Genomic DNA, 137,145 nt, shown 5'->3' with positions numbered 1-137,145 from the left:
TTGGTCATTTGAAACCATTTACATGTTATGGCTTTCCGACTGCTTGCTAAAAGTATATTTAATAAGTATTTGTCACTGTCTAGAATTGTTTTAGGAATTTTCCCTTGGTACAACATGATGAATGAAAAATCCAACTCCTCCCCTAATATTTTTCCAATTTCAGCTGCCACTTCATGTTAGTAAGGCTGTATTCTTGAACACGCCCAGAAAATATGAAAATGATTAACCAATGAGGTTCCAAGTTGCCTCCAACAAAGGCCCAGACTCTAATTTGGGAGTTATAAAGAATCTTATTCAATTCTTCCATCCAAACTCTCGAGTTGAGCCAAGATCTTGAGTTTGTTGTGTTTGCCTGCAACACATATATCTACCCAGTCTTTCCTCTGCTATTTAAGACTCTGATTCTTTCTCCCATTTTTTGTTTTACATAGTTTGACGAAAGTTTTTTACTGGTTGGTATATGTCCATATAATTTTGATATCAACTTCTTATTGTCTTCTTTTGTATATGCATTAATAAATGTTGTATTCAGATTTTTCTCACTCGATACTATACATCCCTAACTTGCAAGTATCTATAAAAATCCTGCTTTTCCAATCCAAATGTGTCTAACATGTCCTGGAAGCTCAGTAAATTTCCCTTAGAAGTGACTGAGCAATAAGATGTAATTCCTCTCCAGACCCATGGTTTAAATCTTTCATCTAACTTAGCTGGTTCAAAATCTGGGTCATGTACTATCCACTTTAATACCCCAGCCTGTTTTTCTAATTGTAATTTCCTTAAAACTCTAAACCACAACTTCACTGAGAATACAGTCCAATTATTTAATGTCCTGTGACTCCTTTCAGCTGAATTTTTATCCCCAAGTAATGATTGTAAAGGTGTAACTATCTGTGTAATTTCCAAAGTTTTCCATCTCAACTCGTAACTCGGTATACACCAGCATATTAATGACATTTTTTCATAATTTTACGACAAAAGTTCAAATTGTCGTCAATAATAATAAATTGTTAATAATAATAACAATAATAATACTGAAAAACTGAAAATTAAAATCTAATTTAATATTTAAAAAAATATATTTTATTGATTTTTGAAGTGCATAAAAAAGTAAAACATTTGTGAACATTACAGAAATATGAATTTAATTGAATTTAAAAATGTAATGATGAAAAAATCCTGACTGGTTCAACAAACAGGATTTACATTTAAAATATAATTTTCAGGATTTCTTTGCCTTTGGTGGGAAACATGCTTTTTTAAGATTCACTGAGTTTGATCATTTTAATAGCACAAACCTATAAAAAAACATAACCACACCTCTATACCCTTTGTTTAACTACTCACACACCATAGAATCAAAGTCATGTTTACTTCTAACTACTTATTTCCTAAATCTTCTGGCACCATCCAATCAGATCTGGAACTGCTCTCTAAAGAGAAAAAAATGCTGATTACAAGATCATCCCAATCTGTCATTGTAAATAACAAAAATAGATTAGGAGGAACTCCATCAGCCTACAGTCAGACTTTCTTTGCCTTTTATTCATTGCTGTTGCTAACACGCAAGACTTTTACTGACTTATGAGCTCTGTGTCCCTATGAGAGTTTCTAAAACATTTGACCACCAAACGTTCAGCAGAATTTCCCAACTCTGCACCTGGATACCCAAAGAGTTGTGGGAATGTCTCAGCAAGTGCAAGACAACTCAAAATGCTTTATGATAACAGGGACAGATAATGCAGTGGTTCAAGTATTTTTTTAATATGACAAATTATTCCGCGTGTAATGGAACAACATGGTCATGGAACTGCACTTTCCTAGCATTCTAATAAATGAGTCTGTGATCTTATCTTGGTTCTTTCTGCTTTAGCACGTGTCGATTTCACAATAGCACCGGGCATGACCCCATCATGATAATGTGGGATTGTGTTTTTTGTGTGTATTTCGGTGAGCCGTCCATCTGTGTGCCAGCTTGTCTGGTCAGTGGGTGATGTGTTCCTGCAGAGCCGGTTTCTGCTGGGAGTGTTGGACCATGTGGTTTGGTCTCAGAAGGGAAGGCTGGGTTCTTGGTGAGACCACCAAGCCGTGAACATCAGGACTGTCACACCAAGTCCATCCGATGGGCATCCATACATTTATCAGTTTAGAATAGATTAAAAAAAGGCAGACAAACACACATACTGGTCAAAAGTTTGGAATAATTATCATTGTTTAAATGTTTTTGACAGAGGTCTGCTATCTTCACAAAGTAATGTAAAAATACAGTAAAAACAGTAATGTTGTGTGAAGTATACACTATTTTACTTTAATATGTTTTTAAAAGGTTTCAGCATCATTACTCCAGTCTTCGAAATCATTCTTATATGCTGATTGGTTGCTCAATTATTGAAATCAGTCAATGCAACTGCTTAATATGTTTGCTATTTTCTTCCTTTGATGAATAAAAAGTTAAAAGGAGCAGCATTTATTTGAAATAGAAATCATTTGTAACAAAAATCTATAAGGGTGTAAGTTTGATTTTGTGTGGACATAATGGCAGACAACAGACATTTAATTGTTTGATAAAAATGTTTGCTTGGGAAATTCTTTCCCTGCCATACAATTGTCAATTTGTATATTGTCATTCCTTACCTACTTATTTGTATTTTTTGTATTTTTTATTCTTTTATTATGTGTTTTTTGTTCTGTCGCTGTCATTCTGTTGTACTGCGGAGCTTCTATCACAAAAACAAATCCTTCATATGTGTAAACATACCTGGCAATAAAGCTCATTCTGATTCTGATTATTATAGTTTGGCTATCATTGTGCCAAATTTTGGGTCAATGATATGATTTAGTGTATATAATAAAACTCATGGGACACATGTAGCACCTCACTTCCTGTTTCAAAAGCCCATGTGGTAGAACTCAATAGGAAAGTATTCACTTACTCTCATCTTTAACTCTCCTGACATTAGACACGGGGGAAAGGAAATCCGGATCTCTACGGTTGCTGTTTGAGAGTAGTTAAGCCGGGTGTAGATTAGAGGCCGAGGGGCATCTGAGGGGCATCAATGGGGCAAAGATCCAGAAGTCAGTGAAAAAACACACTAACAGCCTTCCTGATTCACAGCTTCAATGACTGGGCCTCTTAATCAGACTGAGGGATGGGGTTGAGACAATAAGAATGAAGGCTTGAAATCAATAATGCATTTATAAATATATTTAAATATAATCGTCTTAAATCAAGTCCTATGATGGGCTATATGCAAAATGGTTTTGTCTTCTTAATGCATGTACTTGGTCTTACTGTGCATGATTTCACACACATTATAAAAAAGCTTTCATCAAATGGTAATTTGCTCTGCCTCTAAATGACTTTTCTTTTCAAAAGACATCATCAGGGTCTCACTATTCTTTCAACCCCTCCTCTAAACAACAATCACTTTTATTATCCAATCAGTTCTCAATAGATAAAATGAAGTCCCGGCCACATTTTCTTTTAGTAATGTGTAGTTTTTCAGAATATAACATCTCCAGGGAGCACAAATATAGAGTTATTATCATTAACTAAAAGTAAAACCATAAAAAACATTCCCATTACTTATAAAATAAAATAAACATTAACTGACACGATAAAAATATATTAGTTAGATTACAAGACATAATTTCTCATTCTCATAAAATAAATAAAAATATATAAACTAAAAACTAAAACTTAATTATATATATAGTATATATATATATATATACACACACACAATTGTTTTTACTAATAAAAATGAAAATAACTAATACTAATAAAAATATTACTAATAGTATTACTAAAACCTCTAATTATTATTATTATTATTATTACTAATAATACTTATAAAAAACAAATTTTATTAATAAAAATGACAAAAACAAAAAAATAAAAAAAATAAATTAGAAAAAAATAATAAAATAAAATGGACAATTAACCATTTTAATCATTGCCTTAAATTACAACATACACACATGCACACGGACAATACAAACACCCACCATGCCTCCATTTAAACATGCCACATTTCCAACTAGCAGCCAACTACACACTGCTCCCTTTTATCCAAAGCTTCCACACATATTTGACCCGGAGGCCAGGGAATGTGGTGTAGAGACGGGCCAGATGAGCCAGCAGAGGTGAGGCGGGGGTCCCGTACTAACTGTGGTGTGAATGGCAGCGGCTCTCCATGTGCGCTGTCTGCCCATCTAATCTGCTAATGTATTCCTGAGGTCAGGAGGTCCTCCACCAAATCAATGGCAGGGATTTACACAGCTTTCCCCTGGAATGTGCCTGATCCGCACTCCTCTCCACGGCTGGGGGGGAAACATCCAGTTTGGCAGCACCGTCCAATTTTCCACGGAATTTAACCACTGAAAAGTGAACAGGGGAGGAGGAGGCCAGCGACAGCCCCTGCTGACATAACGCTTCTCACTGAATAATATTAATACACATAAAGGATAAAACCTTCTCACACCGCTTCAAATGAGATTCTTGGAGAGTGAAGTGCACTTTAAAGTTGTCTGAAATGAAGAACTTGGACTGAAACTCACTCAAAAGTGCTTTAATCCATAAATTTAAGCTATAATGCAAGACGAAGGGTTTCCTTGGAGGAATTTCCCTACAGAACTTCAAATAACGCTGCAAAAGACTCCAAAAAAAAACACTGCCAATACAAACAGACGCCTTAAATAGATCAATGCCATTTATAATCGCGCTAAAGCCATCTGGTGAAAGCTAAGTGTCCTAAGTGAATTTCTTATCTCTTCATTATGCAGGCTCTAATTTCCATCACATCATAAAACCAGGTGAGAGACAGAATGACGACTCATCAAACTATCAAACACTTGGCAACAGCTGAGGTGATCTTCTCCATGAGTGCCTGCTCCTCTCCCAGAAACCTCAGCCCAGAAAACAATCCTCCAGCCATGTGGATGCTGGTGTCTCCGACAGGCTTCTTGACTTCCCTGGTCAACTAGATACATCCTGATTGCAGAGATTCATCATTCAGTTTTGTCACTAATTAAGGATGCTCTTTTTGAAGTGACTTCAGACAAATGTATAGAATGTACAATGAAAGCACGACATGAGATTAGAGTTGATATCTTAAGGATGGAATACACTAGACAAAACACTAGGCATTATACACTTACCAAAGGAAAACCAGGCATCATACACTACCAGACTTTAACTGAAATGTGCATTTTTAACGTGTGACAAGTGAAAAAATATGTGTTCTAAAATATGAAACATGTTTGATATCCTCTGACTGGATGGAATCAAAGTCTGAAGCTAAAAGATCGGAGCCTGTGACCATCATCCACGGTGTGATTTTCTCTAGAATCTGTCATCTGTAATCTGCAGACTGGCTCTGACTTTCCTCAACCAGCGTCAATTTATTCAGACTGTAAAACTGAGGCAAAATTTGTGTAGTGTATTCCAGACTTTAGATGAGACACGTGTGATTATTGAGGTCTTTTTCTCAGGAGAAACATCCGAGAATCAGAAGACCAAAGTCTACAAGAAACAATTGAGATACTAAAAACATCTTATTTGTGTTTTTTCCATTCTATGAGTGAAACACAGACAAATCTGTCAGAAGGACGGAGAAGGAATCACAGATGATTAGATCCCATCACAGTAAACACCCCCTCTTCCTCCTCCTCCTCTTAGCTTTCATTGCCATGATCTCTCCATTCATCCGTCAATGTGCTTCCTGTCTGGGACGCCACAGGGTCAGCAGAGTGACAAACATATAAATCCACCCCATTTCAGCATGTGCCCCATCCCATCCTGGGACTGTCCAACCAAACGGCCCCCTGCCCTCTGGTTCCCACAGACTGTGTGTCCGTCAGTCATGCTGAGTGACAGGCCTATTATAAACCACTGCAGTCCCTTGTTTCCAAACTGCCATGAGATGATGAGCTGTCTGTCAGTCATACAGCACTAAAGCCAAGCACTTACTGGTCAGAAGGCCAACAAATAAAGAAGCCAAAATATGGCATCTGGGCTCATATGCATAAGGCGTGAAGCTTCCCTCTATATCATCAATATGATTTATTAAGAAATAAAAGGAAAGGAATACTTCATCTGAAAACTTGCAATTATTAAACTGTGGGGTATAACATGCATGTTACTCAAATAATGTGTCTTGCAACTACACTGCAAGAAACGAGAACAAAAGCAACCACCCAGCAACCTCATGACAACATAAATAACCCAGAACACTGCAGCAACCCCATAGCAACATATAAAACCCCAGAATATCTTAACAGCCATACTGCAACATATTAAAAGAACAAAAACAACAACAAAAAGAAGACCCTAATAACTTCATGGCAACATATATATATTACAGTTTTTCTCAGTCACTTTGGTACATTTCTCAGATCAGAATTGAAATTCTCAAAACTACCTGTTCAATTCTCACATCATTGTGTCACTTGTGCACATCAAAAAAGCAGTTTCTCATTTCTTTGAATAAGTTGAAAATGCTTTGGTACATCCATGCAAATGATTATGTACAATTCTCTGTTGTTTCCTACATTATCAGTTGCTAACGTCATGTTTATCAAAATGTATTATATAGTTTTCTGTGCAATAGTCTTACCCCCCAAAACATCGGGTCTTTAGTTCATCGTATAAGTCATTAAATGCAAAATGGTTAATCTAGTTGTCATAAACTGCCAAATACACTTGAATGTAACAAAGAAACACGTGAATGTAACAAAGAAAAACTGTAAAACAAGTCTGTCATAGTAACCACTTAGCAATGAATATTCTAGCAAACACAGAAAACGTACTTTAAAATAACCCAGAACAACCTAGGAACCCCTTAGCAACATACTTAATGATTAAAAAAAAAAAAACAAGCAACCTAGCAAGGCTCTGACAGCCACCCACAACTGAAACTGAAAAACAAATCTAGTCTCCACACTCAGTTGAGAAAGATGAAAGCATGTGTGTTATACAGCAGCAGATGTGAAAGTGCAGTGCAGTCACTCTCGTTTAAACTGCTCCTCTACCCACTGTAACTCATCCCAGTCAGAGCGGGCTCAACGCCTGCTCTCCTGCTCTGTAACCTCCTGTGTGCCAGAGCCTGAACAAAACCAGAGGCACATCACACTGTCTGTTTGAATAGGAGGAATGTAGCATAAGAAATGCTCTTTCTCCAGCAGACGGACAGCTGAATGGAGCTGAGCTGGTGCTGCAGTCTCTTGGCACATGGACGCAGATGCCCCTGTTGGAGCAGTCCAGTGTTAGAAAGAGATTCGTCCTGGGAGGGTAAACAACAGTTCCTGTCCTCACATTCTTATGCAGAAAAGCATTCGTTGGGGTAATGAGTGCCAACCCACAACTGAACTTTATCCTTAAACAAACCCACAATCTATGCTGCCTTGATTAATACTGTCAATCTATCTATCTATCTATCTATCTATCTATCTATCTATCTATCTATCTATCTATCTATCTATCTATCTATCTATCTATCTATCTATCTATCTATCTATCTATCTATCTATCTATCTATCTATCTATCTATCCATCCATCCGTCTGTCTGTCTGTATGTCCATCCATCCATCCATCCATTTGTCTATCTATCTATCTATCTATCTATCTATCTATCTATCTATCTATCTATCTATCTATCTATCTATCTATCTATCTATCTATCTATCTATCTATCTATCTATCAGTCTGTCTGTATGTCCATCCATCCATTCATCTATTTGTCCGTCCATCCATCCATCCAACTATCTATCCGTCTGTCCGTCCATCTATCAGTCTGTATGTCCATCCATCCATCTGTCTATCTATCTATACGTACATGTCTGTCCGTCCGTCCATCCATCCATCTTTCCTCATGAGGTGACTTCTGCATGAGGCCTGTACTCTGTAAGAAAAAAATAATTTGTGGTGGACTATGAAAGTTCTCATTTTTAGGTGAGAGCATCTTATCACGTTCTGAAGAGTAATTGTGGTCAGACAGAGGAGGGAGACGTGGGTGTTGTTCAAATGCTATTCACCGTCTCGTCTGGGGAGAGTCCAGGGCTCACGTTCTTTCCAAATGGAATTGCACTGTCACAGCGCAGATCCATTAAGACCTCGCTAAGTGATCACCTGGCTCATGAGAGGCTAAGAGAAGATGAGCTAATCTTGTTGAAATCACACAGAGAACTTCAAGAGGGGTTAGCGTGACTCCTCACTGAGTTATTATGGAACACTTATTTGGATTCAGTCTGAAGAAAAGTTCAGAGAGTGTGAGTTTTCACTGTGAGTGTCAGAGTGATGGAACAAACGTTCCATACTAAAAATAATAAAGAATAAATGATCAATTTACTACAAATAAAACAATTGGTTCTGAACTACCACAAACAAAACTTCAAGCTTTGATTTTCAAGAGAATGACATCACCATAAGAAAATGTTCAGTGATTATCATTCTGCAGAGCGTGACAATTACAGGCATTTTTTTATGTACCGGTTCTCAGTGGAACGCAAAAGTTACGTAAACTAATGTATGCAAAATTACTCAGTGGAATGCGAAATTTTTGTAAACAAATGTAAAGTTTCTTTTGGGAACACAAAAGTTCTGTAAACTAATGTAGTTTCTTTGGGGTGTTCCTCTAAGAAACTTCAAATTCATTAGCAAAATGTGTTTACCTAAGAAACTTTGCATTCACTTGCAAAACTGTTTTTATGTTCTCCTGAGAAAAAATACTTTTAGCATTTGTTTGCAAAAAAAAATTCTCCAAGAAATGTTGCATTCATTGGAAAAACTTTTGCTCTCCCATGAAACTTTGTATTTACTTGTAAAACGTTTGCATTCTCCCAAGAAACTAAAATATTTTGCCAAATTTTTGTGTTCCCCAAAGAAACTTTGAATTCATTTGCAAACTTTTTGCATTCACCCAAGAAACACCAAAGTGGTAATGAAAATAAAAACTATATTTCAATGCTATATTTTAAAACACGTGGGTTCTCAGGGGAATGCAAAACTTTTGCAAGAATGAAAAAAATCACATCTCAATTTTCTCCATCACTATGGCTACGTTCACACAGTTTGGGGGATTTACAACCACATTTACATAAATAATTGAAGTGTGTGTGAACGTAACCATATTGAGGACTCAAATACAAGACTGACATCCGTATTCTTCTGCTGTGTGAAAGTGGCTTATGTGCCCTTATGGGCTCCATATTATATTAACTACTGAATCATTTAATTTTCAGATATACACCTAACATTGTTAATACTTAAATGAGACATGACTAAGAACTCCACCTGCATTGATGTAACGGAGGCCAGCCGTGAAAACTGTGCAGCTAACATCCTAGTTATCGCGCAAGTTTGAATCCCACTCAAAGAGGTGCAAGCAGAACTGGAACGGTTACATTGACACTAACAAAGAAAGTCCAAAACTGGTTTTTCTCTTAAGCTGCTCAACTGATTTTTTCTTCTTGTTTACCAGTGAGTACCACAGAGAGGAAGTCAGCCCTTCAACTCCCAGCATTCCCATAAACCAATGGAATATATACTGTACAAACACAATCATCATAATTACACAACCACAACTAAATGCTTCCTCTCCTCATGCCTAGGGTATCAAATTATTGATACCATAAATTTTTCAGGCTTGGCTTTGGTTTCCATTATTTAACCCTAAATTCGCTCTTGGTTTCTTGGGGTCTGAACACAGCTGGTGCCACAAACCCCCTAAAAGGGTCCCCCTGGCTGCACATCACAATTCTTTGGGGTTTTGTAAGTAAATTCAAATTCTCTTTAAATTACTTCTAGCCCTGGATATGAAGGAGGGAAGAGAGAAAGAGAGGCGTCAAAGTTTTTTCGTCTCCTCAGCTCAGAATTCCTGGATAATGACTGGGCTGTAACCATACAGCGCCGCTCGCAGCCAAGTGAAACAATGACTTCTGCCAGTTTCTCTCTATTTATTTCTCTTCATTTTTCATCCTTCGCTTTTTTTCTCTTATTACACACAATCTCAAAAAAGTAATATAGACAGAATCTGCACTTAATTTGCATGGAAGCCCACCGTTCTCCTCTTTTTATTTTTTATTTTTTTTTGCACATTCAGCAAATACTTTGGCCAAGACTGGGATTTGTGGCTGCTCGTTCTCCAGTCGGAGTGGGGAATATTTTCTGAGAAAATGCACCGGCCAACAAGGATTCTGTGCTGTGGTTATAAACGCTGACCTTCGTAAATTAGTTTTAAGAGTACAGACAATAAAAACGCTTTGGAAAGTTTCATTGTTCAGGTACTTACAAACAGTCTGTGAACACTCAAGAGGCGTAACATGACTGATATAGGTCTAGTATATATATAATATTTAAGATTGTTAAGGATAAATGATGTGGGTGTAGTGTAGAGTACAAAAACGAGTGCATCTGAGAAAACTTGTCTGGTTCATATTCCGCCTAAAAATCAAAGATAAAAAGACAAGAAAATAAATTATATTTTGTTATAATTATATTTTATATTTTGAAGTTTGAAAGATAAAAAATAATTAAATAAATTTTATTTGGACATTATCTCTTGACAATTTTGCCCAAAAATCGAATTACAGAAATTATTTTAATTTGATAAAAATAATTATGCATGACATAAATGGCAAATTTAAATATGGTAATGTTATGCATTTTAGATATGCTTCCTTTAAATATGCGCTGCTGTAGGTTTGAAAAAAAGGCCTGCAGTAATGAGTTATATTTATTATAACTACAAAAAATAATCAAACTACAATGTAATGGTCGAAAGTAAAAACATGGGGATGCATTACAGTAATGAGTTTTGAGGATATTCTACTTAACTTAGTTTCAATGCAAAAAAATACAAAATAAAAAAATCTTAATGGTCCTTAAGTAGACCTTAATAAATTTATGCAAAAAATGTTACGCAAAATGAACTGGACATTGCAGTAGAAATACAAAAATGCTAAAAGATAACTGTAAAGCAGCTAAAGTTAATGTATATGATCGAGAGAAAACAGCTCTGTGAGACACAATGGAGTGAAGGCGAGCGTCCAGACGTGACCTCTGTTGTGTTTGGCAAGGCAGGTGTGAGGCTTTGCTCTGGAACACACAGTGTGTGAGCAACTGATCTGCTGCAAGACTCCTTAAGACGACTCACTCACGCACCCAGACGGGAGGGAGAGAAGCGTCTCCTTATAATCTGCTTCACAAAGCCACTGGTTTTGTCTCGTCCAAAAGACACAGCAGCTAAGAGTATGTGTGCCCTGCGGATGGATCGGCTGCATTATCTGAAGCTCATCTTGGCGAGAGGACTCCATATAAGGTTGGATTTATGGTTCAAACCACAGCTCTAGGATTCGGTTCTGCATCACAGAAGCTTGGAGAGGTCCAGCAGCGTTGAGACTCAATCACTCAGCACAATTTTTCCTTTGGACTCAGGGCCCTTTACATGGAAAAACAAAGCATTGCTTTCAACTAGTGCTAGAAAACAATAACTTGAAGTTGCATAAATCAGCATTAAAGAAATAAATCAGCCTAAACAGGAAAAATCTGTCATTTCATTAATTTACTCACCCTTGTGTAGTTCCAAACCTGCATGCATGACTTTCTTTCTCAGAGAGAGATGTTTTGATGAATATTTGAACTCCTCTTTTCCATACAATGAAAGTAGATGATTATGCACAATATCGAGCTGAGAAAAGGACAAGGAAACACCTTAAAATTAATTAAAATTAGAACTTTAGACATATAGTTGTTGTTTTTTTCATTAGCATTAAAGTAATATTTCAGCCAAAACCGGAATATTCTATCATTTGCTCACCTTGTGTTCTTACAAACTTGTATAATGGATTACTAAATTATTTATTTTTCAAAAAGAAATGTTTTGCCTTATATTTGAATTCCTCTTTTCATCAAATAAAATTTGATGATTATGCACACTGTCAAGTGGTAAATAGGACAAATAAGCAACTTAAAAAGCATTGAAATGAGCAGTTTGGACACTTATTCGTGTTTTATCAGCATTAAAGGAATATTTCAGCCAAAAAAATTCTGTAATTTACTCACCATTTTGTTCTTTCAAACTTGCATTAATTACCTTTTTCTCTCTTTTGCAGTATATCTGAACTCCTTTTTCCATAAAATGTAATTTCTTGATTATGCATGAAAGCTGCGAAAAGAATAAATAAAAAACTTAAAAATCATTGAAATAAGCAATTTGGACATTTAGCTGTGTGTTTCAGCAGCATTAAAGGAACAGTTCAACCAAAAACAGGAAAAGACTATGATTTTACTTTACCCTTGTGTTGTTCCAAACCTGTATGTAAGATTTTTTCACTCACAAAAAGATGCAGTATATTTGAATCCATCTTTTCCATACAGTAAAAGCTGATAATTATGCACACTGTCAAGCTGCAATAAGATTTATTTTTTAAAATGCAACCTTAAAATGCCTTGAAATTCACATACAAAAAAACTTCTCAAATGTCAATATTAGCATGCAATAGGTCAATGCTCTGCTAAAAGTTGATACCTTAACTTTTATATTTCAGAAATGCATAGAAATTAATAGAATATACAGTACCTGCTGTTATGACCAGTCAGAGTCCATCACTATAAACTCCATCGCACCTCAAAATAACAATGTGTTTTACAAGCGTTCAGTAATGAGAAAAATTCTTCAGAAAGCTGGATGAGAACTTTAAGAGATTGTGAAGTGCCTGGCGACCGCTCTTGGCTTATGATAAGAAACTAAAGTTTTCAGTATGCTTCAATACAAGTCTACACTTAATAGTTATTGAATGGAATTACATTTCAGGTCAAAAAAAAAAAAAAAGAAGAAAAATATGATAGAAATCTGAAACACAATGGTTTCCAGTTGTATTCTCAATGCGGTCTTGTTTATTAAACTGCACACCTGTAGAAACCATATAGTTACTGAACTGTATGTTAGATGCCATCATCTGTGAGGATGATCGAGCCATTCTCTGCTCTCACAGTAGCAGAGTAATTGAAAAAGCAGTCTATAATTTTATGACGCAGATGAAACCACATGAACGTGCTGAGGTTGTGTTGTGAAGTAGGTTTAGGATGGGTACGATCCCACAGGCCCGAGGTGGTGGGATTTAATGAAGCATGTCTCCTCTCTGTTCTCTAATGACCATTAATTAAGACCACTATAATCCAGTTCAGTTAAACCACCTCAGCCAAGATACTAAGTGAGAAACCAGCGTCTCAAAACATTAGCCCCGAGCCAGGATACAAATGTTTTTTAATCTTATAAATACAGACTTTTGACCCTGTGCCCAAAAACTGCGCACCTAGATATGAAGAGTTTGTGTAAATTGACCAACCACAGCTTTCTGAGTGTGATTTACATGCAAAAACTGATATCACAATAAAAACCCGGCATGGAAAAATGCATGACTCCGAGCAAGAGCCAACTAATATGATGAAAAATAAAGTGAATAATATTATTTTAAAAAATTTAATAATAATAAAAAAAAACGTTCTGGACAATGTCAAGACAAATATAACTAATTAATATTATTTTAATTTCTATATATGCAGATTTTTTTTTTGTAATAAACAAAAAATTGTAAAAAAAAAAAATAATAATAATTATGTGTTCCCATATTTAACATTTTCAATGACAAGTACCCAAAATATGATGAAAATAATGTGGCAAAATAGTAAGCATGATATTTGAAAGAAAATGTTTCAGAAACCAAAATAACTGGCTCTCATTTGACACTTAAATATGTACTTAAAAGATTATTAAAATGACTAATTTAATTATCACAACAAACATTATCTGGACAGTAGAAAGAAAAATATAGCATTATTTTTAATACAATGACTTAAAGATCTACTTAAAGATTATTAGATTTACAACAAACTACAATTTAAATATCACAACATATTTTATCTGGAAAGTAGAAAAAAAATAACACTTTTTTTTAATAGAATAATGTATGCAGATTTTTTTGCCAGTGCTATAAATCACTGTACCATGGTACAGTAATAGTACTTTTTGTACAGTCAAATTTGTGATGCTGTCTAATAAATGAAAGCGTGTGTGTATGCAATAAGCACTTTTACTTCACTGCACTTATCGGATCAGACTAGTCAAATTAATACTTGCAAGAAGTGGTCATGGACGTATATGAATCCCATTTTAAAAGTGTCTACAATGGATTGCATCCTATTTGAATGTTTCAAAGGAAAAAGCAGTTATACTTGTGCATGTTTCTCCAAATCAGCAGTTCATGCATCCAAGGGCACTGATGAGTCTGTGGTCAAGCAGTCCAGTTACAGCCAGAGACAAAGTTTTGGACAAGAAAATGGAAAAGGCAGAAAGTTACTCCACCCATCCTCTGGAAGACACAAACGAGCAGAGTTAAGACGGTCTAGACTAGATCCACTTCAAAACTGTACTGAAATATATATATATATATTCTGGCATGAGCCACATCACAAGCGATCACAGTTTCACCACGACAGCTATATACGTACAGTAGTAAGTGTTTAGTAAATCAACACATCTGATTGCTTTATATGTAAAATAAATGCTGGATTTAGGAGGATGTAATGTTTGAAACATTTCTGACATTGCTGAAATGTGTGTTAAATCAGGAAGAGCAGTAAACGTCTCGGTCTTTGGGATTTATGCACGATAAGGACACAGCAAACACGCTGTCGGCAGACCACAAGCGTTCATGAACTGAAACACTGGAGATATATAGTGCAGCAAGACGTTATGTCACCGCTTCACGTCCAGCCATCTTGTTCATATTAAAGAGCAAACATGTTTCGCTGTTTTTAATGATTGATAGATGGCTCTCTGAAAATGCTGTCATCATTAATTTCACTCTCATGTCCAAAAAACCTGTTTCAAACATGTATGGCTTCTTTCTTCTGTGGAACTTGATATTTTGAAGATTGTTTTAACTGTTTTTTTCCATATAACGAAAGTCACCTGGGCCCAAAAACAACATTGTATCCCACTGGCTGTCATGGTATTTTTATTTATTTGTTTTTTATTTGTGTGTGTGTGTGTGTGTGTGTGTGTGTGTGTGTGTGTGTGTGTGTGTGTGTGTGTGTGTGTGTGTGTGTGTGTGTGTGTGTGTGTGTGTGTGTGTTCCTTTCTGCCATTGATTTTATTCTTGAGATTTAAACTCATAATTTGACAAATCAAGTCAGCATTGCAACATATAAACTCGCTATTGTAATAAATTTTTCTTTTCCCCTCAGAATTGGGCTTTGTAAAGTGCATATACAGTCTGTATCAGGCAATTCTGAGAAAAAAAAGTCTGCACAAAAAACAAACCTTGATCTCAAAAAATCTCAAATCAAATGCAATTCCTTAACATGTATCATTATAGGTTCTCAGAAAATGCAACTGGGCCCAAATAAACAAATATATAAGTCTTGTAACAAGATCTACTGGGAATATGACCTGTGCAAAAATAAATAAAAGACATTTGGAAAATGAACCTACAGAATAATAGCAGTTCTTGGAATAATGGGCAAGTACAGACTATTAATGAGCAGAAGTTGCATTTACTGGACGAAGAGCCAAGCCAAGAGCATTTACAGCATCAAATGAGGTGTGAAGAGTCAAGAAAAAGACAAGGAGGGTGAAGGAGTCACATCTTTATGAGAGTGAACAGTAGTACGCTTGTTGCTTTTACAGGCAGAATAATTGCATGGACGCATTTATCCATGACAGAAACCAGGTGAGAACACTTCATGAAGAGTCATTGGAACAAGTCACTAATACGACACTACCACAGCAAGACGAGCACATATTAACTCAATCTTCAATCAGGTTTTGTGAGCTAAAAAAAAACCTAAAAGGCCCAAAGGGCCCGTGTGGCCGCACTGGACCATAAACATCTGAGATTTTATAATCTGAAATCTACAGAGGTTTCTGTGCTCTGGAGCGCAGGCCAGCTCTCCCTGAGTCTCAGCAGGGCTTCAATGCAGATGCCAAGCATTAGAGAACAACAACAGCATTCATAAAGGTGCAAGATTTAGAGCGTTTCAAATATAAACCCCATTCCACTTCACCTGAGGTTCTGAGGACAGTGAAAGAAAATATTATTTTCCAAAACTTAGCGGACTGCCTACCCAGACATCATAGACACAGTCAAAAAACTTTCATGCACAGGTCACTATAATCTCAAACCAATTCCCGTTCACACAGATACACGAAAACAACTAAAACAGTATGATGTGAGACTATGTCACTTTGTAGTGAAACATTATGCATATGCACACATACTCATAGACTGAACATGCACCTGACATCACTGTTTTCACAAATTCAAGTTTTCATAGTTTACCAAAAAAAGAGCACTTTGAAATCAGTATTCAAAAATTTAATTTTTCAGGCGCACAAAAAGCACAGCTGTTGTGTAAATTAATGGCCAAAAAGCATACAAAGTTTTTAGTTCAACTGTTGTGTAAACACACCCCTTTAAGACAGCAACAAATGAATCCTTTGCAGATAATGCACTTCCAGAGTTGAGAGAAATTCTGTTTTAAAACAAATTTTATAAAAAAAAAAAAAAGCAATAGCAAAAGTAATAGTAAAATTTAAGTTAACCTTAAAGGCACAGTTTATCTAAAACTTGTTATCATTTTATCATCTTCACTTTGTACGAAACCTGCATTATTGTGTTTTGTATTTTGAAGAATGCATGGACAAAAATATGGTCTTTCAGTTCCACAGAAGGTCCTACAGGTTTGGACCAATATGAGGAGGAGTAAATGTTTGTAATGCTTTTATTTCTCTCTCTCTCAAAAACTGAGGTGCAGAAGCTCAGATAATGTGAGAAAAATATGTTTTGGAACTTAAAATCATGAAAAAGTATTCGAGCAGAATCCCAAAATAAACCAATGAACTTGTAAATGAGCATAATGTGGGCACTTTAATGCTTCGAGGAGATTGTGAGGTGTCCCGTACACAAGCATCACGGTTGAAAGCAGACAAATGTTTTTGACAGAGCCAAAGGGAAGGAAGGTGGGGGTCCAAAAAAAACCCTGGGTCTAATCCCTCAGAGAAAAGCCCCGCATTTAGCTCTTGGTACGCTTAATCCAGGGCCCCTGTTCACAATACCCTTCAGATCTTCTCCTGGCCGCTGCACTTCCGCTTGGGGTCCATCCGGTGCCATGAAAAACACAAAGAGAGAAAGAGGGGTTAGGAAACTACAACACATGGATGGTTTCAACAAATCAAACTTGAGCGGTGATTTACGTAAAGCTTCCACACGATCATCACCGTGATGATTGAGCGATATAAACAGCCAGCGTTTACCATATCTGATAGCGCTACACAGCTCGTCCGGCTGCCAAACTAAACACCATGCATCCAAAGGAACACTGTGTTTTATTTACAAGTCAAAAGGCACAAAAACAACAGTGAGACAATAATAAAAGCACTAAATTAGAAAGCTAACCCCTTATGTCAGGACACAAGAATCACTCACCCTCCTTCTGTCTTCATCCTCCTTGCGTCCGTGCCAGCACAAACATGGAGAAAGCGCACGTACATATCACAATCACACACTAGTGGGCATTGTGAGTGTTTAGACGGAGCCCCCGTGTCGAGACGGAAAAACAAACTTCTCTGAATGGACAGATAAAGGAGGCCAGAGGAGAGATAATGTTTACAGGAGACGTGCCTGTTTGCCACATGTTTATTCTGATGCACCAACAGCTGAAATATTTCAAATCCACGATTCAACACACAAGTCCAGATCTGAGATTTGATTAGATCTGACCTGAACAAAAATATACCGTGATGGTACCATACTGACTGACTGATGGTCCTTTAAAGTTTACACTACTGTTCAAAAGTTCGAGGTCAAAAAGTTTTGTAGGAAGTTTCTTATGCTTACCAAAGGTGCATTTATTTGGTCCAAAATACTGTAATATTGTGAAATGTTATTACAATTTAAAACCACTGTTTCCTATTTGAATATTTTTTTTTCAAATGTAATTTATTCCTGTGATTCAAAGCTGGATTTTCAGCATCATTACTCCAGTCTTCACCATCACATGATCCTTCAGAAATCATTCTGATATTTTTTCCTGCTGATTTGATCCTAACTAAAAATGTCTTATCAATGTTGAAAACAGCTATGCTGCTTAGAAAGTCCAAAAGAACAACATTCATCTGAATCCGTAATCTTTTGCAACATTATAAAATAGTTTATTGTAAGGTTTAATTGATTTAATAATGTGTCTTTGCTGAATAAAAGTATACATTTCTTTCCAAACAAAAATCTAAAATACTTTAAACAGCAATGTATAGTATTGTTAAAGTACCACACTCATATTTTTATAAAAATGCAAAGAATATCATGATATTAGCATCATTGTAAATCAACAGTGCATTCCTAAAGATTCATTCATTCCAAAACATACATTGCTGCTTACTAAAATAATAATAATAATAAAAAAACAAGACTCTTCTGTTCAATAACAGGAAGCTAACCTCACCACATTCAAGTCCTCTAAATAATCTGAATCACTGTACTCAATGCCAGTATTTGAGTGGGATGACGGCAGAATCATTACTAGAGGTTACGCTTCATCCTCACATCTCATTCCATGTTTACTTCGCTTCCCATCGGTTCATGTGGCCTATCCATACGGAAACTCAGCGGTTAATTTCGTGAAACATGAAGAGCGTCTCAGAGCAGAGAAAAATCTTCACCAGCGCCACAGAGCAGCCACTTAATGATGCTAAATCCAAGTAGATTTCTTCAAATCAAACTGTGCTCTATGAGGGCAATACAGGGAATTTACCAACACTGTGTGTGTTTCAATAGGTCACAGTAGCTCCAAAACCTGAAAAATGATACCTTTGTGAGCAGTATACACAGGAATGAGGGCATTAAGATACATCTGAATCCAACTGCATGAGATCCTTTTACTCGTATGGCTTTATATGGTTTTTAAAGCATTGTAGATGCATCCATTACTGTCTACAGTATTCCACAATCCTACGGGGAAAAAATGGCATTTTAAGGAACAATTGAAATAAATGCATTTAAGAAAAAACCCGTTGCTTCTTCATTGGAGCAAATTTGGTGAAATGTAGCATTACATCAGTTGCTTACCATTTGAGTGAATGGGTGATGTCAGATAGAGAGTCCAAACAGCTGATAAAAACGCCACAATAATCCACACAACTCCAATCATTCAGGTTAATTTCTTTTGTAAAGTCAAGAGCTGTGTTTGTAGGAAAAACATCCATCAAACCATTTTAACTAGAGTGCAAAATCCATAATAATGCTTCCTCCAGTGAAAAAGTCTCACATCAAAATATTATAATAAAGATATTTTTTAGAACCATTTTTAACAGTTTTTGCTAGTAAACAGTACTTGATCTGTGCATATTTCTCTCCTGATTCAGACAAGATGACTTTTTCTCTGGATAAAGCAATATGGATAGAGGACTTTAAAGGGTTAGTTCGCCCAATTTGCAAAATTATGTCATTAATAACTTACCCTCATGTTGTTCCAAACCCGTAAGACCTCCGTTTATTTTTGGAACACAGTTAGATATTTTAGATTTAGTCCGAGAGCTCTCAGTCCCTCCATTGAAAGTGTATGTACGGTCTACTGTCCATGTCCAGAAAGGTAAGAAAAACATCATCAAAGTAATCCATGTGACATCAGAGGGTCAGTTAGAATTTTTTGAAACATCGAAAATACATTTTGTCCAAAAACAGCAAAAACTACGACTTTATTCAGCATTGTCTTCTCTTCCATGTCTGTTGTAAGACAGTTCAAAACAAAGCAGTTTGTCATATTCGGTTCGCGAACGAATCATTCGATGTAACCGAATTTTTTGAACCAGTTCACCAAATCGAACTGAATCGTTTTAAACGGTTCGCGTCTCCAATACGCATTAATCCACAAATGACTTAAGCTGTTAACTTTTTTAATGTGGCTGACACTCCCTCTGAGTTCAAACAAACCAATATCCCGGAGTAATTCATTTACTCAAACAGTACACTGACTGAACTGCTGTGAAGAGAGAACTGAAGATGAACACCGAGCCGAGCCAGATAATGACTCGTTCACGAGTCAAGAACCGTTTCTGTCAGACGCGTCCGATTCGTGAACCGAGGAGCTGATTATACTGCGCATGTGTGATTCAGCATGAAGCAAACCGACACACAGAGCGTCTGAACCGACCTGATTCTTTTTGATTGATTCTGAACTGATTCTGTGCTAATGTTATGAGCCTAGGTAAACCGAAGGCTTGCAATGACGCCATTACGTAGAGCGCAAAAGAACCAGTGAACCGTTTTCTTCAACCGGTTTATTGAATCGAACTGTCAGAAAGAACTACTGGTGATCGGAAAAACGATGCAACCGGTTCTTGACTCGTGAACGAGTCATTATTACTCAGAGGGAGTGTCAGCCACATTAAAAAAGTTGACAGTTTAAGTCATTTGTGGATTAATGCTTATTGGAGACGCAAACCGTTTAAAACGATTCAGTTCGATTTGGTCTACTGGTTAAAAAAGATTCGGTTACATCGAATGATTCGTTCGCGAACCGGATATGACAAACTGCTTTGTTTTGAACTCTCTCACAACAGACACGGAAGAGAAGACAATGCTGAATAAAGTCGTAGTTTTTGCAATTTTTGTACCAAAATGTGTTTTCGATGCTTCAAAATATTCTGACCCGCTGATGTCACATGGACTACTTTGATGATGTTTTTCTTACCTTTCTGGACATGGACAGTATACCGTACACACAGTTTTAATGGAGGGACTGAGAGCTCTCGGACTAAATCTAAAATATCTTAAACTGTGTTCCGAAGATAAATGGAGGTTTTACTGGTTTGGAACGACATGAGGGTGAGTTATTAATGACATAATTTAGATTTTTGGGTGAACTATCCCTTTATAGATAAAAACGTCTATAACATGATTTATTATGAGAATGAATTCGGGTGAACTAGTCCTTTAAGCATTTTAAGATATATAGGGATGTAAAGATTAACCGCGAGCCGGTTGAAAATCGATTCAAATATGTGACAATTCAAATCAGTTGAGATGCTAAACAAATCGTGCTTTGTTCAAGGGTAAGAGTTTATTTGAGTGCATGTCTGAGGGGAACTTACTGTCTTTAGAAACGTTTAGATGGTATTTTTTCTTTTCATCTTGCCTCTGTATTATGCATATTAAAGTTCATAAGCGCAACACTGCTTTGTTTACAGCGGTAACCAAGGAAACGCTTTAAACGCCACCTGCTGGCAGAGAGTGAATCTGCATCTCATTCTGCTTATCCGCCGTTTCATGCTGATTTTTTGTATGTATAGTTCCACAAAACTGAAGTCAAACCATTCCTTTTAGATTAAAAACTTCTCATCTTGCATGTATGCAGCATCTTTGTTTAGATCATAATTAAAATCCATTGGTTGCATCTAATTTTAAATGGAAAGAGCACAGACAAAGCCTTATTTTGTTTATGTGAAGACATTTATTTAATTTTTGTTATTTATTTGATTTGGGGCTTTGTTTTAACATTTCAATTTAGGTTTGTTATTTACATTTACATTGTATTAAAATTATGTCATTCAGCAGAAGCTTTTATCCAAAGCGATTTACAAATGAGGACAGTAGAAGCAGTCAAAACCAACAAAAGAGCAATAATATGCAAGTGTTATATTAGTATATTTTTACAGTGATATAATTTAATTTCACAAAGAAAGGTGCAGCATTTTGTCCAAGCAATAATCAAAGGGCACATTTAATTAATAATTTGTCTTAAATCCCATTTTGTAAAAAAAAAATTGTGAAACAAATTGTGAAATCAAAATCATGAATTAAATCGAATGATGAGTAAACCATTACATTCCTAGATATAAACTTAAAAAGTGCATACTTTAGCTACATCAGCTGAATTTAACGCCATTAAATGGTGATCAGTTAATGAGATGATCATGCTAATGTGACTATGAAGAGCATATCATTGTGCTGATGGGGACAATAAATCAGGACTGAATGATTTAGGACAAACTAAATCATTTGGTCTGTCGACACAAATAATGAACACACCATGGCCAAATGTTCTAAAATGGTAAAGTGATGCCTGGTGTTTTTACAGTCCTGGCTCCAGAGCTCCGCTGGATCAGTTCAGAAAACACAGTGTGGCAGTGCCAACAGAGGCCTGAGAGAGAGACTAAAAGAGAAAGATAAAACAGTTACAAAGGAGGATACAACATAAGAGACATGCAGTCTCAGAAGTATGGAGCTATTATTATGACAAAATGATTTGAATTTGAATTGTATAAATTTGAATTATTTACAAGTGTAATCTAACAAAATTTAATTTTAGGTGGTAGTTTAAATAGTTCTAAATTAGATTTTTTTAAAACGAATATTGAACATTTGAAATTTAACAAACTGAAATGTTTTATGGCTGAATTTCATAGACATGTATTTTCAAACAGCTAGTTTTTTGTTCTGAATTCTTATACTGCAAATAATCAGTTTAAAAAAATTCAGATTCAAGTTTTCAAGATGAAGAAATTCGGAATTTCAAATTCAGTTTTTCTAAAATTCAATGTCAAAAATTCAAACTCAAAAATTCAGATCTTACAGAAAGTAGGTCACAGGTCATCCACAGGGAAGAGTAGATGATCTCAGAAAAGTCGAACAAAATTTTTGGCCAATTGGGGACTGTGGAAGTTTTCCAGCGCGAATGTGGTGGTGGTTCAAGAGGTTGCCACTCTCTGACTCTGATCATGAATCGCCCGGTGTTGTGTTATATTCGGTTCCCGTGAAAAACTGTTCCCGTTGGTGGAGTTAACATGAATATTCATTAGTTCCCTTATTGTGGGCGTATCCTTTAAACAACGTGCAAACGAATGGAACTGAAAATATCAGCGCACGCTCGTCAAATCTCTATTTGTTTAAATGGATTATTTTGAAGAGGTAACGAAGTGTCAATGTTAAGCGTTAGTTAGCATTAACTGCAACAGTGCCAAAACAATGGATAGTTTGTGTAATATGATAAATTGTCTTTCATGTTTTGCTTGATTGATTACAGGCACACAGAAAAACAATCAATAAGGTAATTTAACCTATCTTACCTAATATAGTTTTTACTGTTTGGTGTATTTCGCTTTTTATATATTTCATGCGTGGGGCTTTATTTTTAATAGTTTGCTTTGATTAGACTACCTAGTTGTGATTGGAGAGAGACTAGTACAATTTGTATACAAAACCTGAAACAAACCACTACAAATGTATCTGTGTCTTAATAAAAGCGGTGTGAGCATCCTGTGTCATGCTTTCTTTAATCTTTTTTTCTTATTATTAACCAGTTTTTACCAGCCTTCACAGCCCCATCAGTGTATTTATTATTATAAATGCACATTTACTTCTGTCACATATTTTATCCTGTTAGATTTTAAAGTCATGCAACATTGAAACAACATAAGGGACTACGGATGTAAATTAGCCCTGTGGCTATAATCTGGCATGTTTACGTCTGTTTTTGTTGTTTCAATGCAGATGTTCATTAATGTGCATTGTCCCTATCAAATAAATAATAATAATAAAAAAAAAATGTGAGTTAATTTTTATATTTAAATGAACAGTCTTTTTAAAATGGACACAGTCCACAGTCAAATACAGATCTTAACGGTTTAGACAATCTGAGAAAGGACTACTAATAATAAATATAATAATAATGAATATCATAAGCATACATTGCATATGTATGTCTAAGCATACATCGTGTCTGTTCTTTGACCATAGGCACTGAAAAACAACCTCATCATGTCATGTTTAAGAATAGTGAATAGTGATCCATTGTGTAAATAATGTTTAACATTTGAAAATCTTATTCAAAATTGTTTTTCACATTTTACAACTATTACATACAATGAAACCCAAACGTTTCTTTGTCAGCCAAACTCTGTTCTCCTGTCGCTTACCGAAATTAATATCCTCTGAGATACATTAAAGTTAATATTTCAATAGTTTAACAACACTCTTTAATGTTGAACGTTCTCTGATGTGTATTAATAGTAACATGGCATGCAGGTTAACAAATAACATGTTATCTTTAAGTATGTTTACTGTTTAAAACTATCTTCAAAATGATATTGTAGATCACATAAATATTACATTCATTAAATGTTACTATGACAAGTACATAAGTAATTGCTTTATGAATTTAACTCAAATTGAAAAGACAAGGAAAGTTTTGTGAAAGTATGCATGGAATGAAGCAATGCAAAATTAGGTGAGTGTCTGAGATATTTATTGTCTCTGGATGAGAACATCCTCCATGTATGTCCAGTTCATACAATGATCAGCTACTGTACCAGTGACTTCAGCTCTCTCATCCAGTCTGAAACAGACAGTGACTTTACATGATGATCAACATATGTGGAAACATCACAAAAGCAAATCAAAGCCATATTATAACATTGGTGATGATGAGACACATGATTTCTTATCCAAATGTAAAAATAATATTTTTGGAGTAGCTGCTGACCTATGTCCAAGAAGACTGCATCAGAACAATACTTTAAGGTTTATGCACCGTTTTATATAACCAATTACAAATTAGATTGATTACAATAACATTTTCACTGCAAGAAAATTGTTTTCAGTAGCCTGTGTGTGTGACTTATTTAGGTAACAGAAACACTGGCTACATACAAACTAAACTTTTTATAAATGACACAGGATAGCTAGCCTATAGCTATATTTATTAGGCGGCATATATATTTGTTTCAAGCATTGTCATGAACACACTGCAGTATTAGACACCAGTAGCCTAACTTAGCTAATCATACTATTCAAACAGCAATTAATGCCCCACAAATGAAATGTATAAAAAGCTAAACACATAAAAAATATTATTAAGAAACTATATATCCCAAGGTTAGCATAGGTTATTCGCTTATTGTTTTTCTGTGTGCCTGCAATCAATCAAGCAAATCAGCTTACAGACGATTAATATTAGACAAACTGCATTGTTTTGACACTGTTACAATGCTTCAGTGCTTATAGACACTTCGTTACCTTTTCAAAATAATCCAAGTAGCGATTTGAGGAGCTTGCACTGATTAGGGAACTAATGAATATTCATGTAAACTCCACCCACGGGAACAGTTTTTCACGGGAACCAAATATTACACAACACCGGACGCGAACGGTGCGACGCAACCCGTGAAATCCCCAACAGCACACGGATTCCCCATCCTATTTCTGACCTAGTCCCAGCTCTTTGCAACAGTCGCTTCAAGCGCTGTGTTGCGTCGCGCCGCTCGCGTCCTGTCTGTGCAACTTAGGCCTAGTAGACACGGTGGCGTTCTAATCAATTTTACACAAAACATACTTTAAAACAAACACCAGATACCGCTTAGACAAATGTCTCACGTGCGGAGAACGCGAACCTAACATATAAACACAAAATCATTTATGTTTAAGAATCATTTACCTCCAGGCGATTCATTAACAGACTTGAACCACCACCACGTTCTCGCCGGGAAACTTTACACAAATCATGGCTAGACATATTAAAAATGCCCAGTTCCAAGGTATATTGACATTAGGTACAGAATTTAAAATTTCACAGTTAGCGGATGACACAGCATTATTTCTCCGTAATAAGCACGAGGTTATCAAAGCAATTGATTCTATCACAAAATTCTCCGAAGTCTCGGGTTTAAGAATGAATCTAAATAAATCTGCCTTGTTGTCACTAAAGGAATGTGACTTATCAGTCATAAGTGGTATTCCTGTTAAAAATACAATAACATACTTGGGAGTTATCATTGATAAAAATGAAAAAAGGCGTTGTAATCTCAATTTTGACCCCATAGTAGAGAAAATAAGGAAAAGATTTAATATATGGTTGATGAGGGACTTGTCACTGAATGGTAGAGTTCTATTGTCTAAGGCAGAAGGGATATCACGTGCCGTCTATCTATCTTTATCCATGGGAATGCCAGCTAGTGTATATAAAAAACTTGATAAGATCTTATTTAATTTCATTTGGAGGAATAGATCCCATTATTTACGTAAAGATATTTTATGTAATTTAAGGAAAGATGGTGGTCTTGAAGTGTTGACTTTTGAAACCTTAAGTAATTCCTTTTTGGTGAGATGGTTAAGTAATTTAATTAAGGAAGCAAAGAGCATTTGGAACACCTTTCCCAAACAGATTTTTGATTCACTGGGAGGATTAAACTTCTTGTTGAAATGTGACTTTAAAATTGAGAAGTTACCTGTGAAGTTGGCCAACTTTCACAAGCATGCCCTGTTAGCCTGGAAAATGGTCTACAAACACAATTTTTCTCCCACGAACTGTTATATTTGGAACAACAGGAATATTCAATATAAAAATAAATCTATATATTACCAAAGATGGGTAGATAACAACATTCTTTTAGTTGAACAACTCATGAACACAGAAGGACAATTACTAACATATGACGAGTTTCTTTCAAAAGCAAAATTTCCTGTCTCCCCTAAGGAGTATGCTATCGTTTTTGATGCTGTGCCAAGAAATATCATTCAGATCTTAAAATATAACTCAACTGTTGTAAGTGGCAGTTATTTGACTACACAAGAAATTTTCCTTGGCGACATTGACATCACTACCAAAAAATGCCCAAACAAATACATTAGGAATCTAATGCACACTAAAACACTTCCTGCAGCAAGATCCTTTTGGGCTTCTCAGTTTGAAGAAATCAAATGGGAAAGAATGTGGTTAATTGGGGACAAATTCCTCTTAAATAATAAAATAAAGGAGGTGTCTTATAAAATTGTACATAGAATATACCCAGCAAAGAAAACTTTAGAGAGATTTAAAATTGACATTGAATATTCCTGTACCTTTTGTGGTAATTTTGATGAAACAATTTGTCATCTGTTTTATGACTGTATATATAGTAAGATATTTTGGAGAGATGTTGAAAACTATATAAGACGTAAAACTGGACAAACTTTAACATTGAGGGGGAAAGATGTGTTTATTTACTTTGAAGATGGTGGAACAGATAAGGATTTTTCTTTTTTTGTCCAATTGTTTTTAGTCTTAGGAAAATTCCATATTCATAAGAAGAAATGGGCAGAGTCCAAACCAAATTTTGAACACCTTTTAGCAGAGCTAAAACAATATCACACCACTGTAAGAGGTCTTAAAAATAGAAAGGCTATTAAGACCGATCTTGTACTTTCTAAATATGTTTAATTTGATCCTTTTATGTAATTTGGTCTCGTTTTTTGTTTATTTTATTTTGTGTTTATTGTTTGTTTTGTATGCCTGTTTTAGTAGTGTATTTTTGTATCAACCTTGGCATAAACAGATGTTGTTGTATTGTATTGTTAATACTGAATAAAAAAAATAAATAAATAAAAAATTCTCGCTGGGAAACTTCCGCAGTCCCCAATTGGCCAAAATGCTCTGTTCGACTTTTCTGAGATCATCTACTCTTCCCTGTGGATGACTTGTGACCTACTTTCTGTAAGATCAGAATTTTTGAGTTTGGATTTTTGACATTGAATTTTCGAATTTCTTCATCTTGAAAACTTGAATCTGATTTTTTTTTAAACAGAATATTTGCAGTATAAGAATTCAGAACAAAAATACTAGTTGTTTGAGAATACATGTCTATAAAATTCAGCCATAAAACATTATAGTTTGTTAAATTTCAAATGTTCAATATTCAAATTCAAATCATTTTGTCATAATAATAGCTCCATACAGAAGAAACACCCACAGACAGCACAATCCCAAAACATCCGATCACATACTGCACAGAAATGGCATTTGCTTCCTCTGGCAAGCTTTAATGCGATTTTTCAACTTGTGTGATCAGTTATCCTGAAAACAAAGTCATGGTTAGACAAGCAAATCCGAAGAACTAATCACTAGTTTCATTAAAGTTCACCAGATTAATGGTAATCAAATCTTTGAAAGACACTTTGCATCAGACACAAGAGAGAATTCATAAAAACAATGTAGAACTATATTACCTGCTTTTATTCCGTAAGGATGCATGAAATCGATCATAAGAGATGGTAAAGACATTTATAATGTTACAAAATATTTCTGTTGATCAAAAAAATATATCTCCGTTTCCACAAAATGCATTTCCACATTGATAAACGTTTCTGGAGCAGCAGATCAGTATATTAGAATGATTTCTGAAGATCATGTGACACTGAAGACTGAAAATTCAGCTTTGATCACAGGAATAAATTAAAATTTTCAATAATTTAATTATAATTACCAATATATTCAAATTGAAAAGTGTTATTTTAAATTGTAAAAATATTTCACACTATTACGGTTCTTACTGTATTTATGATCAAATAAATGCATCCTTGAGCACAAAAGGCGTCTTTCAAAAATTCTGAAATTATCAGCACTTTTGCATCGATGTATCTGGATCTACAGCTGGCTCTTGCTCTTGGTTCAACACCAAGGCCACCCACCCCTTCTCACCAGAGCCTGTCCTGCCGACAAAACACACAGACACGAGTGAGTCAGCTGTCTGCATCAGCATTCACACATTACTCTGTAGATCTGACCGAAGCGCAGGAACAAGGACTGGAGCTCGGCCCAGAGAATGTCACCTACAGCTGGACAAGAGGAGATGCTTTAGTGCTCGAACACGAAAAACCTGCTGCTTCGAACCCCACACACAGCAACAAATTGAGACCACAAGAGCAGATTATATATATATTTTTATTTAGTTTGAAACAAAACAATAACATTAAAATAAAAGCATTCGTGCTATCACTTCAACCGCAAGACAAGGCAAAAAAAGAGAAATCTGTTCCACAGGAAAATGGGTCGATTCAACCCTCCAGCAAAGCCACTAACATCGTATGACGTATAAAGTGTCATAGCACCTGCTTTGGATAGTATTAGTCACTTTAGAAGAACAGAAATATCAGGACTTTGGGAAAGCAGTGATCTATGTGACCAAAGGCTAAACGGTTCACGACAGTCTAGAGATACCCAGCCAAACAGATTCAGAATGAGGGTTTGCACTATCGCACATCATTTCTTGCTATACGGCTAGTTAAGATGTGATTGTTGAGTTGTAAATGGGTAATATCTTGAGATACACTATGAGATAACACATGCATAGCTGCTTGTTGCATGTGTGCGAGTGTGACCATTACAAAGCGCTGCTGGCCAAAAAAATATAAAAGTAGAGTTCAAAGTGATTACGAAAGAATGGGTGAGTAAAGCAATGCACAGCAGTACAAAAAAAAGAACAAAACTGTACACACAGATGTGGAAAAGACTTCTGGCAGACAAATAAACAATCAGGAAGACAATAATCAGACAAGTGTACCAGAGGACAAACAGAGAGAAAGAGAGACAGATGGATGGTTGTAAGATATGAAGGGGCTCTAGGCTCTGTAGAGCAGGATTCTCTCTGCACACATCTGGCCCACCAGACTAGCGTACTGCTCCACTTCCTTCTCGTCGTTCGAACCCTTCCTCTTACGGGCGTAGGCTGCATAGGGCATCACTGTCCTCCTGTGGAGCACTAACACCCTGCCCAGTTTCTTCAGTGCATGAGCGTCACCTACAGAAGGACACAGAGAGGAGAAAAGTTAGACAAACTGAAAAGAACAAAAATTCTAAAACAAATTTGGAATTTTGAAATTCAAAAAAAAAAAAAAAAAAGATGTGTACAAGTCATTTTCAACTGGAAAAGCTAATTTTTGAATGATGCAAATATTAGAATTCTACTTTCTTAGGATCAAATTCAAATCCTGGAACTGAACTGGACATTAGCCTCTTTCACACAGTCATACCAGTAAATTGCCGTAAAATTACCGGAACGACTTTACCAGTAAATTCAAAAATGCGCTGTTCACACAGTCAACAACATTCCGTCTTTTTTCCGGAAAAGCACCATTCACACATCCATTCCAAAATACCGGTAAATTATGTGACGTCATTAACCTCTAAACAGCTGCGCTCGTATTTTTAATCATGGAGGGTAATACATGGTCAGTATTTCTGTTGATGGTTTCATTTTTTGTTTCAAACTTTAGTATTCATGCAACTGCTTTTGTTACAGAGACATCGTAATATACGACTGGTTTGAATAATTATACTCACCATTAATAAAACACCTGATGCTGTCGGGAGCTGACCAATTTAGTGAAATTCGTCTTGAAAGGATTAATAGCCCAATGAAGTTGAGATTGTAAATTGCAGTCTGTAAGACGCGCGACATCGCAGAAAAGGTGCGTTCACAAATGTAAACTAGCCTATATGCTGATCCAAATTAATATCAAATAGTCTATCAGCGCAGATAAACAGTTCTGCGTTCAAATTGAGTTAAAAATATGTTGCAAAGTACTGGAAAAAAGTAATTACCATGAATGTGACAGAGGGAAATAGGAAAAAAATATATATATATTTGAATTATTTACTAATAAACTAGTGTTTTCTGAGTCTGTGTCCCAAGGATGAAGTTGCCTGACTTGTCATCTCCTTATTAGATGCGCCTTCTATACGGATTATGATTGTAATAAAATAGTTTTTTTGTTTGTTTGTTTGTTTGTTTTTATTATTTCGTTAAGTAGTAATTTAAAGCTTTCTACTGATATATGTATCATGTATGTGAGGCATGTATTCGCTGAGTTTCGGCTTATTTTTGTAAGCTCTCCTGTTCAAGACAAGACGGCAGAAAGCATGTTTATTTTCTTTATTTTATATTTCTTTATTTTATATTATTATCTCGCTGGCACCTATATGTCCCAAAAAAGCGTGCTTTATCTTGCACTTTCCGCACAAAATATTCGATATAGTGTACATTTATATGGGTTTAACGTTAAAACATCGTTACATGCTTGAACTGTTTTATATCTTTAGATTTTATTTTAGACAATTCGTGATGATTTGAGAAGGCTAAATTTAACTGATCAAACATAGGATATGATCAACTCTCCCTCTCTGTGCTGGCCGCTTGTTACTTTAAAAACAAAACTTATAGGCCTGTTTAACGAACAAAAACTGATCCAAACATACAAAACTGAACTATTTTAATAGCTGAAACACTATAAGCTGTTTTGGGAGAATAGGGGAAAAAGACGGGCTGAACATCCTCAAGTGAGTTGCGGGGCAAACCGAAAGTTGATGCCGAATGTCCAGCACTCTTCTTCACTGCTCCGACTTCTCGTTTGTACCCTACGTGTTTTTCCCTAGGTACAAACTAAAATAAGTTGTAAAACTTAAAAGTTTTTTTTTTATTATTATTGTGTTCGGCATGATGGGTCGCGTGTGATTTCATGACGTGCCGCGGGTTGAGATCCACTGGTTTAGAGCTACAGGATTTGTGGAGTAGCAGGATCCCCAAATAGATTGACAAAATTCATAATAGGAACAAGAAATACTTCCACTACTACTTCGTTTGTGATGGTCGTTTACTTTTTAGATATTAAGACGCAATGTTTTCAGTTTATTGATGACCTGACTTTGTGCTGTGAATGCATTCCTCTCGGAGACCGTTAACAGTTATTTTATCATCCGTCACTGCATCACTAACAGTTCCTCTCAATTGACGACAAATTTCTTCATCCGCCCGTATAAGGAGAAGCGCTTTAATTTCACTGTCGCTTCAGTTGGATGACATTTATTTAATTTTCTTAAACGGTGCGTGAATGCGTCACATTGTTATGATTGGCCCGGAGTAGACGTCTTACGTCACTGCGTTCTGAACTCGTACGTACTCATACCGGTAATTTTCCTTCTGTGTTCACACAGAGCAGAATTCCGGCAATTTACTGGTAATGTTACAACTTCTCATACCGGTAAATTGCCTGAACGAATTTACCGGTATTTTTGAAAAGATCCTGTTCACACATGATCTCTTTACGGCAATTTACTGGTAATTTTCCGGAAAAGTCTGTATGTGTGAAAGGGCTTATTGAAATGCATTCTCAATTTGATTCCAAAAAGTTAGATCAACACTGAAAAACTAAAGTGCGGCAGGATCACGGAAATTAAAGACCTTTTGTTCCCTATGAAGTCATCACTTAACTACAGACTAAGCCTAAGGTTTGTTCTGAACTTCCTAGTGTGCTGCCTTGTTGTGTACTAGCTGCTGTGAGAGGCAGCTACCTTCTAAGTTAGTCACCTAAAATGCTCAACATACGCTTTATTTGACTTTTTGTTTTCCCTTTTATTGCGCAGTAGTTGTGCTGTTTTAAAATAGGTTTTAATCTCTTATGTATATCAAGCTTGAATTTATTTGAAAAATACATAAATTGATTACAATTATATTAAAATACAGCAAAAAACTACAATATTGTTGATTATGTATACTGTTTGTGTTTGTTTTGTTTAATTGTTTTCTATTTTAATATATTTTTAAATGCAATTTACTGCTGATGCAAAGCTGAATTTTCAGCATCTGTTATTCTTTAGTGTCACATGATCCTTCAGAAATCATTCTAATATGTTGATTTCAAGACACATACTTTATTATCAATATTGAAAACAGTTTTGATGTTTGTGGTGAAAACTGATACTTTTTTAGGACACTTTGATGAATGGAAAGTTGAAAAGAACAGTATTTATTTGAAATAGGAAATGTAATGCATACTGACAAAAATAAATACATAAAAAAAACTGTTGAACTAGTTAGTGTACATGAAATACATTTTAGAGTCTAGACAAATAAAAACCTTACAAGGTCAGAATAGTCAAGTCAAGTCAAGTCACATTTATTTATATAGCGCTTTAAACAAAATACATTGCCTCAAAGCAACTGAACAACATTCATTAGGAAAACAGTGTGTCAATAATGCAAAATGATAGTTAAAGGCAGTTCATCATTGAATTCAGTGATGTCATCTCTGTTCAGTTTAAATAGTGTCTGTGCATTCATTTGCAATCAAGTCAACGATATCGCTGTAGATGAAGTGACCCCAACTAAGCAAGCCAGAGGTGACAGCGGCAAGGAACCGAAACTCCATCGGTGACAGAATGGAGAAAAAAACCTTGGGAGAAACCAGGCTCAGTTATAAAGAATAAACTTTCAGGTAAGCTACTACAACTGTGCTTTGACATTTGCACAGGGAAGCACAAAGCACATTTTCTCTTTTGCCTAAAATTAAAGCCAAATGGAGGCAGCACTCCAACTAACAACGATACCTTAATTTTACATCCTTCACTGACACTACATGAAGTCACTGGGTGGAGGATAAACATCAGTGCACGTGGTCTGAACTCAAAGGTTCAAATGAGGGTCAGGAGCAGATTCTAACTCACAACTGGCCAGGTTTGATGATGAAAAAGTATCTGTCCACCCTTAGGCAAAGACACCGGGTCAGTCAGGGTTACTACAGCTTGACCTCAATCGTCACAAACATAGAAGCAGAACCGTTCCAAAACCAGAAGAACAGCCAGAGACGTGTAACAATGACTCCTTCAGTGAAAGAACAGCTTGGTTGGTTCCCATTTGTTTATAGGACTTCACTCCAGCAAGCCAAAATTCAGGCACACATTGCGTATTCAGTCAAGAAGCCAACACCTTCCCCCATGAGCTATTAAAACAGGAATTGCTGAAGAAGAAGAAGCAGTCATTTGTGGAAGCCTGAAAATGGCCCTCCAAGACAGCAGGAGGTTAAAATAGAGAAAAAACCACTAGGTCTGGCTGACTAACCTAAATGAAGAATTACAATGTCAACTCAAATAGTAGCACTGAGCAACGGCACTATAAAACAAGGCTTTGTCAAGTTAACATTAAAAATTCTGAAGGCTTTGACATTTAAATAAATTTAGAATTTGAACATTGGCAATTTAAGGAAGCATGATATAACATTCGAAATTGAGCTTTTTCATTTAAAATTAAACTCCGAAAGGAGCATTTAGAATGTTGCAGTTAATTGGAATTCTGCTTCCTTAAATGCAAATTCAAATTGCAATTCTGCAACTTGTTTGCCACCTCAATTCATATACAGAAACTGAATTGGAATTTAAAGGCATTACCAATTCAGTCCTCAGTGGTGCACAATCCTGTGCAGGAAACGTTGTTAATAAAGCTAAAGAACATATTAAAATACTTTTCAATACTAAAAACAACAGACAATTTAGGGTAGATAATTTAGCATTAAAAGAAATCCTTTAAACAAATGCACAAACTGACAGAAATGCACAAACTATAGGCCAGCAGCCTTAAATATAGCTGGAGGGACATGCGGGAAAATAAACACCGGGACATGCAAAACTCCAGGCCAAGAGTGAAAGATGAGGAAAATATATATTGCTGGGGAATTTAATTTTTTTTGTGAAAGTTATGATTGTTATTAACAGATCTGACACCAGCTCAGGGCTCGGGCTCTGTGAAGTGCCTCATCTGGAAGCCAGCTGACAGAGATTTCATGGGGTTGCTGGGTAATGTGAATTAGCCCTCATCATTTCACTCACATAGGGGGTTTGGTTTAATTTTCACTGTTTCCCTGTAATATAACCAGTAAAGCTCATCAGCCACACAGACACTGTTCAGACTTGGCTTTGGGTTTTGTGGGAGACTGGGGGGTGGAAAAGAGAAATTAAATATAAAACTTGCAAATGCAAAACTACAGTACCGAAACTGTGCTTTCATTTTAATACAAAAATAAATGAGCAAACACTGATGAGAAGGGAAAGCATATGTTGTGTTTTTAAAGTTCTTCCAGATCATGTCTTTTGACTAGAACCACAGTATTTAACCAGCAGAAACCAGCCTGAACTAGTAGAGAAATCCACCCAGATTCACCCAAGGAGAAGTTGGGGGGAAAATAAAATAAAAGGGAAACAAGATGGATTAGATGCACGCTGTACTTTTGGCACACAGAAAGTATCTGAACACTTATGCAATGCTAAAAAGTGTCTAAACTTAATCACATATGTGGTATATAAAATCAAATGACACCTGCAAACTAAAGACAACAACCACTACAATACATTTTGAACAGTACATATATTTTTTGATTTCTAACTTTACAATCTGTGAAACATTTGTATTGAAAGTGTATTTTGTTATCTGATGCTGAAGAGGTCTTATAAAAGAGCAAATCTGTATGTTCTGGATCTGATTTGAGCTGATCCTGGTCTGTAATGGAGAAAGATGCTAGCCACTCCAGACTGTAATATGATAGCAGCGTGCAGACAGATAAAGCAGGATAAATAGAGTGTGAGGAAGACAGACAGCAAAAGAGTGAGCGAGAGAGAAAAAATGGAGAGAGGAAAAAGAGAGGTAGCTGGCAGTCCATCACACTTCATTCAATAAACTATGATAAATTAAGAGCAGACGAGATCGGTGAACAGCCAGGTCTGGACGTTCTCTCATAACCGTATGAAGCCCATGCCTTCTCCCCCAAACCAAACACTGAGAGCTTTATTATTTCCACTGGAAAACCCCTTTAGGCGCTCAATGCTTAGTTTCTGTCCCAGTAAGGTACTGCACTTACCCCGTTCGAAAGAAATGAAAGCTTACTTTATACATTTATACAGCACATCTTCATTTATTCATCCACTGGCAATTTTTTTTTTTTTTTTTTTTTTGCTTGCAAACAGTAGTTCCTGGAATTACATAAGCTTTGAGTTTAAAATTCAAGTCGATCCAAAATTCTAAATCAGCACAAATTTGATACCTTACTGAGTGAGGACCATGGTCCTCTGGGGTAAACAGGTTGTGTAATACATTAGCATTTTTAAGAGACAACCCATGTGAAAGAATCTAAAACGCAGAAGGATATGTGCTTAGTTTGGTATTATGCAACTCGAGTGGGCATATTTTACGAAGGAAAAAGTTCAGAGGTAGCCTATAGGGTAGTCCCTTTAATGGGACTACAGCGAAATAAACTGTCTTTTACACACATTATGAATTTTTGGTCTGAATTAAATGTCAGGTATTGCAAAACAACACAGAGACAATAAACAGCAAATTCATATATTGTTTTCTTCAAAGGTTGCATGCAAAAAAAGAATGTCACGATATGAGTAGTCTGATTTTTGAATGGATACCTCTTATGAGCGATTCTTTTAATGAATCACAAATCTGAAACTAATGAATCTATCTATATAGCTAAGAGATCAAATTTTTATGTCATGATATCGTACATTATACATCATATTCAGCGAATACAAAAGACCTTGCCTTATTTAAAGAGAGAGTAAAAGAAAATGAAAGCGAGGTTGAGATATCAAACAGCAATAAACAATTCAGAATAAAGGCTTTTAGCTGCTCAATTAAGCACGACAATAACACTATACAGAGCCGTCATGACAGTTGGGATCTTTTCATTCAGACAATCCAAACATCCGCTCTGTATATAAACACACTCCTTCCCTCGACCCATTCATCCATCCTCTAAATCGATTAACACTCCCGTCAAGCGGCATCAGGCTTTCTCAATCAGAGGTTCACTGGCTTCAGGCCCACATCTGTCCTGGGCTCAAAGGTCAAAGGTGATAAATCAAACTTTCTCTGGAATGAGAGAGATGGCTGACCCAAGAGGTTTCTGACACGCTGGCATGCTCCTCAAAGAGGAGGAGGAGGTCTGGAGCAACTAGAGAAGCTTCCTAAAGAAACACATGTTTGCGACAAACTAAACTATTTATTAGAACTTTTCCGTGCATGTATTCACCAATGGCCAAAGGTTTGGAAAAGTTAGGATTAAGTGTTCAATTTTTTTTAAAAACAACAAAAAAACTATAATATTGTGAAATGTTTTACAATGTAATATAACGTTTTCCTGTCTAAATAGCTTTTAAAATGTTATTCATGTAATGCAAAACTGTATTTTCAGCATCATTACTCCAGTCTTCAGTATCACATGATCCTTCAGAAATTATTCTAATATACTGATTTGCTGCTCAAGAAACCGTTCTTATTATAAATGTTGATAACAGCTGTGATCAAATAAATGCAGCTATGGTGAGCAAGAGACTTTAAAAAAATCTAAATGTATTAAATACTTTTGGCCAGGAATGTAACTAACTACACATTATGATATAAATATCCAGCAAACGCTTGCAGAGAGATTCAGCAAGTAATTTGTTAGACTAATTCAAACTGATAGCTTTGTGTGTTGGCAGCAAATACAACACAATAAATTGGGTTTATTTTTCTCATCACATTTACACATCACATCACATCATCACAACTCCAAACTCACAAATCAGATGACTTATAGTTTCTTTTGCCATGGTGCTGTAGATTGAGCCCAGACTGTCAGTCCTAAAGATTAAATGTGAAAAACAAATCAGAGGAGCGTAAACAAAGGCAAATAAAATCAAGAGTTTCACAACAATTTTGTGGCGTTCATGTGCACTCATCACATAAATACAATTATTCTGACATGACCTGAATCCTGTCGGTCACAAGCTCAGTATGATACTCTGTCACTGGCCTGGTGCAAGCCACATAAGCTTTTGATAAACAGATCCAGACAAACACAATACAGACTTCACAGCCAGATTTACCTTATCAGGCAGTAACCCCACGATTGAAGAGTTCAAGCAGTATGGGAGTAAACATACTCCACAGACACTTCATTAAAGTGAGCTTCATCCGCTGCCCTGACTCTGTACTGTTTCCTCCAATCACAGAGGCCCCTGACAGATTGTTTTTGTTTCAACCCTGAACTCTGAACAATATTCAATCAATCACATGTTGGTTGAGGACCGCAGGGGATGAAAGATTTGTTCGATCAGGACAAATACACTATGTCAGATAGACCACCAGTACTATATCACATATCACAGCTAGAACAAGAACTAGTCTGAACCACAAACAAACTGCATGTTTTTGGGATAGATTTACACTGCTCTGTGTGGATAATGAAAAAAATAACATAACAGAAATGCAAATTCATTTAAAGTCCTTCAAAAAGAATGGGGAAAAAAAGTCAAGCTTTAAAGACTTTAAAACGTTGTTTAAAATCTTTTAAAGTGTTATAATACATATGAGAACCAATTTTTGGTGCCAATGACATCAAACCTGGCATGCCTCAATGCACATGCAGAAATGATATTGTAAGGGATACTCTGACATCATTTCCAAACTTTTTTGCTGAAAGTAAATATGACTTGACTTTATGACTTTTTTTGCCGAACATAAAAACGTATTTACAAAAATGCTGGAAACCAAACATTGGACTTCCACTGTAAAAAAATGTGAATTTAACAGTAAAAGACTGTAAAAATAATACTGTAAAAATCTGTAAATTGGTTTACAGGGAATTCCCCTACTATATACGGTGAAAAGCTGCTTGTGATGGGCTTTGGTTTATCATGTGACTTTTTCATTTTATCAGTTATCAGTGTATAACAAAGGTATAAGACAGATTTCAGTACTTCTGTAGGATGGTATATTAACATCATATCAGTTAATGAAATTACGGTATTTAACTGTAAATTTAGTTAAAACCGTAAAATTTTACGGATTTTTTTTTCAGTGCATAGACAAAAACACTGACACATTTCTTTCTTTTATGTTCAACTGAAGAAATAAAGTAACATGTTTGGAACGACATGAGTAAAAAAAAAAAAAATTTGTGTGAATCATCAGTTTAACAGCTATGAGTGGTATTAGCCTTAGGACAATTTCATAGTTCAAAATGACCTCAGTGATTAATAAAAAAGAATCATGTTCTTCTCAGTTTTTGAAAGAGGGCACAGAGTTTATAAATGCCATTTCTACATTGGTTTCCTGATGCGGCTTCCACAGAATCCAAACATCAACCTTGTAACCAACTGTCAGACCGTTGGCCTTGAGCTCTGCTGAGAAACAGGCCTGAAATAGTTGGTCTGTCTGGCCAAGAATAACTGGTCATGTAGGACTAGAGGCACCACCAGAACGATTTAAAAACACTGGGGGAAACGAAGGTCTGCGTCTGGTTGCCAGTCAGCGCAGAGGTAGGTCAAACAAGACCAAGGGCCTCCCAAGATCTGCAATCCAGTATGAAATGTGTGGGAAGCCATGAGGATTATGATGAGGTCATTCTTATTGGCATAATTCTCAAAAAGAATAAAAAAATAAAGATAATTTATAGACTTGAGTATATTTCCTATCCGTACCCTTCGCGGTTTTGACTTTGAAAAAAGAGAGGCCGTAACACGTGTCCTAACCAGGTACAATGTGATAAATTCTCTCTGGTCTAACGTTAATCTTCGTTTTGTCCTAATCAGCCACACTACAACAAGCAAAATCCTGCTTCACATTAGGGCTGTCAAAATGACTGAAAAACTACATTTGAATTTTCTACAAAAATATGATCAAAATTCGAATTATATTCAAATTTAAAAAGGCATAATTTCAGTTAGGGGGGAAAAGCCTTTGGCTTCTCTCCTGAGGACACAAGAGGGCACATTGCGCAAAATATTATGCACGTTTCTTCAAAGTGTAATAAAATAACCCCACTATCTTTGAAAAAAAAGTACATGATGTTTAAAATAATGTATAAAATAATGCATGTACACTAATACAAAGGACCGAAAACCAATTACAAAGAGTAGGTTACTTTTGTAATTTAAAAACATGAGATACAGTGGGATGGGAAAAAACCGCCATAAAGTCTTGAAACATTAGAACTTCGATTCATTTTACATGGCTTTCTAAACATGCTGCTTTCTTGTGCGAGACGCGAAGTCCCTCTAGAAAATTTGATAAATATGCATTCTGTGTGAATGGCTTGGTTTCAGTTTTGACGTAAACAACAACATCTCCACACTGATGCTCTTATTTTCCGCAAAATATAGAAATAAACAACTTAGCAAAGCCGCATCTAGTGGGTTCGACTGGATAGACAAACAAGATCAATAAAATGCAATAACAATTTTTTGCTTTTCATATGCCAGAGATGAGGCTGTCTGACAGCTGACGCAGACCTAAAATGTGAATTTTTTTCTCATTTTGACAGCCCTACTTCACATAACTTAGTCATATTAGACACCATAATTAAAATTGACATAAATATTGTGTTGTAAAATCCGATTGTACTTAAGTGTAAATTTGAAAATTTCGAAATTGAGATTTATACAACAATCTGAAATCTGAATAAATAAACCTTCCATTGATGTATGGTTTATTAGAATCAGACAATATTTGGCAGAGATACATCTATTTGAAAATCAGGAATCTGATGGTGCAAAAAAATCTAAATTCCTGCCGGCCCGGGAGTCGAACTCACAACCTTTCGATTGGGAGTCCGACTCTCTAACCATTAGGCCACGACTTCCCCCACCTACTGTTTTATATATTAACAGTAGGAAATTTACATATCTTCATGGAACAAGATCTTTACTTAATATCCTAATGATTTTTGGCAGAAAAGAAAAATCTATAATTTTGACCCATACAATATATATATATATATTTTTGGCTATGGCTAAATATATATCCCATCGACTTAAGACTGGTTTTGTGCTCCAGGGTCACAAATGGAATACACACAGGCTTGACTCAAATAAAATATGGTTGGCTCCAATTTTAATGCTTCACACAACATTTCATTTTCAATAAGGACATATTAGTTGACTTTGGACACTTTGCATTGCGTCTGGTTAGGAAACTATGTAATGCCATATTCAACTGACATGTTACTCCAAATGGAAACAGTATTAGTCACTTCCATGACATTTCCATGATGATCATAGAGTTTTGGCACCCTCTTCATCAATGGCTTCAGAGACTAGTTCAAACGGCTGACCGTGAGTGTAATCTGTCCTTGACCCTTACCTCAACCCTGCTCCCAGAATGCTCCATTTACCATCCAAACCCTCAGCTATGACTTAAATATTTACACACAAGAGAAGTACAGGCACACTTACTCTTGCCCCAGTGTGTTTACAGGGCTGACAGGGTCAAATGTGAAGACAGATGAACCAGATGAAAAGGAAAGTGTGCTAAACGTCATGATAAGATGGGTGAGATTAAAATGCTATCTATTATCTTTATATTTCTTATACAAAAAGGCTCACCAAGAAATTTAAGTGTCAGTTTGCAGTCGGTATGCATTTTCTTTTTCTTTTTTGTTAAATTAACAGTTTTATACAGCAAGTTGATCAAACATTTAACTTTATATTTAGAATCCTGAACAAATGTATTACCGTTTCAACAAAAATGAATCCGTACAAATGTTTTCAACACTGATGATAGAGAGAAATGTTTCTTGATCAGCAAATTAGCACATTCAAAATTGTTTCTGAACGATCATGTGACACTGAAGACTGGAGTAATGATGCTGAAAATTTAGCTTTGCATCACAGGAATAAATTACACTTTCACATATATTCCAGTTGAGACCAGTTATTTTAAATTGTACCAATATATTTACAAAATTTTAAAAACATTTACCACAAACCACTGCATGGCAATATATATGTAAAAAAAATGCGTATGAGCTTAATGGGAGAAATAACAGCATACAAGTTTGGAGCAAAAATGACAGATTGTTCATTTTTTGGGTCAACTACTCCTTTAACATTATGTTCAGAGGAGACCTAAAACAGACAAATGAGGGAATGGCTAAAGATCACAATAAGAAGAAATAAACACATTGTGGTCTGTCCAGAGTGGACGTGCCAATGCTCCCTTCATCCTCTGCTGCAGTATATCACCCAGCACCAAATATGAATTCATAACGTTAAGAGAATAAGAGAAACGCCTCTATAAACCATGTTCTTTAAACAGTGAAAAACAGATCTAAAGTCAGGACAGCAGAAACATTTTGGTCTCTACATAATCTCATACTTCCAGCTGTGTTATTTCATAGTTTCCATGACTTTGCTCTTATTCTAAGATGTGGAAAACAGCAATAACAAACACTGAAGACGTGTCCAAACTTTTGACTGCTGTAGAGTACTAAAATGTAAAATCTGAGAAAAAGAAGAAGAGCATAAGCGCCTCTCCCTCCCTCTTTGGTCCAGGCATGGCGCCTGCTTGTCGGTACTGATATTATTACTATTATTATTATCATCGTCATCAAGCCCACAGTTCTGGGCCGTGACCACAGTACTGACCCCGCTTGACTGCCGCTGCAGAATCCTGGACGCTCTCCATGCTTGGATCCAGTCCTGTTATTTCAACACACATTTCGCAGGACCAACGCACCCCACCTTTTGTTCACAGAACTGAGATCTATAAACACAGTTGACGGTTTACAAATTGAGCTCCAACGGAATGGCATCCAAGAAGCAAGTTTGCCGAAAGGCTACCGTTATTAAGCTGAGACTAATGACGTATATTGTGTAATTACAGTCATGGGAAATGCTGTTACATGATATTGATTTTACAGTTGGCCCCTACAGACTCCACCGAAGTGTCACACTGCTTAGTAAGTCTGATAGTAAAGTGTCATGACGTGGTCAAATGGATTGGTGAATGCGGTGATTGATCTTTATTGGTTTTCACTCGTTCTGACCCGGAGTCCAATGACCTGCTGCAATTTTGACACTAAACAAACTTCATTTGATAAGCTCAGTCAGCTGTGTTAGGGGAAGGTTGGCTGAACCTACGACTCTGTCGGGAGGTCCTGTCAGATTGGCTCTGGAAAAGGGAAGAGCTGCCAGTGTCTTTGAGTATTTACAGGTTCAGCTACATGATCTTTCTGAACATGTGTGATAGAAAAGATGACGTGGTGGATGAATTTCACCAGGTTTAAAAAACTGATCAGGGTGAAATTTTATCCCCAAAAAACTGGGAAAAAAGGACTTATATGTTGCTTATAGAGAAGGAAGCCTAAATGGCTTAAAAGAGGACATACAAATTATAAATGAAAAATAGTAAAATATTATAAAACATTTCTAATTAAAACATTTTTAATTTATGTACTAAAATATTTGTTTCATTATTAAAAATAGTTTTGTTTGTATTATTATTATTATTATTATTATTATTATATAAAGGTTACCAACTTAGGGTAAAAAAACACAATAAATTATATATTGCTTATAGAAAATAAAGCCTATTATATATTTAAAAAAAGATAAAATAATTTTGATATAATAATAATAAATATATTAATATTCAAATTATATTTTAAAACAATTAAAACGTAGTCTTAAGTCTTAAAATTAGAATTATATAAAATTATATTATTTAATGATTTTTTTATTATTATAGTATTATTAATAATTATAATAATACTAATAATTTGATACTAATAATACATGACAATTTATTATTTAAAAAAAACTCATTATCATATTAAAAATGTGAATTTAAATAAATAATAAACAGTATTTTTTGGTATTTATTGGATTGCCTGTGTGCAGATTTAATGAAATCACTCTAAATTGATGTTAAATTAGTAAAGAGAAAAAGTAAAGCAACGGATGAGTCACAGTAATTACAATTAGCTGAGAAAATTTGCTTAACTGTTATTAAAAAGGTAAAAATAGCAAACATATATATATAATTTTTTATTTATATTGACAAAAATGTATTTTATATTTACATTTTTTACTATTGTAATTTGTGCAAAGTTATCTGGGAGTGCGAAAAGTGACCTAGACTTTATTTGTGAGATGCACCATGATAGTGGATTTGCTTTGTTTCAGGTCTACAATCCCGTTGAAGGCTCACCTGCTCGGGCGTTCTCATTGAGACGAGAGTAAGCAGAGATATCAAGGCGAGGAATGCATCTCTCGATGGGCACCCAAGTGTAGGTTTCAGGGCACAGGAGGTCTGAAGGCCGGTACTGACCCTACGAATGCAAAAACAAGAAATAGTTGTATTTGGTCAGTGCATTAGTAAGTCAAATTCTGTAGATTTTCTGAAAAACCAGGAGGAAAAAAAAGAGGTGAAAAGCAGATGGCCTCCTGGACCTTGAGTTGCATGTGTTTAAGGGGGCTGCTGATAGTCAAACAGAGCCAAACAAATACACACGCACCATTGTGACCGCAGTGTAAACAAGCAAACGCATCAGCGCAGATCTCTGTATAGCTTCAAACATTTATTTCTGGCCAAGGCAAAAGTTCAGTGTCACGCTGCACGTACAAACACGCACCCGCATGCTAAAGCCCGCTCTGATTATGTGGGTTTAGTTCAACAAGAAGCAGCCTTGTTAAAGTCCCACCATTACTGGCAGGATCCGTCTGTCATTATCCTGCAGTGGAAACTATGCGTCCTGTTTTTACAAGACAGACAACATGGGACCCTGTGGAACGTGTAAATAAAAGGAATTTTGTGGGGCGGCGATTTGTTGGGTGAGCAGTGAGGGAAAGGTTTTCACACCCGTGTTCATCACTCTGTCATCAGCAGACTATACAGAGAGCCCTAAAGAGTGAGGTGACTTATTCAGAGCGGGCTGATGACAAGCAAGCAAGGGTCACTGGATTTGAAGCAATGCAAGAGAATTCTACACGAGTGCAAAATTAAAAACAGAATTTTTTAGCTGGTTGCAAAATAAAAGAGAGAGTTGTGCAGGTATGTGGAGGTTAGTCAATCGTAAAGCTCTTTTATAGAAAATTCTTAAAGGTACAGTAGCAAAAACAGTCTTAAGTGTTGTAAGGGTCAAAGTGAGGGTGGATAATGGTCATGCAGCGCTAAATCACAACTGTTCTGGTGTGAGAAACCTTGACTAATGTTACAATGGACTTCAGGGGAAAGGAATAAAATGCTACAAAAGTGCAGAATATGAGCCCTTTAAAGTGAAGGATGTGCTACAGATATTTGGATATGCTCAAGTTAAACGTCACACTCCACAGCCCTTAAATGTGCAGCTTGCGATCACGCTCTGGAAAGGAATCTTGGCTGCTGGTACAAGCAAGAGCCTGTAAAGAGATTTTGCAAAGATGTAACTTTCATTATTGGGGAAACCAGGAAGTAACCAGAACAAACGGATGATACATTCAAGAAGCACAACTAAAAACAAGAGAAACAGTCCAAAACATTTTTTCATTAACCAATTCAATAAAAGCATCAAAGACTTTTTTATTATTATAAAAAATAAAATTAATTAATTAATTAAATAATGTAATGGTATATATGTGTGTGTGTGTTTTCTTTAACATAAGCCAATTAAATAAAATGAAAAAATAAAATAAAATAAATAGAAAATAAAAAAGAATAACAACATATTCATTTATTTATTAATAAACCAGATTGAAATATATTATAATAAAAAAAAAAACTCCATAGCAGACTTAATTGTATATTTTATTATTGGTCCAATTATTATAGTTAATAGTAAAATAGTTGTTGGTTACACAGCTCTGGGTCAATGCTGGTGAACTCTTCTAAAATCTGAAATATGATGAATTCAGATGAAGGAGTTATTAATTTATTTAACCTGTAATAAAGAGAAAGAAGTGTGCAATAAGGGGCTGATGTCAGTAACTGCCCTCTGGACACGCAATGAGGGACTCGCTGCCTGTTCCAACAGGTCTGAGCCACCGAGAAACAAACCTTTTCTGGGAATACCATGGGGGGAAATGATTCTCAGACACTTTTGACAACCATACTACTAGAATAGCAGGAGCAGATAAACATCACTTACTTTCTACCGGATAGCCAGAGTTTCTTAGCAGCTGGTATGACTGAATGACTCCAGTTCCTTAAACAACAAAAACATTTCCCTAAGCTCTGTTCTAAATGTGTTTTTTAATGCAGCTCAGCATGAACATATCTTGGTTCCTGCTGTGAATCTTTTTGACTAATTCATTAATAGAATCACCGTAGACAGAGTTAGGCTACACGCTGCTCACGACATATGTTTGTTTTTGAGTTCAGCTAGTAAAGACGGGTCTTGGCTTTGTCTCATGATACATGCGATACCTCATCATAATTCAGACTGCAAGCTCACATTTCTGGAAAAACTGTTCTTTTGCCATAGAAACGTGGTGCAGGAAACACTGTAGTTAGCATATACTTACAGAAGCCTGTGATCTCGGGGGAGTCAGAGCGGTTCATGCAGAAGACACTTGGATAAAGGTGGTCAAAGAATTAGACGAGAGAGAGAGATGGAGTCTGGCTGGTCATTATCTCTGCTGCTCTGTTGGCCACACGTCTCCAGACTGAGCTCACCACTGCACCAAAGGCCTTTCCTCCTCATAGCCTGTCCCCAAATTTCTCTCTAAGATTCAGTGTTTGCACGCAAGTGCTTGATCTAAAGATCACCATTTCAAACAACACACACAAGTTTAATCTCCTTGCTTTTAAAATGATGCATAAGATTTTTCAGAAATCAAATGATTGTGTGTCCGATTTCAAGTTCTAGTTACTTTGCATTTCATGTGTCTAGCAACTTTCTTTGAGATCTCTATTAAAGGAGAAGCTCACAGATGTAAAGCTTTAGTCACAAGATTCTGTCACTCTTTTACTTCTTTTTACACTGAATGAGAACCGGAGCAGTAAAACTTCAGTAATGCAAAAAAAATAGTTCACATGACTCATCAACATGCCAATGGGAACTAGGGTGGATGTCAGTATGCTTATGATGCTTTTATGGTGCTTATTTCTGAAGTATTCAAAAGTTCGGGGTTGGGAAGTTTTTGAGAAAAATGCATCTCTTCTGCTCGCCAAGATTGCATTTATCTTGGTTATAAATGCAAGATTATAAATGCATTAAAAACTGTAATTTCCAATTTCCAATCCAATTTTAATTTTGGACTGACATGAGGGTGAGAAAATAAATGCCAAAATTTCATTTTGAGGGGGAACTATTCCTTCAAACACATCCTTTGAATTCAGTTTTTCTGTGAAATGTGTTACGAGCGCCACATCTGCACTCCTGTATCTACTGTATACATTCACACAGATGGGAAATATTGAATCAGGCTTTGAGCGCTGATTCACACGTACAGCTACAGAGAGAAAATAAAACACGCTCATCATCATGACAACACATTTTATTCAAGTATTCTGTCCGCATCTGCAGAACAATGCAGATGTTCCATAAACCACTAACAGAACTGAAAATCAATGGGTTTCCAAATCTATTTAACCTATCCATTCCTGCTATCTCCTGGTAACCTGATCTGGCTGACGCCTGTCTCTAAAATGATAGCAGAGGGTATCATGAAGACTAAAAAACAACTCAAAAAAGCCAAATGAACATAAGCGAACCATGTGAGCAGATTTTTTTTCCTTTCGCATCCATAAATCCGTTTTGCTAGCTCAGCACAGCGCTATCAGAGGAGGATGTGATAGCACAGGCTGAAGGCCAGGTAAGAGGGAAAAAGCAGCAAGAACTGACATGCTCTCTGTCCCACTCTTTCCAGCTGATCTAAAGCCACTTTTGTCTTCTGCCGAGGCAGGATGTGGTTAAGAGTCCAACATCAGTTCATAAGCGCAGGGGGGGGGGGGGGGGGGGGTGAAGTGAGCTATGACGGCTGAAAGGACAAATTGAAACCAGTTTAATCCTGCAGTTCTCATTCCCCCTGCATTTGTTTAAAAGAATGGCACAACGAACACAGCGCCATCCGTCTTCAAGTCCTCCTGCCAACCTGCTTTCACACGACAATGAAGGTAATGTTGACAGATGGCCCGCACTCGCTAAGGCTCATTGACATCACCATAGTGAGGAATACAGAGGATAAAGAAAAGAAGAACAGTGTTTGAGAAGCACCTTTCATCATATCGCATGAATGGCTGTTTAAAGAAAATACACAATAATAAATCAGAGATAAAATCAGAAAGCTCCAAAAACACACACATGGATGTGGCAATGACAGATACAACGACACGGACGACTGGTTTAGATAAAAACCAATCAAGCTGAAAAAGAAACATGGATATGCAGGTATGTTTTGGCTTAATTTAGTAATGCACAATTGATATCAATGATTTCTCCAATTTCATAAAACTCTAAATCTCTGCAAAGGTTTAAATTAAAAAGTAGTAACAGATTTTTTCCACATTCAAAGTCATTTATCCACGTTTACTGTATATTATAATGTTTTGATGGGACCACTTGTAATCACGGTCTTAAAACTCCTATACTTGTGCACCCTGTTCATTTTACTGAGAGATGTTATTATATAATCCAATTTAATTTAGGACCAATTATCGCTATAAGCTAACATTGAAATAATTATCGACTATTTATGTAGTCCATATTTTTTATCCTCAGGTTAATCTACTGTACAGGTTGAATGCTCAAAATATATTACATAAAACATTAATTGTAATATAATGTCTTGAAGTCCTGAAGAAATGCTTCATTTTCCCTTGCTCTAAAACCTACACCACTCTGCACCCCTCGCGGGGTCCATACCTGAGATTTATTAGAAAAGCAATTAATCAGGGGCATAAATCTTTGACTTCACTGCTGGCTAGGAATCTCTGTGAAAGACAACACCTCGATTCGAATCATAACCATAAACTGGGTCCTAAAGGCCACCATGGGCCACGAAGGGAACCCAAACCCTCCCACTGCGAGCCAAGGGGGTCTAAATAGGGCGGGATGTCGGCTTTTGTTTTCATGCACATCTGGGGCCTATTTCCTCTGCAGAGGTCCATTTCATTTTTTAGAAGTACTCATAGGCACCTACAGGCCGAAAAGACTCGATGAGAGAAACTAGATATTTAGACTTTCTGAAGAAAACGTGAGTGGTATTAGATCATGCAAAAGTCAAAGTCACACATGCTTCTCTAAGCCTGAGTGGGAGCAATAGTAATAGTGGTACACGGAGTAAAACACATTATTGTGTGCACTACAGTCATGAATTCCAACTGCAACCTGTCTAAACATTTACCATGCTTTCCACATTCCCTCCTGCTCGATACAGTCCCGAACAATACCTGGCCTATCCCTTCTAACATAACAGCAAACACACACAAGAACAAGGACAGGTCTGTGCATTGACAGACACAAGCGCGCACACTTGCTTTCACCACTGCTATCTTATCTTGGCTTTGAGACACACACAAAGAGCAAACACAGTTGCCATGTTGTGCCAATTGTTTAAATTGGAGGTTACACACACAGTTGACTAGTACAGAGGTGGAATTCAGATCAGGTGTCGAACGCCGTGGCCAGAAACACTGTCTATGCAAGTATGCAAACAGACCTGTGGTTTTTGCATTACAGCCAAAGGGGGCAATAGAGCTGCTTACTAATGTCTGTGCAATTAAACCATGCCTTATTACTGGAGTATATGTTATAAACATGTCAATGGTTTAGTGCCCCTTGCATTGAGAAAGGAATGCACGCTTGCATGTTGTAGAAACTTCAGAACATAATGTGAGAATTTAGCAAACTAGAAGCATAAGGTGCCAATATTTACCAGTAGAGAGTATAGTGCTGTGAAAATGAGTCCTAAAACCCAGAAACAAACAGTTCCAATGTCTTAAAGTCAATGGGTTTACTAAATGTGTTTTTGGTTAAACGTCTAAAACAAGATCTGTGGTAAACACAAGCTCAAGATATATTTTCACATTTTATTCTATGACTTAAAATACATCAGTAACACCCTACTTGTGATTTTTACATTTTATGTGTTTTGAAAAATGGCGAACAAGTAGCAAAATGGGACTACAGAAGTTGTCACAACAAACAGGAAAACTCCTCAACTCACTAAACCATTAAAAATAAAGGTTTCCTATAGGCATCTATGGTTCTATGAAGAACCTTTGAGATCCATGGAACATTTGCATTGGACCAAGAGGTTCTCTGTTGAGGAAAAAGGTTCTTCAGATTTTTTTAAATGTTAAAATGTTGTTTTCTACATCTACAATGGAAAAATCCTATTGGCTTTTTGTGCAGGGAACCAAGATGATGCTAACTTTCAGGCTGGACTGTAAAAATGACATCCCTGCAGTACTCCATTGATTTAGGTTGAAAGATCTACCTAACACTAAAAAAAGGGGGAGGCTGACCTGGACTAACAGCCAATGCTGCCCTTCAGGTCAGTTAAACAGCCAGGTCACATCTACACAACGAAAACCCTTTTATTTTTCCTCCAACTGACGCTCTAGTCACCATCTCTGCTTCATTTCCACTTTCTCTGGCGTTCACAAACGCCACACAGATGGCAAGACCGCCCTGTTAGAGCTGACATCAGGGCAGACGTCGCTGAATGACACATGTAAACACACTCTCGCACAAACAGCGGTCGGACAGGGCTTTGTAAATGTGCAGAGGAAAGGTGCTCTCTGACAGACATGTGTAAATAAAGATCCCTCCCTCTTCTTCCATTTTAAACTATGGCATGCATACAGAGTACCACACAGCGGTCCTCAGGAGAGCATCAAACCGCATTCAGAATTCAGATATTTACACAAACCTGGAGTTGGGCGAGTTGTTTCGCCTCACTCGACACATTACCACGGGACAGAAATCAAATAAACACAGCGTCCCGACTGCTAACTTATGCCACACACACACACACAAATACACACTCACTTGTAGTGCCTGGCCAGGCTGTGTATCAGGGGCTTGTGGATGACAGCTTAATGATGGGAAAATATTTTAACAGGATCACGTTTCAGCAGGGCAGCGTTTTACAGACGCAGGCTCCCGAGCCTCGTTTTATCTCTCCTGCCGTTTATTGGCGGGTGCCTTAACACTCACCTTCCTTAAGTGCTTTTCACTCCAGACATTTCTGATCCAGCTTACTAGATGAGCGGCCAAAAATAAAGCATGTATGGAAATTAGCACCACATTTGTGCTTACAAACACAAACGCAAGGAAGTTTATGATCTGACAGGAATTTGGCGGGAAAAAATGCTGTATATTATTTGTATGCAAAAAGGTTGTAAACCTAACAAACTTTTATAAAAAATAAAAAAAACTTTAATTTTGTTGTAAAACTGTTTTCTACTTCAGTATATTTAAAAATGTAATTTATTCATGTGATACAAAGCTGCATTTTCAGAATCATTACTTCAGTCTTCAGAGTCACATGATCCTATAGAAATATTTGTAATATATTGTTGAAACCTTTCTTATTACTGAAAACAGTCATGCTGCTTCATATTTTTCAAGATTTTTTGAATGCAAAGATCAAAAGAACAGGATTTATAGAAATACAAATCTTTTGTAATATCATAAATGTCATGTTTGATCAGTCTAATGGATCCTGAAATTTCTTAAAATACAACAACCTAGCACACACTTCAAAAAGTGATAAATAAAATTCACGTTTTATACCAGACATGTACTCCCATGTTTCATTTCAATGCTCCAATAGGAAAAAACCGTCTGTAAGTTGTTCGCTCTTTGTTTCATGCTCTATATATCAAAGCGTGCTATACGTTATAGGGTCTGGAGGCCCAGACAAAGTGGCTGAATCCAAGGCTCTGAAAATAAACCGAGGGCGAGTTAATGGCAAGGCAAACACACTGCACTGGCAGCTGGGCCGCTCTGGCTATTTTCACCCTGACATTAGATCTAAACTCTCATTTTCCAGCACTGTGACCTTCACACCTCCCTCACCGAGCCCACTTCCCCCTCCATCTATCGTTTCGGTCTTTCACTGCCGAGACTAAATCATCTGACCCGACCTCTCAACTCTGACCCCGGAGGTCTGCTGTCATGAGCGCTGCTGAAGGTAAGTGCACTGAACCAGGGCCTCAATGTAAACACATAAAACACCTCACCTTTATTACCACACTGTGTCAACACGCTACACCAATGTCATGAATGTGGGTTATTTATTATTTAGGGATGCACAATATATCTGCAGGTTTAGGCTGGTTTTAATTATCTGAAAAAACAATAACTTTCATACTGCCATTCAAATAAGTCAATTTCAGCAAATGCGATGTGCATTTTAATGTCTTTCCGGTGCAGTAATGCATTATGTGAACTATAAATGGTCTCATCGACCCACATCACAGACACACAAAAAAAGACAAAGGCCTGCTACTGATGAATTGAACTAAAAGTTCAAACGAACAGGATTTGTTTGAAACATAAATCTTGTGCGACATTATAAACGTCAGCATCCTTGCTGAATCAAAGTGTCAATTTCTTTCAAAAACGCAGATTTTTCACAGTAGTGCACACTAGATTAAACATTTAAAACACATGGTTTACTTGAAATGCACTAGAAACATTTAAAAACACATCATCTAGAGTAAAATAGTGTACCACCACAAAAATCAGCAGAAAGGAGTTTGCTAGATGAGCGAGTATTCTTTTACTAATTGAAACAAGACCCTTGTGCTGGATTCAACTCATGTCAAATCTGTACAGAAGGGAGAGAGAAAAGAGAAGAAACAAACCCCAATTCAAACAAACTTTTCCCTTATACACCTCGCTATTGGTGGTCTCAATTTAACCAAATCAAAAAGCAACTTCTGTCAGGTTGGCAGCCAATAGAGGACTCGGGGAAGGGTGAAAATCAGGCGAAGAGGGAGGACGCTGGACTCAGAAGTGTTACTGAAGGAGTGAGAGGTTTAAAAAATGGTAATCAATATGATTTGGTAATCAAAGCACGGCTTTTTACACTTTAATGACAGAAGAAAGGACCAGAGTTAATGTACGGCCATTTTAAAGATACATTCGGCCAGAGTAGTGCAATATTACAGGATCGCTTCAGCTAAAAATTAAAACAGACATCATTAACTCACCTTTACGCTCTTCCAAACATGCTTTTATAACAACAACAAACTAACATTTGTGACGTTGGAGCACAAAACTTAATTGTCTTAAGTGTCAATTTTTTTTTTGTTGAGATTTTTATCCTCTGAAAGCTGAATAAATAGCTGTCCATTGGTGTATGGTTTGTAATGATAGGACAATATTTGGTCGAGATACAACTATTTGAAAATCTGGAATCTAAGAGTGCAAAAAAAAAAATGCCTTTAAAGTTGTCCAAATGAAGTCCTTAGCAATGCATGTTACTAATCAAAAATGCAGTTTTTATATATTTATGGAAGGAAATTTACAAAATATCTTCATGGAACATGATCTTCACTTAATATCCTAATGATTTTTGGCATGAAAGAAAAAATCGATAATTCTGACCCATACAATGTACTCTTGGCTATTGCTACAAATATACGTGTGCTCCAGGGTCACATATTCGGGGTGAACTGACCTAGCTAAGTGCACACTAAAATGAGCTAAAACATTGGTGGTGGCATACTGTAGATCATGAATTTTGGCATTTTAGTCCTATGCTAACAAGCTTTCACTTGCTCGAGCTTATGGGAAAGAAGTCGGACTAGCAGTAAGACCCCAATGCTGAAATGTTTTCCTGTCCTGGCAAGCACCGCAAACACAAATCCAATCTCAACAGCACGTAACGAAAGTGCAGGCCGCGTTTAAATGGCTAACTGACAGCTCCACAGGGCCGTAGCTTATTAATGAAAGAAAAACAAGTGAAAGAGATTACGCTGCAGAACCAAGCACGCTTCAAAGGCGCTTTGATGAGGAGGGAAAAAAACGAAGAAAGGGCAGAACACGCCAAACTAAATGTGCGGTAATTGTTTATCTTTCTCTCAGACCACTTTCTTTCATTTCAAGCCCTCATTTCCTATCGTTTCATGCTGGCGTGATGGTGAAGTTTAAGGGACGGGAGCAGAGACGGTAAAGAAAGAGCGAAGGTTTGAAGTCAGTTTACTTGATGAAAGCTGAATGAGATGGGTTGGGTTCTGCAAACATACAGGAAAGAAAAAAAAATTACTTCTGATAGAAAGTGGCCTACCTAGACAGCATTTCTGGGCATCATAGAAGTATTCGAACTCAAAAATGCTTACAGTAGGAAACTCAATGGATTAAAAGTTTTTATATTTTGGCTTTTTTTGTTAATTTGGTTGTGAGTTTAATCAATTTAAAGGATTGACACGAACCAAAGTGTGACCATGTGTGCAAGGACAAGCAAACATGTATAACACTAGAGGTAACGAGAGCAAGAAACGAGCACTTGTTCCCACCTGCCTCTGCATTCCTGAGGATTTATACAAGAGCAGAAAGAGAGCAAGATACAGCAAACAGGATGAGGACTCTATTATAGAGATGTAGAGATTAGATGAGAAGGGTGTTTTGTGCTGCTCTGCACCGGCTCCAAACAGCACATGCACAATCTCCAGGGTTCCCACTCCTTTTGATCACTGAATTTCCATGACTTCTGGATAGATTCGAAGAAAGATGGACAAAACAAAGGTTGTACTCACAAGGAACAATATTTTGGAGCTGAGCATAGCTAGAAAAAAAACTACAGGAATGTTTATACATTAACATTTTTTTTTGCATTCATTTTCAAGACCTAGAAATTACAGCTTTATCAGTTCTTCATAACAGTGGAAACCCTGATTCTCAAAATCAATGCTTGTATCTTATTCACTTATGAGGTCTTCAATGAAAAAAAAAAAAGTCTTGTAAACGTCTTGTTGGCATGCTAAAAAACACTATTCCTGACACTAAAAAGACACAAAAGTTTAGGATTAGTAATTGTCAGTGTTATTGGATAAATAAAAAATACAGTAAAATAGTAAAATATTATTACAATTTAAATATCTGTTTTCTTTGTCAATATATGTTAAAATATAATATATACCTGTGACGCAAAGCTGAATTAATCCAGTCTTCAGTGTCCTTCAGAAATCATTCTAATACGCTGATTTGCTGCTCAAGAAACATTTTTATTATTATTGCTGAAAACGTTTGTGCTGCTTAATATTTGTCTCTAAATGATAATTTATTTATTTATTTTTGATGATTCTTTGATGATTAGAAAAGTTAAAAATAACCCCAAACATTTGAATGCTAGTGTATATCGGCATTTTCACTTTCTCTGGTCCAAAACAATGTATTCATAAACTAAATGAATAAAACCTCATAATAACTGCATAGTTCACCTAAATAACATTTACTGTACCATTATTCTATAAATGAAACTCATCTTTAATGTCAATGAAACTCACTTCAACTCAAAGGAAAACTAAACAAGACACTTGGGAACATTGTTGGTCTTAAAATACAAAGAAAACAACAATAAATAAAAAGTTGTGCAACTTCACAAGGCCCCACGCAAAGCAAGGGAAGGGGGAAAAAGGGAGGCACTGACAAAAGTCAATAAATATTAAAATCAAAAATGTTTCTAAGAATCACAGCTAAATATAACAATGGGAAAAATGAACAGATGTTGTCTATTTTGTTTTAGCATGCTACAAATTCTACAATGCATGCATCACGCTAATGCATGAGAATTAACTCATGGTCTGTCAGTTCTCAGCCCAAATCGATTCAATACATTTGTCCCAGATGAGAGGTTACAGCCAACCAAAGAAGCGTGTTACAGTAGGAGAGCATGAGCGCAATCCCTCTTGACTACTAGAGGGACTTTCACTGAAGAAGCAACTCCATACATTGCTGTAAGGAACCAACCTGCCAAACAGGGGTCCTTTCATAGACTCTAGGGTCTTCCAGTTGCAAAATTTAAGTTAAATGAAACACTCATGCTTTAAAGACACATTAAACTCCCTCTACATATTAGTAATTCTTAAGCATGCTTAACGGTGGCACATTTGCATCAAGGTTGGCCTGAGCACAGTGCAAGCATTATCCATTTAACCCACTGAAAATCCTCAGGTTTCCGACATTAACTTAGCAGCAAGCGGCTCTTAAGACTAATGAAAAGCCTCTCCAGATGACCGGCAGCCCGCACACAAACATACAAAGACGACCTCAATGCACTTCTCAGACGCTTGTTTCCTTTGGCCTGGATGAGGAATTCACAGGAAGCTTTGGGAAACACCTGGTGGATGAAGTGGGAGGCAGGTGTAGGGATGGTGGAGGGGGGATGCATCTCTCGCCAGAACCCCACAGACCTGCTCATTCCACCCCATTAGACACATTCAGAAGCTTGAAAGCTTGGCCACAGTCGAGGGCCAAACAGCCATCAGCGGCTCAGGCACAGAATGGAGCCGGCAGGGTCAGGAAGTCACGTCTCGAACTGGACGGCGGTCTGGCTCGACTGCAGTGAGAGGAATAGAGCTGGCTGGCACTGGGCACAGTCTCCCCAAAGGACTCCAACCACTGGCTTTGAGAGCAGTCAAGTTTAAACGGAGGCCGGTTAAAGTTCTTGGCATTGTGTCTGGTTGTTTGTGTTTACAGTCTGCTCCAGTACTTCTTCCACAACAACTAAATAATATAGTTTCAGTACACTAAAAATACTGTATACTTATCTTTTCAAAAAACCTAACGTCAAAAATACATTGCCATTCAAATGATTGGGATCACTAAGTTTTATAAAATAAATAAAAAATTATAATTTTAAACTTTAAATTGATTAAAAGTTACATTAAAGAAATTTGATGTTGCAAAATATTTGGTTTCAAATAAATGCTTTATATCAAAATGTTAGAATCAAAGAATCCTGGGGGGAAAAAATGACTCAAGGTTTCTATAAATATATGAAGCAGTATGACGGTTTTCAAAATGGATAATAATACAAAATGTTTCTTGTATTTTATGGATACATTAAGTTATAACTCTGCCATCAATTACTCATCCTCATGTCATTCCAAACCGGTTATATCTTTTTTTCTGTGCAACACAAATAAATATATTCTTAAGTATGTTTTACCCAATCAATGGAAGTAAATATTGTCCAAAACAACATTGAACCCCATTAACTTTCATTGCATTGACAAAAAAAAAAAAACTCCTGTGGCATTATTCAAAATGTAAATGATGACAATTTTCATTTTTTGGGAGAACTATTCCTATAATAACCTCAATTCTTATGAGGTGACAAGAGTTCTGAAGGTATTATTTATTCTGTTATATATTGCACTGACATTTTGGAACAACACACTGACACATGAAATTAAACGTGTGCAAACTTTTACATTCATGTACTTGTGCAGAGTGTGTTTGAGGCCTAACGTTCAGATAAATCTGTCTTACGCAACAATTTTACACACAAACATGTACGCATCGACTCCAAGTGAAGTGAAGTGAAGTGACATTCAGCCAAGTATGGTGACCCATACTCAGAATTCGTGCTCTGCATTTAACCCATCCGAAATGCACACACACAGAGCAGTGAACACACACACACACTGTGAGCACACACCCGGAGCAGTGGGCAGCCGTTTATGCTGCGGCGCCCGGGGAGCAGTTGGGGGTTCGATGCCTTGCTCAAGGGCGCCTAAGTTGAAGGTGGAGAGAGAACTGTACATGCACTCCCCCCACCCACAATTCCTGCCAGCCCGGGACTCGAACTCACAACCTTTCGATTGGGAGTCCAACTCTCTAACCATTAGGCCACGACTTCTCCAGCACATAATGTAAACTCTGCACACAGTTGGTGTGCTTTGCCAATAGACACAGTGGAGGTACACAGTGTTCTGTGGCTGAAAAGAAGGGAACTGCACTAATGCGATGGAAATGAGCTCTAAGCAGCGTGGAACATGAGAACTCAGGGGCTCTGAGGAGACACAGCGGGTGCAGGGAGTCATTCTGAAACAACACACCGAGATGGATTTCAACAAGACATTCCCGGACAGCCACAATAATAGCATATGCCTTCGTGTTAAAGGAAAATGGAAAATTCTCTCATCATTTACTCTCCCTCATGTCTTTCCAAACCCTTCCACAAAATACAAAAAGAGAATTTAAAGCCTTTTCCATGCTCTTTTGGAATTATAATTAATGGTGACTAGGGCTTTTAAGCTTCAAAAAGATGCACAAACATCATAAAAGCAGTTTACGTAACTCTGTCATATGATCACTTGTGTGTGAGAAACGGATGCAAATTTAAGACATTAGTGACTGAAAACCATGTTTTATGAGAGAAGATTCATGAACAATTCACTCTTTGAATCTTGTAAATGAATTGGTTCATTGTTCATTCAATGATTCATTTATGAATCGGAATGATTTGTTTGTCATTGAATTTATTAGATGCATTTACATGCACCCAAATAATCCATCTTATAATCAGATTGATGGCTCAATCAGTCTCAAACACCTTAATCAAAGCAACTGAGATCCAATTAGCATTTCAATTGGATTGAAAGGAGTGGAGCAGACCTAAAATTATCTGATCAACAGGAAAAAATTTTTGAATCAGACTATTTTCTCAATCGGATTTAAAAAAAATACAGTTCACAAAAGTTTCAAATCTTACAAAAATGCATATGTTTATATCCTTGCCATGCCTCGTGAAATGGTCAGTGGATGAGATGAAATATTTACTTTAAAACTCTCCTGACAAATATGTTCTTGTTCTTTTAAAATTTCTTTTTAGAAGGCAAAATCATCTGAAAATAGCTGAAGTTTTGTTCAGAAGAGATATAATGCATGTAAAAGCATATGTGAAACGTATTGAAAGTTCAAGGTTCATATAAACAGAACTTTCAGATCGTAGGTCTGTTTATCACAAAGATATCATATGGGTTCAGATGATACTTTAATGATGTCCTTTTCAAAGCTTGAAAGCTTCAGTCCTCGTTTATTGCAAACTGCACTGAAAAGTGCAATAAGCAACATTAGAATTTGGAATGACATGAGTTGATTTTTATGTGAACTACTTAAAATTTTGATTTGAAAAGGTGGGTTCTGGCTGTAGGTGAGAAACGGACAACCTTCTAACCCCGGACTAATCTCTCAGTGCAGAATGGCAGGAGGTGAATGAGAGGGGTGAGTGGCACTCATCCTCTGATGTGAGAGATTGCCCACACAGAAGAGCGAGAGCTGGGCTCCAGCCGGGCTCCATTCACTATTCCACACGCACAACTCTGCAGAAACCGGCTCCATGGAGAGCGTTCCACAAAGACAGACGCACAAACAACTCCCAGGACTGCAGATCCAGGATGAGGCTGAAAGTTTCAATAGACTAACACGATACTGCAGTGCAGAGAAACAGTGAATTAATTACCCAGCGGTTTTACGCTCACTGACGCATTGCAGAGACGCTCAAGGCATTGAGATGAGGAAGTTATGTCATGGTTTCTAATAGAGTGCAGCACTGATATGAAAACTATCAATATCAAAGCTGTGATAAAAGACTAAACAGGATCCACTTGTGTAGCTCTTAAAATATATACATTTATATATCACAATGAAATCTTATTTTTTTTTAAAGAAAACTTTAAAGGAAATTAACTACTAAATAAATAAAGGCATAATGAAATTATCAGTCTATACAAGTTTATTGAATATATAGGTAAAAAAAAAATCATATTAAAATGTCAACCATGCTACACTTCTGAAGGCATAATTAACAGTATAAATGTATTATTTACCCTCTGAATTTAATTCACAATATTTAACCTTTTTTTATTTATTTTTGCTTCATCTGAATGAGATGACACTTGGTTACATTTATGGCATTAGCTATGTGAACCAAAAAAAAAAAAATGAATATGAAAAAACTGCTGACATGATTCGTTTACTTTAAAGGGTTAATAATATAATAATATATTAATAATATATATAATAATAAAAAAATATATATATATTTAGTATATATTTTATATATATATAAAAATTATCCAAAAAGCTCCTTTTCATATTGGCAATCGGGAGTGTCCCATAAAATGATCCATTTGCTATATTATGAAGACATACAATAACTTTGTGCAAGAAAAAGACAGAAATAGTACTCTTTTCTCAAATTCAAATATGCTGCATCAAGACATATCATATCATGCCAGGTTTTAACAATGACAAGAAACTTGGAGCTATATGTCTTGAGGAGCAATTTTTTAATTTAACAAAAGCATGAATGACATTTCAGAGCAATGGGTGGGTAAATGACAGAATCATAATTTTTAGGTGCACTATTCCTTTAAAGAGAGGACTGTTTAAATAAAGTTTCCGATAACACTATCAGGTGACACTGTGAACTACAGTAACTCTGACCTCTTCCTCAACTGCTAATAGCTTCTACAGTCAGCTTCACATGTTCCCTCTTCCCCGTCGTCAGCTCTGGGCCAGCCTTGTTCTCTCGCTCACCATCTCTGTCCATCGTATATGAATCAGCTGTTCAGTTGTCCAGCATCTCCCTCGTCTCAGTCAAACGACGGCCAACACGCTTCATGCTTGGCCACACCTGTGCAAGCACTTACACAGAGTTCCCACTGGACCGCTTTACCATCGTCCTGAAGACCGGTTCCAAGCCCCTTGTTCGCAAAAGATGCTGAAACCCAACTACAAGCCAAGTGTGAGGCTGCGGAACACGTCGCGGTGTCAGAATCGCAATAAGCTGCACAACAAAGCCAAAAAAACTTTTTCCGTGGCCTGTCCGCAACATGAGGCTTAAGGGCTGAAATGCAGGCATGCGATTGCGATACTGAGATAGCGCTGATGAATTTTGCAGGTCTGTCTGATGCCGAGCTCACTGCAAGTCAAATAAATTAGCTTTCCACATTTCAGAATAGTTTTAAAATATTCCAAGTGTTCCTGCAAAATCTAGGAACATTTAGTGTTGCCATATGACCTGGGGTTGGCAATGCTAACATTATGTAATTGAAAAAACAAACATGGCGAGCTAAAATAAAAAGTGGCCCGGTGAGTGAACGTGCTGGATTTATAAGATAATAAATATTAAAGAATTTATTTTATTATAATAATAATGCAAATGAACAAACAAATTAAAGAACTAAAAAAAAATTAAAAATAAATTAATAAATACCACCTATAATTACCACAGAGATTTAGATGCTTAAAAATGCTTGCGGTTGCCAATCCACTTTAACTGAACTTTTATCACCAATGCAAGTTCTCATAAAAGAAGAGGAAAGAAAGTGAAGATTTGTTGTTAAATACAAATTGATGCTCATGTGGATTTGAAGGTGTTTGTGAACCAGATAAACTGATGTGTCACACCTCTTGTTGGACATTCTAACTATACAAGAAATTAGTTTCATACACAAAACAAACTAGAAAAAACAGAGAACAAAAAGACAAGAAATATATTTCCTCACTCCTCTTCACTTATAGTCATATAAAAATTTATATGCTTTAATTAAAGCTTGAATATAAAATTAAGTATTAATATTAGATGAAAATCTTAAACTTTAAAATAGTAAGTTAAAAAACAACTACAGTTTCATTGACAACTAACTAAAATAACTATTAGAATTCAATTAAAATGATTTATTAAAAATGCTAAATTTCAAAATATATAAAAAAATTTAACAAATTTAACAAAAAATATTAAAATAAAAACAGAACAAATTTAGCACTTATCCTCCTGTAGTGTCTCTACCATCTCACAGGGCTAATAAAGGAAGAGGAGGAGATATTTGCTGAAGTGTGGCACAGCGATCGCTCCAGGACAGCAGTAATGAGAGAAACAGATCAGAGCACACGACAGACGATTAACACCTTTAACAGGTGTCCACATCAACTCTAATACAAAAAGCCACCCTGTTGATTATACAACCACTGAGAGGAACATGCATGTCAAATATTTCAGAAAGGCAGTATTTGTACCTGCCGGAATGACTTGTTTTGATACAATTGTTTCATAGTGTATGGAAAAAAGTTTTGAAAGTAGCTCAGTTTATCTTAAAATTCAGAAATGTACCAGAAGATTTATGCAGCCAATTTAGGTAGATGCACAAGATAAAGGTGGGTGTGTACTCCATACTGCCACGTATCTGTGTGGACGCAGCGTCAAGATGCAAAAGCAAAAGCTTTCATTTCTTCCGGTGCATGTTCAATATAATATTGCAGTACATCATGCAGTGTTTCGTTAGGTTAGATGACACTGATCAGTGCAAACAGAAATGAAAGTTGATGTTGGATGAGAGATGTACCTTATAACGCATCTTAGGACACGAATGGACGTAGAAACCCAGATAGTAGTAGGAAAGTTTGGGCGACTGCTGCTGCAACTGCCTGGTGAAGGCAATCTCCCTGCAGAGAGAACCAGAGCAGAAATAACGCTTTACAGCCATACGGATCATGCTACAAAACATGTAACCAGATTGTCCACTTAGTTTGACACTAATAGCTTAGTGCTTAAACTAATGTATTCAGTTTTTTTTTATAACTATACAAAAAAAAAAACTTTATATATAACTATTAATGGTTCATAATTATATTATTGTGATGTGTAGAATCAGGATATGATCTTTAAAAAAAGATAAAACATCAGCAGACTTGCAGCATATGGACCAGATCAAGGGTTTCCCTCATAAACAGCCATTTAAATGTGTTTCTGGAAGTTCAGAAGAAGAGAGAAACAAAAGGGAGCTGAGAAAATAAAAACGGGAGGAAAAATAGAGGAGATTTATACTTCCTCCTGCGAGCAATCAACGAGCTCCCGCTCTCTCTCTTTTCAGTTCTCGCTTTATTCCCTGCACAAACACATTTCTCTTTTCCAGAAATAAATCCTGCTCTTTCTTCTCTCTTCTTCTGCATTTTGTACACCTCACACTCAAGGTCTTCCCAAAAATGGGGTTGGGGGGGGTCTTTTTTTTTCTTGAGGGAAAAGGACAGGAAGATAGAGAGAAGCCAAAGCAAAATAAAAGTGGAGGAAAATGAAAGAGACAAATAGCGAAGGGAAAAGGAGCGACGACAAACAGTGAGGTGCTGGAAGGTCATGCGGTCGCTGCCAGGTTCCCGGGTTCCCATCCCCTGGGGACAAAGCCTGGCTGTCCATGAATGAGAGACGGATAAGAAGAGGCTGTGGAACCCATTCACAAAAAAAGATGGAGAAAGAAAGAGGGACAGAAAGAAAGGGCAGCCCCCTCCCTCCTCGATTCGAACCCCAGGGCTCCATTATCTCCTCTTCAGCGCTCTGACACCCCTACACAAGCCAATTATGCCACAGCGCTCACCACGGACAAGACGTCTGCTTAATATTAATGTCACACACACACACACACACACATCCAGAGCAGGAGATGTGAGGAGCGTATTTCCTGCGTCAACATAACAGAGTGTCTTACTATTATAGGAGATGTAAACATGGGTCATATTTCAAACCAAAAAAATATTTTGTTTACAATTAAAGGAAAGATATACTTTAGAACCATTAAAGGTTTTTACATTATGACAATTAAGCACATTTTCTACACAAATTCTTATAACCATATGCAATAAACAAATAGTATTTGTTCTACTGCTTTTAATTTATACCATTTATACTATACATATATACATACATTAAAAATATACACATTTAATTATAATAATATAAAATATATTAAAAGATACAATAGACACAATGTTACAAAAAAACAAACAAACATTGAAATAACATCTATGTCATTTATGCTAAATATTCTTCATTTTATTAACCCCTTTTTAGGGGTTAAATATGACAAGGGTAAATTTTAATGAGATTCACCCAAAGATTCAACAGAATGAAAAGTGTAAATAAATTTTCAGCACATTTAGGATTTGGAGGAAGCTCCTTTTGTTTATCTTTGCTGGCCATTCATCATTATTGTAACCGTCCAGCGCAGCATGGAGACACATTGCTGAACAGTGTCACATCCTGGGCTCAGACAGTCTCACTCAATCACACTGACACACAACAGCACAAAGACACTGACCCCGCGGCTGACACCAGCTGCTCTGGGCACAACAGAGCACCGTGCACTCCACTTCTCACTCGCGCCTTCTTTTTATTCTTCTGTCTGTGAGAAATGAGGCTCCCAAGGCCTCCAGACACCCAAAACTATGAGTATATAACACACACACACATCTGGCATCTCCTGTAAAGTGTAACCTAATCAGGTGAGCAGCCCATGTGAAATATTCACACACATATGTGAAAGACAAAGAAATACAAGCCTGTAACTGTGGGTGTGCATGGATGCATTTTAAAATTACATGCACTGAACTCTTTGATCAACAAGCACAACCACTGAAAACATATTCTGGAGACAAGATTGTGCACTATTTAGGAGAGGAGAACCAGGAGGGATTCCTGTGCTGTTCTTCTGCAGCATTAATGCTGCTAATCTTTTGCTAGGAGGTAGTGTAGCCTAGTGGATAAAGGTTTAGGCTTGTAAACAAAAGGCTTAGGCATAAACTAGTTTCAGTTTTGGATGTCCCAACAGACTCGCACTTAATTTAAAGTCAGATTTACAGTCAATTAAATGATCAGTTAAATGTAAAAAGCTCAAATATTAGTCAGAATTTGTGATTGGCTGACCAACCTGAGAGCAGAGTAGGTGCCCAATGAGAGCGAGGAGAAGTCGGGGTGATAGTAGAGGTACACAGACGACACACAGAAGGGCAGGATGTCCAGAACTCCTACAGCTACTATTGTACCATCCAACCAATACTGCTGATGGAACGAGCCGTAGCCCACATCAGGACCATCAGGAGCGGTCTCAGCCTGGAGAAGATGTGACATAAGAAAAAGAGAGAACATAAACTATTATTCTAAATATGTAATTCTGTCATGACAACTCTTGGAATGATTGGCATGGTAATGGTACATGACAATGTTAATGTACTTGGTATTGCCAATAAACCCATAACATGCTGCTGTGAGCATGTAAGAAATATTGTTGCTGCAAATATAACACATGAAATAACCCCCATATAGCATACATGAGTCACCTCGTAGCAGATCTATACAGGTGGAGCTGGGGACGGTGGAGGGTTTCTGAAGCAAGCTGTAACTGCTACAGCAAGCACTAGTCATATATTTGAATGTTGAGCAGCGAGCTCATTGGCTACCGATACAGGAGAGAACCAATCAGCTGTGCCATGCGATAATGATGTCATTAGGACAGATTGAGTTAGACCTATCGGACTGCGCCATCTTGAGTTTCATGCTGGAACTCTGTATTTATTATACAATGTATTTATTTGTAAGCTTTTGCCTCTTTTTATTGGATGAGAGTGAAATGAATTTATTGGGGACTGAACATGAGCAGCAGGAAAGTCTGCTGGTCAGATTCAAGCATACATTACTCACAAGATATGGAAACACGAAGAAGAAGAAAAATATTTATTCAGAAAAAAATGTGAAAGACTATTATCATTTAAAATAATGGTTTAATATTTTTATATATTTTAAAATGTCATTTATTCCTGTGATCAAAGCTGAATTGTCAGCATCATTACTCCAGTCTTCAGTGTCACGTGATCCTTCAGAAATCATTCTAATAAGATAATTTGTGGCTCAAGAAACATTTATGATTATTATCGATATTGAAAACGGTCGTGCTGCTTGTTTTTCTGGAAACAGTGATACATTTTTTTTCATGATTCTTTTATAAATAGAAATTAAAAAAGCAGCACTTATTTGAATTAGGAAACTTGTGTTACATTATAAAATGTCTATACGGTCCATTTTGGTTAGTTTAATGCTTGCAGAATTAAATTACTCACATCCTTGAACTGTTGTTCAATTAACAACCAATGAACAAGTTTAATATTGAATATATCATTTGGACAACTCAAACTTTGAAGCTGGGAACGTAATCGCTGCTCCAAAAACAAACACTGGTGAATTGTGCAAATGTTTACCATAATGGTTTGACTTAGGTGTAATATAGAAAGTAAATGGCAAATAAAGTGCATATTAGAAAGGGAGCAGTTTTTAGTCATCATGAAACATCCCAATTTTATCCATAATGAGAAACAGAATATTCAACTGGAAAAACACTTGATGCATCAGGATTTGATTGGATTTACAATATTATTAAGCAAATCAATTAAAATGATTGAAAAAGTTTTGAAATATGTTCCTGTGTGCGAACCGGTGTTAAAACGAGTCAATCAATGCTAAAACAAATTGAAAGTCTGTGCTTGCAAAGGAACACAGGGTATACAGTAGCTTGCAAATAGTTCCCACATGTGGGCTGAGAGCAGAGGTGTGTGTGTGTGTGTGTGTGTGTGTGTGTGTGTGTGTGTGTTGGTGGAGTGAAAGTCCATGCCAGGCACAAACAATCTATGAGAGGCGATTTAACAAAAATCCTGCATGAACAAAATCAATCTCCACAATGAAAGCCTGTGTAGGAGGGACAGAGGGGCTGTTTTTACCCTCTGTGTGAACATGTGTGTAAATCAGAGAGTCAAATCACAAAAAAACAACAACTACTGTTGTGTCTGAAGATAAAAGCCCACATTCCTTCATGTGACATGAATGCACTCGTGTATGAATATATGACTCCTGTTTTGGACGGCTGTAACACCGCAAACCGTTACCTGCCCAAGACCGTATTTCCCACTCAAACCTTCACGCTGGCATTTTCCAATAAAGTTGTTTATCGAGGAGGGCGCTTTATTCACCCTAGTCCAGCAGCGAGACTTCAAACTTCCCGGCGGGAGGGGGACTACACAGCCATAGCCGTAACGGGATCTCTCCGCAACCCCTTCGGCCCATCTGGGTCCAGTTAGCCCTGCAGGAAGCCGGCTCATTATCACAACACCAGGGGAGCGACTCGACCAATCCGATCAGAATGAGAGGCTTAGACCCTGCCGTGCCACGGTCACTCACCTCCAAATTAAAACCATCACAGAAACATCACAAACGCCACTCACAATGTTCAAACCTTCACAGTAAAATCTGTTTGTAATGTTAATGGTAAAAGACAGTAAAAACCTGTTAATTAGTTAACGGTAAGGACCCTAATATATGGTAAAAAAAAATAAAAATTGTTGAGCCAGGAGGTGATATTACGCATTTTGTGAAAGTATTAAAGGGGAGGTTGATCAGCTTTTTTTTAAGGCTTGTTTGTGTTTATGGGGTGCAATGTAATGTGTTCATGCTTGGTTTTTAAAAAATACATATTTTACCTTTATTCTACACTGTTTCTGTTCTGGTCAAAATGGTCTGTTGTGTTCCTGAATCTATTAAGCCCCTCCCTCCCTTGGGCTCAGATTGGTTTGCTGGACCACTATGTTGTGATTTCCTCACTGCCTAGTGCACACTGCCCAGAAAGGTCATGCCACCCTTACCATTATGGGTAGCTGCATATTCCCGGGTGCAGGTTTATAGTAGTCTCGGACTCAGACGTCACACCCATGGACAGTTGGCTAAATGTCTGATGTATATGGGACATAAAAGTGGAAACATTTCAGGAGTAACAAAGTCATCACTGAATTGGTTGAATTCTACAGGATTTCCCAGAGACGTGTGTGCCGTGTTCTTTAATGTTCCACCTAGAAACTAAGATACCATGACGCCAAATCCCTTCACGAAAGAAGAAAGACACTGTGTTTACAACTGTGATGACGAGCACTTATCAGGATCAACTAAACGCTGGATTTTCAAAAGTATGTGAAATATTTAAAGTTTGCGGCATAGAATCTTTAAAATATGTCCAAGAGTTTTTCACACTGGTCTGTTATTGTGGCGACATTTCCACGCCTCGAAACATGACGATGAACGAAATGAACTGTGATTGGTTGTTAGACACGTCGGCTTCATAAGCGGGCCTTGGCCAATAAAAGCTGCCATGAATCCCAGACTTTCAGTCTGAAGGTCTAGCTATGCAGGATTAGGTTTTTAGTGATGTCGCAAACCTGTGAAAAAGCTCGTTGTAGTCCCTACAAGTCTTTTTTTGTTGTTGTTGTCCTTAAACAAAAAAATGCTGGCGGTGGCTGTCAACTTTTTTAAGAAAAAACAGTGGCGAAAAAAGGGTTAACGTAAAAACGTGTGGGGCCATTTTTAAATTGAATGTGCAAGACTTCCTGTGTCATTCTTTGATGTAAAAACATTTTGTTATGCTGCATATTGCAAAGTGTTTTTTCTTATCAGATTTTTAAATTCGTTGGAAGTCTTGTACATTCACAGAAAAAAGATTGATTTTGCATTGCAGATAAGGTGGATATAGACATTTTATAGATTTTAAATTGGAATACTGTTAAATACACAGATTTTGTAGGTAAAATTAACAGTCATTGTATACTTTACAGAGAAAAACCATAAACTAACATTCCCACAATTCAATGAATGACACTATACATTTAACATTTTGTTTAAATACCTATATTTATTGTTATCGGTTATGTTCATTTTTAAGGGTTTTAAGTTGCATCTGATGTTGTTTAATTAAAGTTTATTGCACTATTTTTGTGTCACAAAAGTGCTTTGCATTCATGTTTCTATTTTTCACTTTCTATATACGTCTACATATTTTGAAACATGGATTTTCGTGAAGCTGATTCAAATCAATATATCTTGAGCAAAGAGCTATATAACTTAACTTGATTTGAATATATCAGTATATTGCAAATATATATATATAAGGGATGGCACGGTTCGCTGAAAAAAACTAAACTGTTCGGTTCTTCACACACGGTTCGGCACGCGCTGGGACCGTGGTTCAACTAAAATCTGACAAAGCACCTTAATATGGTTTGTTATAAATAGCATTTAAAACAAATAGGGTTCAGCTAATATATGTTTGTTGATGGAATGCACATTCTGGCTTCCCAGACATTACAACAACAGCGATGAAAAAAAAAAAAAAAAAAACCTTGGACAATACATTGACTCTTGTTCAATGCAAATGCCTTATGCTGGAATATTAGCAGTCATTTATTCTGTCATCACCCAGGTGGTGATAGTGCGCGCTCACAAATGAGACCTGAATAGCACACGTTAATATGTGTTTAAACTAAACTCATTTAAGCTTCGCCAGTTTAAGAGACAAAGTACGCAAGCTCGCGCGCGCAGTGAGAAGATTTGTGCGTGCGCTCATCCGAAGCGCGCAAACCCACGCCTCAGAACGCACGCAAATATTAAGCTCTCTCTGAAGTATTGTGTTTAAATGGACAAATTCAGATGAAAAATTGTCAGTCAAAATGCCCATCTTGGTAAGTATCCTACAGCAGACATAGCCGGCTGAACTAAGGCCTACTGGATCAGTGCATTCTCTCAAAGTGACAGTCTTTATATTAATCGAACAGCAACAACAAAGAAACCACTCACTGCTCTTGATTAAAAAGCTTTTATAACTTTAATAAAAAATAATCTTTAATTTATACAGTCCAATATGCAGTGCTGTTTTACATATGATTCAATTTATGTACCTAAAAACTACTGCTAGACTTACCTAAAAAAGTAGCTTTACTCTATTGTATTTATTTGTGCTGTTGCTTGCAGTTGGATAGAATATTCTTATTTTTGTATTTTTAATAGAAAGTATAGTTTTTCCATAAAAATAGCACATACCGAACTGTACCGAAATCGTGACTCTAAAACCGTGAAACAAACCGAACCGTGAAAAAGTTGAACCGTGCCACCCCTAATAAAACAGTACAGACCAAAAGTTTGGAAACATTACTATTTTTAATGTTTTTAAAAAGAAGTTTCTTCTGCTCATCAAGCCTGCATTTATTTGATAAAAAAAAAAACAGAAAAAAAGTAATATTGTGATATATTATTACAATTTAAAATAATTGTTTTTAAATTTATTATACTTTAAATTATCATTTATTTCTGTGATGCAAAGCTGAATTTTTAGGATTAGTATCACATGATCCTTTAGAAATCATTCTAATATGATGATTCATTATCAAAGTTGGAAACAGTTCTGCCTTTTTAGGATACTTTGATGAATAAAAAAATAAAAAAAATAAAAAAAAGAAGCTATGTTTTTAAAATATAAATATTTTGTAATAACAATATACACTACTGGTCAGTAATTTGGGGTCAGTAATTTTTTTTTCTTTCTATTTTTAAAATAAAATCAATACTTTTATTCAGCAAGGATGTGTTAAATTGATAAAAAGTGATAGTAAAGAAAATATATTATTAGAATATATATTATTAGAATTTCTTTTTTATTTTGAATAAATGCAGTTCTTTTAACCTTTTATTCATCAAATATATTAGACAGCAGAACTGTTTCCAACACTCAAAATAAATCAGAATATTAGAATGATTTCTAAATGATCATGTGATAGACTGGATGTTACATGTGACCCTGAAGGCTGGAGGAATGATGCTGAAAATTCAGCTTTGCATCACAGGAATAAATTATTTTTTTGAAAGTATATTCAAATAGAAAACTACTATTTTAAGTTGTAAGATTTGTACTTTTTTAGTAGAAAAGACACTTGTGATGAACACTTGTAATTAATTTATCATGCATCTCTTTTAATCGATTTTAATCTCTTTTATTATTATAGTTAACAGTACATTATATGGGTATAGTAGATTTCAGTTGATGAAATAGTTTTGTACTGTAAATAAGTTCAGTCCTGGAAAACCTAGCATCCTTCAAAGTATAAACTTTGCTCGGTTCACAACATCCCTAGAGAGGTGTTACAGTAAACCCCTTGTTTCCCGCAGGAGGAGCACATTCCAAATGTATAGGTTATTTATTTCCATTCAGAGTGCTTGTCCATCGGGCTGGCGGTTTGAACTAGCTGTCAGTATTAAGTACACACAGCCGCTCAAGATGAAGGTGCTTTCATAGCACGGCTAGCGGCGATGATTAAGGGCTTGCGGTGAAATGGAGAAACCCCTTCTCAAACTGCCTTTTGGCACCACATGTGCCGGGCCCCGTTTCTGTCAGAACCAGACCGGACTCGAATCCAACAGCTGTCATGCTAACTTACCCTCCGGCAGCGCAGAGCCGCTAAAAGAGCGTTTAGCTCTAGGCACCATCTTTCATCCATAATGATCTGATGGTATGTTCTAGATTGTGTTTTCATTCTGTTTTAACGAAAGGAAGCCCACGCAGAAGTATTTCACGGTAAAAGTCTCAAGTATGTTTACGTAGCCATGACCTAAGTGCGGGAAATGGCGTCACCTTGACCCTGGAATCACCTCGCTGGACAGCCTAATAACTGTGTCTGTGCCACTGTGAAGACAAGCTAAACACACAAATGAAGCCAACAATACAGGCAGGGGCCCAAATCACAAGCATATGGTGCCCTGTGTCGCTCTTTGTTTGTCCGGCTTTCTCTAGCGTGTAGTGGCGTGTGAAGCATCCGTTTGCAGTCGGCAGAGGGGATGGCAGCAGGCTGTTTGTCAGGTGCATGGGGTTGTTAACATTCCTATTTTATTAACAATACAGTGGCTCTTCTATGTCGTAGAAAGAATAAGAGAGGTTAACAAATGCAGGAAACCATCCAACAATCCACATTCTGTATGCTGCTTGAAAGACACGTGTGCGCCCTGATGTAAACCAGCACACATTTGAAGCACATGGGGAACACTGAGAGACTGAAAACACATTCACTCTCAGACCGCAGATGGCGCTAAACTGCAGAGAATGCAGCCCTTACCCTGGAAACCCCATAAATAAAGCAGCTGCACTACTTTTTTAAACAAATTTAAACAGCCATTACGATTTGTGGATTTGATGTGTTGTTCATCACAGCACCAAATACTTAAATATTTAGACTTAATAGGCTATTATTTTCAAACTATTTTTTTTTTACATTTTAATCTGGACTACAACATACCCTAGATATTGTTTGAAAGTGTTTTGATTCTTTATTGTTCGTTCACACTTTACATTAGGGTTTCATTAGTTAATTCATTAGTTAACATAAACTACCAATGAAAAATTCTTCTGAACATTCATTAATCTTAGCTATTCCAATATATAACACATTGTTAAAATCGAAAGTTGCTACTGTGTCATTTAATGAGCTAACATGAACTAAGAGTAACTACTGCTCTTTGCGAATGTTTATGCATTAACTAAGGTTAACTAATGAGATTTATTGTAAAGCAATACCTATTGGTCTTCATAGTTCTTTTGCACTTTAATCTGTGTAAAACTTAACTTTATATATTTTTCTGTATTGCTTTATTGCATAGTTATTTTTATTTTGATTAATAAAAATCAATAAAACCGATAATACAAATACAAATAAAACTGACTTGAGTATAGTACAATAGAAACTAAAATCCCCCATTAGTGATTATTCCCACAGAGCATTGAATGTCAAAGAAATACACCTCAAACACAGCCCTGGAGAGGCACTGGGAGCGCTGCAGGACTCAAATGTTATTCGAGTCACACAGGCACACACAGCGCTCATTAGACGCAGCGTTCAGCGACGGCTCATTTAACCCCACGTGGAAACAGCAGCGCTCGATTACGGCTGCCATTTCTCCTCAGAGTCGGCCCTCACGGTTCCCTCTGAGACACAGATGCAATGCCTATCCTGGATACATGCAGGCATGTGGAGCTCTGATTACATTATGGGGAAGTGTTTATTAATGCGCTAATGATTTCATTATGCGTGAGGCTATGTGGCAGAGACACAGACAGTTGAAGGCTAATTGCTATTGCTTGTCAAAACAGTCACTGGAATTAAAAATAAAGGAAAACAATAGTGTACACCGAGTATGTGTGTACATGCATGTAGAAAAAACAGGAGTATGGGGCAAAGGCAGGGTTTGAGGTCTATAAAACCTTGACGACTAATTACACAAAACCACTGTTAACGAGCATTTGCCCTTAGGACAGACATTTCAGGTCAATAAAAAGACATTTATAAAAAGCCAAGCAGAAACAGACATACAAATGCAACACAGGCATGCATCAGCATCTCGGTGACGCAAAACATGCTGCCACGCACGCCATGTCACACACACGTGAACAAACAAACACACACACACCTAGATAAACATAACCAGGTGAAGGAGTCTAATACACGCTAATGGCAAATCCACAATTACGTTCGTTTACTTTTGACTTTGCAGGCGAAGTTCAAATAGTGTTATTGTTCACGCATCTTTAAGTGAGCGGATACGCCACAAGCGCACATGGCTCTGCACCTGATGTCAATTGCCCCTTTAAGATTTCTGCACGCAGGATCCTAGTTTATCTGTGCATGAAAAAAAAAAAGTGTTCTTCTTCATATAGTATTACCTTTATATATTTTAGTACTAATCAAATAATCTAATTTAAGCCTAATTGCATATGAACTGCATATTTAAACTGAAAGCTATATAAATAAGCTTTCCATTGATGTATGGTTTGTTAGGATAGGACAATATTTGGCTGAGATACAACTATTTAAAAATCTGAGGGTCCAAAAAAATATAAATATTGAGAAAGTCAATCACCTTTAAAGTTGTCCACATTAAATTCTTAGCAATGTACATTATCGATCAAAAATTTAGTTTTTATATATTTACGATATGAAATTCACAAAATATCTTCATGGAACATGATCTTTACTTGATATCCTAATGATTTTAGGCATCTATAGTTTTTTTCTATAATTATAACTTTTTTTGGCTATTGCTACAGATAAACCCCAGCGACTTAAGACTGGTTTTATGCTCCAGGGTCACATATGTATTATATAAAATATAAAAAATGTATTTAAAATAAAAGTTGGTCTTTAGAATTTTCTATTCATCAAAGAATCCTGAAAAAAAAACAAAAAAAACGTCACGGATTTCACAAAATGTGAAGCAGCACAACGATTTTAACACTGATAATAATAAAAAGTGTTTCTGAAGCAGCAAATCAGCATATTAGAATGATTTCTGAAGGATCACGTGACACTGAAGACTGGAGGAATGATGCTGAAACTTCTGATTTGATCACAGGAATAAATTACATTTTAAAATATATTACAATAGATCACATTTCTTTTAAATTCTAATAACTATACTGTATTTTTGATCAAATAAATGCAGCCTGAAAAAGAAAAAAAAACGGCCTTGACAAGGTGATAAAAGCATGCTTCCTATAAATGTTAACAATCTTTATTAGCACGAAGGGGGAGGCAGGGTGCACATGTTTCGAAATTGAGATTTAAACATCATCTGAAAGCTGAATAAATAAGCTTTCAATTGATGTATGGTTTATTAGGATGGAACAATATTTGGCCGAGATACAACTATTTGAAAATCTGGAATCTGAGGGTACAAAAAAAAAAATCTAAATATTGAGAAAATCACCTTTAAAGTTGTCCAAATGAAGTCCAACAATGCATGTTACTAACCAAAAATTAAGTTTTGATATATTTATGATAGGAAATGTACAAAATATCTCCATGGAACATGTTCTTTACTTAATATCCTAATGATTTTTGGCATCAAACAAAAATCGATAATTTTGACCCTTACAAGGTTTTTATGTAGCACCACAACTTTTTAAGAGTGCAAGTTTTAACATATGCCATGGTAATACTAAGATTAATTTTTTAATCTTAAAATGTTATACACACATTCACACACAAACACACACACACACACACACACACACACAATCAAAGCATATCTGTACAATGCCACAGTACTCTTCCTTAATTCAGGAAGTACTTTTTTTGAATGGAAAGGCAACTAAGATGTTTGACCTCCTCCATTCAAACGCATTTCAACATCCCAAACATTTGAATGTCCTCGTCTGCTTCTCAATAATAAAGAAGCACAACAAGAACATCATTTAATGATAGCACCTGGACATGACAGAGACACGATCATCTGTCAGGGACAATTTCACATCACAGTCAACTCTTTGTTTTTGTCCTGTGTGTGTGGCCATGCTATGCTGTATAGAAATGTGGTTGGTCTGTACGACACATTAAACTTTTTCCATTGTTTCATGACAAACAAACAACCCAGGAATACACTGCTACCCATTTCCACATGTTGTTTGTCACAAATTTAACACAGCTACTCTAATGTGCCATTACTTTAAGGCAGTGGTTTTCAACCTGTGGCCCGCGGCCCCCTAGTGGGTCGTGGTGGTATTGCAGGTGGGCCGCCAATTACTATTAAAATAAATAATATTGTTAATATATGTAAAAATGTCTAAGTCATAACATAACATCATTTCATATATATATATAATTAAATAACAAAAAAAGAAATATTAAACTGTTACTATGCTTCCACTATTTGAGCTCGCTGATTGGTTTAAGAATAAACCACCAAATTATCCTAGATATTTTTGCTGCATATGCTACAGAACAACAAATTCAAACATGCATAAATGGCTGTTGTGTTTCCTCCTGACTGCTTGCTCCGGTGACTATCTACCCGCTGCCGAGCTCTGCCTGGATCTGGATTTCCCGTTTTGCTGAGCGGTGCCAGTCCGAGTTATTTTCTGTTAATTTCCAGTCCATTCTAGGGTTGTGTGATTAATCGAAATAGTCATAAAATCACAATTTGAGCGTGCACGATTTCTAAATCGCTTTATAGCACGATTTTCCGCGACCCTGACCTCCCGTAGTATGCTATCCGATCCAATCAGAATGCATTGCGGCTAGCGCGAGAACAGAACAGACTGGATATATGCCTAACTCCAGGTTCACACAATGTGATGCGCCTTTTTTTCCGAGCCTATGTTAACGGATCAGAGTGTCACACTGCACGCGGTAAAAGGCTAGAAATAAAAACGTGCGAAAATAATTAATATCTAACACATGAGCATAGAGGGAGTTGTGAGTGCACAGGACGCAGTTTAAGTGAGAGGAGACATGTTTTAAGTGCGCACACTCTCTCCGCGCAGAGCAGTGTGTATCTGAGCAATTACGTTTTGTGACAGCGCGAAGGAAATCTGCGTGCGAACAGAGAGATTCGCACTCGTGCATTATTTTAATGTGCTTTCGCGTTATATTTATGCGCTCTCACTACTGATCGCATACACATACTGTATACACACTGCAAACACCTGAGGCACCGCTACAATTAATGAGCTCTATGAACAATGCATGGCAAAAAAGAAAAAAAAAAGTCCCTGGACACGGGATTCATTTTTTTTTTGTCATAGGTCTATACATTTTGTTACATCTTTACTATAGTGATAATTTTGACTTATGTCTGTTCTAGAGACCTTACAACTTTCTGATAAAGCTCTAATTGGTTTTCTTTTGGAAATATGTTTCAAATTAATCCTGAATGCATTTATGACTGTAAAAGCATATCAGTGTGTGTCACAATCGCAAAATTTATCAAAGAAATCGCGATAGTTTTTTTTTTTTTTCCATATCGCACAGCCCTAGTTCATTCAATAAATAAAGTTAACAATCTAGCTTATGAGTACTTAGTTATTAACCCAACAATAGCGGGGTCAGTTAATTTTTTTTGAAGTGGGCCGCGCAAACATACGTGTTTGGTTGTGTGGGCCGCAAGCTGAAAAAGGTTGGGAACCACTGCTTTAAGGTTTTATATAAATATATGAAAGTCTCTCACAAAGCCTGTCAAGAATCTCCGAGTCATATTCTCCTTTAAAATCAAACATACAATTTTGTATAAAAAGGGTTCTGTGCAAAATCTGTTCAAAGTAATTAGAATGACTGCCAATGGAAACTATATGTGTACTTAGAGTTCTTCAGTAGAACCAGAAGAAATGTAAGATTATGAACCGTATGGAACTACTGATGAAAAAGATTGAATCATCTGCATTGAGACTATTGAGACTACACTGGACCAGTGCAATTTCAAAAGGAAATCCTCTGAATTGGCAAAGACTTGAGAAAGAGATAAAATCAAATCATACGTTTGAAGTATATATATATATATATATATATATAAAAACTTACCTCTAAAGGAGAGTCACAAAGGAACCTCTTGAACTGTGAGGGGGAAAAGTGTAGAGAAGAAATGTGTTATTTTACATTCATGTACATATAACAAAACACAAAAGATAGAGTTGGTGGGCAGTCTCAGGAATACAGCGGAGCACATTTGACATGGCCTTTTGAGTAATTTTAATCAAACTTCTCTCCTGCGGCTGTTGCTAACAAATACTGCAACTAATTAGACAACTAATGCTTAACTGCTTCTATAATACCTACACACAATCATACACACAGATCAATGAGAAAAGATTAATGGCAGCATGTCTGCAGGCTGGTCGTGATGCTCAAACATGCTGATCAATGCTTTAAATCTTCAAATGTTTTCAATTCTGAATAACCTTTGCTCTTTAACAACACACACAATTGTAACTTTTGTAATCACAGTAATGCAAGACATTTAATATAGTTTACTTAATTTCACAAGGAGCTGTTTGGTCATTAGTTAGTTTTGCAGTAACTGGCTAGCATTGTGAAGAAAGAGAAAAGGCGAGATGTTTATTCAAGGAGTTTAAATAAATATGTCTGCTAAAGCCTTTTTTCTGAGATATGATGGGCTTGATTTGTTCATTAAAGACTGACAGGTGATTTGGGTAGCGTGTTTCACTGTTTAGATCAAAGATAAGGCATGTTAGGACACAAAACATGTTTGACAGCCATGAACAGGATATCGCAAATGACTACTGAAAATTAATGACGTCCAGTGCCCCATCAATGTAACAAAAACCCTAATGCATCAAATTCGTATCATGTCTATCTACATTATAAAAATAAATGAAAATGATCATATCAAAGATTTTCATCCAAAAATGCAAACATAGAAAATTCAGAAATGCATAGAACAAGCCAGTCCATGATCATTGGCACTACTTCGGTAGTATATGTGTGTTGGCTGTTTTAGCTGGATGTCCATGCTGATCTAACAGGCCTGTGATACTAACATACTCTGCTGTAATGATGAAACATCATAAACCAATCAGAGAGAAAGAGAAGGGCAGTTTATGCAAACCAAATGACAATTCATCCACACTGAATCCATTAGACTTAAAGAAACCTTAAAATGAAGCTGCAGATCCCAGATCTTCAGTGACATTTGGTTCCAAGTAACAAATGCGTATTTCATGCCCTCCATCTTTAATATACAGACACACAAAAAGCGAGTCTGCTTGTGATCTGACAAAACCAGGCTCCTGTGGTTTAAAACGCTGCAAAACAAGCGTAAGTAGCTTCGCTTTTTGGACAGCGAGAGGGTTGGAGAGAATTAGTCAGCAGTTACAAACTCCATATGGTGAATTCTGCATCTCTGATGTTTAGAGAACTAATGTGGGTTGGGAATCAAGAATAGTCCTAAATATACTACAACTGAGCCATTTATGGTATTTGGTTCCGTTAAAAGTTCTTAAACATTTACAGTTTTCAGAGAACTGTTTCTGTTATTTACTCAAAACTGTATGGCTTATATCAACAGCTGAGTCTTTTGCAATAAGGCTCAATTTGTTTACCTCGGCGGTTGTGAAAGAGAAACGAATTGTTGGGAAAGAGGAGCTGAGAAAGATGGGATATGGGAGAGGGATGCGGTGGGTCGCTCAGGGGGTAAAAGCTGGCAAAGACTCTCTCCTGTTCTGCCAGGCACTCAACAGGGGGGTTTGTGGGTAACGGCTCTATGAGAGAGAGCAATTCTGCCATGCATATTTCCATTAGTCTTCTTGCTGATCTCCTGGAGCCTGGCAGCTGTGACCCAGCCTGGTTACTAACTTAGACTTGGACAGAATTAAGATGGATTTCCATTTTCATGCACAAAAAAAGAGAGAAGATAACTGAAATGAAAAAGAAAAGACAGTAAATAAAAAAAATTGAATTAATGGAAAAGGAAAAATAAAAAGGAACAAAAATATTTAAATGGAAAAAATAAATTAGTAAAAAATAATAAAAAAAGAAAAGGAAAAACATTGGAATAGAAAAGAGGGGGAAAAGAATATTGAAAGGTACAAAATAAATACAACTGGAACAATTAAAATGAGAAGAAAAAATGTAAAGAAAAAAGAAATAAGGAAAACAATCAAAAGAAAAAAAGAACTAATAAAAGGAGCAAGTTTTTATAAGTAAAAACAAACAAAACAAAATAATCCAAATGTCTCTCCAAACCACGTTTCTGACATCACCAAGCCCTGTCATTTCTCCACCTTTCCCCTCCAACTTTTCACTATTCAATCTATTCCACCTTGAATATCTACATTTACATTTACATTAATTCATTTAGCTGACGCTTTTATCCAAAGCGACTTACAATTGCTATATATGTCAGAGGTCGCACACCTCTGGGGCAACTAGGGGTTAAGTGTCTTACTCAGGGACACATTGGTGTTTCACAGTGGATTCGAACCCGGGTCTCTCACACCAAAGGCATGTGTCTTATCCACTGCGCCAACACCACCCCAATATCTATTTGTCAACTACTCACATCCTACATGACAAATGTTCAACACAAGCATTCGTGTTTCTTTCATCAGCTTCACTGTCCCTGTAGCCCTTCTTCAAATGTGTTGTCCTGAAACGCTCCACAATGGCCTTTCGTGAGAGCAAAAAGGTGAACTCTGACCAAAAGTGGGAAGTGAAATGGCTCAGCAGGGATTTAAAGCTCTGCTAATTTGAAATTAGGCAGAACGTAGTGAACGGCCCTTAAAAGAGCCATGAAATCTACTGTTTAGATCAACCTAATGTAGCACCATTCTTCATTTAACTTAATGTTCTCCTACACTGAAAAATAGATTCAAGTGAAAGAGTTTTAAGAAAAGAAACAGCTCATTTTGGAAAATGTCCTGCATCATTTAACAGCAAATACATATATTAACACTTAATATAGAAAGTCTGAGCTTACAAGACGGTCATTAGTCTATGTAAAACCTGCTGGTGAGAATAAACGCGTATGAATCGATTTGTGTGCCTCCTCTTCTCTCCAGTGCTACTCTGTATAATTAGTAAATTTGTCATTAGGAGGAGGAAATACAGTTTTAACAGGATTTGTTGTGCTGAAAGTCCATGCCACATGTGTAGGACCTCAGTCACTCCTCACTACATCTCCCTCTGTGTGTTTGTCCCAATTACAATCTTACATCCACAATAAAGAGCTGTTTACACTGATTTCAAGCAACACAATGACCAGAAGTCATTCATTTCCACTGAGATTTTGAGGGAAATGGGTTACTGCATAACCAGCCCACAAGCTCCATAATTTACTTTAATCTTCAATGCTTTGATTTATTGAATTATCAAGATAGCATTCAAAAGTTTGGAGTCTGTAAGCTTTATCAAATAAATTAACACATTTATTCAGTAAATTCATTAAATTGTTGAAAAGAGTCCGTTTATAATGTCACAAAAGATTTCAAACAAATGCATTTTTTTTTTCATTTCTATTCATCAAAAAAATCCTGAAAAACAAAATGTATCACGGTTTTGACAAAAATATCATGCAGCAACTATTTTCAACACTGCTAATAAATATAAATGCAGCTGAAATCTGAGGTATAAGGAGGTAGCGAATAAAAGGAGGACAATAAAAAAAACAGGAATGAGGGAATGTGGTAAGACACAAGCAACTTTTAGAAAACCCCCACCACACTTTATACATATAGACTAATTTCTCACATCGGAGTGGAATGCTAATGCAAACATACGCACACCTTCCTCACTATAAATAGACCACTGTTACCGAACCAGTAAAGAATCTGGCAGGAGACAGTCGGCTCTGAAGACTTATTATTTATTAATTCCCACATTTTACGAGCATGAGGATTAATTAATTTGCTGTTGGCAGAGCCGGGCCAGTTTCCAGGCCTAAGGGGGACAGAGGCCTCTCTCAGGTTACTGAGAATGTCAAGTAGGTCCACATCCTGTACACCTCAGCGTCTGTCTACTAATGCGCTGTCCTAACAGAGAGTGAATGATTGGGACCAGAAACAGATTCTAGACAAGTACGCAAACGTAAATGCATGGTCAACACAAATACTGTTGCGCCAAAAAACTTTGAGGTCTCAAAGGGGTGCTAGAGTTCCCTTCTGACGCCTGTGCCATTACATCAGACGTGTTCTTCACTTAAAGGGTTAGTTCACCCAATTTGCAAAATTATGTCATTAATAACTTACCCTCATGTTGTTCCAAACCCGTAAGACCTCCGTTTATTTTTGGAACACAGTTTAAGATATTTTAGATTTAGTCCGAGAGCTCTCAGTCCCTCCATTGAAGCTGTGTGTACGGTCTACTGTCCATGTCCAGAAAGGTAAGAAAAACATCATCAAAGTAATCCATGTGACATCAGAGGGTCACTTAGAATTTTTTGAAGCATCGAAAATACATTTTGGTCCAAAAATAGCAAAAACTATGACTTTATTCAGCATTGTCTTCTCTTCCATGTCTGTTGTGAGAGAGTTCAAAACAAAGCAGTTTGTCATATCCGGTTCGCGAACGAATCATTCGATGTAACCGAATTTTATGAACCAGTTCACCAAATGTTCGCGTCTCCAATAAGCATTAATCCACAAATGACTTAAACTGTTAACTTTTAAAATTTTTAATGTGGCTGACAGTCCAAACAGTACAGGCTGGCAAACAGTACACTGACTGAACTGCTGTGAAGAGAAAAATTACTCCGGGATATCGGTTTGTTTGAACTCAGAGGGAGTGTCAGCCACATTAAACAAGTTAACAGCTTAAGTCATTTGTGGATTAATGCTTATTGGAGACGCGAACCGTTTAAAACGATTCAGTTCGATTTGGTGAACTGGTTCAAAAAGATCCGGTTACATCGAATGATTCGTTCGCGAACCGGATATCACAAACTGCTGTTTTGAACTGTCTTACAACAGACATGGAAGAGAAGACAATGCTGAATAAAGTCGTAGTTTTTGCTATTTTTGGACCAAAATGTATTTTCGATGCTTCAAAAAAATTCTAACTGACCCTCTGATGTCACATGGATTACTTTGATGATGTTTTTCTTACCTTTCTGGACATGGACAGTAGACCGTACACACAGTTTAAATGGAGGGACTGAAAGCTCTCGGACTAAATATAAAATATCTTAAACTGTGTTCCGAAGATAAATGGAGGTCTTACTGGTTTGGAACGACATGAGGGTGAGTTATTAATGACATAATTTTCATTTTTGGGTGAACTATCCCTTTTACAAGCTATAAACACTGAGGAATTGGGAAGCATGTTCTATTGCATTTGCTGCTTCGCAATGACGAGAGCTGATCAGTTAGACAGTGAATGGTTTTAAATTAAGATGCACTACTGTTCAAAAGTCCAGGTTACATCATTTGTAAGAAACTGAAACTGATTTTATTCTGCAAAGATGCATTAAATTGGTCAAACGTGATAGTATAGACATTTAAAAGTTACAAAAATTTAGTTTCAAATAAATGCTGTTCTTTTAAACTTGCTATCAAAGAATCTTGAAAATAAAAATATTCACAGTTTTCACAAACATATTAAGCAACAAATTATTCTTAAGCAGCAAATCAATGTATTAAAATGATTTCTGAAGAATCAAGACTGGAGTAAGATGCTAAAAATTCAGCTTTTTGGCACAGGAATAAATAACATTTTAAAATTCAATTAAATTTGTTTTAATTGTAAAAATATTTTAAAATCAATTATATGCAGCCTTGGTGAGCTGCATTTTGGAGATATTTAAAAACGTCCCCAAACTTGAACATTAGTGTAGTAGGGTATGTTTCAGGTCTTAATGTGCATTGCATTACAACGACATGGCATGAGATTTTCTATACTGCAATGATAAAAACTATATGAACAAAACATACTCTAACCACAGATCAATAAGCTATTAATCTGCTGACCGACTTCTGAAAGCTTCATTGAATAAAATAAGACAAATCTAGATTTATCTCGCACTTGCTCAATCCTCTTGCTGTTAGAACACACTAAAAAGCTCCAAAGCACTAAAAATGTATTCGATTAGGTGTCATTAGGCTCCAAAAAACATCTGGTCTCTACCAAACACTACAACCCACTCTCCCTTCATACTCAAAAACCTCCCAAAATCAGTTATATTTCAAATGAAACCACAATTTCAGGCCCTTTCTAACAGAGCATGCTGCACAACCTCTTGTCCAGGCTCTTGTCATTTCTAGACAACTGCAAAGCTCTTTTGGCTGGACTTCCATCAAACACAATCAAAACTCAAAAAAATGATTCAGAATTCAGTGGCACGACTGGTCTTCAAAGAGCCCAAAAGAGTTACACCTCTTGTTATCTCCTTGCACTGGCTACCAGTTGCGGCTCGCATCAAGTGCAAGACATTGATGCTTGCATAAGAGAACAGCCACAGGCTCAGCACCCACCTACATACACTCACTATTACGAATCTACATCCCCTCCAGAGGTCTGAGATCTGCTAGTGAGCAACGTCTCATGGTACCTTCACAGAGAGGCTCAAAACCACTTTCCAGAACATTCTCGTTCACAAATCCTGGCTGGTGGAATGATCTTCCCACCCCTATCCGGAATGCTGAATCCCGGACAATTTTCAAGTGACAGCTGAAAACTTATCTCTTTCGAAACTACTTGTCTTCATCGTATTAAAAAAAAAAAAAAAAAAAAAACCTTGCTTTATTCCTTTTTTTCGAGCTTTTACTTATTTGAAAAATCTCTAAGACTTGGTATTACAAGCACTTCCTGTATCGGTTTGCCTCTTTAAGAAGAATAGCTTTATGTATCCCCCAATCGATAGTCGCTTTGATAAAAGCATCTGCAAAATCACTAAATGTAAATTTCACTATATTCATGACCTTTTTTCTTTTCAATGTAACTCTTTATACAAATTTTGCCTTCTCTTGGCCTCCCGACAGTGTTTTAATAATGTAAAGTTTCCCCACAAGCTCTCAGGCTGCGAATGCTGCTTCTTTTATGACACATAATTGAGTTATGGCCGTGTTTCACAAAGCAGGGCGTGTGTGCGTGGCCCGGCCCAGCCTAAGACTGAAATAACACATGGTAGAAGAGTTTTACCCGCTTGCATCTCAACAGATCCACCCAGCCCTAATTCACTCTCTACCAAAACACAGGTGAATTATTGGCCAGTCCAGACAATTGCTCACGTTCTGCGTGTACTATATAATTATTACAGCAGTGTTTCATTCTGCAACAGACATAAATGAATACAGAGAGACACAATGTTTTGGGTTAAACGTTTAAACCTGCATTGGTAATGAAATGTTATGGGATCTTGCTGCAGTTTGAATTGTGCAACATGGATTATATATGGGCCAAAATCTGCTCATTCAAAAACAATCTTCATTTCACATTTAGATTCATTCCCTCAACACCACAAACGTATAATAAAGCTCCTGCTGTGATGCGCAATGCTCTTTGAGGAATCTATATAAATTTCAAGCCTCTGATTTAGCTCTTACCCATATTCAACATCTTCATTTAAACACTAGAGTTTTGGCAGATTCATTATAAAATCAGTGCATTCAGACAGAAGCACAGTACAGGACACATAGACCCATGCTGAAACTGTGCACTTGATGCATTAACAAAAAAAGTTTATCTGAAACCATTTTCACTCAGAAATTGCTAACAAACTTCACAAATAATTACTAAATAGCAAGCAACACATTGAATAAAAATGTTACATTCAGAAGTAGGAAGAGTGAAATATCATTTTAGTTTTATTCACTATTATATTATATATTTTAATACAATTTATAGTATTATTACGATTTATATAAGGTTGCTATTATATATTTTATTTAATATTTAATTTCATTAATTTGAATCATTTAAAAAAAAAATTTATATAGTTGTTATTTTATAAAAAAAATATTTTTACAGTAAGAAAATGCATTGATTAGATTCAAGCACAAATTCAGAAAACTGCACTCTTACAGAGTAAAAACAAAAACCATGTCTACAACATGCACTTAAAAACTTGATAAAAATGTCACTTTTACATGCTCGCCCATACAAAAATTCTCTGCCACTGCTATGTGGGTTATAGGGCATGGGCAGACGCCAGGGCATTGCTCAGGTCTCCTGCGTGCTAATTAAAAGTTTCAGAATTATAAGTTAGGAGCTTGTTCCTAACCAAAGAACAAAAAAACAAAAACAAATGATCACATACAGGGCAGAGGATGAGCAGATGTTCGGTCAGTGTTTCGCTGACACAGATTGTGTTTAGGTCTAGTAAAAAGCTAACGTGTATGTTATGTAAATGCCTCAAACATGCTGTAAAACATCTGTAATATTAGGGTTGAGCGTTTCATGCACTTATGAATGTGACATGTTTAAGTCTGTACCTCGCTCTCCCCGCACTCGTACGGAGCGTCACCGTGAACGGTCATCTGGTAGCATGCATACAGCGCTGCTGACTGCTCATACGACGCCAGGAAGTCCGGGTCCTCAAAGCTGACCGGCACTAGCCTCACCTTCAGAGTGATGAAGGGATGATTAGAGTGAGGAAGTACGACTGAATAAGAAAGACGGAAGGATAGTAGGAAATCAAAAAAGGGACATAAACAATGGAGGATGGGGAGAACAAAGAAAAAAAAAAGGACAAGACTGTGTGGATAAGGGGAGTGGTTAATACAAAAATAGCAATTAAATGATTTCATCAGCACTGTATCTATCACAAATGCAGTGTTTTTGGGTTCACATTCACACTGCAAACCGAAGTTCTTTTCACATTAACATTTAAACGTGACCCATATCAGACACTGGTCTGAACAGGCAATGTGTACTTACATTCTTCACAAATTTCACAGTTTTACTGAATAAATATTTCAAGCTTAAGCAAGCAACTAAACAATTATTCATATAAATTCTGACTGTTTACATTGTCACTTTTGCATGTGAAAGTGGTTCATAATGGATTAAAGAATCAATTCTGAAAAAAATAAAAAATAAAGATTGCATTAAGATTCTTAGAATCATTATAGTATCTTATAAACAAAGACAGCCTAAGAATAAATATGAACCCAAAACTGAAATGTAAATGCATTCCCAAGTGGTCTTACACTTTACATTGTTGCTAATTTAGCATTACACAATGGTTTCAAACTATTTAAAGAAGGATTATCTTCTGTTGGGATGCACAATATATACCAATAATGGTTGATATTAGTGATCTTATAAACTATCAGTCTAATTAAGCTAACATTGGAAGTCAATAATGCATAAATGTGATCTGGCATACAGTTTGGAAAATTCAAACAGTGTTTTCTTCTTTTGCTCCAGATTTCCAAACACTGTGCTATACTGTTTACAATACAGTTCTTATGCACCTAAAAGACATTGAAGCACATAAGATATACAGATAAAGTATATGACAGAGTAACTTGTCTTTGTGTGGAGTAAGACATGGAAGGGAACGTGTATCATTGATTTAAACTCTGAGCTGGAGCGTAAATGTAGGGAAACGGGAGGCTGAAGGTGAGGCTGGTGCGGTGAAGCTCTGATCCAGGCTTAAATCACATGGCTTAGAACAATACAGACCGTCAATGAACCTGATGAATTACAGCTAACACTGTGTCATTGGGGCAGTGGGATAAGCACTGGTCCCTTGACTGATTTTAAAAAAATTAAAAAGGAAAGGAAAATTCTTAGCTTGGTCTATTTTTCAATATGTCTAGCCTAACAAAATCTGCACATTTCAGGCAAAAAATATAAGCAGCAGGGCATCAATAACATAGCATCCTTCAATGTATACACAGTACACACATTTTCAAACAACTCAATTTGGAACTGTCATGAACCCAGGGCAGAAGAAATTTAGAAAAGCCAAAGTCTAAAGTACAACACTAATTCAGACCAACTCACAACAAAACATCCCATGCAGAGCTTTCTATATTCTCTAATCTAGTTAAATCATGTTTTCATTATGTAAGCTAACACATGTTATACATTATTTCCAGCCACAACCCTAGTTGAGATATTGGTTGTGTATTTGAGAGAGACAAACACTGATTCAGACTTTTCTGGAAATCAGTTAGACCTACTTATTACTGTTCAAAACATGTGAGGCACGAAAGTTTAAACTCTCAAACATTTAACCTCATTCCCATTTATTCTGCCCATCCTTTTGGGTTCTCCAACAGTGGTAAAATACCACATAGTAATAAAAACAAGAATTTTAAATATAGTTGGCTGCATGAAAAGTACAGGAGCGTATCATAAATCAACATTCAGTGAAGGTGCACTACCTACAAGATGACGTTTGACTGAAATTTCCATTTCCTAGTTTGGCTTGAGAAGAGGAAAGTGGAAGGAACACACCAGCTAAAGAGCCTAAACATCTCAACAGCAACAAACTCCTCGTTTAACACAGACACCTGTAGAAACACAGTGCGGATGAGAGCGCTTTCCTCATTTCCTTTCAATTTCTCTTTCGCCCTCTTTTAAGGATTACGGTTTCATGGAGTTTCCATGGCTTACCTCCATTTTTTCATTTCTTACTGCTTCAGCCTTTCCTCATTTCCTGTCTGCTTGCTTTAGGATTCCTCCTCCTCACTGCTGTTTAAAACACTGCTCATTAAAGTCACTGAACTGTGATTCTTTGCTTCTAGTTGAACATGCTTTCATTTCTACCTAATGCTCTTTCACATTTCCATGCATCACAAGTCAAAATCCTGAAAATATTGTTTGGTTTGAAGACCAAAGTAGAATCGTGGCCATGTCAAATGTGCTCAGCTAAGATGAAGCCCTTCAGCGCTGGATCCCCTGACCTGGCTCTCAGTAGGTTTGTCAGGCGGGTCCTTGTGAATGGCCATCTGGTAGAGTTTGTACACTTGGTAAGAGGCGTCAAATGAAGCTTTGAACTGTGGACTGGGAGGGTTGGAGCACACTAGCCTCACCTTCAACATGGGGATGAGCATCAGAGGGTTAAACAGAAAAAAATGACAGATTGTTTCCAAGAAACATGCCAAGATAAAGTTAAGAGTACACCACTGCGGGAGAACCGTGAGTGTGGAAAATCTTATGATTTGGAATGGAAACAGTTTTTTTTTTATAGCACATGGGTGAATATCATAAAACAGGTCAAGAACATGTCTGGTTAAAAAAATAAATTAATTTAAAAATAATAATAAAGAAATATGAAATCAAATTTGGCTAAAAAGAAAAAAAAATGTATATAATTTTCTATTTTTGTATTGTGATATTATGACTTAGAATAATACTCTTTACTATAATCTAGCTATATACACACATATATACATATATATATATACACATATATATACACACACACATTATATATATATATATATATATATATATATATATATATATATATATATATATATATATATATATATATATATATATATATATATACACACACACACACACACATATATATATATATATATATACACACACATATGTACACATATACACATATGTACACATATACACATATATATACACATATATATATATATATATATATATGCAACAATAGACATTGTCAAAAACATAATAAATCATAACAGCATTAAATGGATAGTTTACCAAAAATTTTAATTAAATGTTCATCTGCTTACCCCCAGGGCATCCAAGATGTAGGTGACTGTTTCTTCAGTAGAACACAAACAGAGCGGTCTGTTGCGGTCTGTCAGTCTTATAATGGAGGTGAATGGGAATCATGGCTAAAACATACAATAAAAAGAAAAAAAAACATAGGCAAACAAAATCAAATTAAATCCTGCGGCTCGTGACGATCATTGATGTGTAAAGACACAAAATGATCGGTCTGTGCAAGAAACTGAACAGTATTTATATCGTTTTTTACTTCCAATTCACGCAAGGTCCTAACTGTTAGAACTCTCCTGAGCGCGTCCTCAGCAGCAGGCGCATGAGGCGTCTTCTTGCTTTATGGCAGATTGCAGACTTATAAGTGTATTATCACCACCTATCTCTCGAGTGGACCATTGACACTCCTAATTGAGTTTGTAGATAGAGAGGACGTGCTCAGGAGAGTTCTGGGTGTGTGTTCACAGTGTGTGTGTGTGTGTGTTCACTGCTCTGTGTGTGTGCACTTTGGATGGGTTAAATGCAGAGCACGAATTCTGAGTATGGGTCACCATACTTGACTGAATGTCAGGTCACATTTTTTAACAGTTAGGACCTTGCGTGAATCAGAGGTAAAAAAAATTATATAAATACTGTTCAGTTTCTTGCACAGACTGATCGTTTTGTGTCTTTACACATCAATGTATCGTCACGAGCCACAGGGTTTAACTTGATTTTGTTTGTGTATGGGTTTTTTGGGGGTTTTTTTATGTTTTAGCCATGATTCCCATCCACCTCCATTATAAGACTGAAAGACTGCAACAGTTTGACTTAAAAATCTCTGTTTGTGTTCTACTGAAGAAACAAAGTCACCAACATCTTGTGCTGGGGGTAAGCAGATAAACATCAAATTCTCATTTTTGGGTGATCTATCCCTTTAATTTTTGCAGCGATGTTAACAATTTTACAACTAATTGAAAGAATTACCATTACTTTAATGAGAACTTAATGAAAGAAAATAATGACAAAAAAAGTAAACTATCCAGCTGCATTTAGTAAAGAGTATTTGTGTATAATCTGAGAAACACACTTAAATATACTGCATATTCACTCATACATCTGCAAACTAATGGTCAAAGAAAAATCTAAGAAAACATTCGGCAAAATATATATATAAAAAAAAAATCATACATATTTATACACTGTGACTGATATTCATCATATTAAAACCTTCGTTTATTTGGGTGAGATTCAGCATGGGTTCAGCGAGAAAAAGTTATAGATTGTGTCTATAAAAAGTTGACTCTTAGGTGAACATGGCCATGACCCAAATTACTAAATATAACCTGCATGTGTTTTGACAGGCTTCACAAGAGTCTCTAATGATAGAATTTAGATAATCAACTGCATAATGCAATTAGTTGTGTATTTTCTCAACAGATTTTGGAAGAATGTTAACGTGTCTCCAGAAATCTGTTCATTTGTACACACTGATTGATTATGAAGTACTTCCTGGTGCTCCATGCGATGCAAACAGTAGAGAAGACGATAACATATGACTTCCTGCACTAATGATTAAACACAGACCTGCAGTGAATCTGTCTCTGTATATAAGTGTCTCCTTACTGTATACTGTTACAAAGCAAACCTCCTCAATTTCTAGCTACATTTGAACTGGTTTTCATTATATTGCATTAAAGGGTATATAAAGGGTGCATCCTTCATATATCCAAAAAGTCTTTAGTTTTATCATATTTATAAAAGAAAAATACAGCTTTCCGATTCTTTCCGGGAAACACCGAGCTCCTGGAGGGGTGCGGTGGTCAGAGCTGTAATACTGATGTTTTGTGTTGTTTCTATTAACATATATTTACTTATGTGCTTATTTCCAACAAAATACAGAAATCTGCTGCAGTTGTACTTACATGAATGCGGTCTTTAAACACAAGGACAGCTCCATGTTTTAATAGCAAACGATGTGCAAATCCAGCGTCGACTTGGGCCTTGTTTCTAAAACATTCATCACTCAAATGACCAGAACACACAAACGCACTTGATACACTCCGTTACTGCCCCGGAAAAACAAACTGCATCCACTGTTCATGTAACGCTCGGTTCTTGGGGAAGCTGAACACGGTAAACTTTCCCTCACATCCAAAAACACACTTATTTGGAGACATTCTCGAACAAATCCTATGCAGCGCTGCGGATGATTTTGAAGCGTGTTGATGTGCGCGGTCTCGTTCTCCTATGGCAAATGTGTGTGCACTAGCGCGCTTTTCCGAGAGAAATGCTCATATAAGGACTTCCGTTCTCGTCTACGTCCTTCGATCCACGGTCGAAAAAAACCAGCCGAAACTTGTACCTACCAGAAATTCTCAGTCATTCTTCTAAATTATTTTTTAAAACTTTGGCCATGTTTAGCATGAGAAACTGTCTCTTTAACACGGTGAACAACTCTGAATACACGAAACACCATTGCACCCCCCCTTTAACAACCACAGTCAAACACAGGAAATTATGAAAAGCTATAATAACAATGACCAATACTATAGGTTATAATATTAATTTCTAAGGAGAATCTTTTTTTTTTCTATCCAGCCAGTAGCTATATAAATATATATATATTTGAAGTAAACTTCATTGACTCTCATAATGGATTGGAACAACACAAGGGTAAACAATTAAAATAAGCGCATACATTTACAAAATGCAGGTCACAATAACTATTAAAATACATGACAGTCAAGTTACACACTCTAAAGACTAAGCTTCATTTAACTTGCTGTATAAGGGTGTAAAAGTCTGACAGTTTAAAGCGAACTGTGTGGGATCAGATGTTATGTTTGATTAGTGAAACTGAGCTTGACATCTCACAGGATCATCTGTGTTTGCACAAGGACAAACTAACCTCAGAAGTGAGGCAGCAAATCAAAATTCAATCCTCCAAAAACATTTAATTGACTGGCAAAGCTGTTCCTAATTAAAGGACCTCTCACAGAGACATTTTCATTGGACGAGGTGCTTATAGTTCACAAGTTCCCCAGAAGAGCATGACTGGGAGATATAGCTTCAGTTTTATTTTATTTGGCCCTCACTGGACATCTCTTATTATTGCTTGGCCAAGTTAATGAAGATATTTGTGGCTTTTGTTTCAGATATACATAAGTAGAGTCTTTTAATCTGCAGGGCGATTCTCTTGAGATGCAGACATTTGAATAAGTGTGTGAGGAGTAACCAAGACAAAGAGAGCGAAGCGATGGCAAAACAGCTCAGAGATTTCAAATTATGCAGGGGGTGAAAGAGGATAGATATTGAACATGGGAAAGAGTTATGATGTGCCTCTACTGCCATCTGTGGGTGTATATGGATGATTTTGATTACCATATTCGATCATAATTAATCTTTGGAAAACACAGATAATCTTTAATGTTCTAGGGTTTAATACAAGTTAAAGCAAAAAGCATTTGCACCACAGAAATTATTACAACAGAACATTTTTTTAATTTTCACTCTTTTTTTATTTATCAAGGCTACAGTAAACAAGTAATGCAATATTAAATTATATCAAGTTTGAACAATAAAGTACAAAGTTTTTTTATCAAAAAAAACAGGAAAAACAGTAATACTGTGAAATATTATAACATTTTAAAATAAAAGTTTTCTATTGGAATATATTTGAAAATTTATTCCTGTGATGCAAAGCTGAATTACTCCAGTCTTCGGCGTCACATGATCCTTCAGAAATCATTCTAATAGGCTGATTTGTTGCTCATTTCTAATTATTATCAATGTTGAAAAAAAGTTGTGCTGCTTAATATATTTGCTTCAACATTTTTTCAGGAGTCTGAATGATGAATACGGTTTACAAAAATAGCATTTAATTGAAACTAAAATATCCTGTAAGATTATAAATGCTGTTACAGGTGCTTTTGGTCAATTTAATGAATCCTTGCTGAAAAAAAACTAAAAAACTAAAATCTGAACGTGTATTGAAAAACACTAACTGCTGGCTCACTATATTTGCATGTGTAAGATTATATCCTATCTCTAAAGCAAATCCGTTGAGGTTTAGCATACAATGGAAGTAAAGGAAGAGAGGAGGAATATCAGTCAATAATGACTTCAGAAGACTTGGAATATAGCGTTAAAGTGATTTGGAGTACTTTTATTAACTCATTGAAAAGCATTGCTCAGATCTCCTTTTTTGTGTCATGAAGTAAGAAAAGAATTCTATGTTTTGAATTTTGGGGTAAACTAACACAGAACATTCATTTAATGAACTCCACGCCAAAAGCCAAAGATGTAAAATGTGCCAAGGTCTTCTTCAAGTAATCTATTCCCTGTCAAACAACGAATGCTTTAATTACAGTGTGTGTATTCTAACTTCACACATGTCTGATTGGGTGTATGTAAACATCTCATTAGGTACAGTGTCTCTGAGGTCCCTCTCCGAAGGCTTAATGACCCCACAACTGAGATTTACTGAAATGAGCCTTAACACCCCCATTTCACAAGTGATAAAATGAGGTCTGGAAACCTGTGAGACTCCACACACTGCTTTAAACACATTTCATTGTGCGCCAGAGACATAAGTGGCAACAAACAGACTACAAGGACAGAGTTTAACTAACGTCAAACTACACTCTGACCGTTTAGATTTCAACACAAGGGTCTGTCACGCACATTACATTTTTGAATAAATAAATGCACAAAGTGTTTGTATGCAAAGCTTCATGATGAAACAAAAGAGTTTTTGTACACAAGAGCTGCTTTTAGTGCTGGCTATGAAGACTCTGGATTTTCTCATGTATTGTTTTTTTAAGGTGAACCACTAACCTTGCTCAGATGACAGTGGCATTGACTGCGATCCACTTAAGATAATTGAACGACATGTTGAAGTCAATCAAATCAATCCAGTCGACAAGCTAATTGAGGGATGAACCAGACCAGTGCCGTCTCCAGGGACAATGATTTATGACGGTCTTTCATATAGACTTGCTTAGAAAGCAAAAACGTGGCTGTTTACCCATGCTGACTTCACCCAAGCAATCGCAGCAAAAGCAGGAGAGGATTGCTTGTGCTTGGCATATTTACTGAGGAGACTCAAACCACTGGGTGTCACTTTTGATTGGTGCATTATCTCTTGCTTTGGCCCGTTTTGGTTTTTTAAAAAGTAATACATACAAGCAAAGTTTATGTGTTACCTCCAAACGGTGCAGAGGGTCATTGGGTAAGGACTCTGTAATGAATTCCTCCAATGACTTGGGCTGATTAGATGAAGATTTTGCTGGGGAGGGATTCACAGAAGAAGACTTTGCTTCTTGCTGCTTCTGTTGCTCCTTCTGAATTCGTCTTTCTTTCCTGAGGTCCTTAGCTTTCCGACACAAAGGCCTGTTGGGATCGGCTCCCTTACCTAGAGTTTAGAAGAAAACCATGATAAAAGATACATGTGAGTTAACTGACAGTACAAGAACTAGTGCATTGTCCAAACACCAAGAAATTACACTACTGATCAAAAGCTTGAGATCAGTAAAAAAAAAATTAAGTATCCCATGTATTTGAAAGAAGTCTCTTATGCTCTCCAAGGCTGAATTTATTTGACCAAAAATACAGTAAAAACAGTAATTTTGTTAAATAGTATTAGAATGTAAAATTTTTCTTATTTTATTATATTTTAAAATAATTTATTCCGGTAAAGCTGAATTTTCAGCATCATTACTCCAGTCTTCAGTGTCACATGATTCTTCAGAAATCATTCTAATATGCTGATTTGTTTGCATTGATATTTTTATTTTCCAAAAAAAAAACAAAGTTCAAACAGAACTTTTGAAATCCGAAACATCTTGTAACATTAAAAATGTTTTAACTGTTGTGCTTCATGGAACGCAGACTTGCTGAATAAAAGTATTACTTTCTAAAAAATAAAAAAAATGTATACAACAAGGACAGCTTAGCTTGTAAATAATTAGTTTAATTATTGGTGGTAACTCAATTCCACAAAAGAAACCGAAGGAAAATGTGTCAATGTGTTATGATATGGTATTTGCATATTATTTCCATGTCATACATTTCTGAAGGACACAGAAAACTGGAGACAAGTGGGTGTTATTACAAGTTTTTAAACTTTCAAACATTTTCAATTATTATACTTTAGAATAACATGCACTAATCGTAATTTACTAGAAAGTATAAGGTTCAATTTTGAATTTGTTGACTTGGTTAGCTTCATGTGGCATGTGTAATTTTTAAGAAGGTTAGCCCACAAGCACAGGCACACCCTGAGTCTAAAATATGTCAAATAAATAGTTCACAGTGAAAAAGCTGACATCTCCAAAAAGAGCCAAAACCAGCAGCAGGAGTCTAAAAAACCTGCGGGCCAGGATGCCCATCTGAAATAAAACCAATCGTCCATTTACGACTGCTAGTGGAGCCAAGACTACAGGAGAGGTATAATCAATAACAGGTCCTGAACACCTCCTACATTCGGAGCCGTTTTGCTGGGTGTGAGAGCATGTTTCTGTAAGCGGCTCGCAGGCACGTTTGCTAACGGTAGGAGAACGTGATCCTTACGAGCACGATGTGTTCGCTCCAATGAGTCGACTAGTTTGCCTCCCATTAAATGGAAGTCATTTGCGCTCCTCTGATATCATGACATCATCGCAGCTGTAAAACAACAGGGCTCTGTTTGTTGACTCCTGCTGCTTTTGTAAGGATTGTTTAGGCTGCTCACAGGTTTAAATGAAAGTGTCAAGATGGTTGTTCATTTGCCCTGAAGGAAACCGAAGGAGGTGATAATCCCAGATCGAGAACGACAGGCAGGGCTGGTCAGGGAAAGGGGGGGACGGAGAGGGTCACTGCATCAGTTACTGTTACTGTGTGCAGCCCTGGCAGCCGGCCATCCATTTACTATTGAGAAAAGATTCGAGAGTGGGCTATATGGTGTAATGCTGAGCTAACACTTGGACACACACTTCCACTGTCAATGCTTGGCTGGGTATTGCAATGCATTTGCTAAAGTTTCTGGTCTCTAGATACGCCTGCAGGCGATTTCGAACTTATTAGCTGGCAATTACGAAAACACACACACATATTTGACACCAAAAGTGCAAAATGAAATGCTTCACATCGTGTTCTAGCGGTCGAGAACAAAAACTGATTCATGTGTTGGATTTATGTTTGTGTGTGATAATGCATTTTGAACTTTGGCAGTATATATCTGTGTATAGAGTACAATAACCTCACGCCCCCCCTCAATCTCCCTGGACCGATGCCAGCCCCTCAGAGTGCTCCCGGCATCCTATGTCAACAGTTTACACGCCGACATCCTGTTTGGAGCAATAAGGAAAGCGGGGCCATTTCCTGCCTGTCCCTGTGCCAGCCGCCGTCGAGCTCAGCCAGCCCGCCTGCCATCAACCCCGCCTGCCATCAACCCATCCGAAATACAAGACCTAAGTGCATCTCATAAAACCTGTCAGAAGCATACAAATCAAATCAAATTTCATTAAAATAAGGAATTATAAATTTACATGAAGAAAAGGGAGCCTAAAACCTTTTTTTTTTTTTTTTTTGATGACTATCATTACTGTAATTTGTTTTACTACTATAGGAAAGAAAAACAAATATAAATCAAGGTCAGTACAACAAATACCAAATGCTTCCATGATGAACACGCCACAAGTTCAAGTTTAGAATAGGTTTTAATCTACAGTAGAGTAAGTGTTTTTCTAAAGAAACCAATACTGTTATTCAGCAAGTACGCATTAAAATGATCAAAAGTGAAAGTAAAGATAATATATATAATATATATATTAATATTATTTACTATATATATATATATATATATATATATATATATATATATATTAGACACACACACACATTTTTTTTTTTAAACATAAATTCTTAGTGGTCTGTATTCTTTGAAAATTATATTTCATTACAACAAATAAAGTTTGTTATAAAGGAAAACAAACTTAATTGTCATTAAAATAATGCCCCAATGCCAGAAAAAAGACATCTGACCTGGTCAAGTTCTGGACAAGTTTCCAGAGATTCACCCATAAACAACACAAGAACAGTGTTTACTTTCTTTATTTAATTTAATACTACATTAAAATCTAGATGTCTTATGAGTTTTCTTTAGAAGTGCAGCATTAACCGGATACAACTTGTTAGTTACACTTGCAACATAAAGCACAGATTTGGACCAGCTTTAAAAAGCCCATTGATATGCATTAACAGACTATTTACACTTTCCTTAAATAAATCTGGCCTTTACACGCTTCGCATGAGACGTGGGACCTCCTACAGGACCTCCGAGCGCTGCTCTGTGACAAAGAGCCAGAGTCACTGAGACAATTAGCTCTCTCTTAACATTCATTCTTCCCTCTTTTCCTGTTAATACCTCCAGTTGACTTAGAGGAGGGAATGTTTCCGGTCAGGGTTGTAAATACGGCAAAGGGATGATAGAGACGTTGAATGGCTTTCCTCCAAACCAGAGTAAACACGAGTGAGAGAGCTAGAGCAGACGCTGGGCCGGGTCCAGGACAAAGACAGCCTGCGTTCTGTTACTCACACTGTGTAACTGAGCTCAACGTGTATGACTTAATATCTTCTGTGGGACATAAAAATTTGAAAAGAATTTTGGGGTCCCAAACAACACTGGATCCGGTTGACTTTCACTTTATGGACAGAAAAAAATTAAATATTTTGTACTCTACAGAAGAAAAAAAATGCATATAGTTTTGCATGACGGTGAATGAATGACTTATTATCCTTTTAAGATTCTTAGGAAGGCAAGAATAAAACTAGATCCAAGCTCAGGCTAGTACACGGAATAAAAAAATAAAAATAAAAATAAAAAATTATATATATATATATATATATATATATATATATATATATATATATATATATATATATATATATATATATATATATATATATATATATATATATAATGTAGAGTAATTGATAATTATATGCATAATAATTTATAATTATCACTAATATTACTACAAACATGCATTGCACACTACTGAATCAAGAGTGAACACTGCTCAGACTGTTTTAAGACTAATTAAATGGGTCCCGGTCAAATGCTGACCTATAAACACTGAATATTATCACGCTTGACTAGAAACACTGAGTGGATTGTCGCACAGGTCACACAGACCTTTAGCAGTAAACACGTGCTGTTGTGAGCGGGCCGTTGTGTAAGAGGGAGAGATCAACCCTGACAGATCTGTTCCTGCGGAAGACACGTTCTCCCTCTCTAGCAGTTAACAGTTCGTAAAAAGTCCAGAACTGCCTTTCCTTGAGGACTCATGGACACACATATACAGCTACGCATGCTAATGTACAGGCAGCAGAAACACAGACACATTCCTTCAGATGCAAGCACTCCTGCACACACACACACACACTGCCTGAGGGGACAGGGGAAGCTATATTTGCTGTGTGGGGATGAGTCAGGGCCGGCACACTCCTTTATGAGAAGAAACCATATGGAAAGAGGAATAGTGGGGCGTGGAGAAGAGAAACACTTTTACTACCTGGACCAGCCAACACACAAACACAGTGAAATCTACATCTACTTTTGTAATACACACTCCTTTAGTGCAAGTTTTATCAAGATGATTATTATACGCTTTAAAAATGTCAATGTGCATTATTTTTCAATCTCTTCCTTTAACTTTTTATACTCCAGATAGATCAATTCTCATTTCTCATTCTTCTTTTTTTTATTGTTGAACGTCCTGTTTCACTCTGAAATGCACCAAATCATGAAAGTAGAAGGGGTTTTAAATGGTCTCACGTTGAGTCCATAAACAGATTTCATGAATGTATGAAAACTAAATCAGTTGAACAAATAATTCAGCGTTTTGACACAACGACAGTCAAATTTGACAGTCAAATTAAACATTTTTAACATAATTAAATGTATTCACTGACAGCCCTTCTTTTGTTTATGTTTCTTTGCATGATGAAAATACTTATTCTTTCATCCAAAAAGACAAAGTACATAACTTTTTTAATATTTTAAAAATATTTTACAATATTATTTTTACTGCATTTTTTTATCAAATAAATGCAGCCCTGGTGAATGTAAAAGAAATTCAAAAACATTTTAAATATCGTACAGACCCAAACTTTTAAACAATAGTGTGTAAATAAATGATTCCTCCAATCAAGTGTCTTGTGCTATTATTTCTATTCACTTCTCTTACTAAGACCCTCTGAGGACATAAGCAACCAGCTATCAAGTACTGAAAACACCCAAGGTACCACTTAATACAGTTTCCAGATTTTGACAGGGTCATAAAAAAAATTGACTTTTAATTGTTCTTTCTTTGTTTCTCATTAACATGAATTAGGAGTGAAGGTCTAAGCCTGCTCACATGTACTCGCTCCACTGTCCAGAGAAACCATTCACAGATTCTGTTGATTATAACCAGAGTGTTAACCTCCAGTGTGGAATCAGTCATTTAGCTCCGTCTGCGTCAACGCTAACAACGGACATAACTCAGACGTAAGGTTGGTCATAAAGCAAGCTGCGATAAATTTGTCACCAGGTGGTTTCCGTTTGGAGATGGAGAGAGCGAGAGTTTTCTCCTCCTTTTGGGAGGGTCTATAAATCCTTCCCACTTCCGGACCGTTCTGTGAGGACGCTCATTCCAGCGGCCTGTAGATGTATAGGACTTTTAATTTGTCTAATATTCAGAGATGTACGGTCCTTGTGCCTCAAGTCTACAGGGAATATATTACACGTTTGCATAAAGAAACGCAAAGTGTTGACACACAGTAGATACCTCTGATAAAGCCAAACACATTTTCTATTGAAATTTTATGTCAATAAGAGGTGAAGTTTTGTAAGACACGAAAAGAGATATTTGCAGGAACACATAAGATGACAAAGAAAAGAAAACCCAATATGCCTAAAGGAGATGTCACGTTTATTTCTGGACCAATGCTGCCCTCTAGTGTTCCTTCGAGGAATATCTTCTGATTAACAGTCTGGTTAGGAATCGACAACTGGTTCTTATTCAGAACTGGTTCTGTTTTAAGACCCAGATGATTTTAATAACATTAGGTTTTCTTAAAGCAGTGGTTCTCAAACTAGGCACCTTAGCAAACTTCCAGCGAGGCCTCAAAACAAGCATTAAAATTGGCATTTTATCAAGAATATGCATTTTACTAGGCAGACCAGTAAAATAACACAACAGGAAGTCACTGGGACTTCAAATATTGCTGTGGAGAATGAGGGGCATTACAGTCAAAAAGATTGAGAACTACTGCTTGTACAGATTAATGTACTACAAATTTCTAACAATGTTTTTCCATTGCTGCAACTGATTCTGCAACACAAAGGCCTTTAGCATGCAGGAATATGAGTTTGCCGTCTGAACTGATGACGTGAAGAGAAAGACCTAATGGGAATTGAAAAACAATATAAACTAACAAGACAACACATCTTTCTGTTGTGAGGACCACTGGTTGCAATGCCTTTCCAGTGCAGAATGATTCATAATCTGAATTACCTAGATGAACCAATAACTTAATAAATTGGTCAAAAAATAAAAAAATCAGTTTCAAGCATACTGTTTTAGTTATTAGTTAATCACTCCAATGACTCACTCACGGACTGAAATGATTTAAAGCTCCTGAGAGTTCATGTATAAACGCTAAAGATGCAGACTGTATGAGACTGACCTGGTTTGGGTGTAACAGCAGTGGTTTTCTCTGCATCGGCTCTGGGTGTTGTTGGTGCAGCTGAGTTGGCGGTGTCTGTGTCTGGACTGGTGCTGATGTCCTGTACGTCACTGTGGTCTATTTTCAGAGGATCTTGAGGAGGTGGCTGAACACCCTCTTCATGCACAGAGTCCATAGGCTCTCCTAAAAAGAATCAACACTTGCACATTTAAATTAACCACATTCACGATGCCACTCATGCAATCAACTCGCAGTCTCGCATTGCTACCTAGGATTATGCAAATCATTTGAAAAGAAACCCTCGACACTCACACAAGTTTTAAAAGTGTATGTCTAAATGGTATGAAATAGGTCTCGATGATGAAGAGACTCTAGTTGCATGCAAAATTTTACTTCTTAAACCCCAACCAAAACTGTCCTAAACAACACTGCACAAAAACAAATCATGCATAGAAAAATAAAAATATGGACAAAAAGATGAGAAAAAAAACGCAACATATGTCTGAGATAACACATGGACGACAGGAAGGGTATCTGGTTAATGTCTGGCCTACAGCACAGAAAACACACTATAGACACTGTCCTCTAAAGTATGGAAGAGAGAGGCTTTAGATGACCTTTGATATCTCCTAACAAACCTGGGATGGCAAACCCAATCAGACCAGGCCACAAGATATAAGAAACAGACAGGGGCTATACCTGTAGAAAACACTGGCTGGGGGATGCAACTCTTCTTATATTGGCTCAAATTAGGACTGAGTAATATACTAAATCATATACAACCAGATATGATTTGCTGTGGCACTGTGAAAGTAACATCTATTTTAATGGAGAGATCACCAGTTGGTACATTTGACTCCTTCAATTCAAACCGAATTGATTTCAAAGTGATTCAAAGATTTTGTTTGTGTCATCACTCATGGAAGTCATTCTTGCATTTTTCATATATTAAATGTTTCAGTATAAATATATTTGTACTGCATGTATTTATTGTTACACGGGCTATATTGTTATAATTGTGCATATAGAGTAAAATAAACTGATTCAATATCCAGTGTTCATTTTGAATCTGCTTTCAATGCTGAAGTTCTGAATCCTCTACTGGACAAATAAACCATAATTTCAAACCATATCAGAGCTAATTCATAACTTAAGATAAATACTGAATCTCACTATAAACTGTTATTTATTGATCAGCTCAAGCTCAAAAGCAAACAATGAAGCCTCTTCGGTTTGTGGAAGGCATGCAAGTCACACATTTTATGTGATTTTCTGTCAAGTAATGAAAAGCTTTTTCAAATTAGTTAATGAAACATTTACAAAATAAACATCCAGCATAGCATCATGCGTGTGGATCTTGACATTTCTGTGTGAATGTTAGGGTAAGAATGGTGCTCACCTTCATGTCCCTCATCATGCTTCTCCACTGGCATCTCTCCTTTGGAAAGGAACCTATTCACCTTCTTCAAGGTCTTTTTGTGAGTCTTCGACGGATGGAAGTTCAAAGCATGGCACCTTTATAAAACAAGTGCAACAGCACATTAATATATAAAGAGTGAAAAGGACACGCAACATATCTGACATGCTGCAAACTGTTCATTAGCATTTCTGAGCTGCAATGCATACATTTCAAAATCTAACTCAATACATTTAACAGTCAGATACTAATTTGATCAGAGTATCCTACTGTATATAGTCAAGAAACAACATTAAATTCATTCACCTGATGGTGTACTGTGGGCAGCATGTCTTATTCATAAGAGGTTTGTACACATATTTGCCACTTCTAAAATAAAAAAAGAGAGAGAGCGAGAGAGAGGGAGGGTGAGAGAGAGAGAGAAATTTAATTTAATTTACATATAACAGCGTTCAGATTCAGTCATACACAAACCAATAATTATCATAAATGATTAATGGCTATTAATGTATGGCTCACTACTAATTACATAATAAACAATCGTTCATTTTTAAAGTAGATATATTGTAAATAAATTGCCATTAAAAGGTTTTTTTAATATATACATATATATATATATATATACACCTGGCATTGTACACTTATTGGAAAATGTACTTTTTTTGCACTCACATCAAGTCCAGAAAAATGGTCTAAAATTATGCTTTCAGGCAGTGTAGCAGTCAAGTGCAGAAAAACCTATTTGTCTGGTTGTACAGTCGTGGCCAAAAGTTTTGGAGAATTACATAAATATTGGAAATTGGAAAAGTTGCTGCTTAAGTTTTTATAATAGCAATTTGCATATACAGGTCCTTCTCAAAAAGGATTCATTGCACACCAACTGAAATATTTCAGGTCTTTTATTGTTTTAATACTGATGATTTTGGCATACAGCTCATGAAAAACCAAAATTCCTATCTCAAAAAATTAGCATATCATGAAAAGGTTCTCTAAACAAGCTATTAACCTAATCATCTGAATCAACTAATTAACTCTAAACACCTGCAAAAGATTCCTGAGGCTTTTAAAAACTCCCAGCCTGGTTCATTACTCAAAACCGCAATCATGGATAAGACTGCTGACCAGAAGGCCATCATTGACACCCTCAAGTGAGAGGGTAAGACACAGAAAGAAATTTCTGAACGAATAGGCTGTTCCCAGAGTGCTGTATCAAGGCACCTCAGTGGGAAGTCTGTGGGAAGGAAAAAGTGTGGCAAAAAACGCTGCACAACGAGAAGAGGTGACCGCACCCTGAGGAAGATTGTGGAGAAGGACCGATTCCAGACCTTGGGGGACCTGCGGAAGCAGTGGACTGAGTCTGGAGTAGAAACATCCAGAGCCACCGTGCACAGGCGTGTGCAGGAAATGGGCTACAGAGAAGCAGCACTGGACTGTTGCTCAGTGGTCCAAAGTACTTTTTTCAGATGAAAGCAAATTTTGCATGTCATTCGGAAATCAAGGTGCCAGAGTCTGGAGGAAGACTGGGGAGAAGGAAATGCCAAAATGCCTGAAGTCCAGTGTCAAGTACCCACAGTCAGTGATGGTCTGGGGTGCCATGTCAGCTGCTGGTGTTGTTCCACTGTGTTTTATCAAGGGCAGGGTCAATGCAGCTAGTTATCAGGAGATTTTGGAGCACTTCATGCTTCAATCTGCTGAAAAGCTTTATGGAGATGAAGATTTCGTTTTTCAGCACGACCTGGCACCTGCTCACAGTGCCAAAACCACTGGTAAATGGTTTACTGACCATGATATTACTGTGCTCAATTGGCCTGCCAACTCTCCTGACCTGAACCCCATAGAGAATCTGTGGGATATTGTGAAGAGAAAGTTGAGAGACGCAAGACCCAACACTCTGGATGAGCTTAAGGCCGCTATCGAAGCATCCTGGGCCTCCATAACACCTCAGCAGTGCCACAGGCTGATTGCCTCCATGCCACGCCGCATTGAAGCGGCCTTTCTGCAAAAGGATTCCCGACCAAGTATTGAGTGCATAACTGAACATAATTATTTGAAGGTTGACTTTCTTTGTATTAAAAACACTTTTCTTTAATTGGTCGGATGAAATATGCTAATTTTTTGAGATAGGAATTTTGGGTTTTCATGAGCTGTATGCCAAAATCATCAGTATTAAAACAATAAAAGACCTGAAATATTTCAGTTGGTGTGCAATGAATCTAAAATATATGAAAGTTTCATTTTTATCATTACATTATGGAAAATAATAAACTTTATCACAATATGCTAATTTTTTGAGAAGGACCTGTACTCCAGAATGTTATGAAGAGTGATCAGATGAATTGCATAGTCCTTCTTTGCCATGAAAATTAACTTAATCCCAAAAAAACCTTTCCACTGCATTTCATTGCTGTCATTAAAGGACCATCTGAGATCATTTCAGTAATCGTCTTGTTAACTCAGGTGAGAATGTTGACGAGCACAAGGCTGGAGATCATTATGTCAGGCTGATTGGGTTAGAATGGCAGACTTGACATGTTAAAAGGAGGGTGATGCTTGAAATCATTGTTCTTCCATTGTTAACCATGGTGACCTGCAAAGAAACGTGTGCAGCCATCATTGCTTTGCATAAAAATGGCTTCACAGGCAAGGATATTGTGGCTACTAAGATTGCACCTAAATCAACAATTTATAGGATCATCAAGAACTACAAGGAAAGAGGTTCAATTCTTGTAAAGAAGGCTTCAGGGCGTCCAAGAAAGTCCAGCAAGCGCCAGGATCGTCTCCTGAAGAGGATTGAGCTGCGGGATCGGAGTGCCACCAGTGCAGAGCTTGCTCAGGAATGGCAGCAGGCAGGTGTAAGCGCATCTGCACGCACAGTGAGGCCAAGACTTTTGGAAGATGGCCTGGTGTCAAGAAGGGCAGCAAAGAAGCCACTTCTCCCCAAAAAAACATCAGGGACAGATTGATCTTCTGCAGAAAGTATAGTGAATGGACTGCTGAGGACTGGGGCAAAGTCATATTCTCCGATGAAGCCCCTTTCCGATTGTTTGGAGCATCTGGAAAAAGGCTTGTCCGGAGAAGAAAAGGTGAGCGCTACCATCAGTCCTGTGTCATGCCAACAGTAAAGCATCCTGACACCATTCATGTGTGGGGTTGCTTCTCATCCAAGGGAGTGGGCTCACTCACAATTCTGCCCAAAAACACAGCCATGAATAAAGAATGGTACCAAAACACCCTCCAACAGCAACTTCTTCCAACAACCCAACAACAGTTTGGTGAAGAACAAAGCATTTTCCAGCACGATGGAGCACCGTGCCATAAGACAAAAGTGTTAACTAAGTGCCTCGGGGACCAGAATGTTGAAATTTTGGGTCCATGGCCTGGAAACTCCCCAGATCTTAATCCCATTGAGAACTTGTGGTCAATCCTCAAGAGGCGGGTGGACAAACAAAAACCCACTAATTCTGACAAACTCCAAGAAGTGATTATGAAAGAATGGGTTGCTATCAGTCAGGATTTGGCCCAGAAGTTGATTGAGAGCATGACCAGTCGAATTGCAGAGGTCCTGAAAAAGAAGGGCCAACACTGCAAATACTGACTCTTGGCATAAATGTCATGTAATGTCGATAAAAGCCTTTGAAACGTATGAAGTGCTTGTAATTATATTTCAGTACATCACAGAAACAACTGAAACAAAGATCTAAAAGCAGTTTAGCAGCAAACTTTTTGAAAACTAATATTTATGTAATTCTCAAAACTTTTGGCCACGACTGTAAGAGGTCTGTGAGATGGCTCAAGGAGTGTGTCTGATTCGGTCACTGTGTTAAGATCATTAATCTGACCAGACTACTGCATCCTGTTCATCTGTACTAGAGTTTCCAGCTAAGACATTGTACAAGAAAACCTACTTGTGCAGCACATGATTTAAAGTCAGAAGACTATGTTTTGAAACACAATAATAATATCAGCACCTTCTCCAGCCTCTGTCGATGAGATCTTGGTAGTCCTGCACAGTCATAGTATGGGACCACATGCCTAGAGAGAGAGAGAACAACAGCATTTAGAACACACAACACACTTAGGATCAACCTCTTAAATAAAGAAAAGCATGATCACTTGAACACTTAAGAAGCTGTGTGTGGACACATGTAGAACTACAGCAGGAGGGCATCTGATGCCTGTGTTATATCCATGTGTACTGTAGATAGGCGACACAGCCAGCCTCAAACAGACCCCTGACAGTGAATCTCAGTGACACACTGTTCACAAAGGGAAATGTTTCCTTTGACGTCACGGAGAATTAAGCTCCCACACAAGGACAAGTACAGGATATCAGTCTCTGAGAACCCTCTTAGTTTTTGGCTGTGGGGTTAAGATGTCTCTTCGTCTAGATTGAGCTATAAACCATTTAATAAAAACCGTGATGAGATCTAAGAAGACTCCTTGTGGATTAAAAGACATAATTATCAGAACCATACAATGCTAACAAGACATTTTAATAAAGATGCATATCCACAACTAAAAATGAGTGACTGATACCATACATTTGTCAAAGCAAAATCAATAATAAGAGGGCAAGTGCATATATAAAAATGTGGTATAGGCTAAAATAAAACACCTTTTCTGTAATCTAGAGCTTTCTGTTTTTAAGAGCATGCTTTATTCAGAAGAAAAGGTTGGTAAGTGAATAGTCTTTTAAACGTTAAACAAAGGAAGTGAACAGCTTTTGATGAAAACATCTGTGAAAATGTGAATGTAAATTAACAAGAAATGTATTAATAGTTCCTGAATCCAGGCCAAGAAAAGCAGGCACTGACTTTTGAGCTCTACAGAGGCCAGGCGATTCAACAGAACAGAACACGACACAATCCAGAGACATCAGTCAGATTAGCACAACAAAAACAACAAGAGGTTTGCTTTCACCTGCCTTATGCATTAATATAACCAATACGAGGGCACCCGTTTTCATCGCATTATAGTCCTTGATTTGGGTTTGAGGCAGATAAATAAGCCTCTGAAATGGGGATTACCGTAATCATCTTAAACACAATGCATGATCTCCACATCCAAAAAAAAGACTTCACTGGCCGACAGTTCAGGCCTAGAGCACCACACAATGGTTATTAATGGTTATAAAGTATCTTCATTTTAATGACATGTGGCCCTAATTTGGTGATGTAAAAACAGGAATCGCAATTCAGCCTAATCTGTTTATTAAATTTTAAAAGATGATGATTTCACTAAAGAAATAAATGTGCTGGACATTTAAAAAGAGAAGGATCACACTTTCAGAGCAGTTCACAATCAATTAACACTTTTTTAAGTTTATTATCTACTGTTGATGAATTATAATAACTAGGTGTTAATATTGTAATATTAGACGTGTGAGTACATATTTTATATGCCTCATTATTTTGATTGAGCAGCCAGTAACAGTTAAACAACACAGACATTTCAAAATAAGAGTCCAGATTTATTTCATGGTTGTTTATAATTAAAGTTGAAGATCATTCATTAAGTAATTTGTCCTGGTTAATACTGTTATTTCATATCTAGCATAAAAAAACACTCACATTTTAATAAATGAAATGTCTCCTTATATTTGTTGCAAATCAATGCACTCATAATTTTGCAACAGAAGCAAGTGTCTGAAAAAGGATTCTGGCTGTGTGTCTTCTCTGGGTTAAGCATTAGCCCGGTATAATGCAATCTCATTGGATAAATTTGATTGGAGCGTGATAAAGTGAAAAGTTTAAGACAAGTCATTCACCTCTATATAATTATGCCAGTCCTTAAATCATCCAGCATACATCCAGCATTTTCCTGCATTTCCACCCAATGCTGATCTTTATGTTAACTGGTAAGTATACTTTGCAAAGAAAAGTTACACACAGATTTAAACACATTAGTTCAGCCCAAAATAAGAGAAATGAGAGGAAACTGTATTGTTCACAAAGTCAAGGTGAAACCAAGATTGATTCCATTTGCGATCTCAGACTTTTTATCCATGATGCATTAGTGCACATTAAAAAAAGATTAAGAAGATGAACATGAATGCTCTGCTGAAAAATGCAAGGTAATGACTATCAAGAAGATAATGTGACCTATCAATGAATGCACTGCTGAAAAGTGCAAGATAATGACTTCTTGTAAATGATGAAGTGGTTCATATTACTCAAAAAAAAAAAAAAAAAGAAAAAAAAAAGGTTTGGGAACTTGCATTCCCTTTCAAATACTTTGGCAATCATTTAAACTATTCTCCTACATGGCAGGCATGAAATGGTTTGAGGTGGCCTATCAGTTAAAGACCAAAGATGTGAAGTTACTGAGACCATCAACATTATACATGTCACTAAAATACACAAAGCGGCTTAGGAAACCTGCCAAACGAAATTAATCAAACGTCTCTGAATGGTCCCATCATGATGGTTTCCAGCCACGTCAGGATTAGCATCGGAAGCACGCTTCCTTCCACATTATGTGGCATGGAGCAGATTACCAGGATCACGTTCATTCATAGACAGGCTTGCCTCCTAGCTATTTATACCTAACTTTCCCACTGTTACAACACTGCAGCCTGGCAATCCTTGTTCATCTGCTTACATCGCCACTTTTAGCACCAGTTCTAGAGTGAGCGTCAACATCAGCATCATGCTAGCGGCGGGGTCCAAAATAAATAACTGAACACATTTTTTTTTTTTTTTACAGATTAAATATAATCAAATAAGTTATCGAAACCTATCAAACACTTAAATTAAATTTTATACAAAACTGTAACAATTCTATAATATTTAAAAAAACATTATAATGTAACTAAATATTTTAGATGTGATTATAATATTAATTTTTCATACTGTAACATGGGTCTTTATGCAAGAAGCCTTTATTTTTTAGCATGGGTGTGTGCCTCACTCAAGGATAATCATTGGGGATCTGCGGCATCTAAAAAATTGCAAATTCATCATTTCATAAAACTTATTTAAACCTGTATTTGATTATCGAATTTGTATCAAATATGCACTTTATTATCATTTTGAATTTACTTGTTAAAACACACACAGTTCCTGTAAAGATCTGGGCTGTTGTCACTGGTCCAGGCAGGGATGAACAAACATGACCAGGCCTCTGCTATTCCTTCACATCAAGAAATAATTTATATCTTCTTTTGTTTAAAAAAAAAATACTCATTTGAAGTTGCAACCTTATACATTTCAATGTGAGGAAACGTTTGGCTGACAGCTGAGCAGATCTATCATCACCCACCACAGACAAATCATCGTGCCGTTTTGAATGGATTACACAATTAAATACGTTAAACAACCCATTTGGAACAATGTAACTAATACTTTAATATAATTAAGCGTCTCAACATTTACCAAAGCATGTTTACCAGCTGATGAAACCGTTGTAAGATAGTCAAAACAGACTGGTCACACCCGGCTTTCCTAAACGGTTCGGTCAATTCACTGAGGATTTACCACCAGCCATCGGTAACAGATTAACATCCACTCACCGTGTGATAAATTGCCGTTTTCATGTTTACAGTAACCGCAGCGATGGCCGTCATCTCCCCCGAAATACTCCACTATACTGTACGATCCACCCGCTGCCATTTCCACGCTCTCTCAGCGGCGTCCAGAAACATGTTAAAAAGGAACCTTACTATTGGAAAGGCCTGCTTCATGAATATTAATTACGCTGCATGACGTTCGCACAGTGCACGTCTTTGATTGGTCTGATATGCTGAAACACCGCCGTTAGTTGGAAAGCGCTTGAAAAACGAAATAATTAAATTAATATTAATGAGGTGACATGATTGGACGTTCCAAAAAGACAAGGAAGCAACGACAGCGGAGCACAATTAATATTAATGAACAAAACATTTCGCCGACCAGGAAGCACTGATTTACTGTAACGTTACACTTCCTGTTGTGTGGTAAAAGCCCCCTAAAAAAGGCAATAAAACAATAAAACTATCGTTTTGAACGCTTGTTGTGAACTACAGTACGCGAAAATGATAAGGTTATTGTGTTTTGTAATTTACTTGTTTGTTAAGTGTATACTTTATAGCATGCAGCTTCACTTACCGTATGAAGCTTTACCTCCTGCATTTCCACAGTAGCCACAGCGATATCCAAACTTTACACCTTTGAGCTCAACTATGGAGTACATTTCCTTTATGTGCAGCCAGTGATGGCGCATTCAAAACATCAGGCAACACGCATGCTGATGTGAAGTGTGAGTCACATTTATGTAACTAAAATTACTTAAATAAAAAACGAAATATCCCTAAAGGACCGAAAACGGCGAGATAGGTCAGCTCTACAAAATAAGAACGCGATACTTGACATTTTGTATTATTCGTATTATTATAATATTTTGCATTTATTTTGTTTACAATACTTAACTTGGAAATGTCATTTTCACATTTATGCTCAAAAAGTGGAAACGACAGTTAACAGGTTAAATTGTGTGTAAATGATTGACAGTATGACAGTATTTTAAAAATAGTTATGGAGGGAAAATACGTTTCCTTCTGTTTATACATTTAACAATAGATTACAAACTAATTTTAGTTATAGATGTGCGTATCATCCACCACCAGGTGGCAAAGTCGTTTAAAAAACGAATGTGACCGAGCAATTCCGGAAAAAAAGCCGACGAAAACCGAACACCAACCGAGCGTACACAACAGACTTCGAAAGCGGAGCCGAATGCGACCGAAAGAATCCGAAGATGGCCGAGCTTGGACGACGCCCCAGCTGGGAAACAGTTCGTGTGTTGCCTATCAACCGCTCTTAACACCGGCCCGACCCAACACAGCCATGCTAGGGCTTGTGTCGTACAGATGAGACACTAACTGAATGATGGACTAATCCTCGGCATTTTGTTTTTTTCCGACAACTATTAAATCTTTTAAGGAAATACCGAACTGGAATTTTGAGATTATCACGGTTACTTTGGGATATTACTGAAGCAGCTAGCCGAGAGCTGACGTTACTTTGGCTTTGACCACTGCGGCCAGGTGAGCTATCTTAACTTGTACCATTTACACTAACTAGTTTAAGCGTTGTCAGTCTGATCACTGTGTTGTCTAGTTTTACTATAAACAAACCTATCAAATATGTCAAATAATTTAACCATGCTGATGAGAAATCACCTCACCTATGCGGCTAACAGTTCGGCTAGGTCTCATTAGCTGTAGCGAAGTATTGAACTTTATTCATAAGTATTCATTTAAAGATAGATCGATACATATTTACGTGTTATGTATCTTTAATAATGCCTAAATATATAAGTCTCACTCATAACCCGACTATAGCTACCATGGTTATTTTGCTGTTAGTTGGCATCGGTTGATTAGCCTCTCCTAATTTAGCTGCAGCTGTTTTCCTAAAGTCTAGTAAATGTTGATGGTGTCTGCTGTGGTTAATATTGAGTTATGGTGATATGTGGCATAGCTAATCTGCTGATTAGTGTCAGTCCTCCTCACCAGCATCATTGTAGATTATGGTGCACTCTAGTGACATATTCTGATCCATCTGATAGATTATGACGAGGGTTTTATGAAGGGATCCAAACCGAAGGTTATGTAATGTTTTTTATGTTGGATTTTAGCGTCTATAACTTTACATATGTGGGCCGCCTAAATTTACTTCACTATATTACAATTAAATCCTAATCTAATCATGACAAACTATATATCGTTGGAAAGGTCTAAGACTCCTAAATAGTTTTTTTTACCAGTCTTTTTTGTTAAAGAAAAATATGTAGGAAAAGTAATAGATTAATTTATGGCAAGAGTGCACCCCAAAAACCTACATCATGACAGGAGTTCTGACCTTTGTCAAAAAAAAGTCTTCTTTGTTGCTTTTTTCTCCATCACACTTTAAAAATCATCTGAAATTATCACTTGAAAACTTAAAATCTCAAATTTAATCTTTTGCAAGCCATTTTAAATTCAAACATTGCATTACCATGAAAATGGTTCATCAAAATCATGTTACAAAATGTTTTCAGTCATGAATTATTAAAATTTAGGTTTGGATCATGCATTTTCAAGTCTATGTCCAAAAATGTGAGTGACAGTAGGGTGTTGAAACTAGGATCCGCAAGAAGATATAAATAAACTAAATCAAAGTAAATATTATAAAAACATTTTATTGATTTAAACAAATAATACATTTAACAGTGTAGTACTATTAAAGTGAGTAGAATAATATGTAATAGAAACTAAATATTTATAATATATATATATATATATATATATATATATAATAAAGAATTTATCATTAGATTAAGTAATTATATTTGACAGTCATGGCTTTTGCGAAATGGAAAACCCCTGGTAAACACTGGGAGAAAAAAACACACAAGTTGTACATAAAGTTATTAAAGTTTACCAGAGTATGGTTCACACGAAAATGTGATTTCAGTCTTTCCACTAAACAATTTCATCTTTAATTCAATGTTATTTGCTATATCTTTATACATATTGATATCTGTCAAATTTACAGTACCAGCAATTTCTGTAAAAAAAAAAAAAAAAAGATCTCTCTGTTTCTGTTGTAGTTGTAGTCAGTGTTTTCTGCTGCTGCTCTGTGATCCTTGCGTTTGGCCTTCGGCATCAGCTTATCGCAACGAAAATCTATATATATTGAGCTCATTGGTGTCTTGGAGATGGCTTCTAGAAATTGGATACAGTTTTAAAACCATTTCAGTTTATTTTAAAAGGATAAAGTCTTCACTCCCAGTTTAATATTGTCTCTGGAGTCAGAATGCAGTTTCCCCTTTGAGTTTGGCTGCAGTTTATGAAATGAAGAGAATGTCAGATCTTATAAAGCTTCTTTCAAACAGGTCTTGTTCAGAAAAGCAACAACTGCTCCTGGGGCTCACCAGATGTTCCACACCTGTCTTCTCCCTGACACGAATGTAGTTTGCATGATATAGCGAACAAGATTTAAATGTACTGCCTCCATGTGAGCCCTGGTAATGTCGCCCTCAAACTTTATTAGTAGACAATGGCAGTTACTAATATCAAGAGCCCAGAGCAAAAGACTGACCATGCTCTACTTGCTGAGTCAAAATGAACACTTATTTACATTAGCATCGAGTTCAATCCATTTTGGAAGCATAAATGATTGTAATTTTTAAAAGACTGTAAAAAGTAATGGTGAAATCCTGTTGGTTAATGGTACTACTAACAGCGATATATAACACTGCTGCTCTTACTTATGGGACATAAAACACTGTTAAATGTGCAGTTCTTGTTAAGGAAAATCTTATAAGTTACAGTGGAAAAAAACTTAATTTGACATTGCCGGAATTATCTGTACCACTTCAACATTAATGCTTTCATTCATCATGTGGCTTTCTCTTTACCACCTGTGTTTTTATGGTGTTTGTCAGTATCATAAAAGTACAAAATATATTATTGTTGTCTGTCTCTGTAAAACATTGCAATAGTGTTGCAGAATTTCAAGTGAAAAATCTTATCAGAGTCATTGTCTCTTAATCGCACGCTTCCTGTATCTATTTGTGTTTGGTTATATTTATGTTTTTGCAAAATTTTGGAGGTATGTGATATCTGCACAGCCATCAGCTTTAATCTGTCCTATTTATTTGTACAGGGTTCACTGGACATTTTAGTTGGTTGTGATGAGAATCAGTTTGCAGAAACTTGAGACACTAGAAGATGAGTGCATTCAGATCAAACAGTCAGAAGGTGTGCACTGACATAAACGTATGAAAATGAAGTACAGGTTAAAAATAAAGTAGTAAATAGGTCAGCACTGGATCAGGTAACACGATTGATACATGCAATAAAATTCAGTAGCAGTGATAAAACAGGTTAAAAAAATATATATATATATATAACACATTCCACGGGGAGAAAACTCTTATCGCAGTATTCCCTGGAAGACTGCTGATAATGTCTGTGAAGTGGTATTATGTTGACCTTGAAATGAAGTTATATGTTATTTACAGCTCAGCTGCCAGTATTACTTCACTCTTGTAATGTGGTTAATGATCGACAGTTTCCTTTCACCTTGAGGCCAACAACCCCTGGAAAGAACCGATTATCAGAGCGACACACTCCTATCCACAGCTTTCGATTTGTTTGTCTGTCTCATGAAAGCTACACTCTGAAGTGTAGTCCAGCAGGGCATGAAGAAATGATAGTGTGATTCAGTGGAGCAGTCACTTGTTTCTTGGGGTATTTTGGCTACTGGCTCGTGATATAAGGCTAGTGTGCTATTCACGGTTGTGCACCAATCAGAATTATATTACACAGACACCATGAAGTTGGATGCAGAAGTATAATGAAAACTTGAAAATGACAGATTTTAATAATGTTATATATTATGAATATTATATATACATCTCTAGAAACATTAAATGATGAATGTTGATGCATTTTGTTAGTGTTTGGAATGTTTAATTAGTATTTAACTTTGTATACATTTAATTTTTGTTTAATGACTCGGATTCATATTTTGTTAGCAGTATTCATTTTTATAATTTGAAAACGATCTGAAACCACTTTTGATCCTTTTGGTAATTGTATTAACACTATTGAACTTAATTTAGAAAACTATGTTGATATAATTTATATTACTTGTCAGAGAATTAATATGCACAATAAAAAAAATGCACAATTTTAAAACCTGAGCTAAACTACTTCTGTTGAGATACTCCGAATCTCAGTTCAGTTAAATAACTTTTATAATATATTTTATAAACAGCGGGTCATTCCAGCATCATGTGATTTGTGGCCAATTTGATTGACCCAGTTTTTTTTAATTCCCGGTTTTGCCCAATCCTGATATTAGTAAATGCTGCAGCTGTTGTGAACGGTTTTAGATCAGTTCTGTTGGCCTGAGATGATGAACTTTTAACAGACACCGCAACTTCTGGTAAAGATCTTGTGAGTTTTGCTGAGTCGAGTCTAATGATACTTGCACAAATAAGGTCAGTTAGGTCGTGCAATAGATAAAGAATTGCAGCAGCAGCGATGGAGAAATGTTACATCATTTTTTTTATGCTGGTATTCTCAACTACTCCAAAGTTCCCTACCAACATTGGAAGAAGTCTGGAATATATTTTCTCTCCATTTCAAGAAAGTCCATTTGTTTAAACGATAATATGAAAGCAAAGTTTGTAGTCTCATCAAACTTGTTGAGGTTAGAACTTTCAGTTCAGTTCAGAACTTAACAAGTGTCAGCATGTTACGAGAAAGGCATTGCTTTGCTGTGGTTTCCAGTGTCCTGTTCAGAATCAGTTCTCTCATTGATCTGTTGACCACATTTTCAGATGCCTGGAAAACAGGTGAAAGAGCAGCAATCTGTCAGTGCATTTGGACTAAAGACATCAGGATGCTTTCAACATGTGGCCACCACAGGCCGTATTCAGACTGTTGGCTGTCAGACTCAGATGGAGTGCTGCTCATCATGTCTTTTGAATACGTGATGCCAGGAAATCACAAGATCAGTCCGTGTGGCAGCAGGCCTAATTGACTGGAAATAAAGGACGACTGCCTGTAATATGGATCATTTGTAACCTAATGCTTTTATTAGAGCTTGGCTTTCACAAGCTTGTAACGGTTTCTGTCATGCGCTGTTTGTTTTCATGACTCTGCATTAGCATTGAGTTCAGAAGAACAGCAGCGGGGTGGATGTCCCAGCCATCTGTCCCAAAGCCTCCTAGAGACCCTGACGTCTACAGGCAAGACAGCATGAACCGTTCGACGGCTGCCAAAGGAAATGCATTAACATTTGCGATTTATTAAATCCATTTAACATGCTTGAATTTATGCATCTCGATAATCTAATTTGACATTCCAACTGTTTAGTGTGATTAAGTGCGCCAGTAAAAAGTGCAGAAGTTGGATTTTTCCCATGGGGATTTTATAAAAACCTTTGTGTAGGATATTTATTAGTCCACATCAATGCACAATATTGCTCTGTTTATTATAAATGTGCATTGCAGTTTTGTTGTCCACTTTAAATGCTTGAACTCTTAAAAAGCGAAATGTTTTCTGATTGGCTGTCAATGTTTTCATTGCTTAAAAGTAGTTCTGAAAGTGATTCCAATGATATTCGTCATTGTTGTTATCATTATAGTTATCGTGTGGGTAGTTATATGCATTCCAAGAATTAGAATGAGTATTAAAACTTTAGTTATTGTCATTGGTGTGAATAGGCATTTAAAAGCCATGAACTAAATCAACCAGCTACAAAATGAAAAAAAAAGTAGTTTGAGACTGACTTGCATCATTTGCAGTCCTTAATGGAAGTGGGCGGCACTTAAGTGTGATTTTGGTGATATTTGTCAAAATTCTCTGATTGGTGGAAATTTATTTACAGGGTAATGTAGTTTTTCACCAACCAGGAATTCTGCCACGTGCTTACTTTCCTTGAGTTATCAGAAGTGAAAAGATGTCAAAGATGATATGCTCATGACTGGTTTGGCACAGAACTTGGTTTGTTATGAAAGCCAGCATGTGACTTTCTCTCCCCCATCACCCTTATATGCTGTTTTTATTTTCCATTAGAAAAGACAAGAGCCCTGCTGTCACAATTAACATAACCTTGGTTCTGACCATTAATCCACACTGGACAGTCCTTGTATGTGTATGTTTCATTGTATTCTTTGTGCAATATATTGGACTTTAAATGCAGACACCAGCTCATATTAACCCCACTTAATTGGAATGCATACTTAAAATATGAATGTTTTATTTTTATATATTTTGTTTTGTTTATGCTTATTGTATTTTAATGTTTTATAAAAAAAAATGGGGCTTTTTAGACCGGAAAAAGAGGAAAGCATTGCAAACATCACCATTTCTTTTGTATTTCACAGATGAAAGAAACATTGTTCCGTAATATTTGATATATAGAGTACTGGCTGGTGATTTTACACTGTTTTCTCAGGAAGAACTTGTTACAGTTGGCAAATTTTGCTTCAGAGAGACAGCTTGAACTGACTGACCACTTGTCCATTGTCAAGTGGTTTCGTGGCTGATCTCAGTGTAGGAGGAATATAGATGTGTCTGTGTTGAGTCAGCGGCAGCATGCCAGAGCACAGCATGCACAGGTCCACGAATGTTTTAATGTAGAGATCTGTTTTCAGTTACTCACAGCAAAGCTTTCGTGCAGTTGCACAATTCGCTAAGTCACACCTATAGTAAAGGCACTGCGCTGATTTATGATATTGAGCTGTGGTTGCTGATGTGTGTTGATGTGTTTTCTCTGCTTTCTCTCATAGGTTACCAGGACCGGTCTTTCCTGTCTGATTATTTCCAAAACCGTTCTCTTTACTTTCCGAAGAAAGCATGAGCAAGATTCATTGTTTGTTTTGAATTTTGCCTTTTTGATCTTTAAATATGCTGGTTCATCTATGTAATTCTCTATAAAATCTGAATTCTGTAAGCCATTTCTTAAGTAGTTCACTTAAAAATGACAATTCTGTCCTAATTTTCCCCCCCATGTTGTTCCAGAAGACTCATGCAATGAAAGTGGACTATTTTGAGAAAGTTGACTATTTAAAACACCCATGTGATCAATAATAGAACGTGGGGTCATTCATATGCTGGTATACCCCCTAAAAAATTTCACTTTTAAGATACACATTATCTTGTCTCCTTACAGGTGGAGTTTCAGTATGCAGCTGTACTGAGGATGCTGGCTGTGTTTGCTTTGCTCATGATGGTTACGGGCAGTGAAGCAGAGTTTCATGCCTCATGCCAAGGCTATGAGAACTGCTCCAGCTCCAATGGCTCAAAGGACTTCTGCTTTTCGGCCCGGATCCGCAGCACCGTGCTCCAGGGCCTGCCCTTCGGAGGAGTGCCCACCGTACTTGCCCTTGACTTCATGTGCTTCTTGGTGAGCATAAGTTTTCAAAAATTTAATTTGTTGTTCATTTGCCATGAGTTCAAAGTCATTCAAAGTCAACATGGAATCAGTCTTTATTCTCTTTACTTTCTTAATACCTGTTCCTCATTGTAAAATAGAGGTTAAGTCATTGTTATAGGTTGTTGTAGGTAATGGACTTTTTAATAGGATATAGGATTGTGAAAAGCAGGCATTCCATACCAGAAAATGGGGCTGGGCAATCAGTTGCCAATACCAAAGTAAAGGTGGTTTACTTTAATAGGAAAACGGAAATTCTGTGAGCAACATCTTAACAATGTCGCTTTCCAAAGCCTTCATCTTCCCCACTTCTCTCTGGTTGAATGAGCTGCCAACCTCCACCCAAATGCTAAACCTATCACAACTGTCAAGAAGCAGTTAAAGACACACCTTTTCTGCCGGCACTTAACCTCTTCACAACCCTAAACCTTTTCTCTTCTGTACATTTCTCCTCTGCTCTAGTTTCCTAATCCACATAATAATCGATTACTGAGAAAATATTGCTGGTTCTGTGACAAATTGCTTACACTCCTCTATTTAAAGTCATTTTGAATAAAAGCATCTCCTAAATGCATAATGTATTGCGTTAATAAACAAGTGGCTAAAAAATTTCAGCACTTTAGGAATGTGTGTTTAATAAATGTCTCATTTGTGGTGCCATGATCCGTTATTTGCACTTGAATGCATGTGTGGAATGAGATGTGAATTTGATTGTGTAACATGGATATTCTTTGTCTCCAGGTACTGCTATGTGTGTTCTCTCTCTTGAGGAAGGTGGCGTTTGATTATGGCCGTCTTGCATTGGTCTCTGATGCCGACAGGTAAAAATGAATAGTAGATTTCTCTAATACACAATTTTAAATGAAAATTAATTTACCATTTTAGATCTGTAATGTAATTACTGCAGTAATTCTAATTTGCATAACCGTAATATTAAAAAAGTAATTTTTATTAATGTACACTAAAACAACTATAAAACGACTGCACTGTTACGGCCGTATTCCCTGCGTGTTATACTGCGGCCTCAGCTCGCTGCATTATCACAGCATGCTCTTGTCTTCAATATAACCCCGAACAAACACTCATCTTTCTTGCACCGAGTAACATTTTGTGAAATCATCAGACTATATATACTCCATTCATCAGACAAGGGTTTGGACAAGACCTCTGATTAGGTGAATTAAATGAGAAAATGCATCCTGCAGCAATGCGTTTCTTGCATTTAACACTGCAAGTCATCAGTATGAGCTCAGCAGCTGCATAATGGGTTTAGCTAATGGATGGGCTGTACAGAGCTGAAGCTTCTACCTTTCCAAAAGCTCAGCCAGTCTTATTTCATTAGTAATATGACCATGCCTTTCAATCACACTCGCATCCTTCGATTTGAAAACTGGTTTGACCAGCATGTAAGTGCAAAAGAGATCATGTTTAAGGGAGATCTGATTATATTCCAGGCATCTCTAATACCATTTTTGTCTTGTCCAACAGCCACATTTTTTAGTTTTTAAGTCTAAGTTTCATACTAGCACATCTGTTTAAAAAAAGTCATGATTCAGCTCGAGTCAGATCCACTCACTATATTTTAAGACCAAGTCTTGTGTGGCATCTAACCATTTTTAAGGATTATTTAAGGAGGTGTAAACCCTTAAATAAATGTAATGTGTTTTTGTGTGTGTACCCCACCCAAAATATATCAATCTGTTTTGAACATTTACTTCCATAAACATTTCCCTGAATCACAACACGCACATTATGACTGCCCAGTTCTCTTTTTAAATGTTATTAAAACCATTAGTCTGTATGTTTAATGAATAATTCAACAGTTAATTACTGCACTCCTACCATTGTTATTACATGAGTTTGTCCCAAGGCATTTTCCTGGTTTTGGTGCCTAAAACCTGCCTGGTTTGGAACTGTTTGCTTATGTCACAGATTCATCCTGCTTACAAACAGGTCAAGCTGACATTACTAGTTTGAAAGTGTGAAGTTTGTGGTGAAGTAATGTGGAACTGTAAAGCTGTCAACAAACCTAGAGCTACGTGCTCTTAGCTACAGAACAATGCAGTCCAGTCAGAATAAAGGATTTACCAATATTGTGGTATATTTAATATCAATTGTTGTTGAATTATTTTTATAGTTTTTTGCGTATTTTTTGTATTTTATTTAGTTTTATAATAAAAAAGAAAACGGAGTCAAGTGCCATCCAACACTAAATGCTAAATTAAAAAGGTTTGAATAGATGTAATAACTTGCAGTCAAGGAAAATGTTGAATTGGTAGTGTCATAGCAACCCAATTGAGAAATAGTATGTTCTTCCTCAAAATGAATCATTTCATATTTTCACTAATTCCTGTTAAGCATGAACTTGAAGAATTTGTTTTCCCTCACCAGTAGGCGGAATCAGGAATATCAACGTCTGGATGAGCAGGAATAGTATGTGTTGGTTTTAAACTTCATCTCTCTCTTCCAAGGACCCCTTGTTTCTGCTTTTTGAATTTACTCTCTGGCATTTCTTCTGCTTTGGGGTGAATTTGTTCACTGTGTACTGTTTCTAACTCTTTTTACTTTCTTCCTAGAGTCGATTGGTTGAGGGTTTCTCAATATACTCATCAGATTTACCTGAACTAATCAATATAATTGTGTTTCTCATAAATTGGTGTCTTTTAAAGGTGAATTGTGTCATTTCTGCACCAAACTAAATTGTACGAGTTTCCAATCATATTTCCTAAACTCTCCTACCACATTTTCTCATCCCAGTCTTTCAGATAAACAGATACTTCCAAACTCACAGCACAAGTTGGACCACTCTAAAACAAACAGAGCAATGTTTTGCAAGTGTTAACCTCATCAGAAACTCAAACTACACATGGTTTACTTATAGTTTCTTTGCAAAACTACACACTTCACCATTAAATTATATGTTTTTGTTCCTTTAAGCGTGCACTCTTTGGCCAGGGTCTTAGCATCCTATAGGTCGCACAGGGAAGAGGCTTACAGGGAGAGGTAAAACATCCTGTGGTGGCATAGAAAACCCGTGTAACTGGAAGACCTAGTTTTGATGGAAACCTGTGATTTGTCCAGTAACTGTTCTTGTCAATTTACAAATGGATGGGATTGATACTTATTCCAAGTGCCCTGTAGGAGTGATCCTATAGAATCAGTCAAAATATTTGTGAATATTGTAGCCTGAGAATAACACATTGGCCCCAATAAAACATGTATGTATTCCAAAGCTTTAGATAGCAAACTATACAAACAACATTTTATTGAAAATGTTATTTTAAAGAGAGCACAAGCACACTTTTAAGCTAAACGCAGTTGATGTTTAGTTATGTAATGCACTGAAGTTCATACTATGCTTTTTGAGGCCCCTGTATCATCCATTAGAATCAAAGTAGTGTCTCTGCCCAGTTCTTGACGAGTCTTTCTCTGTTTAACACACTCTGGCTCTAATCAACTCTTAGGCTGATGATACATGGGGCAACTTTTTGAGCAATGTTGCCGTCAACAGTCAACTAGTTGAGAAAAAGTGCCAGAGCAACATTGCTCAGAAAAAGTTTCCCGGCAAAATTGCTCAAAACGTTGGCCCGTTTTTCATCAGCCTAAATGTATTCTTTTTCTCTCTGCATGTTCCTCTACTTTCTAGGTTTACTGCAGTCTCTTTGTGAACAGTTTATGTGCAACGCCTCTCATCAATTGCTAATGTTAACTCTGTGTTTGAGTTTTTCGAACAGTCACTTTTTGCTGCGTGCCTGACTGCATTTGGTCAGCCTTGATATGGCCTGATGTAGCTTGAGTAATCGGAGCTCGGAAGGCCTAGCAATCCCCATCATTTATTAATAAGCTGACATTGAATGGACCCTGTAAAGATGCTAAGATAAAGTTAACAATTATTAAAAGATATCTTCATCCAGAAGTACATTTTCCAAAATCTATAATCCTGATTCGAAATCCTGCTGAATGAAGTGGCATGCCATTAAGTGACTGTACACTTCTGTGTTAGCTTGGGTGTTTGATAATATGTGTTTGTGTTCAGTGTGGCCTCCGCCATGCAGACGCCTGCTGACTCCCGATACGAGCGTCTCACCTCTGTGTCCAGCTCAGTCGACTATGACCAAAGGGACAATGTACGTAGCTTGCAAGATCATTAATGTGGATGCCTATGGCTATGTTACACTGTATTCTCCTTACAATGTTAAAACATGTATGTAAAACAGCATTTAGTGTGTATCAAACTATAATTTGATAAATAGTAACTACTAGACACATTTGAGTTGTGCATTTAGAGAATAATCAACATACAGTATCAAAAACATTAGATATTCTATGCACATTACTAAATAGTAAAATGATCCTGTGTTAATGCCCATTCACACCAAGAACTAGAACTAAAACGATAACTCTATTAGAGTCCACTGCAGTTATGTCATCTGTCACTTTAAATCTTCAAGCACTTTAAAGCCAAGTGGATTCTGATTCACTGAAAATATTTTTGTCATTCATCATTTACTGTAGAAAAATGAGTTCTGAAAGTGATTCTAATGATATTGTTCCTGTTTCCTTATTATGGTTATTATCATTAATTAAAACCAAAAATGAAAAAAAAAAAACGTTTATTACAAGTTATTTTATTTTAATTAACGGTTTATTTCAGCTAGTTGTCAATGCATCATTTCTCATTTTCCTTTAGTTTAACTTAAAGTACTAAAATATCTAAAACAGAAATAAAAATCATGAGAACTGAAATAAAAATGATTAATACTAATTCCTAAAAATCTAAACGGAAAATACAAAAATAAAAGCAAATTCAAAATATGAACTTCTGTTCTGTCTGTTGTTTCTGTCCATATAGAAGATATGCATATTGTTCACAGTATAAACATACTACAAAAGTAGTAAAGGTGCTGTAAAAGTTTGACTTTCTGAGCATACCGTTTGTCTTCCTTGCTCACATATTCACATAGTTTGAAAGGCCTACGCAGAAAGTGTTTTATGTCATCTACTATAGCTCTATCCCCCTTAATGCACACACACACACACACACCTGTGGATTTCATAATAGCACACACAACGCCTTTTGACAGCCATTTGTTTGCCTAACCCCCTCCCCTGCTGTGATCTGGAATAACTACACTTATGTAAACTGGTGTCACGTGCACCCACACAGCTTCTAACAACTCCTCAAACTGCATTAGAGACTGTTAATGTCTCTGAATGTGGAGGTGACTGAGAGACGACAGTTAGAGTGCACTGAATGTAATGTTCTTTTCTTTGTCTCTGTAATAGGGCTATTGTTCCTGGCTAACTGCCATCTTCAGGATAAAGTGAGTCATTCCTGCTTTTCCTTAACGAACATACTGTAACTGCTGAAATGAAGTCTTCCTTATTATTCCAGCTATGCTGAAAATACTAGTTCCAAAATAATTAGATTGCTGATCACAAAACCACAGTAAATTATAACCACATTTACATGTCAGCAAAAAGATTCTCTCTGTTAGGGTTGGATTTTTTAATCAAATATTTATAGTTTATATTGTGTGTAAATATTGTGCTTGTTCAATTAAATACTACTAATGCATTTTTTTATGCTTTTTTCCCCCTGTGGAATAGAACATTTAAAAAGTGTTCAGATTTTTCTTTCTTTTTTTCCCTCTTTTTTTTTTTTTGAAGTAAAGATAAATGTAAAAAGCAAATCCATTACTGTTGGGTTTAAAGTTGAGGTATTCCTTCATGGAAATGGTATTTGCCCATCATTCAAATGAAGTCTGAATGAAATGACATCTGGGTAATAAAGCTAGTTCAATTCAAGTTCATTTGTATAGCGCTTTTTCCGATACAAATCATTACAAAGCAACTTTACAGAAAATTACGTTTCTACAATATTTAGTAGTAGCTTATAAGTGGTGACTGTCAGTTAGTGTGCATATGACAGCCAGACGATGAACATTATTAACAGCAATTATTATATGATGCAATCACACTTGTAGCAATATTTGTTAGTTCTGTTTGTTGATTCAGTTATGCTGACCTACCTCTTTCACCCTTACAGAGATGACGAGATCAGGGAGAAGTGTGGTGAGGATTCTGTGCACTACCTCTCATTCCAGCGGCACATCATTGGTCTGTTGGTAGTGGTGGGAGTGCTCTCCGTGGGCATCGTCCTGCCCATCAACTTCTCAGGAGACCTATTAGGCGAGTCAAAAAAGTCATCTGAACACAGCCATTCGAGTTTGGCTTCCTATAGTTTATATGACTAAAGTCTCCATATGATCTTCTCTTCCTGCAGAAGATAATGCCTACAGTTTTGGGCGAACTACAATAGCCAACTTAAAATCTGGGTAAGCCCGGGTAATATCTGTGACACTGATAATACTCTTGAATGACTGTTGATGAATGAATCATCCCTTTGTTTTTGCTCTCTTTCAGTAATAACCTGCTGTGGCTGCACACTACGTTTGCCTTCTTCTATCTGTTACTGACTGTGTTCAGCATGAGAAGACACACATCAAGGATGCACTACAAAGAGGACGACTTGGTGAGCAGAGACAACTTCACCAAAACACTGCACAGAAATGTTCTGGGTTCCTATCTACAGCATATTTGGCATAATGTCCTTTACCACATAAAATAATCAAAGCTTATGATATGAGCATCACAATTTAGATTTTAAGCCCTACAGAATGCTGGCCCATTTTAAAGTTTTAACGCAGTTGTAAGTGCCTTACAGTAACCACAGTTTGTATCAAACTAGGAACATTCCTTTATTTCCAGATTTTGACTTAAACCCACATTCATCATTACTCAAATATTTCACGTTCTACATGAGAGAGAGAGAGCTGGAAACCTTAGTCAGAGTAAACAACCCACTTTACTTGCATAATCTAGCATATTTTGAAGTGATATTTTCAATTGAAAAAATTGAAGGTGGGTCTTGGTTTTATCCACTGGTAACTGAAAGGGGTTGAAAAATAAGAGGTTGGCGATGGTGAAGTTGTTCCAGAGAAACAAAGAAATACAATTACAATGTGCACAGATGATTGCTCAAACAATGTAAACCTAGCCAGTTATTTAATACATTTTAACACTGCAAACTGTCTATTCACAGACCCATATTTTGTATCAAATGAAATGTATCTCTTATGACTAAGGTCCATAAATTAACCCTGATGTCTCCAAATTGTCTCTATTCACAGGTGAAACGCACTTTATTCATTACCGGGATCGCAAAATATGCAGAAGAGAGTGATATAAAGCAGCATTTTGAGTAAGTTCTTGCTTGAGATACTCATTTCTTGTCACAGTGTTAATTAGGATCTGCCTTCCCACCATCTGTAAGGGTAAAGTTTGTAATATATGCAAAGTATGACTATTTGATAGCTAAATGTCTAATCCAAGTCAACGGGGTCCAATATTTGTTGGATATTCTTTTACATTCTGCGTAAGTAAATAATGACAGAATTTTCACTTTTGGGTGGACTATATCTTTTAGAGTTCCCACTTGACACAGTAAATTGACAATGACCAACTTCAATTGGATCTAAAGTGATCATGTGGCTATAAGATACTCAGTGTTCCATCCACAGCTTATCTAATCCCATTTACTGCTAAAGAATGTGTGTGGACAATACATGTCTTTAACTTCTTCTGGGTCAAGGATTTCTAGAACAAGGCTGTGGGGCCAAAGTGACCACCAAACCAATGGAGGAAGAGAAAGAGGAAAAAGAGGAAGAATAGAACAAACACAAAAGAGAGTCTCACAGATGTTTCAAAGCATATTGCAGTCTGTCCTACTGCAGCCAACTGGGAAAAGAGACTCCCACAGACCTATTAGCTTAGGATGGATGGGAATTTTGACACATTATATTCCACTAATGTCTTCAGTGTTGTGTGTACATCGCTGTGTCATTATTTAAAAAGCTTACCAATCTGTTGCATACCAGTCTTCTATTTTGGTACTATTGATTTTAGATTCTCACCCTTAAGCATCACATAAAAAGAAACGGTGGTTGGTAATTTTACATATTGGTCGGTTTGTTCCCGTCTTAAGCGAGCCATTCTTGGCCTGCGTGAAGTATAGTGCATGCCAGACAATACTGAAGCCTGGCTCCTGCAAGACTATCAACACTGTGTTCCAGTGCCAGGCTAAAAGAGAAAGTGGGAATTAGCATAACGGTTTCCTGTCCCCCTCATGGGAGTTCTGTCTCTTACATTTTTTTTCTCTCCTTTTCATCTCTGTGTTAATATCCAGGAAAGCATATGAAAACTGTGTGGTTCTGGATGCTCGCATTTGTTACGACGTTGCCAAGCTTATGTCCCTGGAGTCTGAAAGGTAGACATTTAGTCACTATTTTAAGTACTGTACAAAAGGATCTCTCTATGAATAAATTATAAAGATTTGTATTTAATGTGTTTACATAATAATGTAATATTGCTATTTAATTATGTACATTGCTATGCAATTACAATCAGCCTAGGTTGTAAGCCACACTGCAAGCCTCATTTAATATAAAATAAAATGACTCCTTTATTTATTTTGTCCTCCTGAGGTCAAACTAAACAGTATTTTCTGAAACACATTCTACTTTGACCTTTTGTTGAAATAAGAACAGAAATGTTCCTTTTTTTGTACTTTATTCATATAAACTGCAACAAAAAGCATTTAGGAAGTTAACTTAGAAATCAGACTCAATTCAATGATTTTGACTTTGTCTTCTTCAGAAAAAAGGCAGAACGCAGCAAAAAGTTCTACACAGACCTGATGGCCAAGGAGCACATGTCCACTATGATTAACCCCAAACCCTGCGGCCACCTCTGCTGCTGCATCATCGCCGGCTGCGAGCAGGTCAGATCATATGCATTGTAACCTCTCAGCTGTCTAGATCCCTCGTTAATAAATGAATCCTCATGAATCCTCACTTCACATTCAAAGGTAAATCATGAATGCATGAACACAGCGTTTTCCCATCAGACATGTCACATCCTCTGTCTTGCATGCTTCCTGTAGTTCCGCTTCATCGCATTTAAGTCAGGATGATGTACCCTCTGCTGCTATGAGACATGTTCAACATCAGCACGGGATTATTCAGCAGCTCTCAAGTGTCCTCATTAGATAAACAGACTTCCAGTTTGTCACTAGAGGTGCTTCATTTCCCCCTGCTGGACTATGACTGTAATGCTAAAGTCAGTCTTAATGACAAAATGTTCATTTTGGGGTGGAGTATCCCTTTAACTTGCAGGAGTACAAAGATTTAAATGGAGGGTTTGTTGCTTTATGGTTTAATTAAATCTTGGACAAGTAACAGAATTCAAAGTGACAGTTACATGATATTACATTGTAAAGCTGGCACATGAAATAATAGTCAGAAAGAAAAAAAAAAAGTTTGCATGAGTTTTTGTTGAGTACATTGTTTGATACATCAGGTTTTAAATTTCATATAGTGTGATGTAGAGAATATCAAGCTCATACTCCAAGAGGAAAAAACACTTAAGAGATTGATCAGGAATATGCAATTTGGTATATGATGCTGATATGTTTATGGCCAAAAAGTGTTGCAAATTTTTATTTGATGGGGTCTTTAAAACAAATAATGCAAATATTGTTAATCCATTGTTGCAGGAAGATGCTGTGAACTACTACACTAATCTCGAGGCCAAACTGAAGGAAGAATACAGAAAAGAACGAGAAAAAGTCAACACTAAACCTCTGGGAATGGCTTTTGTTACCTTCCAGAATGAATCGATGACAGCCGTGTAAGTCAAATAGATGTTTTGATCTCTGTGTGTGAATAAATGATAAAAGTTTAATGGGGGTAAAAGGTCAAATTGCTCATGGATATTATGTTAATTCAATTTAATGGTATTCTCTTCAGATACGAGCTTGTTACCATCAAAATATTTTTAATAGAATGAAAAAAATATTAATAGCTGTTTTTCCCCCTCGGCAGCATCTTGAAAGATTTTAACGCGTGTCAGTTTCATGGCTGTCACTGTCGACGAGAGCCAAAGTGCTCCACCTTCAGCAACCTCCTCAACACAAACAACTGGACAGTCACATACGCTCCAGATCCACAGAATGTTTACTGGTAACGTCTTCATCCTAAATCTCATCAATCCATTATGATCCTAGTCTCAGAGCTAGACATCAGGCAGAAACCGGAATCCACTTTGCTGTTTTTTTTACTGGCCAAGAAATACCCACTTAGACTGGAAGAGACTGACCACAGTTCATCAGTGATTCCACAATATAATGCATATTGTTATTGTTATTTATATGATTGATTAAGGCTTGCCATTTTTTATGTAATATGCATTAGACTGCACAGATCTGTGGGCTGTTTTTGGAGACAGTCATTAAATAGCACATTGTTTTAAAGTAGATTAGATTTTAGATTAGAAAGTCATAATACAAGTTAATGTTTATAATATCTTAATATGTTAATGCCTTACAGTCACATTTAGCAAATTAGAGCCATGCGATAACAGAGTTTACATTTGTGATGAAACAAGCAATCAAGCAGTTAAGATTTCCTACATAGGGTTTGGGTAAGGTTGGAAATACTTGTAGTAGCTCCATCATTTGTTCTATAAATCATGAGTTGTACCTTGTTCTCCACAGGGAGCATTTGTCCATTGGTGGCCTCAACTGGTGGCTCCGCTGCTTTGTCATCAACTGCTTTCTCTTCATCTTGCTCTTCTTCCTCACCACCCCTGCCATCATCATCTCCACCATGGACAAGTTCAACGTCACCAAACCCGTGGAGTACCTGAACGTAAGAATGTTAATGAGCATCACAATGCAGTGTAATTCCTGGGTCATGATTCTGTCACTCCTCCCCTGTGTCTGTTCCTCCAGAACCCCATCATCACTCAGTTCTTCCCCACCCTGCTGTTGTGGTGCTTCTCGGCCCTTCTCCCCACCATCGTCTACTACTCCGCCTTCTTTGAGGCCCATTGGACACGGTACAGTGCCAAACCATGTAGATCAGTGTATTCTGAATGACCTAGAGTTGTTTTTCTGTTAGAGCTACTAAACCATTTTGTGGTAGACACACAAACCTGGTGGTCCTAAGCTTAAAATCTGCATGACTTCTCCCTTTAGATCTGGAGAGAACAGAACCACCATGCACAAATGCTACACCTTCCTCATCTTTATGGTTCTGCTTCTGCCGTCTCTGGGACTGAGCAGGTATTTTAGGTTTTGCATCTGTACCATTTATATGGTGCAATTTTTGTGTATTTTCATGCAATTATATAGAAATGGAAAACATTGAAACTTTCTATACAGGCTGTGTTTGCCGTATTTGCATTAAACATTTCACATAATCTTTTCCAAAATGCAGTTTGGATGTTTTCTTCCGCTGGCTCTTTGACAAGAAATTCCTGGAAGAGGCAAAAGTCAGATTCGAGTAAGTCCATGAGAGGATTCGCAGCTGTAAAGTCCTGTTTTACAGGGGCTGTCAAGAGAGTTAAATAATAATTAAGGGGTCGTGGTGTTTACACACCATTTGGTTTATGCATATTTTCAAGACTGTAGATATAATAAAGTTTTTATGGCTTGGTTCCTTTTTTGTCTCCATCAGGTGTGTCTTCCTTCCAGATAATGGAGCTTTCTTTGTGAACTATGTCACTGCGTCTGCCTTCATTGGTAATGCCATGGACCTGTTACGCATTCCTTATTTTCTTATGTACATGATCCGGCTGTGTCTGGCACGTTCAGCTGCCGAGAGGCGCAACGTGAAGAAGGTCTGTGTAGTTTCAAGTACAACAGTCATGACATTCACCCTTACTGTTTCACTCAGTAACTCATATACCCATGGTTCCATGTTGTTACAGCATCAAGCTTATGAGTTCCAGTTTGGAGCTGCTTACGCCTGGATGATGAATGTCTTTACTGTGGTCATGACCTACAGCATCACCTGTCCAATTATTGTACCATTTGGTGAGTGACGTTTCTCACTGAAAAACTTGCATTGTGGTGGCACGCTTAACACAAGCTGATTTGAATTTTGTCTGCAGGACTGATGTACATGCTACTGAAACACCTGGTGGACAGGTATAACATGTATTATGCCTACCTGCCCTCCAAACTGGATAAGAAAATCCACTCTGGAGCTGTCAACCAGGTGGTGGCAGCACCCATCCTCTGCCTTTTCTGGCTGCTCTTCTTCTCTACTGTCCGGACAGGTAATACATCGCCAGAAAGTGGGTCTGTTCTAAACCCTATCGATTTGCTTGCCTACGCTGCATTTTAGACACACTCTGGATGCAATAGTAGTTCCAAAACATAGGCAGCAAGGTGGCTCACTTGCACTTGGACAGTATTGTGGCCCAGTGGAAAACAAGACTGAAAAGATTATTGTCATATCTCTAATATGATTTTCCCCCCTGCTCTCTTTTCTCTTGATTTCCTCTTTTAAAATGTAAAGGTTTTGTTGCTCCAACCTCAATGTTTACCTTTGTGGTTCTGATCATCACCATCATCATTTGCCTCTCCCACGTCGTCTTCGGTCATTTCAAATACCTCAGTGCGCACAATTACAAGGTCAGGAACAGCTCTGTCTGTTTGATTGTCTGTTTCTTTGTAAATAAAACCAAGTCTAGAACTGCAGTGTGCTTTTCCTGAATTCTCTACAGATCGACATGGACGTTGTAGACAATGGACGACCCCGGGATTCATCTCCACCTATCAAGTCTGTGGTAAGTTTTAAACATCATGATGAGCAAGAAAGCTTTTTTACACCCCAGCAGCAGTTATTTAGTAGTTACTAATTTGGCTTCAACCAAAATTGGATATTGTAACACCCTTCTTTTTACTCTATCAGCAGACGTACGTCGCCCAAGTGCTACAGGACCCAAACACAGATGAGACGGGAAGTGGCGAGGACGAGGGGCAGGGGTCATCGCAGGATGATGAGGTGGTGAACGAGGGTGATTTCCAATCAGGAGAGGATCGCCTTATTGAGAACGAGGTGCGCCAGTGACCCAGGCCGGGCAACGCCATGTGCTGAACTTAAACATGACCAAACAGAGATCCACTGCACCTCACTACACTTACTGAGCTTGTGAATCCATCACAGCTCACAGCTCTAACACTCATTTATCACTGAGGCTTGGAGACAGGATGGCCAATTGTCAAGAATATGGAGTGGCTTGTGATTGTACTCCAACTATTAGAAACTGAGTTTCATAAATCTTCTTTACATTGGTTACCCTGTTCGTACAACGTTTCTTGCCATTACATAAGTGCATGTCTAGTAAATAAGACCAAAACAATTAACATTTGAATTTTTACCTGTTATGACAAATTAAAACTGCTATAGTGCTATCTCAAGTGGGCAGGAAAGTTGTATATTAGGGTGGATATCACAAAAACAAATATAGGTCAGATTTCACCTCCAAATCTTTTGCATAAAGAAAAGATTTCTTAGGAAATGTGTTACATAGGATAACAGTTTGGTGAGTTAAAACAAAAATAGATATCTATGGTAACAGATAGGTATGATTTAACCAATCGGAATCAAGTATTTATGAGTATTTTTTTTTTAGCTTTAGCAACACCCCGTGTTAATCATCTGTAGTACACAGAAATACTATCACGGATCATTTATCAAATGTGAGAAATCATAAATATTAGAAATGCTTGTGGAATAAACATCAGTAATAATGACAGACAGTTCATCTCAATGTTTCTGAAAGTTTGGAGTTTCCCAGCTGAAATGGCACTATAGCACAATATTTTTGGAGATGAGCAAATTAATTCACATAACTTTTATTCTTCTTTACCAAAGCGAATGTACTGTTTAACATAAAGACTACGGCTAGTCTCTCTTATATAAGTAATTGTTGGAACACAGAATCGAAAAACTCACTCCAGCCTGCTGAATTAACCGACTGTGAGGAAAACAGCCACCGAACACTAATCATCTCACCATATACTTGAACTGGAAAAGCCACTTTCAGACTGTCTGACAGACTCAAGTCAAATCACTTTCCCTGGAACTAATCTCCTTACGTCTTCTCTACATCCAGTGTTGAAATGTAAACCTGCTAAAGCATACTTACGCTATGCGTAGTATGATGCTACTTTCTGAATGAGGCATCAGATGGATCGGTTTAAATTGTGTTGCTCTACTGAGGAATGTCCTGTCAATAACTGATACTGTAGCAAAATTAACTTTAACCCACAGCAAATTCCCTGTGTGGACTTAAAGGTGGAATTTGTGAATGTGAATAGATTTTTCTTTTTTGTTATGCATGGGTATGAAATAATGGTTTCATTCATTTTTTATTTTATTTTTATTGCCACTAACTAACTAAGTGATGTACACAATACCATTGTTGATCACTTACTCATAAACACTGTAAAAACGTGCATGGGAAACATAATCAGAAAACACTGAACGTCCTAAAAATGTGGTTTATGATGAAAGCAAGATCTCCTTGGGTCATATCAACATGTGTCCTAAATAAGACAACATTGGTGTGTTCCTTTGCAATTTTACAAGTGAACTGGAAATAACAGACTCTCTTACCTGTGTGCTTTTATTTTTCACTGACACTCTTGCAGTTGTGAGCTTATTTGACTGGGTTTATGCATCATTTAGTGGTTGAAGTCTGGGGGGGGGGGAAACACACACACAAAAACTAGTACATTGACTACTATTTATTAGCCTACGACACTCTTTATATCTTTTTTGTCACCATGTTCAGACATTTGTGCTACTGTGTCCATTATATACATATTGCATCAGTGCTCTCTGTGCATTGTTGAAAATGCAAGTCAGAACTGGTAACAAAATATTTTTTAGTTTTTCTCTCAAAATAAGCAGACAAAGGCTGTGCCTGGGTACTTGCTTTAAAATGTAACTATTTTCTTTGTCCGACCTCTTAATTGGTGGACTTTTCCTGCTTGTGGACCTTAATAGTTCTCATTGTGACATTTATTGTTTACAGAAATAGCAATGCAGTGTTCAACTGTCATTTTCTGCAACAAATGTTAATTTGAAACAGTCGTCTGGTGTATGTAAACTTGTGAATTAGCACATTAGTGATATTTTAAGTTATGAAAAGTGAAAGTGAAAGTTATCTTATGTAAATCACACTAATCTACCAATCTATCACTGAGGAGCTTTGTAACTGTTAAATGCAAATAACACTGTAGGCTATGCACTTCATGTGCAATATGTAACATTATGATGGTGTATATAACAATATCAAGCCATTTTTTTTCAGTGATCTTATTTGGATTACATTGAGTAACTGCAGTGCTTTGTCAGTCTGACGCTCTTGCTGCTTAGATACTGTAGGTGATGACAATATGACTGCATCCTGGATCTATTTAAGGAAAAACACTGTTTCAAGCACGATGTGGCAAATAATTTATTAATGCATCTTTATAGGCTTTTACCATTTGTTACAGATGTTGTCCACAATATTTATTTCTTTTGTCTATTACTTTTTCTTCTTTTGAATTAACTGGCCATTGGCCCGGAGTGAAGTGGTTAAATCAGTGTAATATTTTTGTAAATAGAAGCATTGCACTGCTCTTGGAACACTTAACTGTATTTACATTTGTACAGCTTAGCCAGCAAAACCATGTACAGTCAACCATGCATTGTTTGCTTTTGTCCATTCAGATTTCCCTTAAGATCGTACTTTGCTTGCGATTGCTGTTTTTAATAGATTTGTATCTCAACCTTCCCTCAAATTATCTTTTGTACAGTGTCATCCTCAAACTCTTCAATGTCTTTGAACAATAAAATAGACTGACAAAAGGAAATAAAGTGTGGAGAAATTCTTTAGTATCCCATTGTGGACCCATGTTGTTTATAAATGCTATATTATAAGTCATATGTGTTTTGTTTTATTCTATTCTAGTCAAATATCATGCCACTGAATTAATTATTGGCTATGAAAAACTAATTTTTTTTGTTACAAGTAGTCAAAAATCCAAGTGTTGATCTCAAAAAATATATTTACTTCCCAAAAAAATTTAGGGTGCCCATATGCAGGTCTAATTTTCATGAATTTGTCTAATTTCATTTTTCAATAATATGGTTTTAAAACACTCTTTCCGTCCCATAAGGAGTCACGATGTGATTTTATGGCAGCTTTCTTCTTTGCCAAGAAATATTGAGCACAATCTTTGACCTTGACGGTCCTTTTTTAGTGGAGTCTTGTGAGTTGTGATGTGTCTCAAGAAGGAAAAAAAGAGGAACAGAAAGTCATAAGTTAATCTGATAAGTTTTATCTGATTTCCGATTCACTAACGAATCTTTCTTTTGAACCGATTCATTGCAATGGTTCGGTCAAAACATTTGACTACATTTGGCGTCGGCAAAAAGTTTACAAATGTTTAAGTGTTTACCAATAATATTACCTACAGAAAGAGATAACGGTCATTGTTGTCTTTCTATATTCTTTTATAGTAACGTAATTAATTAAACGCTTTCAATTTGAATTTTCTGTATGAATCTAAACAGTAACGAGTTCCTGTCGTATTATTTTACATTCACATAACGTTGCACATAAAATTCGCATTACGTTTACAACTTACACTTAAATGTCCTTAGGATAATATTATTGGTGAATATGTATTTCATATATTTAATTTGTCTTAGGTCTTACTTACGTGGTCCTCAAGACGTGCGCGTGCCGCGTGGTAACGTTCAATAACGGCTTGCTTTTACGTGAGAAATGAAGGTGCCTATTTAAAAATTGTCTAAACATTAACAAAAATTAAATAATATGACTATTCACAATTTACGTAAGTGGCTTATTTGGCAGTTTATTTTTATGTTTAAAAAAAGTTTTCTTAACAAAAACGTTCTCCAAACGTTATAATGTGGTAAAATTATTCGCACTTATTACAAAAGTCTAGTTCAATTAAGTTAAATTCTTAAATTGAACACTAAAACAGTTTGCAAAACTTATGAGGCAATTTACACCTACATATTCATATAACACAGTAATGATGACATAACAAACAACAATTTTATTAGAAAAAAATAAAACGTAAAATCCACAGGGTTCTTTATGAGGACACTGACTCGTTCGTAGTATATATGGTTTCGTAGATGAGTTTAATAAAAGAACCGGTTCTCTCAAATGAATCGGACTGTCCCCTGATCGTTCATTGCTTTCATGTCATGCTGTTCGTCTGACTCTCCGTGTAGTTTAGAGTTGTGTGGAGAGTTGTGGAAGCTGTTGAGACGTGGAGAACTCAGCTATGCCTTTCAGTGAATGTTCAAAGAGGATATTGTGCCCTGTTTTTGTGTTTCAGGGTGTTTGTTACACGTGATGCAGTCTGATTGTGCGTTTTGATCGGAAGGGCTGAAGAGCAGAAGCAGTCATGGACGGAGCTTGGACTGTTATTCTCATATCTCTGGCTATGTTCGTGGGATGTTTCATGCTCGGGATAATTCCATTACTGATCAATTTATCAGAGGTGAGAGGATCAATATTCGTACGTAACAAATGCTTGCACGTTAACTTTATAAGGTACTAAGCAGGATCATCAGAAAATAAGCTGTTGCAGACGATAAAACAATGTATCAAATTAATGTAAAAACAATGTTTACATCAAGTACGCCACATGCGCTTTACAAATGAAGTTAAATTGTGTTAGTAAGGTTTCTACTATGCTTTGAACTTTGCCCATATAGTTTCTGCGTGTGATCGACTTTGTATGTGTAAATCAAAATTGAGTTAGAATTGTATATCAACTTACAGTGTCATACTGTAAAACATAACACTCCATGTCTGTAAAGGCAGTAACTGTGTATTTTGACATTGAAAAACAAGTTTAAAGTTAATTTATGACATTTTCTCCACCCTTACAGCAGAAACTGCAGCTGATCACGGTGCTGGGGGCGGGGCTTCTATGTGGCACTGCCCTGTCAATCATTATCCCGGAGGGGGTGGAGTTAGTGCAAGAGGCATGGAAAGGTTAGACTAGCCATCTTCCTCTTATTTATTCATGCACTTCCCTATTCAAGGAATGAATATGCATGAACAGTCATGCGCTCTTTTGCAATGTCTTTGTTTACTTTTATCTAAAGTAGGTTACCAGTAAAAACTCACTGCTGGTAGCCTCATATTAAACAGACAGCGATTGATTATGTTTGCCAATGCCTGTTTCTTCTCCTCCTCATGTAGACTGGTATTGCTCCAAAATGGGGGAGAATCAGAAGATCTCAGAATCAAATACAACACTTCATCTTACTGCAGAGAAAGGTCTGCGTCCTCACTTCTTCATAGGAGTCTCTCTCGTCTCGGGCTTTACGCTCATGTTTGTGGTGGACCAGATTGCCAACTACTGCTCCATGCACGGTACCTCAATGCTTCTTCTCGTTAGAAACACATTTCATTACTTACTTCTTCCATACAGAGGCTGTGTTGAAAATAGTGATGTATAAGTGAACATGCATCCTCATTTTTCTTGAGAAGTCCTGTCCAGGGTTTCTAAATTGCCTAAAATGTCCAGGTTTTGGCTTTGGTTTCCTTTTGACGTGCTCTCTATAGATTGCATACATTATATGCATGTGTATTTGCATTTTTTACCACTCTCTGTGGATCCCACCTTTTCACACACCACAATTGGCAAACTGTGTACAATGCCCTCATGCTATTGGTCAAACTACTTTTCAATAATTACCTTCAGCAAGTATAAAAACAATAAGAAAACAAATGGACAATTTAGAAATCTCAGCTTGGACAGGTCTGGGACAAAAAGGATGCATGGTCACCCTAAATGTATCACACCGGAAAGGCATTTATTTTCAATAAAACTGGAAGAAATCATCAAAAAGTTGAAAATAAAGTATCAGGTAGGTGTAGGGAGGGCTTTATTGTCCCAAGAAGGTGGCATCCATTTAATAATTTGAATTAACATTATAATTTACATTCAATATGTTACATTCAGTACATATTGTTTTATAATGTTCTACAATACTGAGGTGCAGATAAATACCATCTATTTTAACATAGTGTAAATAGCATCTATTAGTGCATATAGCCACTGCCATATTTTAATAGCTTTCAAACAGTATACAAAAAAAAGTGTATTATACTAGGTTTACTTCAGCAAGTTGCATCCATTTATCAATTCAGAAATAAAACATTAAAATGCTCATTTTATTAATCTCCTAATTTTTGGATTGACTCTCATGAAAAACTTTATAAAAGAAATATCTGGTTTATATATATTTCATGCCAAAATCAAAACAGAATTATAAGAAATTCCATTTTTCATAAAGAAAATGTGGTCTTGCTTTTACTTTGACAAGATTATGTCTCGTGTTTCAATTGACAGTATATTACTTGAATGTGATAAATCTCATTCATAGTGTATTATTAAAATGGTAAAGCATGTGTTTTGAATTGAATTTATTCCACCGGTCTGCAGACAGGTATGTTGAAGTCTGTGGAAAAACAGCCGGTGTGAAATGTTGTCAGATGCTCTCTTGAGAACGTTTCTTGTTTGTCCTGTTTCCCAGAATCCCGAGCGCACATGTACACTGGCAACAGTGTCACTGCCACCCTGGGTCTGCTTATTCATGCCGCAGGTAACAAAAGCTTCACTTCCACTTTATCACCAGACAGAACAGATTACATTACAGTGAATCATGCCAGTTGTGCTTGTCCTATTCAAGTCGATGAACATTGGGTTTTGAGTTCTTCTTAATAAGCCTCCATTGTGTTTTTATCCAGCATCTGACCCATAATACAAAAAAAGGGACACTAAAAACAGACTAGCCTCATTTGGTTTTCATGGCTAGTGTTACATTTCTGTTTTCAAATATTGGATTACCAGGAGTGCCAACAATGTCTAAAGAGTAGTTTACTCCAAAATGATATTTCTGTTGTTATTTGGGTGGAAATACATCCTCTTTTTTTTCCCAGACATGTCCTGGCTGGGATATCCAAATTGCCTGAAATGTACGGTTTTGTTTTCCTACTGTTTCAATACTTAAAGGTAATTCCTGGAAAGCAGTTAGACCAACACCGTGCAGACATTGTACAAAACCTGGATATTCTTAGCAATTTAGAAAAAGAAGGATGCTTGGTTAGTCTAATTATTAAATACTCAAGATGTTCTACATGCAAAGTAAACAATGATGTTTTAATGATTGAAAAGCCTTGGTTCAGTTTGGTGTCTGTGAGGAACTTATTTGCATGATATTCTCATTTTCTGTCTCTTTCCAGCTGAT

General features: G+C 36.7%; 3 protein-coding genes and 1 long non-coding RNA gene across 14 annotated transcripts in view; 2 read left to right on the top strand and 2 right to left on the bottom strand.

The window, feature by feature from the left end:
* Positions 1–10,721: 10,721 nt before the first annotated feature.
* On the bottom strand, positions 10,722–11,767 carry LOC132156468 (uncharacterized). The gene is made up of 2 exons (XR_009437429.1): positions 11,571–11,767; positions 10,722–11,439 (listed from the first exon to the last, which is right to left on the bottom strand). It is a non-coding gene; the product is annotated as an uncharacterized LOC132156468 (long non-coding RNA).
* Positions 11,768–28,737: 16,970 nt separating this feature from the next.
* Positions 28,738–123,088, bottom strand: LOC132156737 (arginyl-tRNA--protein transferase 1-like). Of its 7 annotated transcripts, none has more exons than XM_059565731.1 (12): positions 122,968–123,088; positions 104,993–105,056; positions 101,331–101,393; positions 101,007–101,122; positions 99,608–99,790; positions 93,100–93,308; positions 84,682–84,810; positions 76,322–76,354; positions 64,048–64,229; positions 61,693–61,792; positions 43,612–43,732; positions 28,738–29,607 (listed from the first exon to the last, which is right to left on the bottom strand). In XM_059565731.1, exons 2-12 carry the CDS (start codon positions 105,052–105,054, stop codon positions 29,429–29,431), a joined length of 1,377 nt encoding a protein of 458 aa, XP_059421714.1. In that variant the 5' UTR covers positions 105,055–105,056; positions 122,968–123,088; the 3' UTR covers positions 28,738–29,428. The 7 variants fall into 7 exon arrangements, with proteins under 7 accessions (XP_059421714.1, XP_059421711.1, XP_059421710.1 ...); XM_059565728.1 differs by lacking the exons at positions 84,682–84,810; positions 122,968–123,088 and adding exons at positions 87,106–87,234; positions 109,109–109,355; XM_059565727.1 differs by lacking the exon at positions 122,968–123,088 and adding an exon at positions 109,109–109,355.
* Positions 109,805–131,551, top strand: LOC132156735 (CSC1-like protein 2). 4 transcript variants are annotated; one of them, XM_059565725.1, is made up of 24 exons: positions 109,805–110,046; positions 116,675–116,908; positions 117,677–117,756; positions 119,330–119,368; positions 120,972–121,062; positions 122,222–122,259; positions 122,985–123,127; positions 123,222–123,273; positions 123,362–123,470; positions 124,129–124,199; positions 125,184–125,264; positions 125,654–125,777; positions 126,552–126,685; positions 126,880–127,017; positions 127,551–127,704; positions 127,788–127,894; positions 128,034–128,120; positions 128,275–128,340; positions 128,515–128,677; positions 128,768–128,873; positions 128,951–129,118; positions 129,361–129,476; positions 129,569–129,631; positions 129,760–131,551. In XM_059565725.1, the coding sequence occupies exons 2-24, from the start codon at positions 116,705–116,707 to the stop codon at positions 129,913–129,915; spliced, it is 2,490 nt and encodes an 829-aa protein (XP_059421708.1). In that variant the 5' UTR covers positions 109,805–110,046; positions 116,675–116,704; the 3' UTR covers positions 129,916–131,551. The 4 variants fall into 4 exon arrangements, with proteins under 4 accessions (XP_059421708.1, XP_059421706.1, XP_059421709.1 ...); XM_059565723.1 differs by having other exon boundaries at positions 129,757–131,551; XM_059565724.1 differs by lacking the exon at positions 109,805–110,046 and adding an exon at positions 114,546–114,746 and having other exon boundaries at positions 129,757–131,551.
* A 2,502-nt stretch (positions 131,552–134,053) lies between these two features.
* The window catches only part of LOC132156734 (zinc transporter ZIP9-B-like), a 6,738-nt gene continuing 3,646 nt past the window's right edge, over positions 134,054–137,145 (top strand). The window contains exons 1-5 of one of the 2 annotated variants that reach the window (XM_059565721.1): positions 134,056–134,381; positions 134,776–134,881; positions 135,092–135,265; positions 136,432–136,500; positions 137,141–137,145. The exon at positions 137,141–137,145 is cut by the window's right edge and continues 81 nt beyond it. In XM_059565721.1, the coding sequence (XP_059421704.1) occupies positions 134,286–134,381; positions 134,776–134,881; positions 135,092–135,265; positions 136,432–136,500; positions 137,141–137,145 (450 nt within the window). In that variant the 5' untranslated portion in view covers positions 134,056–134,285. Of the gene's footprint in view, positions 134,382–134,775; positions 134,882–135,091; positions 135,266–136,431; positions 136,501–137,140 lie in introns of both variants that reach the window. The other variant, XM_059565722.1, reaches the window with a different exon arrangement.

The sequence above is a fragment of the Carassius carassius genome, chromosome 14 (assembly GCF_963082965.1).
Source record: "Carassius carassius chromosome 14, fCarCar2.1, whole genome shotgun sequence".
Lineage (NCBI taxonomy): Eukaryota > Metazoa > Chordata > Actinopteri > Cypriniformes > Cyprinidae > Carassius > Carassius carassius.
This window is presented reverse-complemented; position numbering and strand designations above follow the sequence as displayed.

Bases quoted from the DNA above. Each gene is read 5' to 3' on its own strand.
- LOC132156737 (XM_059565728.1), bottom strand. From the start codon at position 109,223: ATGCGCCATCACTGGCTGCACATAAAGGAAATGTACTCCATAGTTGAG. The intron at 101,123-101,330 runs GTGAATGAATTT...TGTTTTATAAAG, and splicing joins TGCCCACAGTACACCATCAG to GTGCCATGCTTTGAACTTCC. The intron at 64,230-76,321 runs GTAAGTTTTTAT...CATCTTCTCCAG, and splicing joins TTTGTGACTCTCCTTTAGAG to GCTGAGACCGCTCCTGATGG.
- LOC132156735 (XM_059565723.1), top strand. From the start codon at position 116,705: ATGCTGGCTGTGTTTGCTTTGCTCATGATGGTTACGGGCAGTGAAGCA. The intron at 123,128-123,221 runs GCGAGTCAAAAA...CTCTTCCTGCAG, and splicing joins CTTCTCAGGAGACCTATTAG to AAGATAATGCCTACAGTTTT. The intron at 127,018-127,550 runs GTAACGTCTTCA...TGTTCTCCACAG, and splicing joins GATCCACAGAATGTTTACTG to GGAGCATTTGTCCATTGGTG.